The following is a 141946-nucleotide window of genomic DNA, read 5'->3' as shown; positions in this document are numbered from 1 at the left end:
ATATATATATATATATATATATATTACATGTATATATTACATGTATATATTACATGTATATATATATATATATATATATATATATATATATATATATATATATATATATATATATATATATATGTATGTATGTATATATAATCCTAGAGATCGAGATGCTTTTTATAAGCTTTTAATTAGCAAACAATGTCGTTCTGTTTGTTTGTTTGTTCGTTTGTTAGTCTGTAGATTTCGGTAAGTGTTTAAAATTGAATTAAACGATTACTAAATTCAATAGTAAAAGTGGGGATAACAAGATCAAGAGCTAACGATTCCCTTGATCAGCTAGCCGACCACGGTGAATTGTTGATGCCATCTGGTTGTTTTCTCCACTAAGAGTCGACCTCAGTCGATTGTGTCACGGAAGGAACTACTAAAATGTAGATAATAAATCAAGTATAAAAATATCTTTATCATCATAAGCTTTTAAATTCAACCAAAAAAAAACGTTACTTCCTTTTATAAAATCTTTGGGCGCTTATGAAATCTATTAATCGTTTTAACGACCAATGTTTTTATTAAAGAAAAAAATTTAAAAATTAAATTTTCATAATTTCGGTGCATTTAAAAGCTTATGACGATAAATGTTTTTCCCATTTGTTTATTTTCTTGTCTGACAACACATCAAACTGAATGCTAACATGTCGAGTCACTCGTTTATCTGAAGACCTATTCAACAATGACAAAAGGTATGGGTATACCATGACTAAATTACTGCTTTTTGCCCTCTTTTTTTCTTGCCTCATGGATTTTCGTATATCTATCTACTGTTTACATTAGTCATAGTAGCTTAATTATTATGTATTCCCTTCTCTGTTTAGAGTTAATAACAACTACTGTGTATCTTCTCTACCAAACCTCTTGCGCTAGTTACTGTCCGCCCAGTTTCCGTTTGTCACTCGTTACTGCCCTCTCATTTCCGTATAGCATTTCCGGAGTGATAAATTCCGGACAAGCTGGTCTCTTTGATGAAATTGTAGAGATATAACGAAAATCTATATAGAGGTCACAGCTAGTTCGTTAATGTGAAGTTTTCAAGCGTTTGCTTCTAAATAAGGTTGGATAATGTAGCAGTAGAGTTCACTTTCGAAACAGACAGCTCACCGAGCAGGTGAAGTAGAGTTCATCTGTTTATGTGACCTCAGCCTATAAAGGGATAGTGCAGTCAGCACTATGCACAGCCGCCATTATTTTCCCTAACGTAAATCCCATCAAAGTTTGACGGACCCAGAGACGTGATACGACTCTAGCAAGGGACCCGAACTCTATTATTTTGAGTTAGCTCTGTTATATACACCTTTTCTGTCTTCTAAGGTTGGGCTACTGAACGCACTATACGATGTATTTTCCTCGACTTACACCCTCCTTTCTTTCTATCTACAAATCTATACAACAACGTACATTCTATTTCTGCATCACAATTCTCAGTCTGAGCGCACTTCAATTTGTTTTTCTCCTTTCGCTATTCCATTTATGATAATACATCTCTGATAACTTTCTTTCTTGCTTATACATCGCGATGGTCTATCGGGACTCCTGAAATTTAATTATCTATCGTGTTTTCTCTTTATACATTGCTCTACGTGTCTCTTTTTCTTCGTTGTTCTTAAGATTTTGAATATAGGATGAATTATGCAACTCAGTAAACGAACCGCGCGGTCGTCTCCAGATGTTTAAGCTTTTTCATCTTACAATTATTTTTCTTTGAGTGGGTTGTTATGGAACCAGGGTCTAGACTAGAGGTTCTTCACCTTTTTAGAGGTACCGAGCCCATCTGTTTCATACACGCATTCACCGAACCCTTTTTAACATTCTATCATTCGTAGTGATAACATCCATTCGCGAAGCATTTGTGTCAAGTAAACTCCGCCGAACCCCTGATACTAACTCATCAAACCACAGAGATTTGATAGAACATAGTGAACCACTAGTCTAGACCGTGTCACTTTACGAAAAGTACAAGTTTTCGTGTGACCTTTGCTATAAAAGCAGGGCCTTAACCCGATAGAGGTTTGACCCACAGAAGCCAAAGAACACGTATGGGGTCACTTAACAATGAGAAGGAAACATAACAATTATACTAATGGTCCTTTACTGCTAGAAGCTTCTGGTTGTTGTTTTTACTTGGCTCCTGATATCCGCCTTCTACCCATACACAGTGGCGTAGCGAGGTCGGGTGACACCCGGTGCGGCACTTAATGGTGTCACCCCCCAGGGGCGTAGCGACTCTTCCCGGGGACAAAATTTCAATTTTCGATTCGCACCCCCCTCAAACTTTCCATTTGCACCCCCCCCCCTCGAACATTCCATTTGCTCCTCGAACTTTCCATTTGCACCCTCCCTTAAACTTTCCATTTGCACCCCCCCCCTCAAATTTTTCTCTATATATTTTTCTTCTTTTTCCCTTGGTTTCACCCCCCTAAGTGGTGTCACCCGGTGCGGTCCGCACCCCCCCCCCCCCCTCGCTACGCCTCTGCCCATACAACAGTTTTGTAAAAGCATCACATTTTAAAATTTGCCTTTGTTTCCTTGTACCGACAAAAAAAGTTTTAAAAAAAATGACATCATTATATACAGTTTAGAAAACGTTTATTTCGACTTCCACAAAATTTTAGAATACTTTTTTGTAAATACTTTTTCTAGTGAAACATAACATTTTTTTTTCTGAATGAGTTTTTAAATTTCGAGCTGTGACTTGGAATATTCACTGTAAGGATCCAAAAATTTCGCAGCTCTTGATTAATGGCTGTATCTGTTCTGCATCTAATAAGGCTCTACACCAACGTAGTTGCCTCTGTGGAAGATCGTAACAACAGTTACAACAGTTGACAAAACTTGTTTTATTATTAGTAATTATAACACTTCAAACTATTGATATCAACTTAAGAATTATTAGCGAAAATTGTTTAATTTAAAATTCGAAACTAAGTTTACAAAGACTAGTTTGGCTATTCTCACTCTAACACACATATAGTTCACAAAGACGAAGAGGCTTTTGTGTCGAGGTTTATATTCTTTGATTAACGTTAACTCTAAAGAGATTACACAGGGATTGTAAGCTCATCTTGTTACTCAACACTAGGCTTTCCTAGTCTGATAAATCTCCGGTCACTTGTAATCAGACTCGAAAGCAGTATCGGTGTAGGATTTATTCAAACTTCATGTTGATGGGATATTTACACATAATCATTCAGTGGTTGGGATATTCACATATAATCATAATGTGGTTGGGATATTCATAATTAATCGTAATGTGGTTGGGATATTTACACATAATTGTAATGAGGATGTGATATTCACACACATACAATCATGTTGTGGATAAACTTACATGTAACTTCGTTGCTCTATAAAAGTGTGAACTTCATTTGGTTTGTGATTAAATAAAGTATGCATGCAACAAAAATGTAAAAGAATTCATTCTTTTTTTTTCAAAAAAGGCTGTTATCCCTTCGGCCAAGAGCAACGAAGTTGTGTTGCATTGAAATTTGTACCAATATTGCTATACGGAACTAGACCTGAAATTTATCATCAACTTTTTTCTACAAGAAACTGGTAATCAGAGTTTCTTCCATGCATCTCTTCGGCCCCCCCCCCCCCCCCCCCCCCGAAAATTTTTTACCGCCCCCCCCCCCCCCCCCCGAACGAAATGAAATTTATATAATTTATATAGAAAATATATACTTTTAACAGTGTCCGCCCCCCCCCCGAAGAAAGTTTACCGCTCCCCCCCCCAAAGATTTCACGTGCCCCCCCCCCCCCCCGGCGAAAAAAGTCTGGAAGAAACACTACTAGTAATGAAAACAAACGTTTATCCCTGGTTTAACAAGGAATTAATATTAAAAGAAAATATGATCTCACGGTGGGTCATAGTTACAAGAGACGAAGTTGGGCAATACACCATCAGCAGTTTTCTTACAATGAGTGATGGCACAGCCAACTGATGTTGTATCTCTCCACACCATCTGTAGATGAACCAATCCCACATAGTTTATTTCAAACTGGCGTATCATAATCATAATTAAAGATGTTTAATAGCGTCTTATAGATCCTTCTGTGATGTGAACTCGAGACCTTTGGGTCAACAGAAAGGCGTTCTAAATTCCGACCACGCTTTCCACAGCAACGTCATTGTAATTTATCTTACTTATGATGATTTCAAAATCCTCACTCAAGATATATTTTAATGTTTTATTAATGCTATTTTATTATGTTTCATCAATAACCTTATTTAGACGTCTCACCCATTCTAGTTTAATCTGACCGATGATGTGTATGTATCGAAAATCATATATTAGATTATATCGCTATATGGATGTTTTAATGCCTGACTAGCGATGATTTAGGGTTTCCAAGCACTTGCTTTAACAAGCCACTAATGCTGGTTAAAACATATCATTATTAATGTTCAACAATGCCTAGCTAATGATATTTATAATATTTGAAGATGTATCACCTGTGAATAATGGCCACAGGTAGGTTCTCCAGTGATACATGCCCATGTAGAGTTGTCCACATACTTCACTTCTGATTCCCATGCTTCGGCACTCTTGTAAGCCAAATCAGTGGCGTTTTTTTTGAGAGCTGAAAAAGACATTATCGTTGTTGGTCACATTAGAAAAAAATAAGCCACTATGGGTCCGCTTCTATGATGTCAGCTATGGTATTCTTACGTGAAGATGTGTATAAGTTCTCCCCATAAGCTCCATAGCTGTGTTTATAATCACACTTGGATGTCCAGTCTTTTGCGAACTTGGCCAGTTTCTTGTCCCATACCTGGTGAGAAAATGTAATTAAAAATACAAAGCTATCTTGCAAGGACGACAATAGCTGCAAACCCTCCTCCCGCCTACACCCTGCCGATAAATGCAACAACTACCTGCCTTAGGGGTCATTCATTTATGACGTCCACACGGGGAGGGGGGGGGGTCCGAAAAAATCGACTTTTGTGTACACATGTGGACTGGGAGAAGGGGGTTCGGGTATATGTGGACATCCACATGCGGAATTAAACCGCAAAATACTTTAATTTGATAATTTAAAAAAAATTAATTTAAAAAAATGCTTTAAAAATGTAGATTATGCATTAAATCGGCAGTTTTCGTGGTAAATGTATCAGTAATGTAGCTGTTTACACCCGCCTAAGAAAAAAAAAGATTTTTTTTTTACAAGCGGGGGGGGGGGGGGGGGGGGGAAATGGGACAGTGACCGCGGCAATATTCTAAAATAATTCATGGTATTTCAAAGTTTATTTTTAATATTTCAAACAATTGTAACGAAATCATAGTAGGCCTTCATCATTTTTTTGTGTGTCAAAGCCTATGATGACGTAGATCTAGTCATTTGTTCAAGTAAAAAACTCAAAACGACCACGTTATAATTATATTTTTAAATATCAGCGCGTGATAATGTGCTCGCTTGGTATTAAGTATTAACCCTAAGATATTAAACCTGCAATTATTATTAGTTGAAATTCGTCTATAATTCATTATCACCAAATGTACTATAATACGCGTCTACATAAATTAAGATTTGGATATACATTGCTCTTAAAAACAAAATCATTATAATCAATGTGTACATAAACGTATATTCATTGAGAATAGCCTTATCCTTCTCAATGTGTCGCTAATCAATCGCTGCTCGAAATAAGTCTAGATTATACAATACACGGTGGATAATTTGGCTTGTGGATTTACTTATAATTATTATAATTTTTATTTCCAACCATTGTGAAATGCAAGCTGTGTGTAATTGTTGTAACAGATATGGATCTATAAAAAAATCATTTTAATTAACTTCACAACTGTAGTGTAACTTTATCAGAGCTAGCATAAAGCAGACCACATACACGATAAACATAAGAAAGCTAGCAACTAGCAGATCACATACACGATTCACATAAAATAATTTACAAAGCCTGAGATTAGCAGACCACATACACGATTCACGTAAAACATTTACAAAGCCTGCGATTAGCAGACCACATACACGATTAAATAAAAAATTTACAAAGCCTGCGATTAGCAGACCACATACACGATTAACGTAAAAAAATTACAAAGCTAGCGACTAGCAGACCACATACACGATTAACGTAAAAAAATTACAAAGCTAGCGATTAGCAGACCACATATACGATTAACGTAACAAATTTACAAAGCTAGCGATTTGCAGACGACAATCACGATGAACTTACCAAAGACGCGATGCCCAGATTATTCCTCACGTCGTTGTGAGCCTTCAGGAACGCTTCAATGTCAGCAGACGACAAGGTCAAGGTCACGCCTGCCTGGGCCACAGCTATCACAGCCAGCAACAACAGGATATTCTTCATGGTGGGTGGCTAGATTAAAAACTGTTTTCATAGACGGGAAACAAGATTATTCTTTTTATAAATAAAAAAAAACAAGCAAAAATATTGGTCCTAGGACCTTTGACCACAGGGGGTTTGACCATAGGGGGTTTGACCACAGCGGAGCTTTGACCATAGGGGGTTTGACCACAGCGGAGCTTTGACTATAGGAGTTTTGACCATAGGGTTCAAACTCCGTATGGTCAAGCACCGCTATGGTCAAAGGCCCGCTGTGGTCAAACACCCTATGGTCAAAGCCCCTATGGTCAAAGCTCCGCTGTGGTTAAACCCCCTATGGTCAAACCCCCTATGGTCAAAGCACCTGTGGTCAAAGGTCCGTGCACCAAAATATTCAATGTTCGAAGAGAAATAATTACACAAAACTATGTTCATTTTTTTCGATCACAGATTCAAATGTGTGATGATTAATTTGACTGGGTGGAACAATAAGTAAACAAAATCAATCATAAAAAAATACTTAAAAAAAAACTTTTTAAAAAACCACGTTTTTTCTTATGGACTAAAAAGTAGAAAATAAATTTTCATACATTTGATGATAAAACGTGGGTACGTTCACCATCAAATTTCCCGACCCATCTGCCCGACCCACGTTTATTTGTCATCAAATTATGAAAATTTATTTTCTACTTTTTAGTCCACAAGAAAAGCATGGTTTTTTAAAAAGTTTTTTTTAAGTATTTTATTTTCTCCTTTTAAGTCCGTTGCTATACATGAAAAACGTGGTTTTTAAAAAGTTTTTTATATAGTTTATTTTCTACTTTATCTAATGACTTGATTAAGTATGACTTTACTAAGTGTTTTTAAATACACGGACTAAAAATCTTGAGCGACCGATACGCTTTAAACAGAGAAGGGGCGTAATTTAATTATGCCTACATGCCGTGACCAGGATTCGAACCTGGGTTGTCGCGGCCACAACGCGTAGTACTAACCACTATACGATCACGGCCAGCGCGCTCACATCGATTGGGGCCGAAGTAACTGTGTCAATAGGCCTCCAGTCTTGTCGGTATCTTTAGAAATCATGTCCTCAATTTTATGGTCCTTGGGGCGTAATTTAATTAAGCTAATTTAGGTCTCTAATTGCTAGTTTTTATGATTGCATCTGAAATTGTTAGGCGAAAATAGACTGCATGCCAAATTTCCGATCTCTAGAGCAATCAGAAGTGGGCTAATTTTCGATGTCAATTTTAACAACAAACAAACGCGAAGCTGAGTTAACAATAATAAAATACTTAAAAAAAACTTTTTAAAAAACCACGTTTTTCTTGTGGACTAAAAAGTAGAAAATAACTATTTACATACATTTGAATTTGATGACAAAAAACGTGGGTCGGGCAGATGGGTCGGGAAATTTGATGGTGAACGTACCCACGTTTTTTGTCATCAAATTCAAATGTATGTAAATAGTTATTTTCTACTTTTTAGTCCACAAGAAAAACGTGGTTTTTTAAAAAGTTTTTTTTAAGTATTTTATTTTCTCCTTTTTAGTCCGTTGCTACACATGAAAAACGTGGTTTTTAAAAAAGTGTTTATAAATACACGGACTAAAAAAACTTGAGCGACCAGGATTCGAACCTGGGTTGTCGCGGCCACAACGCGAAGTACTAACCACTATACGATCACGGCCAGCGCGCTCACATCGATTGGGGCCGAAGTAACTGGGTCAATAGGCCTCAGGTCTTGTCGGTATCTTTAGAAATCATGTCCTCAATTTTATGGTCCTTGGGGCGTAATTAAATTAAGCTAATTACGGTCACTAATTGCTAGTTTTTATGATTGCATCTGAAATTGTTAGGCGAAAGTAGCATGCATGCCAAATTTCAGGTCTATAGAGCAATCAGAAGTGGGCTAATTTTCGATGTCAATTTTAACAACAAACATCCAAACAAACAAACGCGAAGCTGAGTTAAGAAAAACGTTTTAAAAATACTTAAAAAAAACTTTTTAAAAAACCACGTTTTTCTTGTGGACTAAAAAGTAGAAAATAAATTTTTCTTTTGTGCTTCCTCGAGCTGTGCAGGTTCTTGTGATGACTGACAAAAAACGTGGGTACGTTCACCATCAAATTTCCCGACCCATCTGCCCGACCCACGTTTTTTGTCAGTCATCACAAGAACCTGCACAGCTCGAGGAAGCAGAAAAGAAAAGTTTATTTTCTACTTTTTAGTCCACAAGAAAAACGTGGTTTTTTAAAAAGTTTTTTTAAAGTATTTTATTTTCTCCTTTTTAGTCCGTTGCTACACATGAAAAACGTGGTTTTTAAAAAAGTTGTTTATATAGTTTATTTTCTACTTTATCTAATGACTTGATTAAGTATGACTTGACTAAGTGTTTATAAATACACGGACTAAAAAAATCTTGAGCGACCAGGATTCGAACCTGGGTTGTCGCGGCCACAACGCGAAGTACTAACCACTATACGATCACGGCCAGCGCGCTCACATCGATTGGGGCCGAAGTAACTGTGTCTATAAGCCTCCAGTCTTGTCGGTATCTTTAGAAATCATGTCCTCAATTTTATGGTCCTTGGGGCGTAATTAAATTAAGCTAATTACGGTCTCTAATTGCTAGTTTTTATGATTGCATCTGAAATTGTTAGGCGAAAGTAGCCTGTATGCCAAATTTCAGATCTGTAGAGCAATCAGAAGTGGGCTAATTTTCGATGTCAATTTTAACAACAAACAAACAAATCCACAAACGCGAAGCTGAGTTAAGAAAAACGTGTTAAAAACGTGTTAAAATGTAAATGTTCAAGACTAAACTGATTAATGCATTTGATTTTCTCAAATACTTATTCAATTTTGAACTTAAAAGAAAACGCAAATTAATTATTTTTTTTTTTGGTGAGATGTTTTGATCGAACGGACAATTGTTTTTCTAGCAAACGTCTGGAACGCATATACATATTAATGCATACAGATGTATATATATATAAATAAATATATTTAAAAATATATATATACAATTAGTAGATAGATAGTTAAATAAATCTGGATATACTTACCTTATTTTGTATATGAACTCCTCTACTTAATATTATAACTGCTGTATACTGAAAATCTCGTGGTAAAACTAATGTATTCGTCAATCGTTACACGTTTTTCTAGCAAATTCTCGGATGAGCTGTTCGTTTCTCACATCTGATTTCACATCGCACTGAGATCAATCATAACTTGACAGACCATTCACGTTTAAATTATGTCCACATGATGAGACGTAAAATACTTTGTTTGTATCTAAAGTTGAGCGTCATACAACATATGCTGTTTTTATTGGGTATCGCTGGGTTTATGCTTGCGACACGTATACTATACGTGTCTAGGAGAAAATAAAACTCGAACAAAGTAGTTATACATGTTGTGTTGGTAGATTATTTTTTTTGTAACATTACATCTTTTGCAGTTTTTTTTTATAATTTTTCCTAGACATGTACAGTAGTTTACTTGTCGAAAGGGTAAAACTGGTGATAGGTTTCATTAATTGTTCAAATCAACAACGGAAGTATGGGAGTAATATAGAAGCAATTCATCACCTTTACTCTCCATACTTTATATTCTATACGAATCTTCTACGTGATGCACATCGCATCATATTTTATCGTTTCCCCCTCTCAGTTTGATTGGCTATTGACTGCTGTCTCTACCCGTAACCATCCATACTCTTACACTCTTTCTGCTCGCTTATTTCCGCTTAGCGTATGTTACTGTTCGCACATTTCTGAATAACTTCGTTACTACTCGACTATTTCCGTTTAACATTCGATATCGTCTACCCATTTCCGTTTAGTACTTTCCGCCCCTTTCCTTTTAACAATGACGGAGAGATCAAAACTCTTTTAGCTTTTGAAAAGCTCTTTGATGAAAATGATATAAGGACGATCTACAGAAGCTGGCTAGCGCTTCGTAAAATTGACCAGCTCATGCGTTTTCTGTCATCTAATGTTAGGTCATTGTACACATGTTTTGATGTGTTTGGTTTGCCTTCGCCAAAGTGGTCACCCTCCTGTGTTTCCCTCACGTTAGTTATGTATCCATAATCTCTGGGTGGACTCCGGTTCCACCGTCCCTATTCATGTTTATATACATCTGATATCTTTCTACATCGTTTTTGTTTCGTGGTTGTGTATGTGAAGTCATGAATGCTTTCTATCTATAAATAAATATTATATAGTTTTTGTGTGTCTATTTTATCGTTTATTGTCTCTTTATATATTGTTTACATCTCTATATAGGTGCCTATCACACTTTTATTCCGAAAACATTCAAGGATTTTGAACTAGTGGACAAAAGTCTTATTTCCACCCACATATTCAGCATGTGTTTATTATAGTTGAACAAATGGTGCCTACATTAGTTTACCAGAATATATTTACACAAAAACTACTACAAAGCTGACGACATCTGAGAACCGTCGTTGTAAATTGAGAACAGCTGAAGCTGAAGTAATTAACTAACATATTCTTCTGTTTTATATAAGTTGTATTGATTTTTTTAAAACAAGAGTTGAGTTTGTGTTTGATTTTGAAGTTTAGGGGGTAGGCGCTGGTTAAAAAAAAACTTTTTTAATACTCGTTAGAAAACAATTATTTCTTTAAAGCTTTTTTAAGGTACATCCGCATTTGCTTTTTCACTAAAAAAATTGGTCGATAAATCTTGGTAACAATGACAACGGCGGCCATCTTGAAAATTTAAATTCTTTGTAGGTTTCCACCATTAATAAAATATTATATTTTAAGCCCAATAAACAATGAATTCATAATCTTCTTCCATATTTTGGGGTACTCAGCTAAAAAAATTTAAGTGCATTAATTCAAAACATTTTATTATGAATTTTCAAAATGTGTGTCCATTCAAAAAATTTAATTTTGGAGAATTTTGGGGCATTAAAACTAGTGTTGTTAATGGACCCACAATTTGAAAATTCATGAAAAATTCATTTGAAGATATGCACTTAGAATTTTTATCTGAGTACCCCACGGATCCGGGTTCAAGTCGGTAGTAAAGGCTGCTGGACATAGTGCTGACCACACTATCCCTTCATATGGCGAGGTCACAGAAACAAGTGAACTCTACTTCACTTGCCCCATAGACCATCAGGTTTGAAAGGGAAACTTTACTTTTACTTTACTTTCCCCAAAATATGGAAGACGATTATGAATTCATTTTTCCACAATTTTTTTTTTACCGGAAACACCTATGCAGATGTACCTTAAAACAACTATAGAGAAACAATTGTTTTCTAACAAGTATGAAAAAGTTTTTTTAAGTTATGCCTGTTGTGGTCGTTTAGGTATTGTTAACATAATATAAAGACATAAATGGGCTAACTGACTTAACACACAATTAAACGTTACATAACAATGTTGTACACCATTCATTTAATGTAACATTTCTGTGAATGTGTAATAATATATAACATTTCTGTATATTATTTATTCAATAGATCAATTCTGCAGAATCTTATTATAAACAATTTCAATAAGCCATTAAAAAAAATATACCATTTGTGCTAATGATTCATAGCGTAAAACATTTCTGTAAATTATTAATAGAGTAAAAATTTTCTGCTAACCGTTCATATTTTATTCTATTTCAATAGACACCACATTGTATAGTAACCTAGTTGGCACATCACTTGCCACTGCGATGTAAGAAGAAAAGAATTTCATTATATTATATATATTTTTTTTTATATTTGTGCTCAACTCCTAAACAATGCATCCACACAACGAAGTCAAGTAATGAGATGCAATGTAAACATCAGCACGGGGTTTCAGCTTACGGTATCAATTTTCCTAGAGGCCAAATTTATTATTTTAGGTTGATAACATTCGTGTTATTTTATAGTACACAGTTTCGACACTACATATTTGGATCTTAGATGTTTTGGAACGGGGTGTGTTCAGATTATTCTCAGGCGCCCCATGTGATATGTGAAAAAATGTATGTACGTTGATCAGTGGCTATTTCTGAGCCAACTATTATACTATCACATGGCGTCGAGTGCAACTCTGGTTTGGTATGGTCATTAATTATAGTAGCCAGGGCATGCCCCAGTTGGTATTTGACCTGATTCAAGTAGAATGACTCACCCACCGTGCAGATCACCACATCAGTGACCCCATATACTAACAGAGCCGTGGGGTGACCGGTGTCACCAGCCTCACACATATGCCAGTGTGTTACCATCTGTATATTAAATAAAATTCTACATTGAGTGCATCAACAAGCTTCGCACTGTCATCGCTAGCGGATGAGGGATGTATAATCGACATTCTCATATACATACAGTTTAGGCTATATATTTACATTTCTGTTGGCATACAATATAAAACTTATGCATTCCATTCATGTAATAAAACATTTCCCATAGAATACTCGTTTATTACTATTGCTAAAATAGATTATACAATCTGAAAACAAGAAAACCATTAAAATCAACACAAGTGTGTTACCGAAAAGGCTATTTCATCTGGAACCAAATATTATAATCATTGCAATCAACACACTCAAGTGTATTACTGTAAGGGATAATGTAAACGAAAGCATGTGTTGGATTGCGATAGAGTATGAGTGAATGCTTTGTGTTGGCAACATGCTGTTAAAACTCTGATAACATCTTTGATGTATTTGTTTTATGTTTTTAGAACTGTAGGGACAAAGCGTGAGCAACTTGTGTTATTGATTAACCGATGACAGTAGAGATAACAAATAGTTGACACGATTTTTTTAATGACAGTAGAGATAACATGTTAACGCGATTTTTTTAATGACAGTATAGATAACAGATAGTTGACGCGATTTGTTTTTAAATTGCTCAGCTTAGAGGTTGTGAGATTTAGCTCAAGAGAAACAGTAGAGAAACTTTGTTGGTGTTTGAACTTGTATTTGTTATGAAATTGTTGTTAAATGTTGTCGAAATACTAAAACAATGAAATGAGATCTAGTTTGCGTGTGGTAGGAGAAGGAAGAGGTGTTGCCCTACTCATGGTAGGTATGCTGAATGGGGGGGGGGGAGGGGGCAAGTATTGAAGAAGCATGAAGGTGCTGACAAACACTTTTAAGTTTTAGTTTTATATAAACGGAATGTTTTATTTTAAGAAATATGCAGTTTCGATAGAGCGAATTAATCTTTCTCTCGTATACCTGTGAGAAATGACCGCAAACTGTGAGCAATAAAATGTGACTGTCATAATCTCGAGGGTGTGACGAGAATGCTAATGGTGTAATCTAAACTACTCGTTTTATAATCTTAAAAATATTACCCTACCAAAATAGACCTCTTTAAAAAAAAAACAACCCTTACTCTTTAATGCAAGTATCTGTCTACCATATACAACTCAGTTTTATTTCCGGAGCAAATACTTGCACATAGAGATGTGGAATCATAGGTAGCTCACCAGTGCATGAGATGAAGAGATCATGGATTATCGTGATTACTCCAACAGTAAACCAGAGTTGCTGTTCCTATTGGTTAGGGGACTCAATTGCTAGTTGCTGTCATATTTCCTTTTTAACACGTTTTTAAAACGTTTTTCTTAACTCAGCTTCGCGTTTGTTTGTTTGGTTGTTTGGATGTTTGTTGTTAAAATTGACATCGAAAATTAGCCCACTTCTGATTGCTCTAGAGACCTGAAATTTGGCATGCATGCTACTTTCGCCTAACAATTTCAGATGCAATCATAAAAACTAGCAATTAGTGACCGTAATTAGCTTAATTTAATTACGCCCCAAGGACCATAAAATTGAGGACATGATTTCTAAAGATACCGACAAGACTGGAGTCCTAATGACACAGTTACTTCGGCCCCAATCGATGTGAGCGCGCTGGCCGTGATCGTATGGTTGTTAGTACTTCGCGTTGTGGCCGCGACAACCCAGGTTCGAATCCTGGTCGCTCAAGATTTTTAGTCCGTGTATTTATAAACACTTTTTTAAAAACCTCGTTTTTCATGTGTAGCAACGGACTAAAAAGGAGAAAATAAAATACTTAAAAAAAACTTTTTAAAAAACCACTTTTTTCTTGTGGACTAAAAAGTAGAAAATAACTATTTACATACATTTGATGACAAAAAACGTGGGTCGGGCAGATGGGTCGGGAAAATTGATGGTGAACGTACCCACGTTTTTTGTCATCAAATGTATGTAAATAGTTATTTTCTACTTTTTAGTCCACAAGAAAAACGTGGTTTTTTAAAAAGTTTTTTTTAAGTATTTTATTAACACGTTTTTCTTAACTCAGCTTCGCGTTTGTGGATTTGTTTGTTTGTTGTTAAAATTGACATCGAAAATTAGCCCACTTCTGATTGCTCTAGAGATCTGAAATTTGGCATACACGCTACTTTCGCCTAACAATTTCAGATGCAATCATAAAAACTAGCAATTAGAGACCGTAATTAGCTTAATTTAATTACGCCCCAAGGACCATAAAATTGAGGACATGATTTCTAAAGATACCGACAAGACTGTAGGCTTATTGACACAGTTACTTCGGCCCCATTCGATGTGAGCGCGCTGGCCGTGATCGTATAGTGGTTAGTACTTCGCGTTGTGGCTGCGACAACCCAGGTTCGAATCCTGGACGCTCAAGATTTTTTTAGTCCGTGTATTTATAAACACTTAGTAAAGTCATACTTAATCAAGTCATTAGATAAAGTAGAAAATAAACTATATAAAAAACTTTTTTAAAAACCACGTTTTTCATGTGTAGCAACGGACTAAAAAGGAGAAAATAAAATACTTAAAAAAAACTTTTTTAAAAAAACCACGTTTTTCTTGTGGACTAAAAAGTAGAAAATAACTATTTACATACATTTGATGACAAAAAACGTGGGTCGGGCAGATGGGTCGGGAAATTTGATGGTGAACGTACCCACGTTTTTTGTCATCAAATGTATGTAAATAGTTATTTTCTACTTTTTAGTCCACAAGAGAAACGTGGTTTTTTTAAAAAAGTTTTTTTTAAGTATTTTATTATTAACTCAGCTTCGCGTGGATGTGTTTGTTGTTAAAATTGACATCGAAAATTTGCCCACTTCTGATTGTTCTATAGTTCTGAAATTTGGCATGCAGGTTACTTTCGCCTAACAATTTCAGATGCAATCATAAAAACTAGCAATTAGAGACCGTAATTAGCTTAATTTAATTACGCCCCAAGGACCATAAAATTGAGGACATGATTTCTAAAGATACCGACAAGACTGGAGGCCTATAGACACAGTTACTTCGGCCCCAATCGATGTGAGCGCGCTGGCCGTGATCGTATAGTGGTTAGTACTTCGCGTTGTGGCCGCGACAACCCAGGTTCGAATCCTGGTCGCTCAAGATTTTTTTAGTCCGTGTATTTATAAACACTTTTTTAAAAACCACGTTTTTCATGTGTAGCAACGGACTAAAAAGGAGAAAATAAAATACTTAAAAAAAAACTTTTTAAAAAACCACGTTTTTCTTGTGGACTAAAAAGTAGAAAATAACTATTTACATACATTTGATGACAAAAAACGTGGGTCGGGCAGATGGGTCGGGAAATTTGATGGTGAACGTACCCACGTTTTTTGTCATCAAATGTATGTAAATAGTTATTTTCTACTTTTTAGTCCACAAGAAAAACGTGGTTTTTTAAAAAGTTTTTTTTTAAGTATTTTATTTTTTCTTTACGGGCATCACTGCGGCTCAGGAGGTGTCTCCCATTAGCCAGACAGGCTTCAACGCGGCAAGCTCCGACTAACTGGCTTGGATATCGGTTTGATTACCGTGTATCGGTCACTTCTGTCATTTGGTTCTCACCAGGCTTATCTTCCACCCTACTGAATGCAGGGTAAAGTCGTACCCCTCCGTCTTCTACCCGGTTGTCCTTAGATAATATATCTCCCACCCGACAGCCACTTCCCCATATACTACCAGGGGCCTTTTTCCACCATACTGACGTGTCAATTATACTGTACTAAACGGTGCAGGTTTCCAAAATTTCTTTACTTTTTTGTTTAAATTTACAGTGCACACCGCACAATAATAAACCTTAACATAAAATATTTAGGTAAACTCAAGAAAACAAGGCAAATGAAATTGTAAAATGCCTCTAAAAGACATTTACACAGATGGGTTTAACTAACGTCCCAATTTACTAATACATTTCAATTGTATTTTTACAATATATTTTAAAATAAAAAATTATATAAAAGAAAAAAATCACGGAAACGCATGATAATAAATTAAAGAATAATTTGATTCTAATAAAGGAAACCGGAGCGACATAATTCTTTGGCATCATGTTTTGAAAGTTGCGTTCGTTTCCTGTCCTGTATCAACTACAAATGTTTATAACAAAAAAAAATAAAAAAAAAACACTTTAAAAATAAAAGTATTACTATGTACATTTTAAAACTTTTATTTTTGACTTCCAAAGAACCTTCAGAACACTTTCTTGTAAACACATTTTCTCACGAAACATAAAATTTATTTTTCTGAACAGATTTTACATGTCGATTTGTTATATGGAGCATGCACTGTCTGAATCCAAAAATTACATCCGATCTGCATTGACAGTAAATGTCTGCATCTAATACGGCTCTTCTCCAACGTAGTTGCCTCTGTGGTAAAAGGGTAACAAGAATTAAAAAGACTTGTTTTATAACTTCTATCTACAGTGTACTGATATTAGCTTGAGAATTATAAACGAAATATTGTTAAACTCAAAGTTCGAAAATAAATTCACAAAGACTAATTTTGCTATTGATACTTTAATAGACATAACGTTTAAATACGACAAAGTTTTTGAATGCAAGAAAAATTACAACAAATTAATATTTTAAAATAAAGGTTTTGATCTCTGTGGCCAATAGCAACGAAGGAATTGTGTCGAATTAAAATGTGAAAACAATTTTTCTACATGGACTTGTACTGAAATATAATGTCAACGTTTGTCTCTTCAAGAAATAGGTAGTGAAAAAACAAAGGTTTACTCATGGTCCAACAAAAAGTTGATAGTGAAGAAAAAAAAAAATATGATCTCATGGTGGGTCATAGTTACAAGAGACGATGTTGGGCATAACACCAGCAACATTCACACACTGAGTGATGGCACAGCCAACTGATGTTGAATCTCTCCACACCATCTGTAGATGAACCAACCACACACTAGTTTAGTTCAAATTGTTATAAGATAATCAAAACTAATTAGACTTATAAAATTTAATTATTGATTAAAGTAATTAAAAGCTTGATATGATGTTTTATGATGTCCGATAGTCCCATGACTTGACCAAGATCCGAACCCGAGACTTTTGGGTCATCATCGAGCGATCTGTCTTCAGACCACGCTATAGACAGCTATGTCATTGTAATACGTCTAATTAATGATGATTTTATAAGCCTCACTTACGATATTATTTTAAGTTACACTAAATTTGTTGAAAGTTGTTTCATTGACGACTTTTTGAGATGTTTCACCAATTTTCATTTAACGAATTTAACGAATTTTAATGTCACACTATTGATATTGACTAACAATATTCTGTGTCTCGACCTGGACTTTTAATGTCTCGCTAATGATATTCACTAACAATATTATGTGTCTCGACCTGGACTTTTAATGTCTCACTAATGATATCCACTAACAATATTCTGTGTCTCGACCTGGATTTTTTCATATCTCACTAATGATATTCACTAACAATATTCTGTATCTCGACCTGGATTTTTAATTTCCGCCTGGCGATGAATTAACACGCCACTAATGTTGGTTCAGGGTCGAGGTGGTCAGGTTGGTATAGCTCAATGTTGCTAAACCACAAACTCCAGAGTTCGAACCCCTAAGCATATGAGGATCGATAGCTAGGGACAGCCGTCCATCTAGAAAACTCCAAAATCACACAACTGATGCTAACAAGGCATCTCTGGCCTTCCAGTAAGGCCACCGGCCAGGGTGTAAGCAGTGTTTCTTCCAGACTTTTTTCTACGGGGGGGGGGGGGGGGGGGCACTTGAAATTTTCGGGGGGGGGGGGGGGGGGGCGGCAGACTTTCTTCGGGGGGGGGGGGTGGAGCGGACACTGTTAAAAGTATATATTTTCTATATAAATTATATAAAATTTAATTTCGTGCGGCGGGGGGGGGGGGCGGTGGAATTTTTTCGGGGGGGGGGGGCAAAGTGCAAGAGTTTCTAGATGAACTTCTACGGCCACGTACTCGTGAGCAAGGCAGGCCTCCTAGATGGAGACATCAGGCAGTGGTCAGGCATTGATAGGGGTGAGAACCGTCATGTTGCACTTAGCTCTTGACACACAACACTGTGGTGTCCCAACGACCATAACAAGAGTTAAGGGACGATACATAATGCTCGTATATACATTAAACCAATGACGTGTCACAATATCTCACTGCTGATATGTAGTATATAATACGACGTCTCACCTGTGAATAATGACCACAGGTAGGTGTCCCACTAATACAGTCCCAGTCAGGGCCAACATAAGCCAGTTCTTTTTTCCACGCTGCTGCGCTTCGGTGGGCCAAGGTTGTGGCGTTTTTGTTCAAAGCTGAAACAAGACAGGTAGATTAATCGTCACATCAGGAATCTCTTTAAAAAAGCCACCATGGTTCCACTTCTACGAGGTCAGCTATGGTATTCTTACGTGAAGATGCGTATAAATTCTCCCCGTAAGGTCCATTGCTGTGTTTATAAACACACTTGGATGTCCAGTCTTTTGCGAAATCGGCCAGTTTAGCGTCCCATACCTGGTGAGAATATGTAATTAAAAATACAAATATATGTTGCAAAGACGACGTTAGTTCCACCCACCCCCCACCCCACCCCCGGACGATAAATGCCACAATGACCAGCTTTCTATGTCAAATCTTGACGTTAAACCAGCAATAAGTATTACATAAAATTATCCTATAGTTTTATTACCGATTAAGCTACAATAAATTAGGATTTGGATATACATTGTTGTTAAAAACAAATTCCTTATATATTTAATGTGTACACAAACATAACATGTATACACTGAGAAAAGTGGCTTTTCCTTCTCTATTGGCCGCTAGTCAACCGCTGCTTTAAATTAGTCTAGGTTACACAATACACGCAGGATAATATGGTGTGTGATATTAATTATAATTTGTGTTTCCGCCATTGTTGAATGATTAATTACGGAGTGTTGGAACCTTAATAAGTTTCATTTTAACTAACATCCAAACTTTGGGTAAATATACCTGAGCTAGCATCTGTCTGGCGACACACCACATACACATACCACAGCATCATACATGCGACATACACGATCAAAATACAACAGTTAGAATCAAGCAAGTGACATACAAGATCAACTTACCAGAGGTAGCAACATATGGCACACAAAACACTATCAACTTACCAGAGGTAGCAACACATGGCATATAAAACACAAACAACTTACCAGACCTAGCAACATATGACATACAAAACACAAACAACTTACCAGACCTAGCGATTTGCAGACGACAAACAAGAAGAACTTACCAAAGACGGGATACCCAGATCATTCCTCACGTCGTTGTGAGCCTTTAGGAATGCGCTTATAACAGCAGACGTCAAGTTCAAGGTCACGCCTGCCTGGGCCACAGCTACCACAGCCAGCAAAAACAGGATGGTCTTCATTGTGGGGTTAGGGTTAGATGGGTGGCTAGATTAAAAACTGTTTTCATAGACAGGAAACAAAATTTAACTCTTTTTTAAAATAAATAGATAACCCATGTTCTTGGAGAAATAATTTAAATTAATTTTTTTTTGACACAAGGTACGCTATTTTTATTCTACTGAATCTAAATTCGACATTTTGAAGACTACATGCGTTATTTTATTCAAAGAAAATAATTGTTAACTACTTTTATATTCATACTGATGTTATAATATTTTAATATATTTTTTTACATCTCAGTATTAACAAAATAACATGTATAAAAACATGCGTAGAAGTCAAATGGACCGATTATATGAGTAAATGAGCTGTGCAATTAGTATTATATATTAATAGCATTAATTTAATTTTAAAAACATCTCAAATCTGCTGAAATTAAAGTTCATGTAACTATGCCTTGGTATCGTATATTGACTAACATGACAAGTTTTAAACAAATCGGTTGAGTACAAGTGAGCAATATTTTGATAACAAGATGCAAACCAGGCCGGACGTATGACGTCAGACTAGATGTGTAATGTTGGTGTTTGTGTTACTTTATATCTAGTGTAAAGTCACGCCAACGGCAGGGGATTGTGACCTACTTAGGTCGAGTCATTTTTATTTTGACATTGTATAATTCCTTATATGGAATGATGGTGTAACACCTGGGGTTTTTCCACTGACTAATTAAGGTGTTTGAGACATAGAAATTTTCCATTAAGATCTGATTGAATGATTCTGATCAGATGATTATCCCAACCAATGGCTACATGAGTTGAGGATAGCCTCCCCTGTCGCAGAAGTCTTTAATTGCACTGCACACTCGCAACACGAGGCAGTTTTTCTTGACCTGGCAGTCTACCGGAGAGTTTTACCTTGATCAGGCAGCCGTCCATATTGTCCGGCTATAGACTCTGACCATTTGAACGTGAGAGTACTTAAGACCTGTGTGTGCCTTGCTTTCTTCAGTTGATTTAGTCTTCTAGTTTAATATTACTTGTCGCTAAGTAATTCCTGAAGCTACAGCAGTGTTGTGTGGCCTGTGGCTGTTTTTTAGACAGTGTAGAAATCTGTGATAGTGTTTTTTCCTACATTGTGTAAGTTGGGTTTTTGATATTTTATACATTAAATATTTTATCTAGTTTCAACCTTGTGTTCTGCCACTACTGTGTTCGCTGATTAAAGGTTATATGTAGATTGGATGAGTGTTAATTACAATAGTATCACTAGCTTCCCTAGACATTGAATTCGAGCCCTAGTGTGTCGTTGTGTTAAGGTTCATCCACTTAGGCCGTAAGGTATTTGCATATGACCCCGAAAAAAGAATCCGGGGACGTTCTCCTTCTATTTGGCTGATAGATAGGTTAACGTTACAAAGTGGGAGCTCGCCGAGATTTGATCTGTCGTTCCAGTTGTTGGTTATATCAGTTGAATACTAAGGTTAGTTGGATTTAGTTGTTTTTATATCCAGTAGCGCAGTGTTCTTACAACGCGCGCTCAGGCTAGAGTATCTAGGTCAAATAAGCAGACGTGTCACGTCCTACATTTAGAGGTCAAGTACACGGCCCAACGCTGTGTATTAATTTAAAGGATCTAGGCTTGTTGTGATTTGAAAGTTAGTGTTATGGAGTCTTTTTTGGCTAATCCCACTGTTGAAGATGTAGAAAAGTTGAGTAGAAAAGTTTTGGTTAGTGTTGTTAAGGAATTGAAATTGGATTATTCTGTTACGCAGAAGTCAGAGGTGTTGAGAGATAAAATTGTTGTTCATTTCATTAATGAAGGAGTATTTGATGAAAGTTTGTTAGCTAGTGTGTTGCTCCGCGAGGAGAAATCTATAGAAGAGAGGGAGCTTTTATTAAAAGAAAAGGAGTTAGAGGCTAAAATTGCTTTAGACAAGAGGAGGTTGGAATTAGAGTTTGGTCAAGTTAGTGATGTCACTTCTCTGGTAGATCCAAAAAAGTTGTCGGTAGGGCAAGTGATTGCCAAATTTGGGAAATTAGTTCCTAAATTTGATGAAACAGATTTGGTCGTTTTCTTTAACTCATTTGAGAGTTTAGCGAAGACATGTGAATGGCCCGAAACTTCCATTACTGCTTTATTGAGCTCTGTCCTTACTGGGAAAGCTGCAAAAACATACCAGGCACTCTCTCACGACGTTCAAAATAACTATAGTTTGGTCAAGACTGCCATTTTGAAGGCCTACGCACTGACGCCCGAGGCCTATCGGACAAAATTCCGAACACTCCGCAAGTTACCCACTCAGTCATATGTGGAATTTCTCTTTGAAAAGGAGAAAATATTCTCAAGGTGGCTACACTCTGAGGAAGTTTCTGAGTTTGAGAAACTCAGGTCACTTATCCTAAGGGAAGAATTCCTATCGTCCCTGCCTGAAGAGATACGACTACACATACTGGATAACAAGATAACTGACATCCAGAAGGCTGCTGAGTCGGCTGACACATATATGTTGGTGCATAAGAAACCACCAGTGTCAGGAAACCGCCTCAACCCCGTGCTTCCCCTTTTTGGCAGCAATCCTCCTGTTGGCCAACACGTGAAGGCATTACAGTCCAGAGAGAAACCAAGATCAACTCTCAATCGTCGAGCAGTATGCCAGTTCTGCAAAAGACCTGGTCATCTTGTCAAAGACTGTTACAAACGTCGTCAATATAACAGAGAGGTGGTGCGTACTTCCGCGCACTATGCTCTATCCCCTCAAGCAGCCAGTTCAACTATGAACTCTAGAATTCTAAAGGACTCTAACCCTAAGTGTCCGCAAGAAGGTAGTCAAGTCTCCACACATTATGTGCAGTCACATTTTGACTGTTCTCGCCACCATCCAGTTTCTTCCGAGTCTACCGATCTCGAGGGATCGAGAAAAGTTGACTTTTCATCTTTTATTGCCGAAGCCATCATTAGCAAACCAGGTGATCCGTTGTCTCAGAAGAATATCACCGTTCTAAGAGACACAGGAGCGTCACAATCACTCCTTTTGAAAAGTTCAATGGACATTACACCTGAGACGAACACCGGAAGGATTTCCATTATCCAGGGAGTGGGGACAAAATCTACTGTCGTCCCTCTACACAAGTTTGCCCTGAAACATCATCTCGTCGAAGGTGAGGTCATTTTAGGTGTGATAGATAGTATTCCTGTCCCAGGAGTACACCTACTTCTAGGGAATGACCTTGCGGGAAGCAAAGTATATCCCTGTACGGTTTCAGACCCTTTGTCAACAGTTCCAGATAATGATTATGAACTGAATCCTGCATGTGCGGTGACAAGAAGCCAGACCAAACAATTGGCTGACACAACGTCTGAACCACACCTACCATCATCGTCAAGAAATTCGACTCCCAAACTGGAGTCTATGCTTCCAGAAAAAACAAGTCTGGGCTTACCCCTGAGGATATCTCAGGAAGACATCATTAAAGCTCAACAAGTCGACGCGGAACTCAAAGCAACGGTCGAAAAATCTCTATCATCTGACGATGGAGAATATTTCTCCGAGAACGGCCTCTTCTTTCGTCGCGCTATACCAGTGATTGCCTCACCAGCCGAACCATGGTTGGGTAAAAACCAGCTGTGGGTCCCTCCACCTTATCGGCATGAAATACTTAAGCTGGCACATGACCATCCAATGTCAGCGCACCCAGGAGTCACTAAAACGACGGCGAAGATCAAAGAACTGTTCTTTTGGCCCAAAATGAGAAAAGATGTGTCGCGTTACTGTAGAAGTTGCACGAACTGTCAGTTGGCCGGAAAGCCAAACCAGACAATTCCTAAGGCCCCTTTGAGTCCGATTCCTGTATTAGAAGAACCTTTTTCTAAAATCGTCATGGACTGTGTAGGTCCCTTGCCTAAAACCAAGGCGGGCAACGAGTACCTACTTACCTTTATGTGTTCAAGTACCCGTTTTCCCGAGGCGATTCCCTTACGGAACATTAAGGCAAAGACTGTAGTCAGAGCCATGACCCGGTTCTTCACTACCTTTGGATTACCTAGAATCGTGCAAACAGATCAAGGCAGCAACTTCACCAGTCACCATTTTCAGGAAGCACTAGCCAAGCTAGGCGTTACCCACATCACCAGCTCAGCCTACCACCCTCAGTCTCAAGGCGTACTTGAGAGGTTCCACCAAACCCTCAAAACCATGCTAAGAACGTTCGCTAATAGTAACACCCAATGGGATGAGTCTGTTCCTTGGATTATTTTCGCCGCGAGGGACTGTGTCCAGGACTCTTTAGGCTACTCGCCTTTTCAACTTGTGTTTGGACATTCTGTCCGTGGCCCCCTGAAGCTGATACACGAACGTTGGACAGGTACCAGTGATCATCCAGTGGAAAACTTCGACGATTTTCACGTTCGACTGAAAGCCGTGTGCGAAATGGCTCACAAGAACTTAAGAAAGGCCCAAGTAAGAATGAAAGGACTGTATGATAAGAGTTCTTGTAAACGAACATTCAATCCAGGCGACAAAGTTCTTGTGCTAGTGCCTAATCTGAACAATGCGTTATCCCTGAGATATTGTGGACCCTTTACTGTGCATTCAAAATTAAGTGATTTGAACTATGTTGTCAATACGCCCGACAGAAGAAAGAAACAGACAGTGTATCATGTTAACTCACTGAAAAAATATTATGATAATTGTAACAATTTACCTGTAGGTTCTAATGTTTCTGATGATGTGATACATGATAAATTGAAACCCCCAAAATTGGTAAATTCTTCCTTTTTAGATAATTTGAATGTCCACCTTGTGCATTTGTCCACAGAGGAAAGCCATAGATTGTCTCAGTTATTTGAGACATTTCCCTCTATCTTTGGGGATGTCCCCAAAGAAGCGAAAGTTCCTCCTCATGATGTAAACGTAGGTGACGCAAAACCCATTAAACAACACCCCTATAGAGTTAACCCGGAAAAAGCTGCTTTGATAAAAGATGAAATTGATTATATGCTCAAGAATGATATCATTGAGCCCAGTTTCAGCAACTGGAGTTCCCCATGTCTCCTAGTACCGAAAGACGGTGGATCTTTCAGGTTTGTGACCGACTTTAGGAAGGTGAATGCGCTCACCAAAGCTGATTCCTATCCATTACCTCGGATAGAAGACGTTATTGATAAAGTTGGTCAAGCTAAGATAATTTCCAAAATTGATTTACTTTCAGGATACTGGCAAATCCCCTTATCTGACCGTGCAAAAGAAATATCTGCTTTTGTAACCCCTAATGGTTTTTATAGATACAAACGTATGCCCTTTGGTATGCGAAATGCTGGTCAAACTTTCCAGAGGGTCATTAACTCTGTCATTGCTGACATAGACCAATGTGAGGCCTACATAGATGATATAGTTGTATTTTCTAATACTTTTGAAGAACATATTGTTCAATTGACTAACCTTTTTAGAAAATTGTCTGAAGTTAATTTTACTGTAAACTTACATAAAAGTGATTTCTGTAAAGCTTCAATTACCTATTTGGGTTATCAAGTGGGAACGAACCAAGTTCGGCCCATTGAAGCTAAAGTAGATGCTATTGTAAAGTTGCCACCTCCCAAAAATTGTAAAGAGACCAAAAAGTTCCTTGGGATGGCTGGTTACTATAGGCGGTTCTGTCAAAACTTTTCAGCTGTTGCTGAACCTCTTACTGCATTATTGAAAAAGGGTGTTGAATTTGAATGGTCAGATAAATGTCAAGAAGCTTTTTTAACCATTAAGTCATTTCTATCTAATGCTCCTGTTATGGCTGCACCAAATTTTAGCAAGCCCTTTAAACTTGCCATTGATGCTAGCAACTTAGCCATTGGCTCAGTCCTATTTCAAGAAGACAACATGGGAATTGACCATCCCATTGCCTTTTTTTCCAGGAAGTTAAATGAGAACCAAAAGAATTATTCTACTATTGAAAAAGAAGCTTTAGCTTTGGTTTTATCATTACAACATTTTGAAGTCTATGTCTCTTCCTCAACCAATCCAGTCAGAGTGTTTTCTGACCATGATCCCCTGAAATTTACCTCTAAGTTAGGACAGACAAATCAAAGAATATTGAGATGGTGCTTATATTTCCAAAATTTTAATCTGGAAATTTCACACATTAAGGGTAGTGATAATGTTGTGGCTGATTGTTTGTCAAGGATGTAAAATCTTGTTACACACATTGATCATGTGACATGCTTTGTGGTTCATTAGGACCATAAACAGGTTTTGTTTGAGTGTCACTCATATGAAAATGAGTGGTGTGAGTTTTGAATTTTTTTCAGAATTCCATTCCTGTTGAATATTTTGTTTATTTTCAGGTAAACCTTAATTAAAGGTGGTTTTTGATTATATGTAATCTTTTATAATAATATGTCTCATATGACTCAATTGATATTGTAGCTAGTCATTGAAATAAAGGTCTTACCCTGGCGGGTTTACCACTTTTAATATCCACATGGAAATATTGTAATACCCTTTTCTGAGGGATTTTGATGTATAATTACTTTTTGAAGGGTTACTCCCCTTTCACCAATTGTAAAAGTTGGAGTTACTTCCCTTTTATGTTCAGGGATATTTTCATCTGGTATTATGATTTTGATTGCCTACATTTGTAAAACATTTTTGTTTTTTCATTGCCAGATTGGTTCCTTATGTATGTTCTTGTGGAACCTATCTGTCACTTCCAAAAAGGGAGGGGATGTGACCTACTTAGGTCGAGTCATTTTTATTTTGACATGGTATAATTCCTTATATGGAATGATGGTGTAACACCTGGGGTTTTTCCACTGACTAATTAAGGTGTTTGAGACATAGAAATTTTCCATTAAGATCTGATTGAATGATTCTGATCAGATGATTATCCCAACCAATGGCTACATGAGTTGAGGATAGCCTCCCCTGTCGCAGAAGTCTTTAATTGCACTGCACACTCGCAACACGAGGCAGTTTTTCTTGACCTGGCAGTCTACCGGAGAGTTTTACCTTGATCAGGCAGCCGTCCATATTGTCCGGCTATAGACTCTGACCATTTGAACGTGAGAGTACTTAAGACCTGTGTGTGCCTTGCTTTCTTCAGTTGATTTAGTCTTCTAGTTTAATATTACTTGTCGCTAAGTAATTCCTGAAGCTACAGCAGTGTTGTGTGGCCTGTGGCTGTTTTTTAGACAGTGTAGAAATCTGTGATAGTGTTTTTTCCTACATTGTGTAAGTTGGGTTTTTGATATTTTATACATTAAATATTTTATCTAGTTTCAACCTTGTGTTCTGCCACTACTGTGTTCGCTGATTAAAGGTTATATGTAGATTGGATGAGTGTTAATTACAATAGTATCACTAGCTTCCCTAGACATTGAATTCGAGCCCTAGTGTGTCGTTGTGTTAAGGTTCATCCACTTAGGCCGTAAGGTATTTGCATATGACCCCGAAAAAAGAATCCGGGGACGTTCTCCTTCTATTTGGCTGATAGATAGGTTAACGTTACAGGATACGACTCTAAACCACTTGGGTTTGTTTACAATTTAGCGGTCCTATATGTCATATGTAAAAGGTCATAGGGGTCATCCGATAAATGACGTCACGCTTTTTTGACGATTTTTACCCCCGCCCCCCTTCCCCTCCGTCACACGTCTTCACAAATAGCCAGATCCCCCCCCCCTAAAATGACGTCACACCTCAGCCTACAACACCACCCCCCCTCAAGATTGAATTGAATTTTTTTAAACAGCTATATTTTCCAAAATCTTATCTGAACTCTGTCAAAATAGAGTATTTTAATCAATTGTTATTACAATTTATTAAAACAGTTATGTAAAACGCAAAATAACGTCTAAAATTCGTTTTCTAACATTGCTTTTTTATAATGCAAAAGTGTGACGTCGCACCATCTGAACCCCCCCCTCCCCCTCATCACACACCGTCACAAAATTACAGACCCCCCTCTCCCCTACGAGTGTGACGTCATTTAAGGACGACCTCATATACCACACACACACATGAGACTTTATATTTATTTATTTATTTTAAAAAATTAAATAGTAAAAAACTCACAACTCTAAATCTTTGATGACTACTATATTTACACGAACACTGCAATATCCAACAACATCAAAAAATAAGAATGTACTTACATAATAGGCAATCTGTTCATTAACTTTGATAGAAGAAAAAAAAAGAAAAGAGTTACGAAAGTAGGCCCCTATACCGGTTTAATTGGAGTACAAAGCACAATCGATAATGTAATTAGAATCGACCTAAATTAATGACTTGTTTTATTAACAGGTGTTTGATGTGTTCAACCTACTTACGAAGGTAGAAATTGGTGCGTACGTGTTTTAGTACAACAAAAAATTATTTTTATACTAACTCATGTATATTTCTACCAACTTGGACTTCTCGTTTATTTTACTTTTGCAGCAAAAAAAAATTACAATTTTAATGTGTAAATATTAAAAGTGAAGGCACAGTAATTAAGAAAAACAATTTAAAAACTTTTGCTGATTACCCTAACAAAAGATGGGACCATGCAAAATATAGCACTATACAAAATATGACAGAATACAAAAGATAGCACCGTACAAGAGACAGCACCAGACTAAGGATGACACCATGCATAAGACAACACCTAACACCAATTGAAATTCAACAATACACCTCTTTAATAACTGGGTTCATGAGTTTTAACAACACAACCATCAGAATAGTCTTAATTCGACCAGATGTTAGGTGCATTTAAATCGACCATAGTTTTTAGTCAATGTTAATCCCTCATACCTCGACAATTAGACTGCGCTGAACAATGTATTAAAATTATAAAATTAAACCCTGTGGCCATTAAGAAATGAAAATGTTCTCACCCGACTGAGTTATCTCCTCGTGTATGAAGACAAGCTGAAAAAGTTCACTCATATTCATCCCTATTTCATCCACTTAAATACATTTTCAACACGTAGGCGTATTATGCCAATGTACGAATAGTTACATTATGTTTTAATTAAAACATAATATTTTGTTTTGTTCTTTATCTGATGTGCGCTCTCAAATCTGCATTATAACATAAAATATACAAATGCAAATTGAAAGTGAAGTGTTAGAAGCAGCCGCTACGTTCTAAAATTAAAATTGCATACCGCTAAGGTATTTATTTCTTAATTTGCATACATTCCTAAAGATGGCGGGGGGGGGGGGGGGGGTGGGGGGTGGGTGAGATAGATGAAAAAAAAAAGTCTTACCATTTGGCCAATGTAGTTTAAAAATTTTAACCAGCTAGACAATTCAGGAGTATGTGTGATTTTTATGGTATTTTAAATAAAACTAGCGTGCCCGTCCTCGCGCTTTGCCGCGTGTTTAGAAGAGAGTCTGACGAAATATATTTGGATGGTTTCATCAATACGTTACCAATCCTATATTCTTAGGCGACAACCTTTTTTTCTAAAAGTGAGTTATTTAAATGTAAACAACGCTTGCGCTATATTTCTTGGATCACATTTGTCGGGGCCAGGGTTTACTTACACTACCGCCCAGAACGCCCCTGGCGTGGTCTATGAGAGCCTTGTGTGTAGTTAATCACTCTCAGTTATAGTGAGTTAGAACACACTTCGGCGACCGCCAAGAGGTAAAGGACGTAGCAGGGCGCAGGGAGGTCACGTACGGTCCCTGGCTTGGTTCAATCAACGAATGTTGTGTGCAACCGTGTCAGTATTATAGAGTGCTCCTTAAAACTAACATAGGCGCCTTAGTGCTCACGGTATAGCACAGGGCGCCAAATCCCACCATACCGGGGCGCCGGCGGGTGCGCCTGATTCAGTTTTATTGAATGACCATAATACCACATGTCTCCATATTCTATCGCACTCCTTAAAAACGAAGGTAAGAGCCATAGCATTTGACTTATTTTAGATACCGTATTTATAGAAGGATCGAATCGCTCCCTACCAGGCGCCACCCCTGCACATTTAAACTTTTTCCTCCGCAGAAACCTCCACAGGAGCATTCTCAACAAATTCCCAAAGCTACAAGGCGATCGGATGAAAGGTGTAGTAATGCATATCTCTACATAATTCTTCACACTGCCTTACATAAAAACTACATTGTGTATATTTATGTTATATTTTGAAACAATGTATTACAAAAGAACACTCAAAGAACACTCATAGCTAAAAATAAATGTATTTACTTCAGACTTGAGACTAAATTTTCATCAAGTGATCATTCTACTCAATTGACTCCCCGTTTGTTAACGAAGATCGTAATGAGAATATTATTTAATTACTCTTCTTGTGTTTAGCTCATAGAACAAAATACAAAAAAATAGTCCCCCGTCCCTTGAAGTTAAACTTAGCTGAAATGTTTGAAAAAAAAATTGCTTCATGTTAAACGGATTAAAACTGAGCTACACAATAGACGACTACAATCCCCTACTAGGCCATTGAGAAAAGCATGCAATAGACTGTTGTGTTTTAACCGAGGTGGCTGTATACGTAAAACGATTACACCAGCAGGTTGCGTGCTGTGAGTCTCTTCATCCCGCAGCTATGAACCTGTTCATCATACAGCTATGAACCTGTTCATCATACAGCTATGAACCTGTTCATCATACAGCTATGAACCTGTTCATCATACAGCTATGAACCTGTTCATCATACAGCTATGAACCTGTTCATCATACAGCTATGAACCTGTTCATCATACAGCTATGAACCTGTTCATCATACAGCTATGAACCTGTTCATCATACAGCTATGAACCTGTTCATCATACAGCTATGAACCTGTTCATCATACTGCTATGAACCTGTTCATCATACAGCTATGAACCTGTTCATCATACTGCTATGAACCTGTTCATCATACAGCTATGAACCTGTTCATCATACAGCTATGAACCTGTTCATCATACAGCTATGAACCTGTTCATCATACAGCCATGAACCTGTTCATCATACAGCTATGAACCTGTTCATCATACAGCTATGAACCTGTTCATCATACTGCTATGAACCTGTTCATCATACAGCTATGAACCTGTTCATCATACAGCTATGAACCTGTTCATCATACAGCTATGAACCTGTTCATCATACAGCTATGAACCTGTTCATCATACAGCTATGAACCTGTTCATCATACAGCTATGAACCTGTTCATCATACAGCTATGAACCTGTTCATCATACAGCTATGAACCTGTTCATCATACAGCTATGAACCTGTTCATCATACAGCTATGAACCTGTTCATCATACAGCTATGAACCTGTTCATCATACAGCTATGAACCTGTTCATCATACAGATATGAACCTGTTCATCATACAGCTATGAACCTGTTCATCATACAGCTATGAACCTGTTCATCATACAGCTATGAACCTGTTCATCATACAGCTATGAACCTGTTCATCATACAGCTATGAACCTGTTCATCATACGGCTGTGAAACTGTTCATCATACAGCTATGAACTTGTTCATCCTGCAGCTATGAACCTGTTCATCCTGCAGCTACGAACCTATTCATCCTGCAGCTATGAACCTGTTCATCCTGCAGCTGTGAAACTGTTCATCCTGCAGCTATGAACCTGTTCATCCTGCAGCTGTGAAACTGTTCATCATACAGCTATGAACCTGTTCATCCTGCAGCTGTGAAACTGTTCATTATACAGCTATGAACCTGTTTATCCTTCAGCTATGAACCTGTTCATCCTGCAGCTATGAACCTATTTATCCTGCAGCTGTGAGGTTTTGTTTGACGGCCCCACAGGTTTGGCGGTTTATTACATTGGGGATGGAAAAATACGAGCATTGATGACGTGTACGTCCCTTGATCAAGCAGATGTAATACATATGTGTGTGTGGATGTGTGTGAGTGTGTGTGCATGTGCGTTGTGTGGGGGTAAATCGTGTGTGTATGTGTTAATGTGTGTGTGATTCTGTGTGATTCTGTGTATGTGATTGTATTCATAGGAATGTATGTATAATTGTGTGTTTGTGAATATGTGCGTAAGTGTAAGTGAGTGTATGCGTAGAGTGTGTGTGAGATGTGTATGAATGTGCGTGTATGTGTGAGTGGTTGTGTGTATGTGATCGTGGGTGTTTGTGTGCTGTGCTGTGCATACTATCAGCAAAGCCGGTTGTGCGACAAATATTTAAAAAAAAACTGATGCGATTGTGTTACATGTAATTTTATTCCATACACTTAATTAAAGACATATAAACCAGCCAAATGGAGAACATCACTTCACACAATATGTTTGTTGTCTGAGGCGTGTCTACAACCTCTGTCTCATAGCAGTTAATGAGGTATCTGCCCAACAACGTTACCACTGTAAGGAATTCATTAACAGTACAAATTCATTATGTGGGGTCGAACTATACCTTTATATACATGGCTTAGATGCAGTATCTTTTGAGTTTTTTTATGTAATATACATGGCATATATAGATATGTATATATATATATATATATATATATATATATATATATATATATATATATATATATATATATATATATATATATGTGTGTGTGTGTGTGTGTGTTTGGAGCATACAAAAAAAAATATATTTCCATATTGATTTATTGATTGATTGATTTTGTATAGCATTTCAGCATTCTTTTGATACTGACATTTGTGTATGATATTTTAAAACTCTTTTAGATCATATTTGATTTAGCAGGTTTAATTGAGTTACTTTTTATATAACCAGTATAAAGCTGCGTCTAACAATTTTTTAATCAGATTAATACAATTGATGAAATTTAAAAATCGTATAAGGAACATGCTGGGGAAAACCTTGTAGTTTGTCCACAATAATGGTCTTGATGAATATGACCTCAATATGACTACTTTAAATGCATCTAAAACAAATATGAACAAGATCGAAGTGAACTCAGTTGAACTCATCAATGAGCGATGTAGACTCAATAACGTCTGCAAGTAAGGCACGTGCGACTCATATGACCAGCACTCACCCAGGACTGTACTCACACACGACCAAGTTTGGTGACACCCCGGCCACGCTCACACACTGGGCGATCGCACATCCGATCTGGGTCGTCTTGCCCCACACCATCTGTGGTCACATAAAAAACTTGGACTAGGGCTTCAATCATTTTTATTAAATACCTTTGAGCTAAGCATTTTGTTTTGCTTAATGGAGAAAAAAAATCATGTTATAATAACATGTCTTTGTTGTTTAGAAAAACAGAGATGTATCAATAAAATATTTGAAATTAATTGAATTTTATCACAGAGGCGTAGCGACCCCTCCCGGCGCCCGGGGACAAACTTTAATTTGGCGCCCCCCATATATTTATTTACATTTATAATTCAAAATAGAACCTAAAATGTGCTTATTTTGGCGCCCCCAGGGTCGGCGCCCAGGGTCAGATGTACCCCCCCGTCCCCCGTTACTACGCCTATGCTTTATCATAGCAAATATAAGCAATGTCTAAGTCAAACTAACGATAAACCTAAAGCCTAGTGATCTGTTATATACAGTAATATCCCAACAAATTCAATTGACCTAAACCTTAACACTAAACTGCTTATTCTATAATGTTAATAAATACTCAAGCAATACAAGAATTCAAATACAAGAGTTCAAAATAACATAAGCAAGTAAAGTACATGTTAGAACTTACGGTCCATGTGGCAGATGAAGTAGAGTTCCCCTATGTCATTAACCTCGCCTTTACTTTCCTTAACGTTAGTCAGGTACCCATAAGAGCTGGGTTGACTCAGACGTCTTATGGACTCCAGCCGGGCCCAGAGGCGTAGCGACCCTTCCCGGCGCCAGGGGACAAACTTTCGATTTTCACCCCCCCCCTCGAACTTTTCATTTGCACCCCCCTTCGAACTTTTCATTTGCACCCCCCTCCTCAAACTTTTGATTTGCACCCCCCTCAAACTTTTCATTTGCACCACCCTCAAACTTCCAATTTGGCGCCCCTCCTAAGGTCGGCGCCCGGGGACATATGTCCCCTCCCGCCCCCCCCCCCTCGCTACGCCTCTGGCCGAGCCCTAAATTTGAGACCTTCGTGTTAGCATTCGAACGCTCTACCATTCGACCACACCGTCCTTTAAAATAACGTCAATATTTTTGAATTTTAAATCTCTATGTGCTTGTTATATTTTTACCTGTGAATAGTGGCCGCAAGAAGGCGTCGCTGAGATACATCTCCAAGTAGGAAAGTCTACTCTCTTCGATTCACTTCTCCAAGAGGCTGTGCTTTTTACTGCCAGATCTGTGGTGTTTCTGTTTAGTGCTGCAAGGTATTGTACTTCAGGCTATTCACTCTCAGACATTAACTTAAAAGAAGACTGCATATCTATGTTTTTCATTGTCATTGAATATAAAGAAGATTAGAAATAACTTGGGATGAACTAGCATTCATATGATACAGAATCCCGTATAGTTAACCCTTTCAGTATAACATAAAGGTTAACTTTTGATTGAGTCAATATTTTATTTAAAAAAAAACAATATATTTATATATTTTTTAAAACATTTTGTTTTAGTATAACAAAATTGAAAATAGAACAAGTATTTGACCAGATTTTAGCCAAATTAATCTGGCCACTTACGATCTGACTTGTAGATGTTTTCCCCGTACGGCCCAGAACTGTGCTTGTACACACACTTGGATGTGTGGGCCCTAGCAAACTCAGCAAGCGTATTATTCCATCTCTGTGGTTTTTAAACAAAGCTTGTGAACTTTCAATATAATTTGGAATCAACTTTAAAAAAAAAAAAAACTTAATTATTTTCTTATTTATCGTGATGTTCGTAAAGGCAAACTCCAACATATGCCATCTTATTCTTAGCAAATACAATACGTTCGTGTTTATTTTTATTCACCCTTTTTTAAATGTAAATTATTCATTAATGTAGTCTTCGATGCTAAAAGCTTAATAATAAAATTAACTAATTTTTTATTTATTTTTTAAGTCCAAAAAACGTTGTTGAAATAAACAAAACAAAAGATACAAGTGATCAGAGGCGTAACGACCCTTCCCGGCGCCCGGGGAGAAACTTTTCGATTTGCACCCCACTTCAAGATTTCGATTTGCCCCCCCCCCCCCCCCCCCCTCAAGATTTCGATTTGCACCCCTCCCCCCTCAAACTTTCAATTTGCACCCCCCTCAATCTTTCAATTTATTTTTCCAACCCATTTTGTCGCCCCCCTAAGGTCGACGCCCGGGGAAATATGCCCCACCCGCCCCCCCCCCCCTCGCTACGCTGCTGCAAGTGATTCTACACCATGTTCTCACCAGTAGTGGGAGTCTGAGACCCGCCCGCACGTCGTTGTGGGACTTTAGGAATGCAGCTTTGGTAACAGTAAACATTGGGACCGTCACACCAACAGCTTGTGTCACGCCAGCAGCTTGTGTCACGGAAGGAAGTGTCACGGCCAGCGTGATCACAAGCCTGATAAGAGCCTTCATATTGTGACCTTGAAGAAAGAACTTGTAATAGATTTAAAAGTACGGATTTTGAAATTGCTTTGTTTCGATGATGATATCTGGATAAAACTATAATTTAGCTGTCGTGGTGAAGATTTAGGATTATTTTACTCACGTATAAAAAATGTTAAGTGCTAAGGGTTTACATGAATTTTGTAAGGGATGTCGCACACTTATTTTCTGAAGGCATATTCTCTAAGTTCAATGTTATACGAAAAATTATCAGTCAGTTGAATGACTTTACATAAAGGAGAGTAGGCGGTCAGGTTTGTTTTATAATTAATCTTTAATGCGTTCTTCAAAAGGAAATTGTCCATTAACATATTATCTCGCAGTGTTTAGGAATACATTATTTTTCTTTTCTCAAAAAAAAAAAATTATAAATTACAAAACTTTGCAGACTGAGTTTTAGGTATAAGCCATTTGCCTAGACTTTAGTCATCCGATTCTTAAAAGCTTTTTGCGATTACAAATGCACATAAATATTGATTTATTTACAAACATGGCTCATAATGACCCACGGCAAGGATGAGATCACACTATTTGTAATCTGATAACAGTCCACATGTGTTTGAAAGATGGCGATAACATTTTGGTTCTGTGCACCCTAAACATTAATGTTACAACAGCATTGTGTATGTGTATGTTTGTGTCTGTGTACGTGTTATGTGTGTATGTATGTGTCTGTGTACGGGTTATGTGCATATGTATGTGTTTGTGTATGACTTAGACATTGGCATAGGTGTAACCATATATGGATACTTTATCGCTAAATCTGGATGGATATTCCTATATAACGGCTCAATGCTAAATTAAATGTAGCGAGAAATACGTTATAAACTTAATGCTAATCAGAAAGTAAGATAGACATATATTAGCGCTCGATAAAAGTAATCACTGTAAACAAAAAAACCACTCATTAACGTATAGAAACAAAGCTGGGTTACTTAACCGTATCAACAATTATCTTAAGAGAAAATAGAATGTTTACATATGGAAGTTTGGCCTAATTTTGTGTCCACTTTTACTTAATCTCACTGGGAAATAACTCTGGCAAATCTTCAAAGAAGTTGGGCTTGCAAGGGAAAATGTCTCGTTTTATTTAATTCTATTCCAAAAATAAGAGGGATTGTTTTCTTAAATCGCTATGATATATATATATATATATATATATATATATATATATATATATATATATATATATATATATATATATATACTAGCCGTCCCGGCCAGGCCCTGCACTGGCATCTCTGAAAAACGTATCTGTAATGGACCATAACTTGTGTGTTTAGTAATCAGCATTTACCCGGCATTGCCCACCCTAACCAAAACCAAACAAACACACAAAAAACGCAAACATGACACTAACACAAAACAAACACAAACGAAAACACAAAAACAAACGCAAAGACAAACCCAACCACAAACACAAAGAAAACAAAAACACTAACGCAAACAAAAAAGCAAACGAAAACAAATCCAAACGCAAACACAAACCCAACCACAACCAAACGAAACCAAAACACACAAAAAAAACGCAAACATAACACAAACTCAAGTACAAACACAAACGCAAACACAAACACAACCACAAACACAAAGAAAACACAAACGCAAAGAAAAAGCAAACGAAAACAAAAACGCAAAGAAAACATAAGCGCAAAGAAAAAAAGCAAACGAAAACAAATCCAAACCCAAATCCAAACGCAAACACAACTACAAACGCAAACCCAAACTCAAACACAAAGAAAACACAAACGCAAATCTAAACTCAAAGTGTCCACAGTCTAGCCCAGGTCGCCAAATCGCACCATGACGACGTGCGGCGTAACCGCCTGATTCAACTTAGTAAACGACTATAGTACCCAACTTATTCATAGTATTTTGAACTCACTTACGCGAACGTAGGTACCATTGCGAACACGGGAAGGCCCGGGGCGCCAAATAGCACCCTGTCGGGGTGCCGGAGGATGCCCGGATTTGATTAACTTAAAGAATATAGTAACCTTTGTTATCCATAGTCCATCGCGCTGTTTTAATCGAAATTATGCAGCATAGCGCTCACGTGATAGCCAAGGGCGCCAAATTGAACCGTGCAGGGGCGCAGGCGGACACGCCTGTTTCAATTTAATGAACACAATTATAATACTCCAAGCTTATCCGTAAATGGAAAGAAATAAACATATAGGATTTGTAGGACCTGGCTTATTAAATTTTATTTATTTTAAAAAATTATTAGTAAACAGTTTGAGTAAACAGTATGTTCAGTGTATAGAATAAATAAAAGGCAGTATTAAAAATACCAACGACATTGCACTTAATCAGTCCCCAAATTATGTAATTATGTTTTTTCCTAACACCAAAACAAAGTAATAAAAAGTAAATTCTTTCTTCCCCCGATTTCATGTTTTTTAAAAGGGAAGTAACTGTGTTTTCCAAATCAATGGACGTTATGAGAACTAAAGGACAACATGCAAATACATTTCAGACACAATTTTAGAAATTTTATAAACTTTGATACACTTTTTAAAAAAATTTTATGTAATGTTCATAATTGAAAATTATTATTCTAAGCATATAAAATGAAAATTGTTTTGAAAGATTTTCAATAGTAATTTTTTAACTCATAAATTTAGACCATGAGCACTTTAATAATCTAACACTTGACTCCGTTGAAGTATCATTTTTTTTTCGTTTTTTGTTATATTTCTTTGTGATCCTCGATTATAAACATTTTACAAACAAACATTTTACAACATTTATATATTAGATATATATATATATATATATATATATATATATATATATATATATATATATATATATATATATATATATATATATCTTGTTCTTTACGAGACATTACACTACCACAAAATGTTTTATAATTAATTAATTAATGCCGGAAATGTATTGTGATTAGTGTACCTAATGAAGAAACCTATATTACAACTAACTGTCTTTAATTTACTCACCTTAATCTCAGTCCATTGTGTTTCTCTAATTTAAAGGCTTTGCTTACTCATATAAATATTGAAACAAAAAACTCTTAGGCTACAAGCTGGCGTCGTATCAGGTTCGAATCCATCTCAGATTTCATAATCTCCTGCGCTTAGTTTCAGTGATATGTAATATTGCCAAGATACAAATACATACTGGCAGGCTTTAAAAGGCTTTACCTTTCCAGCAGATAAGGTAGTCGGGAAATTTTAGACGAAATTCTGTTTATCAGACCCGTCTGTTTTAGTTAACTAACCTATGCCCGTGTTTTTTTCCTGTTAACGTAAGATTTGTGAAAGTGTGTTACTTGAAATATGGAAATATCTAAGGTTATTCTGAAGTCTAAGAATTAAGCTAGTCTTATATTTTGATTAGTGTCGTGATCACTATTGATGCTTATTTGATTGAAAAGCATCATTTTTTTAGAGTAGATTAAATTGTATTAACAACGAAAGAAAAATATGGTTTAAATCAAATAATTCTCCACGTCGATTCTTAAAAGTCCATCTAATTTTGAGATGCGCTAATATTTCATGTTATGAATTAACTCCAAAAGTTTGCAATCCATAAAGAAAAGAAAAATGAAAGTAAAGTCAACAGGTAGAATGCCGCATAAATCGTGGCTGACACGAAATTCTTGATTGTGTTGGAGGAAATTCATTTCAAAATTGCAATTGAGAAAAAAACGATTGAAAAGGGACAATTTTATATGCATAAACAATTATTTATTTTTGACTTCCAAATAACAATGATAATAATCTCATGTTAAAAATGTTTTCCATTGAGAAAGAAAACGAATATTTCTCAGTAAATTTGATAACATGAGACGTGCACTGTATGCAGGCGAAATTCACGGTGCGTCTCCATTGATCACTGCAGCGGTCTACACCTAATAGGGCTTTTGCCCACGGTAGTTGCCACTGTAAATACATTATGACATGTTTTTTGTAATTCACAATATTAGTTAAGTAACTGTTACATACATACTGTTGTAAATACTGTAAATATATTTGTCAAAATGTGGTTTTATTTAAATTAACAAGACTTGGTACGTACGGTTACACACATACTGTTGTAAATACTGTAAATATATTATGTCAAAAATGTTTTTTTTAAATTAACAAGACTTGATACGTGCCTGTTACAAACATTATGTTTAAAATACTGTAAATATATTTTGTCAAAATTGTATAATTTTTAAATTAACAAGACATTGTACGTGATTGTGACTTATATACTGTTTAAAATACTGTAAATATATTTTGTCAAAAATATAAACACAAATTAACAAAAATTAACATTTTTTTTGCTATTTATACTCTAAAATTCATTGTCAATAAAAAATGAATCAGTTTGGGTGATGAATCTAAAGAGATTATACAGTGATTTATACTTTTCATGTTACTTAGCACATATTAAAGATCAGTATCTCTTTTTTTAAAAATAAAATCTGTTAAAATTGTAGTCAAACAAAAACATCAGTAATGTGGATGAGGATATGTATTCACATACAACGTTAGTTAGGATTAAAAAAACCATGTTAGTGACATACAAATAACATACTGTATAATCGTGTTTACATTGTGTCAGTGTAAACTTTATTTGGCTTGTGTTGTAAAAAAAAGTAAAAAACAAATTAAAATTGATTAGTCTTTTTAATTAAGTTTGTAATCATTGCAGAGGCGTAGCGACCCTTCCCGGCGCCCGGGGACAAAGTTTCGATTTGCACCCCCCCCCTCAAACTTTCGATTTGCAAGCCCCACCCCCCCCCCCCTCGAACTTTTGATTTGCACCCCACCGCCTCAAACTTTCGATTTGCAACCCCCTCGAACTTTTCATTTGCACCCCCCCTCAAACTTTCGATTTGTTTTTCCAACCCATTTTGGCGCCCCCCCCCTAAGGTCGGCGCCCGGGGACATATTTAACCCCCCCCCCCCCCCGTCCCCCCTCGCTACGCCTCTAATTCATTGGGTGCAGAAGCAACAAGGTCTATTGGTAAAATAAAATATGTAACAATTGTCTTCATAGAACCAATTATGATGATTATATAATATAAGCCTTTGGTCCAGCAATAAACTTGTACTGAAATTAGTGTGTATTCATGGCTATATAAGGACCTAGTATTGAAATAAAAAATCTACTTATGGCTATAAAAGAGCAAGTATTGAACTAAAAAGTGTCTGTTTATGGTTATATAAAGAGCAAGTATTATAAACGATTATTAATGCTTCAGCGTTAAAAAGTTTACTAATGGCTATATAAGAAAATATAATTGAAATTAACGTGTGCTTATTGCCCAACGAAGAACTAATATTGAAATAAGTTGCTAACTGAAAGTTCCTCAATGGTCTAGTCAGTCTAGTGTTAAAATATCAACTCACGATGGGTCGTAAACGCAATAAACCATGTTGGCCATATCCTCACACTGAGCGATGGCACAGCCAACTGCAGTTGTATCTCTCCACACCATCTAAGCATAACGAAATAACACAGCTTTTAACTAAGTAAAAAAAACTGGAATAGGACTAAAATTCTATTAAAACAATGCAGTCTAAGAAATTTACTTCTGGAAGAAAAATTTACTGTAGCTCAAGACCTCACAGTTTCATTACAAGTAAGACATTACAAGTAATAACGCATGTATACATGAGTTGTTTTTAAAAAGAAACTAAGTTGAATCGGGAAACTGTTGAATTACATTTGTGGTGATGTTTAAAAAATGTTATGTCTCACTAATGATGTTTTCCTCTGTCTCATTTATGATATTTTATGTTAAACTAAGGATGTTTTTAATGTGTCTCACTAATGATGTTTTATGTTACACTAATGATGTTTATGTTTCACTAATGATGTTTTATGTCTCAATAAGGGTGTTTTGTTTAACTAAGGATGTTTTATGTTTCACTGAGGATGTTTTCCTGTGTATCATTCATGATGTTTTCCTGTGTCTCACTAGTGATATTTCTTGAGTTTAACTAGTGATGTGTTGTCTCACTAATGATGTTTTCCCGTTTCACACTAATGATGTTACCTGTGTTACATTCATGATGTTTTCATGAGACTCATATATGAAGTTTTACATTGTTTTGTAACTGAAATTTTTCCTGTGTCTCACTAGTGATGTTTCCTGAGTCTAACTAGTGATGTTTTATGTCCCACTAATGATGTTAACCTGTGTCTCACTAATCATATTTTGTCTTCCTAAAGATGTTTTCCTGTGTCTCACTAATGATGTTTTTCCGTGTCTTTCTAATGATATTTCCTGTGTCTCATTCAACATGTTTTCCTGTGTCTCAATAATTATATTAAAGTCTCACTAATGATGTTTTTTGAGTCTCACTAATGATTTCTTGATGTCTAACTAATGTGGTTTTAAATATTTTAATCTAGGCGTTTTGTGAAATCTTACTATTAATCATTTAATGAGTCTCACAATTATCAATGTCTTAACAAATTTTATAAAAGTCAGAACAGTGATGTTATAATACCTTAACAATACATTATTTTTCGTTCTTCACTAGTGATGATTAATGTCTCGATAATTATCATGTAATTGTTTAATACATAATATTATAGTAGATCTCAATAATAACGTTTTAATGTTTTATTAATGATGTTTAAACGTTTAATAATACTTGTGTTTATGCATACCACTAGTGATGGGTGATATATTTTTTTTAAAGTCTTTAAAAAGTCTCAACACTGACATGCAATCTATTGACGACGTCTCACCTGTGAATAATGACTACAGACATATCTGAATGACGCACCGAAACATTTCCAGTCAGGGTCAACATAAGCCACTTCACTTTTCCAAGCTGAAGCGCTACTATAGGCCAATTCAGTGGCGTTTTTGGTCGTAGCTGAAACATGACAGGCGTGTTATTTGTCACAACTTCGACCACGTGATGTAAATTATGAGATGGGTCTACCTCTGTATGGTTAAATATGGCATGGGTTTATTTCTGTAAGGTCATAATGTTCATTAATATTAGGTAAAAAATGGTACGGGCCTACTACTGATAATTTAAGTGTGGTATGGATCTTCTTGTACTAATCGGTTAAATATGGTATGGATCTACTAGTACTAATGGGTTAAATATGGTATGGATCTACTAGTACTAGAGATTAAATGTGGCACAGGTGTACTCCTGTTAATTTAACCATGGTATTCTTACATCCAGTTCCGAATAAGTTCTCCCCATAATCACAATAGCTGTGTTCAAAAACACACTTTGATATCCAGTCTTTTGCGAAATCGGCCAGTTTGGTGTCCCATGTCTGATAATACAATATAATAAGAAAAACAAAAATGTATTGCAAAGACAATGATTAGACCCCGACCCCCCGATTCCCCTACCCCGGTATAAGGTACAACGATGTACCTTCCACAACAAATGAATGATAGAGACAGGTTAAAATTATTCGCTGTGTTTATCAGAAAGGGCACTTCAACGGATTTCCGTTAATTAGCATGTGGATATTCCCTGATTGTAAAACCAAATGTGTATTTTAATTCGGACATAGACGTGTAGATTTTAAATAATATCGACTGCAATTTTATGGGTAGCCAATAAAAAGCTACTCTGATTTTTTTTGTTTTGTTTTTTTTTTACACAAAAATTCATATAAAAATAATATATTTTGAAGAAAAAGGATTCTAATATCATCACAAATCACACAATTAATAAAGCGATATCCCCTAAACTTTCTCGAATATTCTTATATAAAAAAATAGGGGATGGGAACTCGAGATATAGACATGAAGTTTAATCCATTTTAAATACTTAAAATTTTTAAAATAGAATAAAATCTCGTAGGTAAAAGAATTGCACACCTGTGAACGCCAAATAAAATGCTCATAATAGTGCGGAATATTATAAGTACTTTTTAAAATTTACATTCGTTTTTTGAGAAATCCGAAATAGTGTAAATTACTACTTCCGTTTAACGGAAATTACGCAAAATTTGACAAATGGTAGAGAATAAGATCTTTTACTTACGTGTGAAATTTCATTTATCTTTCTGAAAAATTACTCAAGTTATAGGCTTTTGAAAAATTCAAAGAAAAAAAAGTACAACCTCCGGTTATCGGAAATCGCTCAAAAGTTGATAGGGATCTACGATTTTGATAAATCACTTATATATGAAACTTCATCAACCTAGCTGTAACGGTACTCAATTTATCGTGTTTACACACACACACACACACACACACACACACACACACACACACACACACACACACACACATACATACGGGCTGAATTGCAAAGTCCAGTTTTTCCGACTCGATAACGCACAAAACGCCAAAATATTTATATATTTGTATTTATAATTTTGTCTGATTAAAATAAGTCCTCTATACTCCGGATGTGATGAAGGACTGAGGTGTAAAACAGTGGAAACTGTCAAAATTTCATGTTATTTTTGTGTAAGATCACAAGACTTTCTCTATTCTTCGTATATACAAGAAAGTAAAAATGGAAAAATTGCACTAAGAAGTAAAAAAACATATGAAGTTTAGTGTAAACTTATTAATAAAGATAAAACTGGTGTAACGAAAATCTTAGAAGGAGGAACTAATTTGATTTATGTGGTTATTACAGTAAAATTACTAGTAAGTTATGTTTTAGTTGTGTAAAATCTGGAAAAATATTATTTCAAATATGAATTCTATATATATTTCGCCGTTATTTAGTGTCAATTTACCAGAGGTAGCAACAAATGACATACAAACACGATGAACATACCAAAGACGGGATACCCAGAGCATTCCTCACGTCGTTGTGAGCCTTTAGGAACGCTTCAATGTCATCAGACGACAAGGTCAAGGTCACGCCTGCCTGGGCCACAGCTACCACAGCCAGCAACAACAGGATGGTCTTCATGATGGGTGGCTAGAAATAAACTTTTTATTTATAGAAACAACAAGCTGAATTCTCTAAGTCTGTTGGAGAAATTAAAAAAGCAACTTTCTTTTATTTTCACATACTATACGCTTTTCGGAATCTGCTGAATTTAAATTTAACAATACTAGGGCTATTATGCTAAAGTTTAGCTGCTTTATTTTCTTTTATAGAAAGCTTTTTGTTTTCTTCTTATGATATTACACACTTTTAAATTAATTTTTGGTTACTTTTTACTTTTTCGTATATACGCAGTATAGGAAAAGTCTTGTAATCGTGCAAAAAAAAAAATCGAGATTTTTGCAAATCTCGACGTTTTACACCTCAATGATAGGAAAAACAAAATTTTGCATTTTTGTCCGTTTGTCTGTGTGTCTGTGTGTCTGGTGTCTGTGTGTGTGTAAACACGTTAACTTGATTACCGTTACAGCTAGGTTGACGAAATTTCATATATAAGTATTTTATCAAAATCGTAGATCCGTAACAACTTTTGGGCGATTTCCGATAACCGGAAATGAAACTTTTTCTACTTTGAATTTTTCAAAAGCCTATAATTTTAGTACTATTTCAGATAGATACATGAAATTTTACATGTCAAACAATCAGTAATTTCCGTTGACCGGAAGTACTAATTTACACTTTTTTCGATTTTGCAAAAAACGCATGTAAATTTATATAGTACTAATATATATTGCGCACTGTTATGAACATCTTTATTTAGCGTTCGCTTGGTGCGCAATTCTTTTTTCTATGAGATTCTATTTTTAAAAATTTAGTTATTTAATATTGATTAAAAATCATAACTATATCCCTAGTTCCCTGTTGTTTTATATAAGAATATTCGAGAAAGTTTAGGGGAAATTACTCACGGTTTATTAGTATTAACGATGACTAAAAATATGCGCGGCAGTAGAATGCACCCAATATATGAGCAGTTCACTAAATTTCTATAAACTGCTATTATTGATTTAATTTTAAAAAGAATAATTGAAATCTGATTACGAAAATGTTCATGTTACATACACAACATAACTCCATACAAATGGCCACATCCACAAAATAAAACCATCTAAAATGACACCAGTTACAATATTATACCGTCTAAAATGAGACACCATCCACACCAAAACATGTCATCCACATATTTCCAACCATCCAAATTATACTGACAAAGTGAAACATTGCCAATAATTTAAAAAAAGTTAATTGTTTCTTGACCTAGGCATATGAAAGGATGGTGTAGTCAGCATTGCCTAACCGCTTTACTTTCCCCAACTCAAACCAAGTACCCATCAGAGCTGGGTAGATTTGGTGACGTTCTACAGTCACAAGTACGAAACGAGATCAGAACAAGACCTTCGGGACATCAGCCAAATGCTATATTTTCGGCCACCCCATCCCATTGAGGCCCGTGTTTACGTAAGTGTGTGAGTAAATTAACTAAATCAACTACAGTTTTAAGCAAACTATCATTGAAAGCACACTCTCAACGACGCCAGTCCCCTAAACACAAGAGCAAATAAAAAATGAAAATGTATCTCACCTGATAGAAGTATCTGTTTTAGTATGAAAGCAATCTGCAGAACGTCTGTGAATTTCACTAACATTTCATCAACATAAATACACAAAAACTACTATAAAAAAAACGCGTAGGCGCATAGAATCGCAGGGCGTGCTGTTAAAACTGTTTTTAATTACTGCTGGATAATTTTTGTCATCCCGTATCTGACGTATATTATCGAATTTACAAACAATGGCGTTCACGGGAAATGCTAGTGGTTTATTATATATATATATATATATATATATATATATATATATATATATATATATATATATATATATATATATATATATATATATATACAACGATAGAGTTGCTTTTTAAGTTAAATTATTTTAATATGAAAGTGTTAAAAAACACGAGTTTATATGAACTTGAACAACGCCAGAAATTAAGTAGAATAGAATAGACATTGTTCAGCATATTCTCCAAATATCAACACAAAGAATCAGAAAAGTAAATGGGAAATATTATTAAAATAAAAACTTCGTTGATTTACTGCTCCGTATCCAAAACGTATCCGCTTATAACGCAACACAATACAATATCATACCGTTCTACTTTCACCTTCGCGTTAGTGAATACAATATGTATTAGATCAATATCGTTATTTTTGTAATAATGAAATACACACGAAATGATCTATCATTTAAGCTTTCAATTTTTAAAACGAAAGTGTGTATACGTAAAATACGTAATGTGCCATTATAAACCAATTTATGACGGAATTAAGGTTAAGATTACTAATAAAAGTATTAGCTTTTTTTTTAGACTAAAATTTTTATGACTGCTGTTTCCATAAATAAATAAATAAATAAATAAATAAATAAATAAATAAATATATATATATATATATATATTTATATATTTATATATATATATATATAGTACACGCATAGACAAGTTTGTTCTATCCTTTATTGCTAAATTTGTTCTCAAAAACATGACACACTCTTTAAACTTGCAATGTAACAATTGACATAAATCTATGTTTTCGTGTTTTTCATTTGTTGGTAAATTCGTTTATTTTTTTCTTAGTGTTTGACTGAAATAGATAATACCTACAGATACTTAGTTTTACCGTAGTTGCTGACTAAAACAGATGCTACCTACGGATAATTTGTTGCAAGTTAATGTTTGACTGAAATAGATGCTATCAAACAGATGCTTTGTTTCACCATATTTGGGCTGACTAAAAAGATGTTACCTGCATATTAATGGTATGAAAGCTGTCGACAAAAATCCATAAAAAGCTTTGAGTTAGAAAACGAGTTGTTGAAGATACCATCGTTGACGTTTAAAATACACTAGAAAATAAACGATCTGTGGGTCATTTGTAGTATTGTTTCGCTGATCAAGGCGTAGATAACATCAGGGATATTGATTTTTGTCCGAGGTAACTTAGTACGGGCGGCTAGGTCGGATGGTGTAGATGTTAAACTTCTAACCCTACAGTCTGCAGTTCAGTTCCCTGTCTTGAGTTCTTCCTTGTGTCATCTCAGCTATAATTGGTACCTGGCTCTCGTTAAAGAAAGTGAAGGCGGCTGGGCATAGTGCTGACCACTCGATCAGTGAAAAAAGTGTTATATTAGGTCAATGAAAAAGTGGTACATCAAGTCAATCACCCCATGGACCGTACGGGCAAGGTGGTTCAGTGCAGGGGCGGAACTACAGTGCCGCAGGGGGGGGGGACGTTTAAGGGCCCGCAGCCGACCATAATCAATTTTTTTACAGTTAAAAAAATAATCTTCTTGCATTTTTGACTTGATGGATGTTTTGTAAAAAGAATACTGCAGCTGCTGTATTATTATTTTTTCTTCTATGGACATCTCGAGTATCCATAGACTCATACAATCACACATGCTGTTGTCGGCACAATTCTTTTGAAAATAAATCCATCGCGTGAAAGATACGCAAACGTTCAAACCACTTCCATGACTTATTTCCCTTTTTTTAAATAGTCAAATATGTGTGCTCTTAAGCACCTTTTAATAGATTTGCATTAAACAAATTAAAAAGTAATGACTTCTCTTAATTATTATTTTAAAAAATACATAATAAAGAATGACAAAGCATAAAACAGAAATGTATTTAAAACTAATAATATAAATACAAAAAAAAACATAAAAATAAACATAGGGCGAGAAACCATTACACATACACAGCTTTCATGCTTCATATTATTTCGACTAACTTATTAAAGGGGGACATTATAGCAAACATTAAAACGGAGATTATCAAAAAGTCAGCATTGTAAAGACTGCTGAAAGTCGCAAGTGGAAAGACATCAAATACCATGTGTTTGACTCACCACGAATGGTAAAGGAAACTTTTGAGAAGAGAATGAACATTATTAGGGATTACCTTGAAGAGCACCAACCAGAATATGCTGTTTTTGTTGAGCAAGTCAAGTGAAAAAGTACAGAACATTTAGAGCAAAAATTAACCAAAGTTCTCAACATGGGAGGCGAGGGGTTAATGATTCGCAAATCTTTGTCTAAATATGAGGCCACAAGGTCCAATACGCTCCTCAAGATAAAGAAGTTTTATGACGCAGAGGCCATTGTCATAGGACATAAAGATAGTAAATCTAACCCTGGCCTGTGTGGAGCACTCAGATGTCGAATGGCTTGTGGGAAGGAATTCTCTGTTGGGTCAGGGTTAAACAATAAGGATAGAAAAAACCCACCAAAGATTGGGACCATCATTACTTACGAATTTCAAGAAAAATACCAAAGGTGGCTCACCTAGATTCCGTACTTATGTCGGTATACGAATAGACATGACTGAACCCAAGGATGCTGAAATTATGGAGGTCATGAACGAAGATGATGCTTGAAGCAATTTTATACCTAATACCCACAATTAATATCTAGATGTGATATTTTAAGTCATACACTTATTCTACCTTGGCAATAGGATGAAATGTAATTATGAATTTGTACATTTCTAAAGACTTTGTTGACTGAGTTTTGTGATAAGTCAATAGTGAAATATGAATATAGTTAATGTTTAGATAGACATGAAAGAAAATAATGCATTTGTGTGTGTTTTAAACCAAAAGGCAGCACAATTTGTATGTATGTGAAAGATGTTTTTTTTCTCTATTTATTGTCACATGTAAAATAGTCTAAGCATAAAGGGTGATATAAGGCAGTAATTTTTTTTATTGTAAAAGAAATTATTAAATTTAAACAAAACAAATAAAAAAAAACAGACTCGTGTGAATGCAATCTGGTTCAGACTGCGGAAAATGTGCATTGGTGATCTTATTTAGATCTAATATCTATTGCTAATTACTAGATCTTAACCTGGATCTATCGTTTTTAAAAACAGATGTCTTTTTGGAAAATTTATTCTACAAGAAGATTATTAAGTCGGCTGTCTAGTTATAGTGACTCAAGTTTTGACACAATACAAATCCCATTGCAACAGCATGCTAATCGCCATTCTATGACTTTCATTGCAAATGAATTTCATAAGCCTAGGATTTCTTCGCTTGTGATTTTGTGTTGCAATTTTAATTACTATAGATCTAGATCTAATTGTAGAAATAAGCCGAACCATCATTTTGTTTTCAAACCGTTTAATGCTACAGCTGATACATTTCATTCTGCTTTATTTCAATGTCTGAACAAAAATGTTCATAACAGCAAATTTAAAAGAGTAGATCTGGAAGCAAACAATACCAGAAGTGCTAATACTGCAGTAACACATGAATAACAACCAGCAACAACGGCAAGACACGGAAAAAGCAAGTTAAAACAAAATAAATCAGAACCAGATGAAGATAAACTTCTTCTTTCTTCTTCTTCGTTCTTAATTATTAGTGTTGAAGGGGATCGAGATTTACCTGCCAGTGGGTTTGAACTCGAGACTTTGTTCGAATTTATCAGCCATGAGCTTTTTGCCGACTCGACCACGCCTCCAACACAATTAAGCGTTACGTGTCAACTGGTTATGCGCCATTGAGGCCATTGACTCCGATTTCAGCCTGCTTTTCTTTTTGGATTTGCTTCCATAGCCTTTGTCCAACCAAGAACAAACGACAAGGCAGCAGTTGTTTAATTTTGGAGTTGTCTCTCCTAGAAGAGTGGCTGTCTCCAGCTAACGAGCCTCATCTGCCCGAGGGTTCGAACTCGAGACTTTTCGGTTTAGCAACCATGAGCTTTACCGACTCGACCAACAAAACAAAACAAAGATAAAAATATCTCTGTCACATCTCAGAAGGCTAAGATGAAGGGTATTAACGAATTTCAACAGCTATTGAAAGTACCAAATAAAATCAATGTTTTTGTTATTGGCACGGGAGAACCAGGCAATTCCAAATCAATTCTCATCACAACAGAATATTCTAGATACTTGTTCAACTGTGGGGAGGGAACTCAAAGACACGGCGGAATGAAAAAGGAGTTAAGATCTACAGCATTTGCTAAACTCGCTGGTCTGCAAACCATATTTTTTACTTACAAAAGTTTGGAAAATACTGAAGGATTAATGGGTATGACTATGACCCTGGAAGGTCAAAAAAATCCTGTTGAAAAAAAATTATAAATTACGAGGGCAAAATCCAAGTATGAAACTAGATACCAATCCTCACATTACCATTTATGGTCCTCCTGATGTGGAAAAAATTACTCCAATGGCAAAAAAATTTGCACATTCGACAAACTTAAATATAGTGAAAGGCGACGGGAGTTCATGAAGATTTTTGTCTTACTATAACACCAGTCCCATTTTGCGCTGATCTATTAACATCAGAAGAAGACAAAAATTACTTAGAGTCTCCCAGACCTGATAAAAGAGTAAAAACTGATTCTACCTATACCAGTGAAAGCAGGGATGTTGCCTATGCATACATTAATAAGGCAAAACCTCTGTCACAAAAAATTAATGTTGAGAAGTGTCTGGATGCTGGTATCAATATTGGCCCAATGGTGGGTAAACTACAGAGAGGGGAATCTGTTGTGTTAGAAGATGGCAGAGTTGTGCGCCCTGAACAAGTAACAGATAATATGATGTGTGATGACCGACCATTTCTCATTCTAGAATGTCCAAGAAAGGAGTTTATTAATTCATTGTCTGCTTGTTCTGAGCTTGAGGGGTATCTAAGAGAAAATACAGACCAAGCATTTTCACTAGTGGTGCATATGTCACCTATCAATGTGTATAACAGCGAGGAATATCAGTCATGGTTGAATAGGTTACATAAGAGCACTGACCATCTGGTGATGAACAAAGATTCTCCCGAGGCTGCGGTGACCAGGGTGTTCGCTCATCAGGCCAGGCTGAACTTGGTTGATACAGAAATCTTTCCTTTGTTACCAGTGAGTGACACTCCTGCTAGTCTAGAGACTCTGAGAGTCAGCAGGGCTTAACTGGACACACAGTCAGAATCAAACACCTCTAGCGCAGCATCTAATACTAAGGAGGGGGAGGCTAAAGAGAATAGTTATTTAAAAAAGAAAGGAGAAGTGATGTTGGCTTCATCTGGTCTTGTCTATGTATGCAGAGGAAAGGAGCTGGGATTCCACATGGACATAGCAGAGTTAAGTATAGAAAAAGAACAGAAGTACTGCTTAGATAATCTTGATATATCAGCAAAGCTTACTGTGTTAAAGAAATCAAGCCTGTTAAAATCTCAAGATTTGGATAATGATCAGGACAACTTAACCAGCTATCCAAAGGTTGAATTTTTAGGCACAGGATCTTCAAAACCCTACAGAATTAGAGCACAGTCATGCATTTTAGTTCAGTTAAGCAAAAGCAAAATTATTATATTGGACTCTGGTGAAGATTCTTATGGCCAGCTGTTTCGTTTTTATGGCAAAACAAAAGTTAAAAGAATTCTCAGAAAAACCAAGGCAATGTTTGTATCACACATGCATACTGATCATCATTTGGGTCTTTTCTCATTATTAAAAGAGAGAAAGCTTGCCTTTGATGAAAAAGAAATACCTTTTGTTCCTGTTTTACTGATTTCCCCAATACAAATGAAGAGGTGGTTGAAGTTCTACCACACAGAGCAGGAGCCTATCAAATCACTTTTTAGGTTTGTAAAAATACAAGGTTTTCAAGATTGTGATACATTTTCTGTCTTAACCGCCACCATGAATGATGTTAAAAAAGAACTGGATTTTACTGAGTTCACCCCTATTGCAGTTGATCATATCATCAATGCATATGGAGTAGCTTTCAGGCATGCTAATGGATACAAGTTAGTATAATCTGGAGATACACGGCCATGCAAGGCTTTGGTTGAAGCAGGAGCAACTTGTGATCTGCTCATCAATGAAGCCGCTCATGAGGACAATTTATTGCCACAGGCTCTATCTAGCAAACACAGCACATTTTCAGAACTATTGATGTTGGTAAACAGATGATGGCAAAACACATCAATCTAACACACTTCAGTCAACGTTAGAGGGTTCGGCGTGGTCGAGTCGGTAAAGCTCATGGTTGCTAAACCGAAAAGTCTCGAGTTCGAATCCTCGGGCAGATGAGGCTCGTTAGCTGGGGACAGCCACTCTTCTAGGAGAGACAACTCCAAAATTAAACAAATGCTGCCTTGTAGTTTGTTCTTGGATGGACAAAGGCTATGGAAGCAAATCCAAAAAGAAAAGTAGGCTGAAATCGGAGTCAATGGCCTCAATGGCGCATAACCAGTTGACACGTAACGCTTAATTGTGTTGAAGGCGTGGTCGAGTCGGCAAAAGCTCATGGTTGATAATTCGAACAAAGCCCCACTGGCAGATAAATCTCGATCCCTTTCAACACTAATAATTAAGAACGAAGAAGAAGAAGAAAGAAGTCGACGTTACCCACATATGGTTCCGCTTTTTTATCTTACATTACCAGAAAATGTTGGATTAGCATTTGATAACATGCAGGTCTGTCCTAGATCATTAGGACGTCTGCCAAAAGCTATTCCAGCTCTAGAAGAGATTTTTAGTGATGAACTCCTAAAGTTAGTGATTAAAAATTTAAAACGGCTCAGAGAAAAGACAGAAGCTGAAAATGTTCAAGTTTTAGAAAGCAGAAGTTAAAGTACAACATGATCTTTAATTAGACTGGATTGAAATTATTGTGTGCCCAGTACTAGTGTGCCGATATTTTGTAATGCTACTTTACAAATACATACTTCAATTATGTATATATATATATATATATATATATATATATATATATATATATATATATATATATATATATATATATCAAAACAGACTAGATCTAATAAAATATTACATGTCTGAGGCAAAAAAAAAAAAATATGTTATTCACTTTATGAAATCTACGTTAAATTTCTACCAAACAAAAGTGAAAATTTCCCCAGTCACCCCAACAGTTTCGATTCGTTTGTATTCATTTTTCTTCGATATTTTTTACTTTTTGTATAGAATGGGATAAAATTCATGCAAACCAGCTTTGCTTATGACTATTCTCCCATACGTTATACTCTTTTACCACTTTTGTTAGCAGAAATATTTCAAACCAGCCTCTGTCCAATTTTTGAACCAACAAGCTTTAACATTCAATGTATCTTATGCATTCATTTACTTATTTCGCTATTTATTTACTACACTATGTACACCAATGAAACTACCTTGTAAATATCCACCCAAACGGCGTGGAATGTTACTGTATTTGTTTTAAATTAGAAAATAAAAATATTAAAAAAAAAAAAAACTAATAGCAGTCACACAAAAGAAGTGGTGTAACTTGTTTTTACTTTTTAATAAAAACGAAGCATTTTTAATTATTTTTTTTAAAAACTCGAAGCCCGAAATGAGTATTCTATGTATCAAATTTTCGTATACATATATATATATATATATATATATATATATATATATAAATGTATATATATATATATATATATATATATATATATATATATATATATATATATATATATATATATATATATATATATATATATATATATATATATGGGGCCCAAAAAAATTCTTTGCGGGGTGGCCCTTCTTTTTAGTTCCGCCACTGGTTCAGTGCTATCCTGTGTTCCCCATCTCCTATGTAGCTTGCTGGTTTCCTTAACGTTTGGTTTTTATTCGAACCACCGGGTTCAAACATGATGCAATGTTCAGTCAAGAGAAGATCTACGGTTATGGTAGCTGTGAAATTTGATTCCGTCTTGTGTATACTGTTCTAGCTTTTTTTTGTTCCATAGCCTTTGTCAAATCAAAGAACAATGTATAGTTCTTCTCTTATTTAATGTTGTAGCTGTTACTCCTCAATAGATTGCTGTCACCAGCTTACGAGCGTCATCTGCTTCGGGATTCATCTGCCACGGGGTTCAAACTCTGGACTTTTAAAGTAAGTAACAACGCGAGGATGATTTTTTAAATGCTCTAAAATTGGATAAATAATCAATCTTTTATTGCACGAGTTAAAACTTTGTCCGTTTGTGAAATGTCTTAAACACGTTTAAACACATATTGTTTTGTTAAAAATGTAAGTTATTGCAGGAATTTGGAAATTTTGTAACTCGCTACATTGTAACGATTATAAGTGAGTTAGATATGCAACCAGAAGCCCACCACATGTGATAGGGAGAGAATGTGAGGAATAAATATAGAGGAATGGGGGGAGAGGGAAGGTAGAGATTTTAACGGCTATATTGTTCAATTGTTTATATGACCTCAGCATATGAACGATATTGAGGTTAACACAATGCTCAAACGTTTCATAGTATTAAAAATATACGTCTGACTCTAGCCTTGAATCCAAACTCAGGGTATCGCTCTTGTCTTCTACCATTCGACCATCCTGTTCCATACCAGCATGACAGTTCAATAATAGATTTAGACCCGCATGGTTAATACGTAGGTTGGATGTCCATAGTCCCGCATTCTCAGGGGAAATTTTAGTGGTGTTACAAGCCAGCGCACAGCCATATTATCTTTTTGTCACGAAAATATACGCCTTGAAAATTCTCATATACTAATATATAAATATATATATAAATATATATATATATATATATATATATATATATATATATATATATATATATATATATATATATATATATAAAGTTCAATTCTGTATGTTTGTTTGTAAAATGTTTGTAATCGAGGATTACAAAGGAATATAACAAAAAGACGAAAAAATTTGATACTTCGACGGAGTCAAGTGTTAGATGATTTAAGTGCTCATGGTCTAAATTTATGAGTTAAAAAATTAATATATAAAGTCTTTCAAAACAGTTTTCATTTTAAATATTTAGAATAATATTTTTCAATTATGAACATTACATAAAATTTTAACAAAATGTATCAAAGTTTATAAAATTTCTAAAATTGTGTCTGAAATATATTTGCATTCTGTCCTGTAGTTCTCATAACGTCGCTTGATTTGGAAAACACAGTTACTTCCCTTTAAAAAACCCATTAAATCGGGGGAAGAAAGAATTTCCTTTTATTACTTTGTTTTGGTGTTAGGAAAAAATAGTTACATAATTGGCGGGAATTGATTAAGTGCAATGTCGTTGGTATTTTTAATACTGCCTTTTATTTATTCTATACACTGAACATACTGTTTACTAATTATTTTTTAAAATCAATAACATTTAATAAGCCAGGGCCAACATATCCTATATGTTTATTTCTTTCCATTTACGGATAAGCTTGGAGTATTATAATTTTGTTCACTAAATTGAAACAGGCACGTCCGCCGGCGCCCCTGCACGGTTCAATTTGGCAGCCTGGGCTATCATGTGAGCGCTATGCTGCATAATTTCGTTTTAAACAGTGCGATAGACTATGGATAAGAAAGGTTACTATAGTCTTTAAGTGAATAAAATCCGGGCGTCCTCCGGCACCCCGACAGGGTGCTTTAGGGGGTGCGCGGACCTTTGACCACAGGTGCTTTGACCATAGGGGGTTTGACCATAGGGGGTTTGACCACAGCGGTGCTTTGACCATAGGTGGTTTGATCATAGGGGGTTTGACCATAGGGGGTTTGACCACATGTGTTTTCTCAGCAGAGGGTCTTTGATCACAGGTGGTCTATCAACGGGTGTTTGATATTTTAAATATAAATGAAACACAAATAATGCGACATGTAACAAGTTTCACAAATAAATAATGCAGAAGCACTTGAAAATACATAGCATATATAAAGGATAAAAAATGATACAAAACTTGCCAACAATATAGTCAAAGATGTAATACATAAAATGGTTAACTAAATGACAGATGTGCTATAGCACGCAAATATGTCAGTACATCTGTTTGACCATATTATTACATCATGTCGAAATTTAAAATATAATTTAGCAACTTTTAAAATAAATCCTTACCATATATGGACAGCACTGGACAAAACACCTGAGATCAAAGACCCTATGTGGACAAAACACTTATGATCAAAACCGGACACAGCGCTTGTGATCAAACACCAGTTGATAGACCACCTGTGATCAAAGACCCTCTGCTGAGAAAACACCTGTGGTCAAACCCCCTATGGTCAAACCCCCTATGATCAAACCACCTATGGTCAAAGCACCTCTATGGTCAAAGCCCCGCTGTGGTCGAACCCCCTATGGTCAAAGCCCCTATGGTCAAAGCTCCGCTGTGGTCAAACCCCCTATGGTCAAACCCCCTATGGTCAAAGCACCTGTGGTCAAAGGTCCTAGGACCCTTTAGGGGCCCCGGGCCTTCTCGTGTTCGCAATGGTACCTACGTTCGCGTAAGTGAGTTCAAAAGACTATGAATAAGTTGTGTCGTTTACTAAGTTGAATCAGGCGGTTACTCTGCACGTCGTCATGGTGCGATTTGGCGCCCCGGGCTAGACTGTTGACACTTTGATTTTATATAATTTTTTGTATTTTAGTTTGTATTTTATTTGTGTTTTAGTTTGGGTTTGCGTTTGTGGTTGTGTTTGCGTTTGGATTTGTGTTTGGGTTTGGGTTTGGCTTTTGGGTTTGTTTTCGTTTGGTTTTTTTCTTTGCGTTGGTGTTTTCGTTTGCTTTTTTCTTTGCGTTTGTGTTTTCGTTTGCTTTTTTCTTTGCGTTTGTGTTTTCGTTTGTGTTTGTATTTGTGTTTGAGTTATGTTTTCGTTGTTTTTTTTTTGGTGTGTTTTGGTTTCGTTTGGTTGTGGTTGGGTTTGTGTTTGCGTTTGGATTTGGATTTTTTTTCGTTTGCTTTTTTGTTTGCGTTAGTGTTTGTGTTTTCTTTGTGTTTGTGGTTGATTTTTTTTTGCGTTTGTTTTTTGTGTTTTCATTTGTGTTTGTTTTGTGTTAGTGTTATGTGTGCGTTTTTGTGTGTTTTAAAGGGTTGTGGTTAGGGTGGGCAATGCCAGGTTTATGCTGATTACCTAACACACAAGTTATGGTCCTTTACAGAAACGTTTTTCAGAGATGCCAGTGCAGAGCCTGGCCGGGACGGCTAGTTTATATATATATATATATATATATATATATATATATATATATATATATATATATATATATATATATATATATTATGTATGTATGTAATCCATTTTTATTTTGGTGTTGTTCAGGGGTAGTGAGAAACACTTTTTCTTTCTTATTAGTAATACGTCATCAAATATAACAATAGTAAACACGCTGTAAGTTTATAAATAAATTAAATCTCTACTACAAAAATTGTTATATTTAGCTATACAAAAATACAATTCAGCAGAAGGCCATAGAAGATATCAGCGTTGTAGGAGAATCACATAAAAAGAGACATTGACATGGATAGTTTAGCCTATTGCAGGAAACGGTTGATGGACTAGTATTTTACCTGTTAATACCAGGCTGCTGGCCGATGTATTTGCCACTGAGGAAAAAATATTTTTTAAAACTAAATAATTTGGTTCGTAAAAATTAATGTTATCTATAATATAACGCTGCTGGTAGTGTGTCAGTCCTTCCTTCCTTCCTTCCTTCCTTCCGTCATCGCTATAGATTTTGGAACCATAAAAGTAAACATTCGCACCATGCTGTGCTTTTCAGTGCACCGCAGTGTCTTATTATAAGTATTAGAGTAGGGTTTGTTTATATAGCGGCATAGAGCTATTTTATAATTGCCACGGTTTTTACTCTTTCGCATAACGTCAAGAAAATATTAAATACACGCAAACTGCTAAAACGTATTAAAAAGATTAATGTCAAATATCATTTTCGTTTAGGTTCCCAGAAAAAGTGGATACATTTTAATAAGATAATAACAGTACGGTAGAAAAATCAAATTAATCTAACTCTTTTCTAATTTTGACAAAGGAGGTAATTTAAAAATACATTAAACTCACGCTAATAAAAAATGTAAATGCAAATATACGTTCGTCATAGAAGGAATTAGTGTTGCAATAATATAATTAGCAAAATGTGAATGCAAATTATTCGGATGTGTAAGAGGAAATTATTGTTAGAAAATTATAAATAGCATGGATTGATAAAAGGCAATCTTTTATTTATTTTATTCACTGAATGTAGGCCCTACTTTTTATTGCTTATAATTTTTAATCAACTATTCAGCACTATTATAGACGCGTCATCACGTTCATTAGGTGCGCAATGGTTTTAGTTATGAAACACTATTGTAAATTTTTAAAATTTAAAGTGCTGGAAATAAATTGCGTGAATGGATAAAGTGAAATATTGTATATATTATAGATACTGCCTATTATTTATACTGTTTTCTAATTATTATTCTATCTTTCGGGTTTTATAGGAGAGGCGTAGCGAAGGGGGGGGGGGGGGCATATGTCCCCGGGTGCCGACCTTAGGGGGCGCCAAAGTGGGTTGGAAAAAATTTGCGAGGGGGGTGGTGGTGGAAATCGAAAGTTTTACGGCGGGGGGGGGGGGGGGGAAGGGGTGCAAATCGAGGGCGCGATTTGGCGCTACGGGCTAGACTGTGAGCAATATGCCTTTATGATTGCATTTAAATTGTGTTTATGTTATGAGTGTTGTGTTTGTTTGTTCGTTTTTTTTTTTTTTTTTGTTTTTTTTTGCGTTCGTTTGTGTTGTGTTTAGTTTTGTTCTGTTGGTACATTTAAAAAAGATTTACCGTGGCGGAGCACGGGATGCAGCTAGTCTATAATATAACGCTGCTGGTAGTGTGTCAGTCCTTCCTTCCTTCCTTCCTTCCTTCCTTCCTTCCTTCCTTCCTTCCTTCCTTCCTTCCTTCCTTCCTTCCTTCCTTCCTTCCTTCCTTCCTTCCTTCCTTCCGTCATCGCTATAGCTTTTGGAACCATAAAAGTAAACATCGCGCCATGAAGTGCTTTTCAGTGCACCGCAGTGTCTTATTATAAGTAATAGAGTAGGGTTTGTTTATATAGCGGCATAGAGCTATTTTATAATTTCCACTGTTTGTACAATTTTGCATAACGTAAAGAGAATATTAAATACACGCACATTGCTAAAACATATTAAAAGGATCAATGTCAAATATAGTTTTCGTTAATATTCCTAGAAAAAGTGGATACATTTTAATAACATAATAACTGTAGGCTAGAAAAATCAAATGAATTTAACTCTTTTCTACTTTTGACAAAGGAGGTAATTTAAAAATAAATTTAACTCACGCTAATAAAAAAAATGTGAATGCAAATCTACGGACGTCCTAGAAGGAATTAGTGTTGCAATAATATAATTAGCAAAATGTGAATGCAAATTATGTGGATGTGTAAGAGGAAATTATTGTTAGAAAATTATAATTAGCATGGATTGATAAAAGGCAATCTTTTATTTATTTTATTCACTGAATATAGGCCCTATTGTTTATTACTTATAATTTTTAATCAACTATTCAGCACTATTATAGACGCGGCATCACGTTCATTAGGTGCGCAATGGTTTTAGTTATGAAACTATTGTAAATTTTTAAAATTTAAAGTACTGGAAAAAAATGCGTGAATGGATAAAGTAAAATATTGTAGGTAAAACACGGATATTTTAAATACTCCCTTTTATTTATACTGTTTTCTAATTATTATTCTATCTTTCGGGTTTTATAGGAGAGGCGTAGCGAGGGGGGGGGGGGCATATGTCCCCGGGTGCCGACCTTAGGGGGCGCCAAAGTGCATTGGAAAAAATTTGCGAGGGGGGGGGGGGGGTGGAAATCGAAAGTTTTAGGGCGGGGGGGGGGGGGGGGAAGGGGTGCAAATCACCGGAAAGGGCGCGATTTTGGCGCTACGGGCTAGACTGTGAGCAAAATGCCTTTATGATTGCATTTAAATTGTGTTTATGTTATGAGTGTTGTGTTTGTTTTTTCGTTGTTTTTTTTTGCGTTCGTTTGTGTTGTGTTTAGTTTTGTTCTGTTCCCAAGTTGGTACATTTAAAAAAGATTTACCGTGGCGGAGCACGGGATGCAGCTAGTAAAAATATAACATAGATGTCACAAAAAATTTCATTTATCTGATGTCATTTTCGCCTAAACTTACACATACATTTTATTTTGCTGAAAACTATTCATTATTAGTAATGAACATTTCTAAAAAAAACCTGTTCTATTTAGAAAGTTTATGTTTATGTTTTTAACACTTATAATGCAACAAGCAAGGTGTTTATACAATATGATATTTTTTTGTATAAGGAAACATACTTGTCTAGAATTTTTACAATGTGGAAAATAGTTAAACTTAAGATATTTTGTATTACCTTTAGTTACTCTAAAAGATAAAATAGCAAGATTACGGCTTTGCTTACTCTTATAAATAATAACACAAAAAAATCTTAGGCTAATAAAGCTGGCGTCATGTCCATCTAAGATTTCATAATCTCCTAATATCAATATGTTACATCTTTAAGCTAGAGATAGAAGCAGACAGGCTTAAACGGCTTTACAGTAGATAAGATAGTCGGGAAATGTTAGACGAAATTTTAGTAAACTAATCTATGCCCGTGTTTTTCTTTTGTTACGGTAAGATTTGAGAAACTGTGTTACTTTTTTTATGGAAATGTCTAAGGTTACTCTAAAGCCTAAGTATTAAGCTAGGCTCATATTTTGATTAGTGTCCGGGTCACTATTACTGCTCGTTTGTTTGAAAAAGCCTCTTCATCTTCAGAATGGTTTAACTTGGTTTCACAACGAAAAGGCAAGATGGTTTAAATCAAATAATTCTCCATATCGGTTCTAAAATTCCCATCTAATTTGGAGATGTGCCAACAACTTCAAAAGTTTGCAATCAATAAAGAAAATAAAGCTGAGACTAAAGTTAACATGCCATATGGCGCCTCACATAGATGACACGAAATTGCAGATAAGACTTGTAATTATACGGTCTCAAAATCTACTAGCTGGCAAGGACGAGAACAAGAAGTTGTGACCTACTTACAAGCCCTCTTGTCAGTGAAAATGTCTCTCAAAATTACAAAATGAAATAAAAACGAAGATTTAATAAAAATGATTGAAAAATGACATTTTTATATGCTTTAGCAATTATTTATTTAAGACCTCCAAAGGACTATGACATCAATTTCTTTTAAAAACGTTTACCTATGTGAAACAAAACGAATTTTTCTAAGTAGCCTATATTTAAAATACAAATCTATAACATGGGATGTGTACTGGAAGGAGGCGGAAATCACGGCGGCCTGTCCACTGATCGCTGTAGCAGTCTGCATCTAATAGGGCTTTTCACCTTTGTAGTTGCCACTGTAATTACATTATGTCACAATGTGTTGTTGTTTTTAAAATAAATTACTTATTACGTAACGGTTACATACATACTGTTTAAAACAGTGGCGTAGGCAGGGGGGTTAGGGTGGTCATCACCCCCCCCCCTCCCCATAAACCCCTCGGTATATATATAAAAAGTATGAGGGGGGGGGTGCAAATCGAAAGTTTGAAGGGGGGTGGGTGCAAATCGAAGGTCCCCGGGTAAAAATTGGAACCCCCCCCCCCCCCCTTGAAACGATCCTGGCTACGCCACTGGTTTAAAATACTGTAAAACATTTTGTCAAAAATATAAACACATTTTTAAAAAAAAAAGTGTTAGCTGACTGCTAGATTGGGTTTACTTATAGTAACTTAAGAAGCTTATACGGTCATGATATTTTTTAACACAAAAATTAAGAAACAACTTTTTTGTTATTTATACTCTAAAATTCATAGTCAACAAAAAAAGAATCAGTTTGATGGTAAGTCTAAAGAGATTATACAGTAATTTATGCTTGTCATTTTACATAGCACATATTAAAGATCAGTATCTCTTAATTAAAAAATAAAATCTTGTAAAATTGTAATCAAACACTAACATCAGTATTAGTGTAGGATTTACTTTAAAAGTATTGTGGATGAGATTTATTAACAAGGTCTATTGGTACAAAAAAATGTAACAATTGTCTTCATACAACTGATTATGATAATTTTATAATAACAGCCTTTGGTCCAGCGATAAACTTGTACTGAAATTAGTGTGTATTCATTGCTATATAATGACCTATTATTGAAATAAAAAGTCTACTTATGGCTATAGAGCAAGTATTAAAATGAAAAGTCTGTTTATGGTTATATAAAGAGCAAGTATTATAAACGATTATTAATGCTTCAGCGTTAAAAAGTTTACTCATGGCTATATAAGGAAATATAATTGAAATTAACTTGTGATTAATGCCCAACGAAGAACGAATATTAAAATAAGTTGTGAACTAAAATTTTCACAATGGTCTAGTGTTAAAATAAAATATCAACTCACGGTGGGTTGTAAGTGCAAAAAACCAGGTTGGCAATATTCTCACACTGAGTGATGGCACAGCCAAGGGCAGTTGTATCTCTCCACACCATCTAAACATAATAAAATAAAACAGCTATTAAGTAAAAAAAACTGGAATAGGACTAAAATTCTATTAAAACAATGCAGTCTAGGAAATTTACTTTAGCAAAACATAAAATGTTTAACGACATTAGAGATCCGAAATCGGGAGAGGTAAGATAGCAATCGTACGTGTCTTACTAATGATGTTTTATGTCTCCCTAAAACAGATTTCCTGTGTCTCACTAATGATGTTTTACAGTGTCTCACTAATTATGTTTTTCTATGTCTCACTAGTGATTTCTTTATGTCTAACTAATGAGGTTTTTACTATTTCATCTAAGGCGTTTTGTGAAATCTCACGAATAATCATTTAAAACATCTTAACACTGATACGTAATCTATTGACGACGTCTCACCTGTGAGTAATGACCACAGGTAGGTTTCCCACCGACACACTTCCAGTCAGGGTCAACATAAGCCACTTCACTTTTCCAAGCTGAAGCGCTACTATAGGCCAATTCAGTGGCGTTTTTGGTCGTAGCTGAAACATGACAGGCGTGTTATTTGTCACAACTTCGACCACGTTTGGTACATTATGAGATGGGTCTACCTCAGTATTGTAAAATATGGCATGGGTCTATTTCTGTAAGGTAATAATGTTCATTAATATTAGGTAAAAAATGGTACGGGCCTACTACTGATAATTTAAGTATGGTATGGATCTACTAGTACTAATGGGTTAAATATGGTATGGATCTATTAGTACTAATGGGTTAAATATGGTATGGATCTACTTGTACTAATGGGTTAAATATGGTATGGATCTACTTGTACTAATGGGTTAAATATGGTATGGATCTACTAGTACTATTAGGTTAAATATGGTATGGATCTAATAATACTAATGGGTTAAATATGGTATGGATCTACTAGTACTAATGGGTTAAATATGGTATGGATCTACTAGTACTATTGTGTTTAATATGGTTTAATATATGTTTAATTAGGTTAACCATGGTATTCTTACATCCAGTTGCGAATAAGTTCTCCCCATAATCTCCATAGCTGTGTTTAAAAACACACCTTGATGTCCAGTCTTTTGCGTAATCGGCCAGTTTGGTGTCCCATGTCTGATGGTACAATATAATTAGAAAAAAAATGTTTTGCAAAGACAATGAGTAGGCTCAGTGGCGTAGCGAGGTCGGGTGTCACCCGGTGCGGTACTTAATGGTGTCACCCCTTCCGGGGACGAACTTTCAATTTTTTTTTATTTGCACACCCCACCCCCCTCAAACTTTCGATTTGCAACCCCTCAAATTTTTTTCTATATATTTTGCAATTTTTTTGACTTGGTGTCACCCCTTAAATGGAAAAAGATTCTAATATAATCACAAATCACACAATTAAAAATTTAAAAAGTTCTAAACATAAAAAAATAAATCGAGTTTAGTGTAAAATTATTAATAAAGATAGAAGTGGTGTAACTGAACCTTAAAAGGTGAGACTAATGTGATTTATGATGCTACTATAGTGAAATGACTCGTAAGTTATGTTTTAGTTGTGTAAAACCTGGAGAAATAATATTTCAAATATTAATTCTATTTATGATTCGCCGTTATTTAGAGTTAACTTACCAGAGGTAGCAACAAATGACATACAAACACGATGAACATACCAAAGACGGGATACCTAGAGCATTCCTCACGTCGTTGTGAGACTTTAGGAACGCTTCAATATCAGCAGACGACAAGGTCAAGGTCACGACTGCCTGGGCCACAGCTATCACAGCCAGCAACAACAGGATGGTCTTCATGGTGGGTGGCTAGATTAAAAACTGTTTTCATAGACGGAAATCAAAATTAACTTTTTATTTATAGAAACAACAAGCTGAATTGCCTAATGCTGTTGTAGAAATTAAAAAAGCAACTTTCTTTTATTTTCACATAGTATACGCTTTACGGAATCTGCTGAATCTAAATTTAACAATACTAGGACTATATGCTAAAGTTTAGCTGCTTTTTTTTCTTTTATAGAAAGCTTTTTGTTTTCTTCTTATGATATTACACACTTTTAAATAAATTTTTGGTTACTTTTTACTTTCTCGTATATACGCAGTATAGAGAAAGTCTTGATACGAAAAAACATAATTTTGCAATCTTGTCCGTATGTCTGTGTGTCTGTGTGTCTGGTGTCTGTATGTGTGTAAACACGATAACTTGAATACCGTCACAGCTAGGTTGATGAAATTTCATATATAAGTATTTTATCAAAATCGTAAATGCACATCAAATTTTGAGCGATTTCCAAAAACCGGAAGTGGTACTTTTTCTACTTTGAATTTTTCCAAAGCCTATAATTTAAGTACTATTTCAGATAGATAAATGAAATTTCACATGTAAGTAAAAGATCTAATTCTCTAGCTTCTGTCAAATGTTGAGTAATTTCTGTTGAAAAGAAGTACTAATTTCCGATTTCTCAAAAACGCATGTAAATTTATATAGTACTAAAAATATTGCGAACTATTATGAAAATCTTGATTTGGCGTTCGCTTGGTGCGCAATTCTTTTTTCTATGAGATTCTATTCTATTTTAAAAAGTTTAAGTATTTAAAAATGGATTAAAATCATGTCTATATCCCAAGTTCCCATCCCCTGTTGTTTTATATAAGAATATTCGAGAGAGTTTAGGGGTGATCACTCCCGGTTTATTAGAATTAACGATGACTAAAAATATTCGCGGGAGTAAAATGCACCCAATAGATGAGCAGTCCACTAAATTTTCATAAACTGCTATTATTGATTCAATTTTTAATAGAGTAATTGAAATCTGATTACGAAAATGTTCATGTTACATACACAACATAACTCCATACAAATGGTCACATCCACAAAATAAAAACATCTAAAATGACAACATTTACAATATTACACCGTCTAAAATGAGACACCATCCACACCAAAATTGTCATTTACATATTTCCACCCATCCAAAAGATATGGACAAAGTGAAACATTGCCAATAATTTTTAAAAAAATCGGATTATTAAATAATTAAAGTTTCTCCAGTGATCCATTAGGTAGAGGAATAAAGTTAATTGTTTCTTGACCTAGGCATATGAAAGGATGGTGTAGTCAGCATTGCCTAACCGCTTTACTTTCCCCAACTTAAGTCAGGTACCCATCAGAGCTGGGTAGATTTAGTGACGTTCAATAGTCACAATTTCGAAACGAGATCAGAACAAGACTTTCGGGACATCAGCCAAATGCTATATTTTCGGCCACCCAATCCCAATGAGGCCCGTGTTTACGTAAGTGTGTGAGTAAATTCACTAAATCGCCTACAGTTTTAAGCAAACTATCATTGAAAACATACTCTCAACGATGTCACTCCCCTAAACACCAGAGCAAATAAAAAATGAAAATGTATCTCACCTGATTAAAGTATCTGTTCTAGTATGAAAGCAAGCGGCAGAACGTCTGTGAATTTTACTAACATTTCATCAACATAAATACACAAAAACAACTATAAAAAAACAACGCGTAGGCGCATAGAATCACAGGGCGTACAGTTAAAACTGTTTTTAATTACGCTGAATATTTTTTGTCATCCCTTATCTGACGTATATTATCGATTTTACATTAACAATAACGTTTACGGGTACTGCTAGTGGTTTATTATATATATATATATATATATATATATATATATATATATATATATATATATATATATATACAACGATAGAGTTGCTTTTTAAGTTAAATTATTTTAATATAAAAGTGTTAAAACAACGCCAGAAATTGAGTAGATATATTATAGACATTGGTCAGCATATTCTCCCAATATCAACACAAAGAATCAGAAAATTAAATGGGAAATATTATTTAAAGTAAAAACTTCGTTGATTTACTGCTCCTTATCCAAAACGTATCCGCATTCAACGCAACTAAACACAATATCATACCGTTGTAATAATGAAATACACACGAAATGATCTATCATATAAGCTAACTTCTTCTTCTTCTTCTTCGTTCTTAATTATTAGTGTTGAAGGGGATCGAGATTTATCTGCCAGTGGGTTTGAACTCGAGACTTTGTTCGAATTTATCAACCATGAGCTTTTTTGCCGACTCCACCACGCTTCCAACACAATTAAACGGTACGTGTCAACAGGTTATGCGCCATTGATGCCAATGACTCCGATTTCAGCCTGCTTTTCTTTTTGAGATTTGCTTCCATAGCATTTGTCCAACCAAGAACAAACTACAAGGCAGCAGTTGTTTAATTTTGTCTCTCCTAGAAGAGTGGATGTCTCCAGCTAACGAGCCTCATCTGCCCGAGGGTTCGAACTCGAGACTTTTCGGTTTAGCAACCATGAGCTCTACCGACTCGACCACGCCGACACATATAAACTAACAATTTTTCATATTTAAGTGTGTACACCTAAAATATGTGCCGTTATTAAACCGTTAATGACGAACTAAGGTTAAGATTACTAATAAAAGTATTAGCTTCAATTTTGAGACTAAAATTTTAAAGACCGTTGCTTCCATTAATAGGTGTATATTAATATTACACACAGTTACAAATCTGTTCTATCCTTTATTATTAAATTTGTTCTAAAAAACATGGCAAACTCGATTAACTTGAAATGTAGCAAATGACATAGAACTATGTTTTCGTGTTTTTTAAATGTTGGTAAATTCGTATAGTTCTACCGTAGTGTTTGACTGAAATAGATAATGCCTACAGATAATACCTACAGATACTTTGTTTTACCATAGTTGCTGACTAAAATAGATGCTACCTAAAGATAATTTATTTCACCTTAATGTTTGGCTGAAATCAAACAGATGCTTTGTTTTGCCATAGTTGGGCTGACTAAAAAGATGTTTCCTACAGATTAATGGTATGAAAGCTGTCGACAAAAATCCATAAAAAGCTTTGAGTTAGAAAACGAGTTGTTGAAGATACCATGTTTGAAGTTTGAAATACACTAGAAAATAAACGACGTGTGGGTAATTTGTAGTATTGTTTGGCTGATCACAGCATAGATTAAATACCAGGAAATTGATTTTTTCCGAGGTGACATAGTACGGACGGCTAGGTCGGATGGTATAACGTTCGACTTCTAACCATACAGTTTGCAGTTCTGATCCCTGTCTTGAGTTCGTCCATGTGTCATCTCAGCTCTAATTGTTACCTGGCTCACGTTAAAGAAAGTAAAGGCGGCTGGGCATAGTGCTGACCACTCGAACCATGTAGAAGGCGGTTCAGTGTTAGTCAGTGTTCCCCATTTACTATGTAGCTTGTTGTTTTCCTTAATGTTTCCCTTTTATTTGAACCACTAGGTTCAAACATGATGGAAAACTCAGTCAAAATAAGATCTGTTGTTATGGATCCTGTGAAAGTTGATTCTGTCTTCTGTATAGTTTTCTAGCTAGATTTGGCTCATTAGCCTTTGTCAAATCAAAGAACAATGTACAGCTCAGCACTTATTTATTGTTGTAGTTTTTACTCCTAAATGGATTGCTGTCACCAGCTTGCAATCCTCATCTGGGATTCAAACTCGGGACTTTTAAAGTTAGTAACAATTAAAGCTTGCTTTTTACTTTCTCGTATACAGAGTAAAGAGAAAGTATTGTAATGGTGCACAAAAATCACTTGAAATTTTGACAGTTTTCTCCTCAGTCCTTCATCACATCCGGAGTAGGCCTATAGACGACTTATTTTAATCGGGCAAAAATTATAAATCCATGTAGATCAAAATTTTTGCGAATTATGCGTAAGCGAGTCGGAAAAGCTGGACTTTGCAATTCTGTCCGTATGTCTTTCTGTGTGTATGTGTGTCTGTAAACAAGATAACTTGAATACTGATACGACTAAGGTGATGAAGTTTCATATATAAGTATTATACTAAATTTGTAGCTCAGTATCAAATTTCAGAGATTATCTATAACCAGAAGTGGACCTTATTCTACCTTCAATTTTTCGAAAGTCTATAAAAATTGAGTACTGTTTCAGATACATAAACTAATTTGCACACATCTAATTCTCGGCCTTCTTTAAACGTTTGAGTAATTTTTGTTGACAGGAAATAGTAATTTACGCAATATATGATTTCCCAAAAAATACATAGGAATTTATAAAGTACTAATAATATTCCGCTCTATTATGCACACATTATTTGGCGTTCACGTGGTGCGCAATTCTTTTTTCTACGAGATTTTATTCTGTTTGAAAAAGTTCAATAATTAAAAATGGATTTAATTTTTTTTCATAAAAACATTTTAATAACAAGCTTTTACGAACTAAAGCACTAAAAAGAAGAAAATAAATTGTACACTACTATTAAAATAACTATAAAGAAAAGCTTTAGTATCTATTGGACACCTTTACTAATATTTAGGACCAACGCTTTTCTTTATAGTTATTTAAATAGTAGTGTACAATTTGTGTTGAATCCCTATTGAACGCGATGATTATGCTTTTATAATAGTATGGAGTAGTTGGATAAGACTGCCTACTAATTTAATCAAAATTTAATTAATTCCTTCAAATTAATCAGGCGACCAATTAAGTCAAATTGAATGTCATGATGCATTGTCTTCATGTCTTGACCCACGTACTAATTACGAACCGTATCTGTCAGTTAGAAGTGCCTGTAATTTCTCTCAGGCGCTTCGATCTAGACTGACGACAGACTGACGAGGAAGTGAGTTAAATAAAAGCTTGTAAAAATTTCATAAAAAACGTTTTAATAACACGCTTTTATGTACTAATGCACTAAAAAGTAGAAAATAATTGATAGACATTTTTACTTTCTCGTATATACGAAGTATAGAGAAAGTCTTGTAGTCGTGTAAAAAAAAATCGAGATTTTTGCAAATCTCGACGTTTTACACCTCACTGATACGGAAAAACATAATTTTGCAATCTTGTCTCACTGATACGGAAAAACATAATTTTGCAATCTTGTCCATATGTCTGTGTGTATGTCTGTGTGTGTGCCTGTAATATTTAGTGCTTAAGGGTTTAAGTGATTTTTTGTGTATGGGATATCGCTTATTTTCTCTAAGTTTATCGTGATACGCTATCAAATACTTCAAAAACTCCGATACTATTTATACATAATAACGAATAATTTAAAGAAAGTAGGCGGTCTCGTTTGTTTTATAATTAATTTTAAATGCGGTTTTTAAAAGGAAATCGTCCATTAATATAATATCTCTCAGTGTTTGGGAATCCATTTTTTTTCTCAAAAAAAATCACAAAACTTTGCAGACTGGACTTTAAGTATTAGGCATTTGCCTAGACCTAACTAATCCGATTCTTAAAAGCTTTTCGTAAATACTATTGCACATAAATATTGGGCAAAAGAGCGCACGACAAAAGAGCGCCGACATAAGAGCGCAGACAAAAGAGCGCCGACAAAAGAGCGCAGACAAAAGAGCGCAGACAAAAGAGCGCAGACAAAAGAGCGCAGACAAAAGAGCGCCGACATAAGAGCGCAGACAAAAGAGCGCAGTCAATTATAAAAACACATGTTGTAAGCTAAACAAATATGGCATTAAACAATCGGCGGTACGATAAAACGACATGTGTTTATTTATATATTGTGGTTGATATGGTATAAATGCAGTTTGAAAATATTTCTAGCCCAATTAACATGGAGAAGATCGAATCACAGAAAGGGAAGGTAATTATTTTGGTCGAAGGCTACAGATATCGAAAGGACAAAGCAAATGCTGATGGAAGTACGACAAGAAGATGCTGCAAGAAAGATGGCTGCCGAGGACGGATGAAAATGATGAACGATGTTGTCTCTGAAAATCTACTACGTACGAACAACTCAGTCGAGGCATGGCATCATGCATTCCAACAAACGGTAGATATTTGCAATCATCGTTCCGTTTTTAAATTGATCAACCAGTTTCGTCTGGAACAAGATCACATCAAAATCGAACTGGAACGTCATCTGGCTGGAGTTAATCAACCAGAAGCTTCAAAGAACAAATATGTTCAGCTGAACCGAAGATTGCAGACAATTGCTTCAAGCTATGCTAATGATTCAATGATGGACTACCTTCGGGGTATAGCCCACAACTTAGCATTATAAATGCAACTATAAAGAAACATTTTATTAATCTGAACTTATTTTCATTTTGTAACATTTCATTTCAGTTTATATTCTCACTTTAGGCCTAACTTTTAAAATCTGTGTATGTGTTACTACGTTGTGTTTTGAATAATTCGACTTCATGTTGATTATATAAGTTTTTTAGTTAAAGAAACTGAACAATTAGTTTTTTAATGAAACAATAAAGATTTAGCTTCAAACGATGACGTCTGATCTGATTTAATTTTCTTGTTCCTATTTATTAAATATGGTTTTTCGATTTTTATTTTGCGCTCTTATGTCGGCGCTCTTTTGTCGGCAAATTGATGCACTCTTATGTCGGCGCTCTTATGTCGGCGCTCTTTTGTCTGCGCTCTTATGTCGGCGCTCTTTTGTCGTGCGCTCTTTTGACGGGTCACCTAAATATTGATTTATTTGCTAACATGACTCAAAATAACCATAGGTAACAATGAGATCACAATATATGTAATCCGATCCCAGTCTACACTTGTCTAAAAGATGACGATTACATTTTGGATCAGCGCAGAGGCGTAGCGAGGGGGGGGGGGGCGGTGAGGACCTTACCGGGTGACACCATTTAGGGGGGGGGGGTTTGAGGGGGGTGCAATCGAAAGTTTGAGGGAGGGGGTGCAAATCGAACATTTGAGGGGGGGGGGGGTGCAAATCGAAAATTTGTCCCCGGGAAGGGTCGCTACGCCTCTGAGGGGTGACACCATTAAGTGCCGCACCGAGTGACACCCGACCTCGCTACACCACTGGATCAGCGCAACTAAAAAAATTAATGGTTAAGGTAGCATAGTGTTCGTGTGTCTGTTTACGTGTTTTGTGTATATGCATGTGTCTGTGTATGACTACGACATTGGCATAGGTGTAACCATATGTGGATACTTTATCACTAACAATTGATGGATATTCCTATATAAAGGCTCAGTGCTAAATTCAATGTAGCGAGAAATACGTTATAAACGTAATCTCATTGAGAAAATAAGATATGCAGACTTATTAGCAATCGATTAAAGTACTCACTGTAAAACCAACCCGCTTATAGTCGTGTGGAAAAAAAGCATGGTTATCTGCCCGGAGGAACAATTCTCTGGGGGAAAATAGATTGTTTACAAGTATAGCCTAATTTTGTATCTACTTTTACTTAATGTCACTAGTAAATAGTTCTAGCAAATCTTCAAAGAAGTTTGGCTTACAAGATAAAATTTCACATTTTATTTAATTCTATTCCAAACATAATAACTGATTGCTTTCTTAAGCCACACTGAATGCGACGGCTTTAGCTATATAAAAGGATATTATCTTGTTCTTTTACGATAAATTACTCTGCCAGAAATGTATTGTGATTAGTGTACCTAATGAAGGAACCTAGTAATATTACAACTAAATGTTTTTAATTTACACACCTTAATCTCAGTCCATTGTGTTTCTCGGATTTCAAGGCTTTGCTTACTCATATAAATATTAACACAAAAAAATCTCAGGCGTCGTATCAGGTTCGAATCCATCTCAGATTTCATAATCTCCTGCGGTCAGTTTCATTAATAGCTAATCTCGCCAATGTACAGATACACATAGACGTACTTAAAAAGGCTTTACATTTCCAGCAGATAAGGTAGTCGAGAAATTTTAGACGAAATTTTAGTAAACTAACCTATGCCCGTGTTTTTCTTTTGTTACGGTAAGATTTGAGAAACTGTGCTACTTGAATTATGGAAATGTCTAAGGTTACTCTAAAGCCTAAGTATTAAGCTAGGCTCATATTTTGATTAGTGTCGTGATCACTATTACTGCTCGTTTGTTTGAAAAAGCCTCTTCATCTTCAGAATGGTTTAACTTGTTTTAACAACGAAACGGAAAGATGGTTTAAATCAAATAATTCTCCATATCGGTTCTAAAATGTCCATCTAATTTTGAGATGTGCCAAAAACTTCAAAAGTTTGCAATCCATACAGAAAATAACGCTGAAACTAAAGCTATCATACCGTATGACGTATCACATAGATGACACGAAATTGTTAATTGTGTTTGTGGAAATTTCTGTCAAAATTACAATAAGAAAAAAAAAACGAGGAATAAAAAACGATTGAAAAATGAAAATTTAATATGCTTCAACAGTTATTTATTTTGGACTTCCAAAGAACAATGAGATTAATTTCTTGTAAAAACGTTTACCTATGTGAAACAAAACGAATGTTTTAAAAAGTAGCCTATATTTAAAATATTAATCTATAACATGGGATATGCACTGTGAGGAGACGAAGCTCACGGCGGCGTGTCCACGGATCGCTGTAGCAGTCTGCATCTAATATGGCTCTTCACCTTCGTAGTTGCCACTGTAAGTACATTATGTCAAAATATGTTGTTGTTTTTTTAAAATTAACATTACTTGTTACGTAACGATTACATACATACTGTTTAAAATATTGTAAAAATATTTTGTCAAAAATATAAACAAAAATTTAAAAAAAGTGTTAGCTGACTGCTAGATAATTACTTTGGTTTACTTATACTAACTTAGGAAGCGTATGCGGTCATATTATTATTTAACACAAAAATTAAGAAACAATTTTGTTTGCTATTTATACTCTAAAATTCATAGTCAACAAAAAATGAACCAGTTTGGTGATGAATCTAAAGAGATTATACAGTGATTTATGATAAGAACCTAGTATTGAAATAAAAAATCAACTTATGTTTATATAAAGAACAAGTATTGAAATAAACGATTATTAATGCTCCAGCGTAAAAAAAAGTTTACTAATGGCTATACAAGGAAATATAATTGAAATTAATGTGTGCTTAGGGGTCATTTATAAATGACGTCACGCTTTTTTGACGACTTTTACCTACCCCACTCCACTCCGTCAAACGTCTTCACAAAAAGCAAGACCCCCCCCCCCCGCCTAAAATGAATTCACACCTCAGCCTACAACAACCACCCTCAAAATTGAAGTTAAATTTTTGTTTTTAAAAATCAATATTTTTGCAAACTTGTCAGAAATCTGTAAAAATAGAGTATTTTAATTTCTTTTTAACATGAAGAAAAATGGGCCGTCGCACCATCTGAACCCCCCCCCCCTCCCCCCTCATTAAAAAATCGTAACAAAAATACGGACCCCCATCCCCTACGAATGTGACGTCATTTATGGACGACCCCTTATTGCCCAAAGAAGAACTAATATTGAAATAAGTTGTGAACTAAAAGTTCCACAATGGTCAAGTATTAAAATAAAATATCAACTCACGGTGGGTCATAGTTGCATGAAACAAGGTTGGGCATATTATCACAGTGAGTGATGGCACAGCCAACGGCAGTTGTATCTCTCCACACCATCTAAACATTACGAAATAACACAGATATTGAGTAAAAAAATTATGATGTTTTCCTGCGACTTACTAATGATGTTTTATGTTTCCCTAATGAAGTTTTCCTGTGTCTCAATAATGATGTTTAACAGTGTCTCACTAATTATGTTTTCCTGTGTCTCACTAATGATTTCTTTATGTCTAACTAACGAGTTTTTAAATATTTTATCTTAGGCGTTTTGTGAAATTACACGAATTTATCATTTGATGAGGTTCACATTTATCAATGTCTTAACAAACTTTATTAAAGTCTGAACAGTGATGTTTTAATACTTTAACAATACATTCTTTTTTCATTCTTCACTAGCGATGATGAATGTCTCAATAATTGTCATGTAATTTCTTAATACATAATATTATAGTAGGTCTCAATAATAACGTTTAATGTTTCATTAGTGATGTTTTAAAGTTTAATAATTCTTGTGTTTAAGCATACCACTAGTGATGGGTGATTTATTTTTATTAAAGCCTTTAAAAATCTCAACACTGCTATGTAATCTTTTGACGACGTCTCACCTGAGAATAATGACCACAGGTAGGTTCCCTACCGATGCATTCCCAATCAGGGTCAACATCAGCCAGTTCACTTTTCCACGATATCGCGCTTTCATAGGCCAAGGCAGTGGCGTTGTCGTTCAAAGCCGAAACATGACAGGCGTGTTGTCACAACTTCGACCACGTTATGTAAATTATGAGATGGGTCTACCTCTGTATGGTTAAATATGGCATGGGTCTCTTTCTGTAAGGTAATAATGTTCATTAATGTTAGGTTAAAAATGGTACGGGCCTACTTCTGATAATTTAATGATGGTATGGTCCTTTACTGATAGGTTAAATATGGTATGGATCTACTAGTACTAATGGGTTAAATATGGTATGGATCTACTAGTACTATAGGTTGAACGTGGTACTGGTGTAATTATGTTAACCATGGTATTCTTACGGTCAGATCCGAATAAGTTCTCCCCATAATTTCCCGTACTGTGTTCAAAAACACAGCCGGATGTCCAGTCTTTTGCGTAATCGGCCAGTTTGGTGTCCCATGTCTGATAATACAATATAATTAGAAAAACAAAAATGTGTTGCAAAGACAATGTTAGACCCCGACCCCCCGATTCCCCTACCCCGGTATAAGGTACAACGATGTACCTTCCACAACAAATGAATGATAGAGACTGGTTAAAATTATTCGCTGTGTTTATCAGAATGGGCACTTCAACAGATTTCTGTTAATTAGCATGTGGATATTCCCTGATTGTAAAACCAAATGTGTATTTTAATTCGGACATAGACGTGTAGATTTTAAACAATATCGAAGCCAATTTTATGGGTAGCTAATAAAAGTTACTATATTTTGTTTTTGTTTTTTGCTAAAAATCTCTTTTAAAAATAATATATTTTTAAGAAAAAGGATTCTAATATAATATCACAAATCACACAATTAAAAATAAAAAAGCACTAAAAGTAAAGAAAAAAAATCGAGTTTAAACTTATTAATTATTAATTTTGTTTTGCGGGGTGGCCCTTTTTTCTAGTTCCGCCACTGACTGGTGTAACTAAAATCTTAGAAGAGGGAACTTATTGTATTTATGATGCTACTATAGTGAAATGATTCGTAAGTTATGTTTTATTTGTGTAAAATATGGAGATATATTATTTCAAATATGAATTCTATTTATATAATCGCCCTTATTTAGTGTCAACTTACCAGAGGTAACAACGTATGACATAGAAAAAACGATAAACATACCAGAGACGGGATACCCAGATTATTCCTCACGTCGTTGTGAGCCTTCAGGAACGCTTCAATGTCATCAGACGACAAGGTCACGGACACGCTTGCCTGGGCCACAGCTACCACAGCCAGCAACAACAGGATGGTCTTCATGGTGGGTGGCTAGATTAAAAACTGTTTTCATAGACGGGAAACAAAATTAACTTTTTATTTAAAGAAACAAATAGCTGAATTGCTAATGCTGTTGTAGAAATTAAAAAAGCAACTTTCTTTTTCTATATGAGCAGTCCACTAAATTTCTATAAACTGCTGTTATTGATTTAATTTATAACAAAATAATTGAAATCTGATTACGAAAATATTCATGTTACATACACAACATAACTCTATACAAATGGTCACATTCACAAAATAAAACTATCTAAAATGACTCCATTTACAATATTATACCGTCTAAAATGAGACAACATCCACACAAAACATGTCATCCACATATTTCCACCCATCCAAAAGATACTGACAAAGTGAAACATTGCAATAATTTTTTTTTTTACTTTTGAATTAAATAATTAAAGTTTCTCTAGTGATCCATTGGGTAGATGGAATAAAGTTAATTGTTTCTTGTCCGAGGCATATAAAAGCATGGTGTAATCAGCAATGCCTTATCGCTTTACTTTCCCCAACTCAAGTCAGGTACCCACCAGAACTGGGTAGACTCAGTGACGTTCTACAGTCACAAGTCCAAACCGAGATCAGAACAAGACCTTCGGGACATTAGCCAAATGTTGTATTTTCGGCCACCCCATCCCAATGAGGCTCGTGTTTACGTGAGTGTGATAGTAAATTAACTAAATCGGCTGCAGTTTTAAGCAAACTATCATTGAAAGCACACTCTCAATGACATTCGCCCCCAAAGCACAAGAGAAAAAAAATGAAAATGTATCTCACCTGATTGAAGTATCTGTTCTAGTATGAAAGCAAGTGGTAGAACGTCTGTGAAATTTACTGAAGTTTCATCAACCTAAATACACAAAAAAAACAATTGAAAAAACACGTAGGCGCATAGAATCACAGGGCGTAAAGTTAAAAATATTTTTAATTACCACTGGGTAATTTGTGTCATCTCTCAACTGACGCAAATTTCACTGAAGTTTCATCAACATAAATACACACAAAAAACTATTTAAAAAAAACGTGTAGGCGCATAGAATCACAGGGCGTACAGTTGTAACTGTTTTTAATTAATGCTGTATAATTTTTGTCATCCCGTATCTGACGTATTAACAATGGCGTTCACGGAACTGCAAGTGGTTTATCATATATATATATATATATATATATATATATATATATATATATATATATATATATATATATATATATATATATATATATATATATATATATATATATGTATATAAATATATATATATATATAAATAAATAAATAAATAAATATATATATATATATATATATATATATATATATATATATATATATATATATATATATATATATATATATGAATATATATATATATATATATATATATATATATATATATATATATATATACAGTGATAGAGTTGCTTGTTAAGTTAAACTTGCAATGCAACAATTGACATACAACTCTGTTTTCGTGTTTTTCAAATGTTGGTAAATTCGTTTATGTTTACCGTAGTGTTTGACTGAAATAGATGATACCTACAGATGCTTTGTTTTACCGTAGTTGCTGTTTGAAATAGATAATATCTACTGATGCTTTGTTTTGCCGTAGTGTTTGACTGAAATAGATAACACTTACAGATTCTTTGTTTTACCGTAGTTGCTGACTAAAATAGATGCTACCTACGGATAATTTGTTTTACGTTAATGTTTGACTGAAATAGATGCTATTAAATAGATGCTTTGTTTCACCATAGTTGGGCTGACTAAAAAGATGTTACCTAGAGATTAATGGTATGAAAGCTGTCGACAAAAATCCATAAAAAGCTTTGAGTTAGAAAACGAGTTGTTGAAGGTACCATCTTTGAAGTTTGAAATACACTAGAAAATAAACGACGTGTGGGTAATTTGTAGTATTGTTTGGCTGATCACAGCATAGATTAAATACCAGGAAATTGATTTTTTTCCGAGGTGACTTAGTACGCGCGGCTAGATGAAATGGTGTAGATGTTAAACTTCTCACCCTACAGTCTGCAGTTCAATCCTTGTCTTGAGTTCGTCCCTGTGTCATCTCAGCTATAATTGGTACCTGGCTCACGTTAAAGAAAGTAAAGGCGGCTGGGCATAGTGCTGACCACTCGAACCATGTAGACGCCGAGGTCAGTGAAAAAGTGAAACATTAGGTCAATTACCCTATGGACCGTAAGGGCAAGGCGGTTCAGTGCTGGTTCAGTTTGCTGGTTTCCGCAATGTTTAGTTTTTATTCGAACCACCGGGTGCAGACATGATGGATTGTTTAGTCAAGGGACGATCTACGGTTATGGATCGTGTGAAAGTTGATTTCGTCTTCTGTATATTTTCTTAGCTGGATTTGATTCCATTGCCTTTTGTCAAATCAAAGAACAATGTACAGCTCGCACTTATTTAATGTTGTAGTTATTACTTCTCAATGAATCGCTGTCATCTCCATTGCTGACATATCCATTACAATAAAAATTAGGATACTTAACTCAAATGTCAAGGCAGTTCTGCTGTATGGAGCAGAGACATGGAGAGTCTCCAAAGCAAGCATGCAAAGATACAGACCTTCATAAAAGGATGCCTTAGAAAGATTCTGAAATTAAGATGGCAGCACAAAGTACCGAACATTGAACTATGTAGAAAAGTAAGGCAGGAGCCTTTAGCTGCGCAAATAAGGAGGAAGTAGCGCTGGGTGGGACACACGCTACGAAATTCTCACCCAAATGTTACACGCCAAGCGCTTGAGTGGAACCCCCAGGGAAAGCAGAAGAGAGGGCGCCCAAGAGTCTTCTAGAAGAACTGGAGCCAACAGGGATGACATGAGAGACGGCAAAATTTATAGCCGGGGATCGCATAAAATAGAAGGAGCAAAGAGGTCTAAGTCAAGTCAACAAATGTAATAATAACAAACACGATGTAATGTTAAAAATAGATTTAGTCTTTACTACATGTATCTGAGTAAGAGTTTACTTTAATTATACAAAAATACATTTTAGCAGAAGATATCTTCACAGCTGTGTAGGTAAATTATATAAGAAGAGACATTGACATGAGGGTTGAGCGTATTTCAGGAAACCATGACATCTGTGGTGCCAGCTCCATTCACTGGCGCTACACCTGTTGGTACCAGGTCCAGTCACTTGTGTTACACCTGTTGATACCACTCACTAGAGTTACACCTGTTGATACCAGGTCCAGTCACTAGTGTTACACCTGTTGATACCAGGTCCAGCCACTAGTGTTACACCTGTTGATAACAGTCACTATAGTTATACCTGTTGATAACAGTCACTATAGTTACACCTGTTGATAACAGTCACTAGTGTTACACCTGTTGATACCAGGTCCAGTCACTAGTGTTACACCTGTTGATACCAGATCCAGTCACGAGTGTTACACCTGTTGATAACAGTCACTAGTGTTACACCTGTTGATACCAGGTCCAGTCACTAGTGTTACACCTGTTGATATCAGGTCCAGTCACTAGTGTTACACCTGTTGATATTAGGTCTGGTCACTATAGTTACACCTGTTGATACCAGGTCCAGTCACTAGTGTTACACCTGTTGATACCAGGTCCAGCCACTAGTGTTACACCTGTTGATAACAGTCACTATAGTTATACCTGTTGATAACAGTCACTATAGTTACACCTGTTGATAACAGTCACTAGTGGTACACCTGTTGATGCCAGGTCCAGTCACTAGTATTACACCTGTTGAACCCATGCACTAGTACGGCTGTTGAAAGATATATTTGCCACAGGTAAAATATTTTAAAAACTAAATAATTTGTTTTGTAAAATGTCATCAAAATGTAACAGATATCATAAAAACAATTGCATTTATCTGTAGTCATTTTTCGCCTTAACTTGCCTAAACAAGTTATTATTAATAATGAACATTTCTATTATACGTGTTCTATATAGAATGTTTATGTTTATGTTTGTAACCCAACTAACGCAACAAGCAAGGTGGTTATACAATATGATTTTTTGTTGTATAAAGAAACAATACTTGTCTAGAATTTCAACAATGTGGAAAATAGTTAAACTTAGGATATTTTTTAATACCGTTAGATACACATGCGGATATAATGTCGAGATTAAGGCTTTGCTTACTTTCATAAATATTGACCCAAAAAAAATCTCAGGCTACAAGCTGGCGTCGTATAATGTTCGAATCCATCTCAGATTTCATAATCCCTTGCGCTCAGTTTCATTTATAGGCAATGTCGCCAAGATACAGATACATGCAGGCAGGCTTAATAAGGCTTTACATTTCCCGTGGATTAATTAGTTTGGAGGTTTTAGACGAAATTCTGTTTATCATTCATGTTTATTTCAGTAAACTAACCTATGTCCGTGTAGGTTACGTTAAGATTTGATAAGCTATTTTTTGAATTGCGTTTAATTTTAAGGTTATTTCTGGAGTCTAATGATTAAGCTAGGCTCATATTTTGATTAGTGTCATGATCACAATTTCTGCTTGTTTGATTGAAAAGCCTCGATATGTTTAAGGTAGATTATATTGTATTAACAGCAAAAGATGGTTTTATTAAATAATTCTACACATCGATTCTAAAATGTCCATCTAATTTTGAGACGTGCCAATATTTCGTGTTTTAAATTAACTCCAAAAGTTTGCAATCCATAAAGAAAAGAAAGCTGAAAGCAAAGTCAACAGGCCGTATTGCGCATAAATTATGGCTGACACGAAATTTTGAATTGTGTTGGAAGAAATTCCAAATTCTTTTCACAGTTACATTTAAGGAAATAAACCGGGAGTGATCTCCCCTAAACTTTCTCGAATATTCTTATATAAAATAACAGGGGATGTGAACTCGGGCTATAGACATGATTTTTAATCCATTTTAAATACTTAAGCTTTTAAAAATAGAATAAAATCTCGTAGACAAATCAATTGCACACCAAGTGAACGCCAAATAAAAAAGCGCATAATAGTGCGCAATATTATTAGTACTTTTAAAATTTACATTAGTTTTTTGAGAAATCGGAAGTAGCGTAAATTACTACTTCCGGTCAACGGAAATTACTCAAAACTTAACAGAAGGTAGAGTATTAGATCTTTTACTTACATGTGAAATTTCATTTATCTATCTGAAATAGTACTCAAGTTATAGGCTTTTGAAAAATTAAAAGTAGGAAAAGTACCACTTCCGGTTATTGGAAATCGCTCAAAAGTTGATACGGATCTACGATTTTGATAAAATACTTATATATGTAATTTCATCAACCTAGCTGTAACGGTACTCAAGTTATCGTGTTTACACACGGACAGACAGACAGACAGACACACAGACAGACACACAGTCATACGGACAAGATTGCAAAATTATGTTTTTCCATATCAGTGAGGTGTAAAACGTCGAGATTTGTAAAAATCTCGATTTTTTTTTTGCACGATTACAAGACTTTCTCTATACTTCGTATATACGAGAAAGTAAAAACAAAAATTAATTAAAAACAATTGAAAAAATGACAATGGTAAATGTTTTAAAATGATTTATTTACACTTCAAAAGAGACTATAGAATAATGTTTTTTTTTGTAAAAAGTTTTCCAATGAGAAACAATACTAATATTTCTCACTATATTTGAAATGTAAATCTATAACATGTAACGTGACTGTAAGGCGCAAAAAATAACCATACGTCTCCATTGATCACTGTAGCTGTCTACATCTAATAGGGCTGTTGCCCCTCGTAATTGCCTCTGTAAATACATTATGCCAATAATGTTAACAATAATTAACAAGTCTTGTTACGTACTGTTACATACACACGGTTGCAAATAATATAAATATATTTAGCCAAAATTATTAATACAAAGACTTGTTACCTGTCAGTTACATACATAAATGGGAATACTAATATCAACTTTAGAAGTTTTTGTGGACATATTATTGTTTAATACAAAACTTCAGGGGAAAAAAGTTAGCAACGACATTTTTTTTTGCCTTTGATACTCTAATATACAAGAAGTAACAAAAAATTAAAACGTCGGTGATGAATTTTACATAGGTTGATTTACAGATTAAACAGTAATTTACGCTGATCATGTTACATAACACATGTTATGAGTGTCTTATAAAACAAAGCTCTCGTCAATCATTGTCAGACACAAAAAGCAGAAACAGTGAAGGATTTACTCCGAATGTAACGTGAATGGGATATCCATATGCAATGTTAGTGAGAAGAAAAATAAACCGGTAGTGATCTCCCCTAAATTTTCTCGAATATTCTTATATAAAACAACAGGGGATGGTAACTGGGGATATAGTTATGATTTTTCGTCCATTTTAAATACTTAAACTTTTTAAAATAGAATAGAATCTCATAGAAAAAAGTATTGCGCACCAACCGAACGCCGAATAAAGATGTTCATAATGGTGCGCAATATTATTAGTACTTTTAAAATTTACATTAGTTTTTTGAGAAATCGGAAGTAGCGTAAATTACTACTTCCAGTCAACGGAAATTGCTCAAAATTTAACAGAAGGTAGAGAATTAGATCTTTTACTTACATGTGAAATTTCATTTATCTATCTAAAATAGTACTCAAGTTATAGGCTTTTACAAAATTCAAAGTAGGAAAAGTACCACTTCCGGTTATCGGAAATCGCTCAAAAGTTGATACGGATCTACGATTTTGATAAAATACTTATATATGAAATTTCATCAACCTAGCTGTAACGGTACTCAAGTTATCGTGTTTACACACGGACATACACACACACAGACATACGGACAAGATTGAAAAATTATGTTTTTCCGTATCAGTGAGGTGTAAAACGTCGAGATTTGTAAAAATCTCGATTTTTTTTTTTTGCACGATTACAATACTTTCTCTATACTACGTATATACGAGAAAGTAAAAAGAACAACTTTTATAAAATTGTTTTTACAATGTATTTAAATAGAGCCTGTAATCAGTGTTGCTAGTGGTAATACGACCTGGTGTTCAAATACATTCTGGATTAATTTCTTTTAGTAGAAATAATAATGATAGTTATATGTTATTAACTTTCAGGTCTGAAAGAAACGTGTATTGAAATAACTGTGTACGCTTGGCTATACAAGGAGTTATTTTGAAAATAAATGCGTATTTGAACCCAACGTTGGACTAGTATTGTGTACCTATTGCTATGTAAGGAACTAGTATTGAATAAATATGTCTAATAAAGAGTATATATAGTATATATATATATATATATATATATATATATATATATATATATATATATATATAAGAATATAGATAGAACTAGTATTGAAATTAATGTGAACTTATGGTTAAACGTGAAGTTATTAATGAAATACAATGTAAACTAATAGTTCCAAAATGGTCAAGTATTAAAACAAAATATTAACTCACGGTGGGTCATAGTTGCATGAAACCAGGTTGGGCAATACACCAGCAACATTCACACACTGAGTGATGGCACAGCCAACTGATGTTGAATCTCTCCACACCATCTACAAACCACACAGCGATTTAATAAGAACTGGCATGGGACTATAATTCTATTAATACAATGCAATCCATGTTTTATTATTTAACAAATGTTTGATGTATAACGACATCAGAGATCCGAAATCGGGAGAGGTGAGAAAGAACTTGTAGGCTGTACCTTAGGACTTCGCAGTTTCATTATAAGTAAGATGGTAATAATGCAAGTTTACCTTCGTTGTTGCTAAAACAAGGTAATTAAAAAGTCTAGTGACAATTTTAGCGCAATTTCCTTATGTTATCTAAAAATAGCTCTGTCGTAGCGTAAATCAAGAGCAGGGTTAGTAAAACCATTGGTTAAAATACATGTTTTATTTACAATAGAGTTACATGACTAAAAACCATTGCGCGCCTAGCTACTGAACGTGATGACGCAGCCATTGAACGTGATGGCGCAGCTATTGAACGTGATGACGCGTGTGGTGTGGTTGGATAAAAATGCCTACTAATTCGGTCCAAATTTTAATTAATTCAAAAAAAAAATTGTGTGACCGAACGAAAGGATATTTTTGAAAACTTGCTTCGGCAACATTGTTCTAAATTATGGCAGGAATCGATTGGTACATGTTTCAAGTCGCTAAGTGGTCTGGTTGCCGAGATATGGGCATTTTTTCGAGTTTTTTTGGCTTTCCCGGGAAATCCATGAAAGAAACCAACCCGGAATTTTTTTGGCCTATGTTCATCCTCGTAACTTGCTTAACGTAATTGCTTTTGGAACTAGTCCTCGATATTGCTTCGTTTAGGAGGAGATACGACTTAAACCTGCGGACACACATCCATTCATACATTCATACATCCAGAAATGACGGGTTAATAAACGCAATTCTCCAGAAAGGAAATTGCGCTAAAAAATAAGTTGAATCTGGAAACTGTTACATTATATTTCTGTGTGTTCAATAATGATGTTTTAATTTTTCTATGTCTCACTAATGATGTGTTTTATGTTTCACTAATCATGTTTTATTTTTTACGAAGAATGTTTTCCTGTGTCTCAATAATAATGTTTTCATGTGTCTCACTTATGTTTTCCTGTGTCTAACTAATGATGTTTTCGTGTTTCAATAATGATGGTTTCCTGTGTCTCACTAATGATGTTTCCCTGTGTCTCACTGAGATGTTTTCCTGTGTCTCACTGATGATGGTTTTCTGTGTCTCACTAATGATATTTCCCGTGTCTCACTACTGATGTTATCCATTCTCACTAATGATGTGTTCCTGTGTCTCACTAAGGATGTTTCCCTGTGTCTCACTAATGATGTTTTCATGTGTCTCACTAGTGATTTATTTCCTGTGTCTCACTAATGATGTTTTCCTGTGTGTCACTTATAATGTTTTACTGTGTCTCATTACTGATGTTATCCTTTCTCACTAATGATGTTTCCCTGCGTCTCACTAACGATGTTTCCCTGCGTCTCACTAATGATGTTTCCCTGCGTCTCACTAATGATGTTTCCTGTGTCTCACTAATGATGTTTTCCCGTATCTCATTAATGATGTTTTCCTGTGTCTCACTAATGATGTTTTCCTTTTTCACTTATGATGTTTACTGTGTCTCACTAATGATGTTTATGTCTCACTAAAGATGTTTTCCTGTGTCTCACTAATGTAGTTTATATCTCACTAAAGATGTTTTCCTGTGTATCGCTAATGATGTTTTATATTTCACTAATGATTTTTTATATTTCACTAATGACGTTTTTCTGTGTCTCACTATTGATGTTTTCCCGTGTCTCACTTATGATGTTTTCCTGTGTCACTAATATTTTCTTTATGTCTCACTAATGAGGTTTAATAATTCATTTATGGCGTTTTGTGAAGTCTGACAAATAATCACATTCGGTGTCTCATAATGATCAATGTCTTAATAATTTTTGATATTTTAATACCTTAACAATGATTTTTTCCCTTCTTCACTAGCAATGATCAATGTCGTAATAATTGTCTTTTAATTGTATAACACATAATATTATACTAATTCTCACAAATAACGATTTTATGTTTCACTAGTGATTTTTTGAGGTTTAACTACTTGTGCTTATGCGTACCCCTAATGATGGGTAATATATTCCATTAAAGACTTTTAAAAAGTCTCACTACTGATATGTAATCTATTGACGACGTCTCACCTGTGAGTAATGACCACAGGTAGGTGATCCACCGACACAATTCCAGTCAGGGTCAACATTAGCCAGTTCTTTTTTCCAGGATGCTGCGCTTCTATAGGCTAGGTCAGTAGCGTTTTTATTCAAGGCTGAAACATGACAGGTGTGTCATTTGTCACATCAGGAATCTATTTATAACTTCGACCCAGTTTGGTACACTATGAGAGGGGTCTACTTCTGTATGGTAAAATATTGCATGGGTCTATTTCTGTAAGGTTAATGACGGTACTACTGATAATTTGTTTACGGTATCGTTTGATAATGATAAGTTTAATTCATAACATGGGCCTACTACTGATGGTATGGATCTACTACTGATAGGTTGAATATGGAAAGGATCTACTATTGATAGGTACTGGTGTTCTTCTGTTAAGATAAAAATGGTATTCTTACGTCCAGATGCGTATAAGTTTTCCCCATAATCTCCATAGCTGTGTTTAAAAACACACCTGGATGTCCAGTCTTTTGCAAAATCTGCCAGTTTGGTGTCCCATGTCTGATGGTACAATATAATTAGAAAAATAAAAATGTGTTGCAAAGACAATGACTAGATCCCCCCCCCCCCCCCCCCCGCACTTCTTCTCGGTGTAAGGTACAGCGACATATCCTTTATAACAAATGAATGATAGAGGCTAGTTAAAAATATTCGATGCGTTTAACACAAAGGGTACTTCAACAGAATTCCGTTAATTAGCATGTGGATATTCCCTGATTGTAAAAACAAATCTGTATTTTAACTGGGACATAGGCGTGTAGATTTAGAAAATTATCGACTCTAATTTTATGGGTAACCAATAAGTAGCTGTTTTTTTTTGGTGTATTTTCTAATAATTTTACATACAAAATGATATTTTAAAGGAAAAAGCTTCTATTATAATCACAAATCACACAATTAATAAACCGGTAGTGATCTCCCCTAAACTTTCTCGAATATTCTTATATAAAACAACAGGGGATGGTAACTGGGGATATAGTTATGATTTTTAATCCATTTTAAATACTTAAACTTTTAAAAATAGAATAGAATCTCATAAAAAAAAGATTGCGCACCAAGCAAACGCCGAATAAAAACGCGTATAATAGTGCGCAATATTATTAGTACTTTAAAAATTTACATTAGTTTTTTGAGAAATCGGAAGTAGCGTAAATTACTACTTCCAGTCAACGGAAATTACTCAAAATTTAACAGAAGGTAGAGAATTAGATCATTTACTTACATGTGAAATTTCATTTATCTATCTGAAATAGTACTCAAGTTATAGGCTTTTGAAAAATTCAAAGTAGGAAAAGTACCACTTCCGGTTATCGGAAATCGCTCAAAAGTTGATACGGATCTACGATTTTGATAAAATACTTATATATGAAATTTCATCAACCTAGCTGTAACGGTACTCAAGTTATCGTGTTTACACACGGACAGACACACACACAGACAGACACACACACACACAGACATACGGACAAGATTGCAAAATTATGTTTTTCCGTATCAGTGAGGTGCACGATTACAATACTTTCTCTATACTACGTATATACGAGAAAGTAAAAATGGAAAAAATGCACGAAAAAGTAAAAATATAAATCGAGTAGTGTAAACTTATGAAAAATAGAGCTGGTATGACTAAAAGCTTCAAAGGGGGGAGAGGAACTAATGTAATTTATATTTCTACAATTGTGAAATGACTATTAAGTATTGTTTTAGCTGTGTGGAATCATTTATAATATTAAATTCTATTTATATTCTGCCGTAATTTAGTGTCAGCTTGCGGAGGTAGCAAACAAATGACATACAAACAAGATGAACGTACCAAAGACGGGATACCCAGAGCATTCCTCACGTCGTTGTGAGTCTTCAGGAACGCTTCAATGTCATCAGACAACAAGGTCAAGGTCACGCCTGCATGGGCCACAGCTATCACAGCCAGCAACAACAGGATGGTCTTCATGGTGGGTGGCTAGATTAAAAACTGTTTTCATAGACAGGAAACAAAATTAACGTTCTATTTATAGAAACAACCAGCCGAACAGAGTTTCTTCCAGGCATCTCGTCGGGGGGTTCCGCCCCCCCCCCCCCCCCCCCCCGAAAAAGTCTACCCCCCTTCCCGAACGAAATGGAGTTTATGTAGAAAATATATACATTCAACAGTATCCTCCGCCCCCCCCCCCATGTAAGTCTACCGCACCCCCCCCCCCCCCCCCCCAAAAAATTTCAAGTGCACCCCACGGAGAAAAAAGTCTGGAAGAAACACTGCAGCCGAAGTAAATAATGCTGTTGGAGAAATAAAAAAATCAACCTACTTTTATTATTCTGAATCTGTTGAATCTAATTTCAACAATACTAGGACTACATGCTAAAGTTTAGCTGCTTTATTTCCTTTTGTTTTTCTTCTTTTGATGTTACACACCTTTAAATTATTTTTCTTTTTTACTTTTTAGACTAAAAACATGCGCGGCAGTAGAGTGCACCCATTATATGAGCAGTCCACTAAATTACTATAAACTGTAATTAGTAATTCAATTTAATAAAATTAAATGAAATCTGATTACGAAAATGCTCATGTCACATCCACAAAATGACACCATACAAATGGTCACATCCACAAGATAAAACCATCTAAAAATGACACCATTTACAAGATTATAAAATATAAAATGTGACACCATCCACACAAAAAATGTCATCCACATACTTCCACCCATCCAAACATTACCAATGTTAATGAGAAAATAATTCCACAAATTGTTTGATTAATAAATAATTAAATCTCCTCTTTAGACCTAGCGATTTTTGGAGCACAAGTAAAGTTTATACGTTTTTTCACCTCGGCATAAAAAGTGATGGTGTGGTGAGCACTTTGCGCAGCCGCCTTTAGTTTCTCCAACATAAGTCAGGTACCTATTAGAGCTGGGTGTACTCAGCGACGTTCTACAGTCAAAAGTCCAACACGAAATCAGAACTAGACCGTGGGAACATCAGCCAAATGCAATATCATTCGGCCACGTCATACCACTTGATTAAAAGCGGAATACTATGTCACTAAATCGTCTATAGTTTTAAGCAGACCACAATTCTTCTTCTTTTTCGTTCTTGATTTTAGTGTTGGAAGGGATTCACTCAAACACAATTAAGTGTACGTGTCAACTGGTTATAGGCCGTTAACACCGATTTCAGACTGCTTTTATTTTTGGATTTGCTTAAGTAGCCTTTGTCAAACCAAGAACAAACTACAATGCAACAGATGTTAGATTTTGGAGTTGTCTCTCCTAGATGGGTTGCTGTTGCCAGCTGTCGAGCCTCATGTGCACGCGCCCCGGGGGTTCGAACGCGGGATTTATCAGTTCAGCAACCATGAGCTTAACCGACCCAACCACTCCAACGACCATTGAAACCATACTCTCGACTAGGCTACCCACCAGAGAAACAACAAAAAATGAAAAATGTGTCTCACCTGATAGACGTATCTGTTCTAGTATGACAGCAAGTTGCTACAAGTCTGTGAATTTCACTGAAGTTTCATCAACATAAATACACCAACGAAAACTGAAAAAACACGTAGGCGCATAGAATCACAGGGCGCACAGATGAAACGGTTTTTAATTACTGCTGGATATGTTGTGTCATCCCTTATCTGACGCATATTTTTGAATTTTCTTTAACAATGGCGTAGAAAGGAATTGCTAGTTGGGGGTCTATTATTTATATATATATATATATATATATATATATATATATATATATATATATATATATATATATATATATATATAAAGAGATGCTTTTTAGTTCAAATATATTGATATGAAAGTGTTCGAATTCAATTTGAACTTGAGCAACGCCAGAAATTGAGTAGATATCATATAGGCCGTGGTCACCATATTCTCCCAATATCACCACAAAGAAGCAGAAAACTAAAAGCGAAATGTTATTTAAAATAAAAAGTTCGTTAATTTACTGCTCCATATCCAACACGTTTTCGCATATAACCCAATATAGCACAATATCTTAACGTTCAACTTTCACTTTCGCGTTGGTTAATACATAATTTATTGTATCAACAACGTTTTCTTTTTGTAATAATCTAGTACACACGAAATAATCTATCATTTTAAGCTATCAATTTTTCAAATGAAAAACGAAAGTGCAGTGTGTATACTTAAAATTTGTGCCATTATAAAATAGTTTATGACCGAATTAAGTTTAAGATTACTAATAAAACATATTGGCCTCTATTTTGATACTAACATTTTAATGACTGTTGCTTCCGAAAATAGATGTGTATTTCTAGTACATGCAGAGACAAGTATGTTCTATCATTTATTATTAAATTAGTTTAAAAAATTGGCGAACTCACTAACCTTGCAATATACCAACTGACGGTTAACTATGTTTTTTGTGTATTTTCATATCTAGGTAAATTCGTTTTGTTTTACCGTAGTGTTTGACTGAAATAGATGCTACATACAGATTCTTTGTTTTACCGTAGTTGCTGACTAAAATAGATTTTACCTACGGATTATGTGTTTCACCTTAATGTTTGACTGCAAAAGAAGTTGTCAAACAGATGCTTTGTTTTACCATAGTTGCTGACTCAAAAAAATTGTACCTAGAGATTAATGGTATGGAAGCTGTCGACAAAAATAAATCCATAAAAAGCTTTGGGCTAGAAAACGAGTTGTTGAAGATATAATTTTCGACGTTTGAAATATACTAGACAATAAACGATGTGTGGGTCATTTGTGATATTGTTTCACTGATCACAGCATAGATAACATACCAGGGAAATTGATTTTTTCCGAGGTGGTTTAGTACAGGCGGCTACATCAAATGGTATAGATGTTAAACTTTTAACCCTACAGTCTCCCTAACTTGAGTTCCTCCCAGTGTCATCTCAGCTCTAATTGGTACCTGGCTCACGTTAAAGAAAGTGTAGGCGGCTGGGCATAGTGCCGACCACACGATAGTCACACTATAGGAGGTCTATGACAAAAGTGGTACAATACGTCAATTACCCCATGGTAAGAACAATGTACAGCTCAGCTTTTATTTAATGTTGTATTTGTTACTCATCAATGGATTGCTGTCACCGGCTTGCGGGTCTCATTAAACACATATTGTTTAGTTGAAAACTCAATTCATCGTAAAAATGTTGAAGTTTAGTTTTGAAACTCGATCCATTACAAAGATTATCAGTGAGTTAGATGTGCAACCAGAACTCATCAAAAGAGAGGGTGTGAGGGAGAAAGTTAGGGGTGTGTGTGTTGGGGGGGGGAATAGAGATTTTAACGGCTGTATTGTTCACATGTTTATGTGACCTTAGCACATGAACGCTATTGAGGTCAGAACAATTCTCAAACTCTTTTACTTTAACTAGTGTTAGTAATATACATCTGATTCGAGCCTTGGATCAGATCTCAGGGTATTACTCATTCCTTCTACCATTCGACCACGCCGTTCCATACCAGCATGACAGTTAAACAATAGATTTAAAACCCGCAGTTCTAAAACGTTGGTTGGCTGTCTTAGTCCCGCATTCTCACGGAAAATTTTAGTGATGTTGCAATCCAGCGCACAGCTATGTTATGTTTTAGTCACGAAAATATACGCCTTGAAAATTCTCACACACCAAAATGTTTGATATATATATATATATATATATATATATATATATATATATATATATATATATATATATATATATATATAATACCTTTTGTTTTTGCTATGTTAAGGGATTAGCGATTAACACTTTTTTTTCTTTCTAAATGATAATACGTCAACAAATGTAATTTGAAGGTTAAAAATAGATTAAATCTCTACTACAAAAATTGTTAAATTTAGTTATACAAAAATACAATTCAGCAGAAGGCCATAGAAGATATCAGCCATGTAGGAGAATCACATAAAAAGAGACATTGACATGGATAGTTTAGCCTATTGCAGTAAACTGTTGATTAACTAGTATTTTACCTGTTGATACCAGGCACTAGTACGGCTGCTGGCCGATGTAGTTGCCACTGAGGAAAAAATATTTTTAAAAACTAAATAATTTGGTTCGTAAAATGTTACAAAAATGTAACATAGATGTTACAAAAAAAATTTCATTTATCTAATGCTATTTTCGCCTAAACGTACACAAACATTTTATTTGGATGAAAACAATTCATCATTAGTAATGAAAATTTATATGAAACTTGTTCTATATAGAAAGTTTATGTTTAGGTTTGTAACACTAATATCGAAACTAGCAAGGTGGTTATAAAGGCTTATGTTTTGTTATATGAGAAAACAATTCTGGTCTAATATTTCTTCAACGTGGAAAATGATTAAACTTAAATTATTTTTTAATACCTGTAGTTACACATGCAGATAAAATGTGGAGATGGTTTTAAGGCATTGCTTAGCTTACTTGCATAAATATTGACGCAAAAAAACAACAATAACAACAACAACTCAGGCTACAAGCTGACGTCGTATCAGGTTCGAATCCATCTCGGATTTCATAATCCCTTGCGCTCAGTTTTATTGATATGTTATGTCGCCAAGATACAGATACATGCAGGCAGGCTTAAAACGGCTTTACATTTCCAGTGGATTAATTAGTCTGGAGGTTTTAGACGAAATTCTGTTTATCATGCATGTCTATTTCAGGAAACTAGCCTGTAACGGTGTAGATCCTTTGTTACGTTAATATTTGAGAAACTTTGTTACTTCAAATGTGGTTATGTTTAAGGTTTATTTCTGTAGTTTAAGCATTAAGTTATGTGGAGATGGTTTAATTTGTTTTAACAACTGAAGAGAAACATGGTTTAATCAAATAATTCTCCACATCGATTCTAAAATTTCCATCACATTTTGAGACATGCCAATTAACTCAAAATGTTTGCAATCCATAAAGAAAAGAATGATGAAAGTAAATCATGGCTGACACGAAATTTTGAATTGTGTTGGAGGAAATTCCTTTCACAATTACATTTAACGAAAAAAAAAAAGAACAATTAAAAACAATTGAAAAAATTACATAGTTAAGTGTTTTAAAAAGATGTATTTTTGACTTCAAAAAGGCATTGAGAATAATTTCTCGTAAATAGTTTTCCAATAAGAAACGGAACTAATATTATATTTGAAATATGAATCTAAAACATGGGACTTGAACTGTATGGAGCCAAAAGTAACCGTTCGTTTCCATTGATCACTGTAGCTGTCTACATCTAATAAGGCTGTTGCCCACCGTGGTTGCCCCTGTAAATACATTATGTCAAAAATGTTAACAATAATCAACAAGTCTTGTTACGTACTGTTACATACATACATAGATATTCTAATATCAACTTTAGAAGTTTTTGTGGACATATTATGGTTTAAGACAAAAGTTCAAGAAAACATAGTTAGCGAAGACATTTATTTTTTGCTGTTGATACTCTAATATACATTAAGTCAACAAAAAAGTAAAAACCGTCGGTGATGAATATTACATAGGTTGATTTACAGATTAAAGAGTGATTTATGCTAATTATGTTACATAACACATGCAATTAGTGTCTTATAAAACAAAGCTCTCGTCAATCATTGTCTACTATTAATGAAATACGATGTGAACTAATAGTTCCACAATGGTCTAGTATTAAAATAAAATATTAACTCACGGTGGGTCATAGTTGCATGAAACAAGGTTGGGCATTTCTTCATTCTCCTCACACTGAGTGATGGCACAGCCAACTGATACTGAATCTCTCCACACCATCTACAAATCACAAAGTGATTTAATACAAAATGGCATAGGATTATAATTTTACTAATACAATTCAATCTAGTATTTATAATTGAACAAAATATTTGATGAATAAAAAAAATGTCTCACTACTGATATGTAAGCTATTGAAAACATCTCACCTGTGAATAATGACCACAGGTAGGTGAATCCTGAGCAATACATTCCCAGTCATCATCAACATATTCCAGTTCCTTTAACCAGGATGCAGCGCTTCTGTAGGCCAAGTACGTGGCGTTGTCGTCCAAAGCTGCAACATGACAGGTTCGTTATTCGTCACAAAAGTCTTTAAAATTTCGACATTGACGGGTAAACTATGAGACGGGTCTACTAGTGTTTGGTTATATATAGCATGGATCTATTTCTGGTAGAAAAATGATGGTAGGAATCTACCTCTGTTAGGTTAATAATGGTATGGGTTTATTAATGTTATGTTAATTAATTATAATATGTGTTTATTAATGTTTATCTTAATTAGTGTATGGGTTTATTAATGTTATGTTAATTATGGTGTGGGGTTATTAATGCGATGTTAATGATGGTATAGGTTTATTTATGTTAGTGTAAGTATTGTATGAGTTTATTAATGATATGTTAATAATGTTATGAGTTTATTAATATTAGGTTACGTATGTCATGGGTTTATTAATGTTAGTTTGATTATGATGGTATGGGCCTACTAGTGATAGGTTAATGATGATATGGGTTTACTACTAATAAGTAAATAATGGTATGAGTCTTCTACTGATATGTTTATGATATTGTGGGACCACTAGTGATAATTTAATGATAGTAAGGGTCTACTACAGGTGTTTATGATCCTATGGGTCTACCTCTGATATGTTTTTAATCGTATGAGTCTACTTATAATATGTTTATGATGGTATGGGTCCACTACTGATATGTTTATGATGGTATGGGTCTATTATTAATGATTTATTATGATGATCTCACGTCCATTTTGGTATAAGTTCTCCCCGTATTGTTGATTGCTGTGTTCAAATTCACACCTGGATGTCCAGTCTTCTGCGAACTCGGCCAGTGTCGTGTCCCATACCTGGTGACAAAATATAATTAGGAAAGCGAAAAACAGTCCGTAGTCAATGACTAGACCCCGGACCCTGCACCCCCCCCCCCTTTCTCTCTTCCCACAATATACGGTAATTGCCTTCCATGACAAAAGGCTAATAGAAGCTAGTTTTAAAAAATCACAAAAGGTCCAAAAAAATATTATGCAAGAGAATAAAAAAAAAACTTTATTCTAATGGAACCTAATCGTGTAGATTTTGAAAAATATCGACTTCAATTATTTGGGCCATCAACCAGTAGCTGTACTAATTTGTTACTTCGTTTTGAAAAACGTTAAATTGATGCAATTAATTTTTCTACATTTGTCAAATGACTAAAAAAGTTTGCTATAATTTTGTGTAATCTTGAGAAATATTATTTAAAAGATTTAATACTAGTTTAATACATTTCCATGATATAGTGTCAACTTACCAGAGCTAGAAAAACATGACATACAAAACAACTAGCTGTTAGCTACTAGCTAAGTAGAGGTAGCTACACATGATATACATACACGAGAACTTACCAGGGATGGGATACCCAGTTCATTCCTCACGTCGTTGTGAGCCTCCAAGAACGCTTCAATGTCATCAGACGACAAGGTCAAGGTCACGCCTGCATGGGCCACAGCTACCACAGCCAGCAACAACAGGATGGTCTTCATGGTGGGTGGCTAGATGAAAAACTGTTTTCACAGACAGGAAACAAAATTAACTTTCTATTTATAGAAACAAACAGCTGAGCAATTGTTCTTTGGGAGTTGATTAAAGCAAGCTAGATTTTTTCAGCAACAGCCGGCTATTCTTTAATTGATGAATCTAAATTAGACATTTTTTTTTCAAATTTAATTAATAATAGCACAACATAGCAGTATAGTGTGCTGTTCATAGAGTGGATGATTTAACTTTCGCGAATGTTTTAGTCACCCTTAATACTAAAACGTACACAAATAAGTAAAAGATTTTACATTCAAGTTTTATATATGCACTTGAAAAGAAGAAAATAAACGACTTTATTGAAATGAAAAATAATCCAGTAAAAATTTTAGCGAGTAGTCTTAATAAATTCAAATTGATTTACAAAATCTTCATGTGACTTTAAATCAGGGGTCTCCAAACTTTTCAGCCCGAGGGCCACATTAACTATCGAATATCAGTTCGGGGGGCAGAGTTTCTTTCAGGCATCTCATAGGGGTGGCAGAGCCCCCCCCTCCCCCCAAAGAACGTCAAACGCCCCCCAATTTATATTTTATATAGAAATATATACAAATTTCATATCCCCCCCCCCCCCTCCTGAGAAAAAAAGTTTGAAAGAAACACTGTCCAGGGCAGACAACACTCTCGAATGCTAGGTTTGTTCTCAAATTGTTCTTCACGTATTTCATTCTTGTAAATGTTTGTTCATACAGGTGTGTTGTTCCAAAACTTGAAAGGTACTTTGATGCAAATTTTTAATATTAGGAAAGTTTTACTTGGGCAAAAACTTATTAAAGCCCAACCGTCCATCTTTGAACTTGTCTCTAAGGAGGTCATTTGCTTGCAATTCAATGACCTCCAGATGCAGTTCATCGTGTCACTTCTTCTGCCTTTGAAATCAAGTCAGAAAACCGCTACTGAGTGAAACTGATGGTATTTGCAACCAAAGCTACATTTTCAAATTGTTTTGAATTTTCTGGGCAAAGTTCCTCAGCCACCTCCTAAAACATTTTGTTTTCCGTGGTGAAAAATATCTCCGCGTGCCGGATGAGAGGACATCGCAAGCCGCATACGGCCCACGGGCCGTTGTTTGGAAATCCCTGCTTTAAATGGTTATTGTTTTCACAACCAAAATGTCAAGCTTAAAACGAATGGATTTATTTGAAGTGAGTGAAACATCGATAAACCTTTAAGTTTTAAAATGACAGAACGAATTCAGAATATAAAAGGATGGTCAGTACTTTGCGCAGACGTCTTTACTTTCCCCAACTTAAGTCAGGTACTCATCAGAGCTGGGTGGACTCAGTGACATCCTACAGTCACTAGTCCGAAACGAGATCAGAACGAGACCTGCGGGACATCAGCAAACTCTCAACGACGTTCGTCCCTAAAGGCCAGGATCAACCAAAAAATGAAAATGTATCTCACCTGATTGAAGTATCTGTTCTAGTATGAAAGCAAGCGGCAGAACGTCTGTGAATTTTACTGAATTTTCAACAACATAAATACACACAAAAACACGTAGGCGCTTAGAATAATATGGCCTTGAGTTTAAATTGTTTTTTAATTACTGCTGATTAATTTCTGTCTGACGTATAATTTCTAATTTACATTAACAAGGCGTAGCCGGGAAATACTAGTAAAGAGTGTTAAACACACACACACACACACACACACACACACACACACATACACACACACGCGCGCAAATACACACACATACTCATATAAAAATAAATAAATAAATTAAAAAAAAAAAATATATATATATACATATATATATATATATATATATATATATATATATATATATATATATATATATATATATATATATATATATACGGAAAACACGACTGGTCAGTTTCAACCGATTAACCGATATATATATATATATATATATATATATATATATATATATATATATATATATATATATATATATATATATATATATATATATATATATATATATATATATATATATATATATATATATATATATAATCTTCGTAATTGATGTGAAAAACAGAAGGTAATTTCCCCAAAGATTTAAGGTACTTAACCTCTGTACATCTAGCTAATAAATGTCTAGGCCGTATGGAGAAAGTGTCGATCTGTAAGCCTACGGCAAGGGCTAAAAATTATCCTTATATGATTTATATATAAAAAAAATAATCGCCGAACGACTTCCTGCCCCCCCCCCCCCCCCCCCCCCCACCCCCTGATATTTTGTGAGGTCGTAGACCGACCATAGAGTGTAACCAAAAAAATATTTTTTTCCGTCAGAGGAAAAACAATTATTTGTCTAGATGCCATATTTTCTTATATAAGCATAGAAGTTTTTTGTGAAAAAAAAAGTAACCAAAACCTACATCACTCGGGCTATGTATAAGGGAGGTAACTTTTGAAAGCAATAATTTTAAAATTATTTTTATACTTGTTTCAACAAGAAAGAAAATGACGAAGTAAAACACAACATAGCTTGTAACACCACTAAAATTTCCCGTAATAATTCGTGACTACGGACAGCCAACTTACGTTTAAAACTGCGGGTTCGAATTGTGTTATTGAACTATCCTGCTGGGATATAACGGTGTGGTCAAATATTAGAGCGAAAGTCTCCAGCTCGTAGCCTGGGATCGAGTCTATACGATATACATGACTCACACTAGGGAATATAAAGGCGGCTAAGCATTGTGTGTGCCAAATATTCTTAAGTCACAAAACATGTGAACTAACATCAGTTGAAATCTCTACCCCTTTCCCTCTAATTTCTCCCTCTCTCCCTCTCTCTCTCTTTCTCTCTCTCTCTCTCTCTCTCTCTCTCTCTCTCTCTCTCTCGCTTTCTCGCTCTCTCCTGTTATTGTGTTTAAAGAGATCAATTGTTTTTATTTTTATTTTAGAGTAATCAAAATAAAAGCATACTTTCCTAAATACTAACTATAGAAGCTGGTGACACCGATCTATTTAGACGCAAAAACTACAAAATTAAATAAATCTTGAGTTGTAGATTGTTCTTAGATTTGACAAAGGCTATGGAACCAAATCCAGCTAGAAAACTATACAGAAGACAGAATTAAACTACACAGGATCCATAACAACAGATCTTATTTTGACTGAGTTTTCCATCATGTTTGAACCTGGTGGTTCGAATAAAAGGGAAACATTACGTAAACCAGCAAGTTACATAGAGGAGAACAGATTAGCACTGAACCGCCTTGCCCTTACGGTCAATGGGGTGATTGACGTAATGTGACACTTTTCATTGACCTCGGTGTCTACTGTAGTCATGTGGTCAGCACTATGCCCAGCCGCCTTTCTTTATCGAGAGCCAGGTACCCATTAGAACTGAGATGACACAGGAATGAGCTCAAGCTAGGGATTCGAACTGGAGACTGTAGGGTTAGAAGTCAAACCATTCGACCTATTTTTCTTTACTAAACAACCTCTAAAAAATCAATTTCCCTGTTGTATTACCTCTGCTGTGATCAGTGAACCATCACAAATTACCCATAGGTCGTTAATTGCCTAGTATATTTCGAAAGTCGAATATATTATCTTCAAGACCTCCCTTTCTAGCCCAACGCTTTTTATGGGGGGCTGTCGACAGCTTTCCTAACTTTAATCTGTAGTTAACATCTGTTTAAGTCAAGCATTACGGTGGAACAAAGCAACTGTTTGATAGCATCTTTTTCAACAAACATTAAGGTCAAACAAATTATCAGTAGTTAACATCTATTTTAGTCAGCAACTACGGTAAAACAAAGCATATATAGGTATCATCTATTTTAGTCAAACACTACGGTAAAAATAAGTAAATTTATTTACTGGTTAAAAAAAAACACGAAAATATAGTTTTCTGTCAATTTTTTTTATTGCAAAGTTAGCAAGTTCGTCAAGTTTTGAACTAATTTAATAATAAAAGAAAGAAGAAACGTGTGTATGCATATATTAGAAATATATACATCTATTGATGGACGCAGCAAACATGAAAATGTTGGACTTAAAATAGAAGGAAATATTTTTATTTGTAATCTTAAACGTAATTTAACCATAAATTAAATTTAAATGGCATATACATAATATATAGACATTGCACTTTTTGTACATCAACATCAACATCAACATCAACATCAACATCAACATCAACATCAACATCAACATCAACATCTACATCTACATCTACATCAACATCAACATCTACATCTACATCTACATCTACATCTACATCTACATCTACATCTACATCTACATCTACATCTACATCTACATCTACATCTACATCTACATCTACATCTACATCTACATCTACATCTACATCTACATCTACATCTACATCTACATCTACATCTACATCTACATCTACATCTACATCTACATCTACATCTACATCTACATCTACATCTACATCTACATCTACATCTACATCTACATCTACATCTACATCTACATCTACATCTACATCTACATCTACATCTACATCTACATCTACATCTACATCTACATCTACATCTACATCTACATCTACATCTACATCTACATCTACATCTACATCTACATCTACATCTACATCTACATCTACATCTACATCTACATCTACATCTACATCTACATCTACATCTACATCTACATCTACATCTACATCTACATCTACATCTACATCTACATCTACATCTACATCTACATCTACAACTACAACTACAACTACATCTACATCTACATCTACATCTTCATCTTCATCTTTATCTACATTTACATCTACATCTACATCTTCCTAGTAATTCCTAATTAAGGCGATTGTTAATTGTAAAAAAAAAATATGCGTCAGAAACAAATTAATCAGCAGTAATTAAAAAAACAATTTAAACTCAAGGCCATATTATTCTAAGCGCCTACGCATTTTTTTGGGTGTATTTATGTTGATGAAACTTCAATGAAATTCACAGACGTTCTACAACTTGCTTTAATACTAGAACAGATAGCCTACTACGATCAGGTGAGACACCTTTTAATTTTTTGGTTGCTCTGGTGCTATTAATAATTACATTTAAAAACGATATTGTCTAATTTAGATTCAGCAGATTAAGATTAGCGGGATGTTTCTGAAAAAAAAGGAGCATGCTTAAATCATTTTTCAAAGAACTATTGTTCAGCTGTTTGTTTCTATAAGCAGAAAGTTTATTTTGTTTCCTGTCTATGAAAACTGTTTTTAATCTAGCCACCCACCATGAAGACCATCCTGTTGTTGCTGGCTGTGGTAGCTGTGGCCCAGGCAGGCGTGACCTTGACCTTGTCGTCTGATGACATTGAAGCGTTCTTGAAGGCTCACAATGACGTGAGGAATGATCTGGGTATTCCATCCCTGGTAAGTTCGTCGTGTATGTATATCATATGTAGCTACCTCTGGTAGGTAGATCTTGTGTCGCTGCTAGTTGCTTACTGCGGTATGGTAATATTTATGTCGCCATCTAGTAGCTAACAGCTAGTTGTTTTGTATGTCATGTTTTTCTAGCTCTGGTAAGTTGACACTATATCATGGAAATGTATTAAACTAGTATTAAATCTTTTAAATAATATTTCTCCAGATTACACAAAATTATAGCAAACATTTTAATCATTTGACAAATGTAGAAAAATTAATTGCATCAATTTAACGTTTTTCAAAACGAAGTAATAAATTAGTACAGCTACTTCCTTCCTTCCTTATACGGAAACCGGCTCAGAAGGTTCACTTCCATTAGCCAGGCAGGCCTCAGTGTGGCAAACCCCGATCATCAGTGTTTCCCACACATCGGTCGCTACTTCCGTCGGTTCTCACCGGGCTTTCCTTCCCCACCCACCAGACGCGGGACGTCGTCCTACCGCCTGGTACCCAGCTTGATCGTGGGGGGCATTCCGTCAGATCAAAACCCTCTAGCGGCTGTTATCTGCCACCGGCCATTCCGCATCCACTTAACATGGGTTTGGTCAGACCAGTGGTATTATCCGAAGCCCCGTTAAGGCCGCCGCTTAAAGTCAAAAGAGAGATCTGGCGGCGGGCTCTTTTGGTTCCCGGTAGTCTTGCACCTCTCCTCCCCCACGCTATTATGTAGGGGACTTGGGAGACCGACGTACCAGGCTCTTCGGAAAGAGCCAAACGCATACAACAGTTCCACTCGACCAGATCGAAAACCCTCTAGCTGCTGTTCACTACCACCAGCCATCCCGCACTCACTAGGGAGGTCATGGGTTTGGTCCGACTAGTGGAGTTCGTCCGAAGCCGTGTGAAGGCCGCAGCTTAAAGTCAAACCGTCTGGTTGGGATCGCGAACAGACCCTTTTTTGGTTCCCGGCAGTCTTGCATCTCTCCACCCCCACGCTATTCTGAGCCAGCAATGGAGATTCACCCGTCCAATGCGGGCAAATCTCCCGGCTCCACCATGTGGGGGTCTTGGGAATCCGACGTACCAGGCTCTCCGGACTGGCATCCATGTGTCGGCCAGGGGACGCCGGCCGGCACGGATGCACAGACTAAAAATCCCTAGCTGCCGTTAGCTACCCGGGTAGGGCACCCTTCCGTGGCCACGTGGAGGCCGCAGCTTCAGGTCAAAATGTCTGCCGGAGGGCCTTGGATACCCCTTTTAGTTCCTGGCCTCTTTTCACCCGTATTAGCCAGGGTGGTTTTACGGGTTCAGAGAGGATCAGGCTGCACGGAAAGTACAGCTACTAGTTGATGGCCCATAAAATTGAAGTCGATATTTTTCAAATTCTACACGATTAGGTTCCATTAGAATAAAGCTTGTTTTTTTTGGTTTTTTATTCTCTTGGAAATTAAAAAAGAATTTATCACCTTTTGTGATAATTTTAACTAGCATCTATCAGCCTTTTGTCATGAAAGGCAAGTACCTTATATTGTGGGAAGAGAGAAGGGGGGGGGGGGGGTGCAGGGTCCGGGGTCAATTCATTTGCTACGGACTGTTTTTGCTTTCCTAATTATATTTTATCACCAGGTATGGGACACTACACTGGCCGAGTTCGCAGAAGACTGGACATCCAGGTGTGAATTTGAACACAGCAATCAACAATACGGGGAGAACTTATACCAAAATGGACGTAAGATCATCATCATAAACTTATTAATAATAGACCCATACCATCATAAACATATCAGTAGTGGACCCATACCATCATAAACATAACAGTAATAGACCCATAACATCATAAACATATCAGTAGTGGACTTACACCATCATAAACATACAAGTAGTGGACCCATAACATCATAAACATATCATAAATTGACATATATAATCAAAAACATATCAGTGGTAGACCCATACCCTCATAAACATATCAGAAGTGGACCCATACAATCAAAAACATATCAGAGGTAGACCCATATGATCATAAACACCTGTAGTAGACCCATATTATCATTAAATTATCACTAGTAGTCCCATAATGTCATAAACATATCAGTAGAAGACTCATACCATTATTTACTTATTAGTAGTAAACCCATATCATTAACCTATTACTAGTAGGCCCATACCATCATAACGCTATCAGTAGTAGATTTATGCCATACTTGACCTAACATTGATAAACCCATGACATACGTAACCTAATATTAATAAACTCATACCATTATAGATAACATTAATAAACCCATACCATAATTAATTAACATAACATTAATAAATTCAACATAGGTAGATCCCTACATAACATTAATCAACCCATACCATAATTAACCTAACAGAGGTAGATTCCTACCATCATTTTTCTACCAGAAATAGATCCATGCTTTATTAACCAAACACTAGTAGACCCGTCTCATAGTTTCCCCGTCAATGTCGAAATTTTAAAGACTTTTGTGACAAATAACGAACCTGTCATGTTGCAGCTTTGGACGACAACGCCACGTATTTGGCCTACAGAAGCGCTGCATCCTGGTTAAAGGAACTGGAATATGTTGATGATGACTGGGAATGTATTGCTCAGGATTCACCTACCTGTGGTCATTATTCACAGGTGAGATGTTGTCAATAGCTTACATATCAGTAGTGAGATATTTTTTTTTATTCATCAAATATTCTGTTCAATTATAAATACTAGAATACATTGTAGTAATAAAAAAATTAATCCTAGTCCATTTTTAATTAAATCATTGTGTGATTTGTAGATGGTGTGGAGAGATTCAGTATCAGTTGGCTGTGCCATCACTCAGTGTGAGGAAAATGAAGAAATGCCCAACCTGGTTTCATGCAACTATGACCCACCGTGAGTTCATATTTTGTTTTAATACTTGACCATTTTTGAACTATTAGTTCACAACTTATTTCATGAATAGCTTCACGTTTGACCATAAGTTAACATGAATTTCATTACTAGTTCTATATATACTCTTAATTATACATTTTATTTTATTACTAGTTCCTTACTTGGCAATTGGTACACTTTTTTTCAATACTAGCACAACGCTGGGCTTAATTACACATTTATTTCAAAATAGCTTCTTATATAGCCATGCGTACACATTATTATTTCAATACTAGCTTCTTATATTATAGCAATACGTACATATTTTTTTTCGATACTCATTTCTAATAGAACCTTAAGTTTATACAATATAATTATCATTATTATTTCTACGAACAAAATTGATCCAGATTTTATTTTAATACCAATGTGATTACACGCTTATTTAAAATACTAATTAATTGTAATTTTGGTTTTATAATTAATTTACACACAACCCAAATAAAAAGTTCACGCTGACAAAGTAAAATTAATTTTAAAAGTTGTCAGTCGTCCTTTACTTACATGTGCTTTTTTATTCTCACTAACATTCGGGCAAGTGTCCATTCGGGAAATCGGCCTTCGGGCAAACGGCATTCGGGAAAGTGTCTTTCGGGAATTTGTCGTAGACCCATGTGGATATCCCATTCACATTACATTAGCAGTACATCCTTCACTGTTTCTGATTTTTGTGTCTGACAATGATGAACGAGAGCTTTGTTTTATAACACACTCATAACATGTGTTATGTAACATGATCAGCATATATCACTGTATAATCTGTAAATCAACCTATGTAAAATTCATCACCGACTGGTTATAATTTTTTGTTGGCTTAATTTATGTTAGAGAATCAATAGCAAAAAAAAAGATTACTTTGCTAATTTTTTTCCCCCTGAATTTTTGTATTAAACAATAATATGTCAACAAAAACTTCTAAAGTTGATATTAGTATACCCTGTATCTATATAACTTTCAGATAACAAGTCTTCTTAATTTGTATTAATAATTTTGGCATATTTACAGTATTTACAACAGTATGTATGTAACAGTACCTAACAAGACTTTTAATTATTGTTAACATTTTTGACATAATGTATTTACAGAGGCAACCACGGTGGACAACAGCCTTATTAGATGTGATCAATGGAAACGAGCGGTTATTTTTTGCGCCTTACAGTGCACGTTCCATGTTATAGATTTACACTTTAAATCTACTAAAAATATTAGTTTCGTTTCTCATTGGAATTTCTTATTACAAAATATTTTTCTCAAGACTCTTTTTGAAGTCCAAAATAAATCATTTTAAAACTTTTAACATTTAACATTGTCATTTTTTCAATTGGTTTTTTTTGTCGTTTTTTCCTTAAATGTAACTGTAAAAGAAATTTGGAATTTCTTCCAATGCAATTCAGCGCTATGGCAACTACTTTCGTTTCAAACAGAGTGATAGACTATAAATAAGATTGGGTGTTATAGTCATTTACTAAGTTCATTCAGGTGGTTCCGCCGACGCCCCGGCATGGTGCGATTCGGCGCCCCGGGCTACTCTATGAGCACTATGCTTTTATAATTAATTTAATTAAGTTTGTGTTTATGTTCTGTGTTATTGTTTTGCGTTATGTTTGCTTTTGTGTTTGCGTTTTTGTTAATGTTTGTGTTTTTAAAGGCTTTGGGTTGTGTTTGTGTTTTAGTTTGTGTTTGCGTTTGTGTGTTGATTTTGGTTGGTATTGGTTAGTTTTGATTAGGGTTAATTGGAAACGTAATATATTTCCCAACCCGGGCTATTCCTGGTATATGCTGCTAAATAAACACACGTCATGTTCCTTTACAGATAGTTTTTTCACAGAGGCAGGTGGGCCTGGCCGAGGAGGCTTGTATATGTACGTATACGCAATCTATTTTGTTTTGGTGATGTTAAAGGGTAGAGAGAAGCATTTTTTTCCAAATAATAATAAGTTAACAAATGTAATGATAATCAACACCTTCAAATGTTAAAAATAGCTTTAATCTCTACTATAAATATAGTTTAATTTATTTATACAAAAATAAAATTTCAGCAGAAAGAGATAGAAGATATCTTCATAGCCATGTAGGTCAATCACAGAACAAGAGACATTGACATGGAGGGTTTAGCCTATTGCAGGAAACTGTTACACTTGTTGATGCCAGGACAAGGCACTAGTATGGTTGTTGGCCGATGTAATTACCACTGAGGAATGTTACAAAAAATGTTTGTTTCGTAAAAGAAAAGTTATAAAAGGTTACATAAATATCAGAAAAATTATTTTTATTTATCATTATCATTGTTTGCCTAAACTTATACATAAATTTTATTTGGATATAAACCATTTGTTATTAGTCACGAGAATTTCTATTGAAACATGCTCTATATAGAAAGTTTATACTTATGTATGTAGCACAAATAACTAGCAAGGTGGTTATACAGTCTGATATTTTGTTATATGAGAAAACAAAACCTTTCTAGTATTTGGGCTATGTGGAAAACAGTTATACATAAAATATTTTTTAAAACCTTTAGTTACGCATGCAGATAAAATGTCGAGATGTAAATTTGACTTAATCTCTATATCTTTATACACAAAAATTACATCATTTATACAAGTCTGATATCGGCCGCCAACAAGCGCTGGGCGAGTAACTACTATGTAATCACCCAAGAATGTATACATAGCAAACACAAGGGACATTACCCCTGATCAATTACTTCCATCTCATTAACCCCCGGACGCTTTTTCATCCCAGGTAATTATCACGCCAATTATCGTTGCCAATCTTTGACCCAATTTTTTTTTCCTATTACGCCTCCCCTCCCAACCTCGAGAATCAGTCATTCAATTTCCCACGTGATATCGTAGAAGAAATAAGAAGCCTCAACTTTTTATTTTTTGTTTTTCTTCTTCGCTCTTAATTTTAGTGCTGGAATGGATCCCCCTCCAACTCAATTATGGATACGTGAAAAAAAAAAAAAACTGGTTATGCGCCATTGAGGCCATTGACTCCAATTTCAGCCTGCTTTTCTTTTTGGATTTGTTTCCATAGAATTGTCCAACCAAGAACAAACTACAAGGCAGCCGTTGATTGAGTTGTCACTCCTAGAAGAGTGGCTTTCCCCAGCTAACGAGCCTCATCTGCCCGAGTGTTCGAACTCGAGAAACTTCTTATGAAATAAGCTTTCAGAAAACAAAATATATCGTCTTTCTCACTTTTTATAGGTAATGTATCGAATACGAGACGGTGAATCCGGGAAAGTTAAGAATAAACGAATTCAATCCCGATCTATAGCATCACAGTTAGAGATTGCCATGAGGATGGATTAATTTTGGTGATAATATCAGGAAGGGGGTGGGGGCGGTGGATGATTGGTAGTGGGTACCATCCTACTCCCTTATTTACATGTACCTAAATATAGCAACAGGAACTTCCCGAGGAATATAATCACAGATACCTAAATATTTCAACGCGAACTTACCGTGGAATATATTCACAGATGCCTAAATATTTCAACGCGAACTTACCGTGGAATATATTCACAGATGCCTAAATATTTCAACGCGAACTTACCGTGGAATATATTCACAGATACCTAAATATTTCAACGCGAACTTACCGTGGAATATATTCACAGATACCTAAATATTTCAACGCGAACTTACCGTGGAATATATTCACAGATACCTAAATATTTCAACGCGAACTTACCGTGGAATATATTCACAGATGCCTAAATATTTCAACGCGAACTTACCGTGGAATATATTCACAGATACCTAAATATTTCAACGCGAACTTACCGTGGAATATATTCACAGATAACTAAATTTGGTAGCACTCCGGCCTTGCCTCCACATTGAGCGATAGCACAGCCGATTTGATTGGTTGCTTTCCAAACCATCTAAAAATATATTATGAAACATAACGTATTAGAATTTTGCAATACATTATGTACAGGAGTCCCGGGAAATTTTACGACCCCCCCCCCTCCCCACCTTCTCTTTCTTTTTCACAAAACCAGATTGACATTTTCATTGTGCAACTTTTCCCCCATCTAGGCCTACATTTTGCAATTTGGTGTGTGTAGTAATGGGAACATTGTAAATAGAAACAATTGAAAAAAAACTATTAAAACACTAAATTGGACTAATACATCTCCGTTCCTGGGAGGTGTGGGGGGGGGGGGGGGGGCACTGAGACGTTTTCCTTGAAGCTCGCCGGGATTTTCCCCGGGAGACTGACGGGCCAGTGTACCCCTGTACATAACCAAAACCTTGATCTACTAATTAAAAACTTCAGTAATTCAACCCTAAAAGATAAGTTTTTTTTGCTGGAAAACATATTTACGTGATCTTAGCATAACTAAGTTGATTTGTCGGCTATTTAAACACGACTACTTTGATCGTGTGTAGATAGATCTATGTGTATAACTATTTACATGCATGTGCAACTGTTCTTTGATCACAGTGATCTTGCTCAGGCGTAGGTGTGTAATGTGTGTTTACACGTGTGTGTGTAACGGTTATTTAAACACAGCTACCTTGATCAGGTGTAGGTTTGTGTATTTGTTTACAGGTGGGTGTGTAACAGTTCTCAGCTATCTTGCCCATGTGTAGGTGTGTATGCTTACCTGTGAGTAGTGGCCACAGGTTGGTGAGCTACTGACACATTTCCAGGCTGGGAAGTCTACATTGGCCAGCTCACTCTTCCATGAAGCGGCGCTTTTGTAGGCTAGTTCAGTGGCGTTGGTGTTGAGGGCTGGCGAGTAGAAAGTGTTACTGATCAATGTAAGAAAGTGAAAGTGTAATATATTAACAAAAATATTTTCTATTGCGTAAAAACACATAATATTGTAGCTTTATTTTGTTTAGTATTTAGACATGGCAGAATAATTCATTAATGTTTTGCAAGTTGGTATATTTTGAAAATTTACTTTTGGCAACATTTTAACAAACTGATCTGGCTACTTACGTCCGGATGTAAACATGTTTTCCCCGTATGGGCCGTGGCTGTGCTTGAACACACATTTGCCTGTGTAGTCGGTGGCGAAGTCGGCAAGTGTGTCGTTCCATGCCTGGTGAGGGTAATTATAATAACACATGTAAACAAGAGTGTGTGACTGATAAACGACAGTCCGTTTGACATCAACTTTGGGGGGGGGGGGGGGGGGGGGGATTTTTATACCTGTGTTTGATAATAGAATTTTCTTTAAAGCAAGCTAATAAAAAGTCTAGTGACAATTTAAGCGCAATTTTCTTTATGTTATCCATAACAATTTTTAATTTTTTGTGACCGAACGAAAGGATATTTTTTTGCGCTAAAAAAAAAAAGACAACTATAATTAACCTATATCAACGGAAATAGTTTTATTTTAACGAGTAGGCCTACACGATGCTCAGTTTAAAAAAGTAGTAAATATCATCCTAGGCCTACACGATGCTCAGTTTAAATATTCTTCCTTGGCCTAAAAAAAGTAGTAAATATTATTTTGTGACCGAACGAAAGGATATTTTTGAACACTTTCTTCGGCAATATTGTTCTAAATTATGGCAGGAATCGATTGGTAAATGTTTTAAGTCGCTAAGTGGTCTGGTTGCCGAGATATGGACCAAAAACTGCATTTGTTTGAGGTGTTTTGGCTTTTCCGGGAAATCCAGGAAGGAATTCCGGGAATTTTTTTGGCCCACAATCATCCTTGGAACCTGCTTAACATATTTGCTTTGGAACTAGTCCTCGATATTGCTTCGTTGAGGAGGAGATACGACTTAAAGCTGCGGACACACATCCATCCATTCATTCATTCATACATCCAGAAATGACGAATTAATAATAGCAATTGTCCGTATGGAAATTGCGCTAAAAAGGGGACTTTGGTTAATTGTAGTTTACTAAAATACATAGAATGATAGATCTACATCATAGGCGTAGCGAGGGCGGAGCGGGGGTGCGGATGGCACCGGGTGACACCATTTAGGGGGTGACACCAAGGCAAAAATAGCAAAATATAATTATATAGAGAAAAAAAAAGATCATTCCATTTAAATAAATTATTCATTTGAGTTAAATTGTTTTTAAGAGCCGAAATTGATAAATCCCGACAAGGGGGGGAGGGGTGATGGCATCATAACGTAAACTTGCTAACTATGTTACATCAAGCTGTATTAATAACCGACTATAGATAAACATTGTTGCTATTAATAATCGTGCAAAGTTTTGACATATTAAATGTGGGGGAAGGGGGGTGACACCAACGTTCATTTCTAGGTGCCGCACCAGGTGACACCCGACCTAGCAACGCCACCACATTTTAATAGAATCAGTAGATGGAGACAGTAGAATTGATCACCAGATGGATGACATGCTTTGAGGCAACAAGGTAGAAAAGTTGATGAACTCACCACGGGTGGGAGTTGAAGCCCGGCCCGCACTTCGTTGTGGGCCTTAAGGAAGGCAGCCACGTCGCCAGCTGATAACGTGACAGTTGTGGCTTGTGTCACGGCAAACGTGGCAAGAAATATAAGAATGGTCTTCATTTTGTCACCTGTTGGGTAATAAATCAGATCACACGTGGTTACAGATATATATATATATATTTATATATATATATATATATATATATATATATATATATATATATATATACATATATATATATATATATATATATATATATATATATATATATATATATATATATATATATATATATATATATATATATAAATATAAATATAAATATAAATATAAATATAAATATAAATATAAATATAAATATAAATATAAATATAAATATAAATATAAATATAAATATAAATATAAATATAAATATATATATATATATGTGACCTTCCCCGAGTCTATCCTGCCGACAACGCCAAATGTGACCTTCCCTGGCTAAAGCGGCAAGTCTAATTGAATTCACCCTGCTCGCAGCGCCAAATGTAACGAGTCTAACCACTCATTCCACACAACATTGACCACAGCATAGATACTCGAAGATGCAGGTTCATTATTGATCCTTTTATTACATGAATCAAAGAATGCTTCACAATAATATAATGAATCAAGAGAGATGTTTCAAAATAACAGTCTGAATCAACTGACCCCCAACAGTCCTCACTAGGCTTCATATAACTGAATACACATGTCTATTGTCCTTCTTAACACAATATACGGCTAACCCGTTCAGTAACCAACTTGATACTCTACTCCTACTCCACACGTCTCTACAGTTCGGCTTTCCCTTCTCAACTGTCTCTCTCTACCCGTCGCCTTCCCATCATCCCCTCGTATATCGTAATAATTACCATTAGTTACATCAGCCTGTCATACTGCGCCGCGGCTTTGCGATCGCCATCAATCCACATCGTTGCATCAGACCGTGATGCGTTTCTATCAATAGTATGAATCCAGTCTTTGGTAACTTACCCTAGTTACATCCACCCCCGCCTTTTTTTTGTGTGTTTTCAACCACAAACAACGCTTGACAGGTGCACTCCTTCAATGTCAAAAGCACCGCCGTAAAAAAAAATTATTGTTCCACTCACTGTCAATGTCGTCACATTCGTAACATCTTCCTCAGACACAAAACAGTTCTAGAATTCACATCCACCTTTTTTCGTCTGGTGCCTTCACCAGTTCACTTTTATGACTTTTTGAACAGTCTGTTCTCATACCAGCGCGACCATGAAAGAATTGATGGTTGCTGACAAAAAATTTCGTATTCTTTCTGTTTCTCAAACTTCTCCGCGGACCACTTATCTGATGGTCTACTGTCTCTCTGCTTTTGGAGGGACCGGGATCCTCCTTGTTGCCGGTATCCTCCCCTTGTGTATCGCTGTTGCGCTGTTGATGGTGACATGGTTCCGGGATGGGTATGAGAATTTCCGTTGTAGTTTCCGGTTCCCTAATTGTCTTAGGTTTCTTTGTGTGTAACTGCTCTTCTTGACTATGACAATATTTCTTTAATTGAGCAATATTCGCCCACCGATCCGGTTTGGTGTGATCGATGGGTCTTATCTTAAAGGGGCCACCTGCTACTTTAGGCATCTCCACGACTTGCCATATCTCCTGTCCCCAGAGGTCGTGGATTTTGTTTCTGCCTAACGGGTGGCTACGCAGTAATACCCTGTCGTTCAGTTTGAGTGGCGGGTCCTTTGTCTGTACCGGCGGTTCCCTTCGCCGTGCTTCATGTTCTAGTCTTTCCTGTACTACCCTGTACATTTCTCTAATTCGTCTCATATGTTCATTCACATATTCCAGTGCAGTGTATGAGCCAGTCATACTCTCCTTTTTTCCTAGGAACAAGTCAAGGGGGAGTCGAGCCTCCCGTCCGAACAGCAACATGTATGGCGAAAAGCCGGTTGTGGCATGGGGTGTGCAGTTGTATAGATATACCAACTCTGGGAGAAAATCAGGCCAACGTTTTTTCTGTTCAGGTTCTAGCGTACGCAGCAAATCATGCATGCTGCGGTTGAACCGCTCGCACTGTCCGTTTCCTTTCGGATTAAATGTGGTTGTTCTAGATTTGTTGATCCCGTAGTGGCTGCACAGTTGGTTAATTACTTCTGACTCGAAGGCCCTTCCTTGGTCAGAGTGTAATTGTCTTGGTATGCCATATTTGATGAACCAATGTTCTATTAAGACCTTTGCCACTGTTTTGGCAGTCTGATCTCGTGTGGGCACCGCCACAGTCCATTTGGTGAAAACATCAGTCATTACCAACACATGTTCCGTCCCATCCGATGATTGCTCCAACGACGTAAAGTCCATAGCCACAATCTCTAGTGGTTTTGTCGCTAATAGGTGTCCCGATGGCTGTCTCATTTTGACAACTGGCATTTTCGCATGCTGACACCTCACACAAACCTCACAATGGCGTTTGACCTCCATTTCCATATTGGGCCAGTAACACCTCCGTCGTAATATTTTGTGCGTCCTGTCCTGACCCTGGTGTCCTGCCCTGTCATGTGCCAACCTTAGCACTTCTTCTCGTAATTGTCCAGGCACCACCACCTGTTGTATTGTCCCATCTATTTGGTCATGAATTCTCCGCATGAGAACACCATCCTTTATACTGAGACGGTCCCACTGACTCAGTATTTTCTTTGTTTCTCGACCAAATTGTTCTCTTTCCCTTCTTCCTGGGAATTTTTGTTCCTGGACGTGTTTCAACAGCGGCTGTAAGCCACTATCCGTTCTCTGGGCATCTCTTATCTCTTTGTGATTAAGGCAACTAAAATCACCAATGTCCATATGTCCGGGCTCTGTGGAAATGTGCTCCACCCCGGTCTGTCCGTTCTGCCTCACTTGCACCCCGTGAGGGATATCTGTTGACGCTCTGACCTCACATATTCCTGTCAGCGTTTCTTCCTCATCGCCCGGTCTCTCGTAAGGATTCCTTGATAAGGCGTCCGCATTGCCATTAGACCGCCCCGGGCGAAATTTTATCTCCAGGTCAAAGAGTGCCAATTCTGCTGCCCATCGCTGTTCGATGGATCCCAACTTTGCTGTCTTTAGGTGACTGAGGGGGTTATTGTCAGTGTATACCACACATTTAGCACCTAATAGATAGTCCCTGAATTTTTCCGTCACAGCCCATTTTAATGTCAAAAGTTCTAGTTTCATGGCGCTGTAATTTGTCATGTTCTTCTCTGATTCCTTCAGAGCTCGACTGGCATACGCAATAACCCTGAAACCTTGCTTTTGATGTTGTGATAGCACAGCTCCCAGACCTTTAGAGCTGGCGTCAATTTCTAGCCGAAATGGTTTGTCAAAGTCTGCGTATCCTAATATCGGCGCCTCTGTCAAAGCCTTTTTCAATAGCTTAAACGAGTTCAGGCATTCCTCAGTCCATAATTCACCTATCCGTTGTGTTTTACCTTTCTTTTTCTCCTTACTGTGTTTCTTTGTCATTTTGTTTACCAAGTCATGCAATGGTGCGGCAATTTTTGCAAAACCAGGCACAAATTTTCTATAATAGGAAGCAAAGCCCAAGAATGATCTGACCTCTACTGTAGTTGTTGGCTGTTTCCATTCTTTAACAGCTGCAATTTTATCTGGGTCAGTGGCGATGCCATCCGACGAAATCACGTAACCCAAAAAATGTACCGAGTTCAGACCGAAGCAGCATTTGTCTGGGTTCAGCTTTACTCCTATCTCCCTAAGACGGAGAAACACTTGTTCTAATCTTTCTAGATGGTCCTCCCAAGTTTTTGAGTAAACCAGTATATCATCCAAGTACACCAACATTATTTGAAATAGAAAGTCACTCATAGCACTCTGCATTACTCGCTGGAATGTAGCAGGTGCATTAGTTAGACCAAACGGCATACGGGTCCACTCGTACAGTCCCAATGGAGAAATAAATGCAGTTTTATGTTGATCGTTGGGGTGCATGGCCACTTGGTGGTAGCCACTAGCCAAATCCAAGGTAGAAAAAAATCTTGCTCCCCCCAACGCATCAAGACATTCATCAATACGAGGCAAGGGGAATGCATCCCTTCTTGTGATATTGTTCAATTTCCGGTAATCACAACACAGTCTTATCTCCCCTGACTTCTTTTTTACCACTACTATCGGTGCCGCATACGGGCTAGTGCTGGTTGTAATAATTCCCTTTTTTAGTAGATCGTTCAGGTGTGCTTTCACCGCAGAGTAGTGACTCGGTGGTAATCTTCGATAAGGTTGCGCCACCGGTTTGTCTTGTAGTAAGGTTATCTGGTGTTTTATTACTTCCGTGTAACCCAAATCACCCTCATACGAGGCAAATATATCACTGTATTTATTCAGCAATTCATTTAGTTTTGGGTCCTCAGTTTCCGGGAATGTATATGATCGGCCATCTTCTTTCTTCACCTCGGCCGTCACATTGACCGACCTAATTGTTACTTCATTACTGCTGGTATTGCTCAGTTCGATGCACTGTGCCGACCTTTGTACCTCGACGTTCTGTGGTACTCCTACCAGAGTGTTAGGCGGTATAAAAATTTCCTCATCCAAAACATTTGCCACTAGTCCTTGAACTAGTCCATTTTCCGCTGATGTGTATGTCCGCAGTAACACGACGCCTGCCCTCAGTGCGGCGCCACATGGTTCTATCATCACATCACCATTCACGCTTCTATCACCAATTTGTAATGTGATTGCCTTGACCGTGTTTGCCGGGACTGCTGTCCTTCCTCTGGTCTTGGCAAACCTGGCCAACTTGGATCCCCGACCTGGTGTGGTCGATCCGACAATATTTGTAAGAAATTCTGGCAACTGGCCAAGAATATTCATGCCCAACAGGCAAGGTATATTTGACACATTTGTCTCTAGGTTGTGTTTCGTCACGAACACCCCAACCTGCTTCAACCTATGTCCTGCCACCACGACATCCGCCAGAAAATAACCACAGTATGGAATGGTTAGTCCATTAGCTGCCGTCAGGCGCATGCATGTGTCAGGCCTCAACCTATGGTCTTTTCCTTTCATCCATTTGGTGTAAAAATTTTCCGTGATTGTCGTCACCTGGGAGCCTGTATCCACAATTGCCTTCACCGCGATGTCCCCAATCGTAATCACCATTTCGGGACAGACTCCCATCATTTTGCTTCTTGGGCCATACCCTCGCCCCTCTGTAGCCTGGCCCTGCCTTACAGAGGACGACCCTTTTCCCTGGCAGTACCGTGCCATATGTCCGGGTTGTGAACAAGACAAACAAATTGGCCGACCGTCGGCCGTCCATTGGAGTGATGGCTTGGCCGGACGCGGCCGTCCAACCCGTCCCTGTTTTGTCCCGTTCTTTTCCCGATTCTCAGCTGTTGACCTGCTTTCTAACCTCTCCAAACGTTGGTCAACCTTATCTAGGTGGGCCAACAGTTGAGCCATCATGGTCTCCATCGTGTCGGCCCCTGTGGGTGGGGATTGTCTCTGTTCAGGCACAGAGACTTTGTCCACCGAACAGTTCGATTGGTCCTCATCCTCGGACCTGCGGATCGCTGAGTTCCTGACCTGAAGGAAGGTCAACTGCGGTTCTTTGTGGACCTCCTCTTTCAACTCTCTTCTTAGGATCGGGGTTGCCAGCCCCTCAATGAAATGGTCCCTCAGTAGGCGTACATCAATGTCCGGTGTTTTGACCTTTACCGAATTAAAGGCCCTATTCATCCGGTGTGAGTACTCCATCACACTCTCCGCCAATCTCTGCCTCAAGCCTACGAACCCTGCTAGCAGTTGCGATCCCGACCGTCTCTCCCCAAAGGTCTCCATAATCAGATCCAGCACCTTATCTGGATCTGATTGGATGGTTTTATCGTGGCATTTGACCTCTGCCCTAACCGTCTCTCCTATGCTGCCCATCAGCAGTCTTAATCTTTCCTCTGGTGACATGCCTCTCGAGGCCCAGGCCGCTTTGACCTCTTCACTGAACCTGTTGGTTAACGTGGGATCACCGTCCCCGTAAAATTTGTTAATGTGGGACTCTCTGGGTAGGACCACTATATGGGTCTGCTTCTCGTCCAGAGTAGACATTTTATTCCGTAAGTAAAAAAAAAGAGTTCTTTCTTACCGTGTGTGTATGAAAAAATTTTCCTCGTTCCTCAATTTTCACTGTTCCTGAATGTCCGAATTCACACACACACTAAACACAGTTATGAACTAGGTTGACTATGGGTGCCTCAAGCGGCTGGTCTCGTTCAATTCATCCCGCTCGCAGCGCCAAATGTGACCTTCCCCGAGTCTATCCTGCCGACAACGCCAAATGTGACCTTCCCTGGCTAAAGCGGCAAGTCTAATTGAATTCACCCTGCTCGCAGCGCCAAATGTAACGAGTCTAACCACTCATTCCACACAACATTGACCACAGCATAGATACTCGAAGATGCAGGTTCATTATTGATCCTTTTATTACATGAATCAAAGAATGCTTCACAATAATATAATGAATCAAGAGAGATGTTTCAAAATAACAGTCTGAATCAACTGACCCCCAACAGTCCTCACTAGGCTTCATATAACTGAATACACATGTCTATTGTCCTTCTTAACACAATATACGGCTAACCCGTTCAGTAACCAACTTGATACTCTACTCCTACTCCACACGTCTCTACAGTTCGGCTTTCCCTTCTCAACTGTCTCTCTCTACCCGTCGCCTTCCCATCATCCCCTCGTATATCGTAATAATTACCATTAGTTACATCAGCCTGTCATACTGCGCCGCGGCTTTGCGATCGCCATCAATCCACATCGTTGCATCAGACCGTGATGCGTTTCTATCAATAGTATGAATCCAGTCTTTGGTAACTTACCCTAGTTACATATATATATATATATCTTTGTATATATATATATATATATATATATATATACACAAAGATATATATATACAAAGATATATATATTTATATATATATATATATATATATATATATGTATATACCACATATAAATATCATACATATATATATATATATGTATACCTGTATATATATGTATATTGTATATATATATGCATTTATGTATATATATATATATATATATATATATATATATATATATATATATATATATATATATATATATATATATAAAATAGGCAAAATGTAAGTAAGGTATCGTAAATCAGATCTAACCTGAACAAATGTCTCCCAATGGCCGTTCTGAGATCGAATGAAGTGGCACTAACCAATCTCTGGGATATTTATACCAACATCTGGGTTAGGTGCTGACTCCTAATTATTTATTCCGGCCGTCCCCGCCCCTCACCCCAAAAAAATCAAAGCTGGTTACGCCCAAGGTTAGAATTATATAGTTTATATTAACTGTTGATCTAGAAATCTATTCAGAGGATTTCTTTGATACGGTATATATTCTTCCACACGAGTCCAAGCTAATTAGTAATTCTAATTTAGAAAGATTACATTCGTTTATAGGCATTGACATTTTCGCTGATGTCGAATAGAGAGGAAACAATTCTTGATGATTCGATAATTCTCAATGTCAATGCAAATCAAGGTCACAGCCCAGTCTCCGTGCAATCGTTTGGCATTATGTAACAAGTATTTACTCAGTTTCTCTGTGTGTGTGTTAGATTGGGGTAACAAAATATCGCTACACAGTCGACCTATTTTCCTCACCCCCCTACAACCCCACAGATGTGTTTGATAAATAGCAGGTAATTTTATGCAATAATAATTAGTTCATCCAGTGCGCAAGTGCGTCTAGGAAACGCCCAGGAAACGGGTGTTCTTTTACGTCTGAGCTTATGACTTTGGATATTAAGCTCTACAATGGGGATCTATTACATTAATGTATATGTAATTAGAGGGGGGTCCGTAATTTTGTGACGGTGTGTGATGAGGGGGAGGGGGCTGTTCAGATGGTGCGACGTCACACTTTTGTAGTATAAATAAGCAATGTTAGAAAACGAATTTTAGCCGTTATTTCGTGTTTGAGAAAACTGTTTTAATAAATTGTAATAGGAATTGATCAAAATACTCTATTTTGACAGAGTTCAGACAAGATTTTGGAAAAATATCAATGTTTTAAGAAAAATTCAACAGCAATTTTGAGGGGGGGGGGGTTGTAGGCTGAGGTGTGACGTCATTTTAGGGGGGGTCTGGCTTTTTTTGACGATGTGTGACGGAGGGGAGAGGGCGGGGGGAGGTAAAAGTCGTCAAAAAAAGTGTGACGTCATTTATGGATGACCCCTAAGTATAGCCAAGTTTCAAGGAACAAATCCTTCAATTTCAAGCTAAGTTCTTAAGGAACAAATCTATTGTGTTTCAAGCCAATCTACAAAGTAACAAATTTATTGTGTTTCAAGCCAAGCTACAATTACAACGGAACAAATACATTGTGATTCGAGCCAAGCTTCAAAGTAATACATTCATTGTGTTTCAAACCAAGTTCTAAAGGAACAAATCCATTGTGTATCAAGAAAGTCAATTTATTCAGAATTACGTGCTGTAGAAAGTTGGGAATCCGACGTACCAGGCTCTCCGGACTGGCATCCATGTGTCGGCCAGGGGACGCCGGCCGGCACGGATGCACAGACTAAAAATCCCTAGCTGCCGTTAGCTACCCGGGTAGGGCACCCTTCCGTGGCCACGTGGAGGCCGCAGCTTCAGGTCAAAATGTCTGCCGGAGGGCCTTGGATACCCCTTTTAGTTCATGGCCTCTTTTCACCCGTATTAGCCAGGGTGGTTTTACGGGTTCAGAGAGGATCAGGCTGCACGGAAAGTACAGCTACTAGTTGATGGCCCATAAAATTGAAGTCGATATTTTTCAAATTCTACACGATTAGGTTCCATTAGAATAAAGCTTGTTTTTTTTGGTTTTTTATTCTCTTGGAAATTAAAAAAGAATTTATCACCTTTTGTGATAATTTTAACTAGCATCTATCAGCCTTTTGTCATGAAAGGCAAGTACCTTATATTGTGGGAAGAGAGAAGGGGGGGGGGGGGGTGCAGGGTCCGGGGTCAATTCATTTGCTACGGACTGTTTTTGCTTTCCTAATTATATTTTATCACCAGGTATGGGACACTACACTGGCCGAGTTCGCAGAAGACTGGACATCCAGGTGTGAATTTGAACACAGCAATCAACAATACGGGGAGAACTTATACCAAAATGGACGTAAGATCATCATCATAAACTTATTAATAATAGACCCATACCATCATAAACATATCAGTAGTGGACCCATACCATCATAAACATAACAGTAATAGACCCATAACATCATAAACATATCAGTAGTGGACTTACACCATCATAAACATACAAGTAGTGGACCCATAACATCATAAACATATCATAAATTGACATATATAATCAAAAACATATCAGTGGTAGACCCATACCCTCATAAACATATCAGAAGTGGACCCATACAATCAAAAACATATCAGAGGTAGACCCATATGATCATAAACACCTGTAGTAGACCCATATTATCATTAAATTATCACTAGTAGTCCCATAATGTCATAAACATATCAGTAGAAGACTCATACCATTATTTACTTATTAGTAGTAAACCCATATCATTAACCTATTACTAGTAGGCCCATACCATCATAACGCTATCAGTAGTAGATTTATGCCATACTTGACCTAACATTGATAAACCCATGACATACGTAACCTAATATTAATAAACTCATACCATTATAGATAACATTAATAAACCCATACCATAATTAATTAACATAACATTAATAAATTCAACATAGGTAGATCCCTACATAACATTAATCAACCCATACCATAATTAACCTAACAGAGGTAGATTCCTACCATCATTTTTCTACCAGAAATAGATCCATGCTTTATTAACCAAACACTAGTAGACCCGTCTCATAGTTTCCCCGTCAATGTCGAAATTTTAAAGACTTTTGTGACAAATAACGAACCTGTCATGTTGCAGCTTTGGACGACAACGCCACGTATTTGGCCTACAGAAGCGCTGCATCCTGGTTAAAGGAACTGGAATATGTTGATGATGACTGGGAATGTATTGCTCAGGATTCACCTACCTGTGGTCATTATTCACAGGTGAGATGTTGTCAATAGCTTACATATCAGTAGTGAGATATTTTTTTTTATTCATCAAATATTCTGTTCAATTATAAATACTAGAATACATTGTAGTAATAAAAAAATTAATCCTAGTCCATTTTTAATTAAATCATTGTGTGATTTGTAGATGGTGTGGAGAGATTCAGTATCAGTTGGCTGTGCCATCACTCAGTGTGAGGAAAATGAAGAAATGCCCAACCTGGTTTCATGCAACTATGACCCACCGTGAGTTCATATTTTGTTTTAATACTTGACCATTTTTGAACTATTAGTTCACAACTTATTTCATGAATAGCTTCACGTTTGACCATAAGTTAACATGAATTTCATTACTAGTTCTATATATACTCTTAATTATACATTTTATTTTATTACTAGTTCCTTACTTGGCAATTGGTACACTTTTTTTCAATACTAGCACAACGCTGGGCTTAATTACACATTTATTTCAAAATAGCTTCTTATATAGCCATGCGTACACATTATTATTTCAATACTAGCTTCTTATATTATAGCAATACGTACATATTTTTTTTCGATACTCATTTCTAATAGAACCTTAAGTTTATACAATATAATTATCATTATTATTTCTACGAACAAAATTGATCCAGATTTTATTTTAATACCAATGTGATTACACGCTTATTTAAAATACTAATTAATTGTAATTTTGGTTTTATAATTAATTTACACACAACCCAAATAAAAAGTTCACGCTGACAAAGTAAAATTAATTTTAAAAGTTGTCAGTCGTCCTTTACTTACATGTGCTTTTTTATTCTCACTAACATTCGGGCAAGTGTCCATTCGGGAAATCGGCCTTCGGGCAAACGGCATTCGGGAAAGTGTCTTTCGGGAATTTGTCGTAGACCCATGTGGATATCCCATTCACATTACATTAGCAGTACATCCTTCACTGTTTCTGATTTTTGTGTCTGACAATGATGAACGAGAGCTTTGTTTTATAACACACTCATAACATGTGTTATGTAACATGATCAGCATATATCACTGTATAATCTGTAAATCAACCTATGTAAAATTCATCACCGACTGGTTATAATTTTTTGTTGGCTTAATTTATGTTAGAGAATCAATAGCAAAAAAAAAGATTACTTTGCTAATTTTTTTCCCCCTGAATTTTTGTATTAAACAATAATATGTCAACAAAAACTTCTAAAGTTGATATTAGTATACCCTGTATCTATATAACTTTCAGATAACAAGTCTTCTTAATTTGTATTAATAATTTTGGCATATTTACAGTATTTACAACAGTATGTATGTAACAGTACCTAACAAGACTTTTAATTATTGTTAACATTTTTGACATAATGTATTTACAGAGGCAACCACGGTGGACAACAGCCTTATTAGATGTGATCAATGGAAACGAGCGGTTATTTTTTGCGCCTTACAGTGCACGTTCCATGTTATAGATTTACACTTTAAATCTACTAAAAATATTAGTTTCGTTTCTCATTGGAATTTCTTATTACAAAATATTTTTCTCAAGACTCTTTTTGAAGTCCAAAATAAATCATTTTAAAACTTTTAACATTTAACATTGTCATTTTTTCAATTGGTTTTTTTTGTCGTTTTTTCCTTAAATGTAACTGTAAAAGAAATTTGGAATTTCTTCCAATGCAATTCAGCGCTATGGCAACTACTTTCGTTTCAAACAGAGTGATAGACTATAAATAAGATTGGGTGTTATAGTCATTTACTAAGTTCATTCAGGTGGTTCCGCCGACGCCCCGGCATGGTGCGATTCGGCGCCCCGGGCTACTCTATGAGCACTATGCTTTTATAATTAATTTAATTAAGTTTGTGTTTATGTTCTGTGTTATTGTTTTGCGTTATGTTTGCTTTTGTGTTTGCGTTTTTGTTAATGTTTGTGTTTTTAAAGGCTTTGGGTTGTGTTTGTGTTTTAGTTTGTGTTTGCGTTTGTGTGTTGATTTTGGTTGGTATTGGTTAGTTTTGATTAGGGTTAATTGGAAACGTAATATATTTCCCAACCCGGGCTATTCCTGGTATATGCTGCTAAATAAACACACGTCATGTTCCTTTACAGATAGTTTTTTCACAGAGGCAGGTGGGCCTGGCCGAGGAGGCTTGTATATGTACGTATACGCAATCTATTTTGTTTTGGTGATGTTAAAGGGTAGAGAGAAGCATTTTTTTCCAAATAATAATAAGTTAACAAATGTAATGATAATCAACACCTTCAAATGTTAAAAATAGCTTTAATCTCTACTATAAATATAGTTTAATTTATTTATACAAAAATAAAATTTCAGCAGAAAGAGATAGAAGATATCTTCATAGCCATGTAGGTCAATCACAGAACAAGAGACATTGACATGGAGGGTTTAGCCTATTGCAGGAAACTGTTACACTTGTTGATGCCAGGACAAGGCACTAGTATGGTTGTTGGCCGATGTAATTACCACTGAGGAATGTTACAAAAAATGTTTGTTTCGTAAAAGAAAAGTTATAAAAGGTTACATAAATATCAGAAAAATTATTTTTATTTATCATTATCATTGTTTGCCTAAACTTATACATAAATTTTATTTGGATATAAACCATTTGTTATTAGTCACGAGAATTTCTATTGAAACATGCTCTATATAGAAAGTTTATACTTATGTATGTAGCACAAATAACTAGCAAGGTGGTTATACAGTCTGATATTTTGTTATATGAGAAAACAAAACCTTTCTAGTATTTGGGCTATGTGGAAAACAGTTATACATAAAATATTTTTTAAAACCTTTAGTTACGCATGCAGATAAAATGTCGAGATGTAAATTTGACTTAATCTCTATATCTTTATACACAAAAATTACATCATTTATACAAGTCTGATATCGGCCGCCAACAAGCGCTGGGCGAGTAACTACTATGTAATCACCCAAGAATGTATACATAGCAAACACAAGGGACATTACCCCTGATCAATTACTTCCATCTCATTAACCCCCGGACGCTTTTTCATCCCAGGTAATTATCACGCCAATTATCGTTGCCAATCTTTGACCCAATTTTTTTTTCCTATTACGCCTCCCCTCCCAACCTCGAGAATCAGTCATTCAATTTCCCACGTGATATCGTAGAAGAAATAAGAAGCCTCAACTTTTTATTTTTTGTTTTTCTTCTTCGCTCTTAATTTTAGTGCTGGAATGGATCCCCCTCCAACTCAATTATGGATACGTGAAAAAAAAAAAAAACTGGTTATGCGCCATTGAGGCCATTGACTCCAATTTCAGCCTGCTTTTCTTTTTGGATTTGTTTCCATAGAATTGTCCAACCAAGAACAAACTACAAGGCAGCCGTTGATTGAGTTGTCACTCCTAGAAGAGTGGCTTTCCCCAGCTAACGAGCCTCATCTGCCCGAGTGTTCGAACTCGAGAAACTTCTTATGAAATAAGCTTTCAGAAAACAAAATATATCGTCTTTCTCACTTTTTATAGGTAATGTATCGAATACGAGACGGTGAATCCGGGAAAGTTAAGAATAAACGAATTCAATCCCGATCTATAGCATCACAGTTAGAGATTGCCATGAGGATGGATTAATTTTGGTGATAATATCAGGAAGGGGGTGGGGGCGGTGGATGATTGGTAGTGGGTACCATCCTACTCCCTTATTTACATGTACCTAAATATAGCAACAGGAACTTCCCGAGGAATATAATCACAGATACCTAAATATTTCAACGCGAACTTACCGTGGAATATATTCACAGATGCCTAAATATTTCAACGCGAACTTACCGTGGAATATATTCACAGATGCCTAAATATTTCAACGCGAACTTACCGTGGAATATATTCACAGATACCTAAATATTTCAACGCGAACTTACCGTGGAATATATTCACAGATACCTAAATATTTCAACGCGAACTTACCGTGGAATATATTCACAGATACCTAAATATTTCAACGCGAACTTACCGTGGAATATATTCACAGATGCCTAAATATTTCAACGCGAACTTACCGTGGAATATATTCACAGATACCTAAATATTTCAACGCGAACTTACCGTGGAATATATTCACAGATAACTAAATTTGGTAGCACTCCGGCCTTGCCTCCACATTGAGCGATAGCACAGCCGATTTGATTGGTTGCTTTCCAAACCATCTAAAAATATATTATGAAACATAACGTATTAGAATTTTGCAATACATTATGTACAGGAGTCCCGGGAAATTTTACGACCCCCCCCCCCTCCCCACCTTCTCTTTCTTTTTCACAAAACCAGATTGACATTTTCATTGTGCAACTTTTCCCCCATCTAGGCCTACATTTTGCAATTTGGTGTGTGTAGTAATGGGAACATTGTAAATAGAAACAATTGAAAAAAAACTATTAAAACACTAAATTGGACTAATACATCTCCGTTCCTGGGAGGTGTGGGGGGGGGGGGCACTGAGACGTTTTCCTTGAAGCTCGCCGGGATTTTCCCCGGGAGACTGACGGGCCAGTGTACCCCTGTACATAACCAAAACCTTGATCTACTAATTAAAAACTTCAGTAATTCAACCCTAAAAGATAAGTTTTTTTTGCTGGAAAACATATTTACGTGATCTTAGCATAACTAAGTTGATTTGTCGGCTATTTAAACACGACTACTTTGATCGTGTGTAGATAGATCTATGTGTATAACTATTTACATGCATGTGCAACTGTTCTTTGATCACAGTGATCTTGCTCAGGCGTAGGTGTGTAATGTGTGTTTACACGTGTGTGTGTAACGGTTATTTAAACACAGCTACCTTGATCAGGTGTAGGTTTGTGTATTTGTTTACAGGTGGGTGTGTAATAGTTCTCAGCTATCTTGCCCATGTGTAGGTGTGTATGCTTACCTGTGAGTAGTGGCCACAGGTTGGTGAGCTACTGACACATTTCCAGGCTGGGAAGTCTACATTGGCCAGCTCACTCTTCCATGAAGCGGCGCTTTTGTAGGCTAGTTCAGTGGCGTTGGTGTTGAGGGCTGGCGAGTAGAAAGTGTTACTGATCAATGTAAGAAAGTGAAAGTGTAATATATTAACAAAAATATTTTCTATTGCGTAAAAACACATAATATTGTAGCTTTATTTTGTTTAGTATTTAGACATGGCAGAATAATTCATTAATGTTTTGCAAGTTGGTATATTTTGAAAATTTACTTTTGGCAACATTTTAACAAACTGATCTGGCTACTTACGTCCGGATGTAAACATGTTTTCCCCGTATGGGCCGTGGCTGTGCTTGAACACACATTTGCCTGTGTAGTCGGTGGCGAAGTCGGCAAGTGTGTCGTTCCATGCCTGGTGAGGGTAATTATAATAACACATGTAAACAAGAGTGTGTGACTGATAAACGACAGTCCGTTTGACATCAACTTTGGGGGGGGGGGGGGGGGATTTTTATACCTGTGTTTGATAATAGAATTTTCTTTAAAGCAAGCTAATAAAAAGTCTAGTGACAATTTAAGCGCAATTTTCTTTATGTTATCCATAACAATTTTTAATTTTTTGTGACCGAACGAAAGGATATTTTTTTGCGCTAAAAAAAAAAAGACAACTATAATTAACCTATATCAACGGAAATAGTTTTATTTTAACGAGTAGGCCTACACGATGCTCAGTTTAAAAAAGTAGTAAATATCATCCTAGGCCTACACGATGCTCAGTTTAAATATTCTTCCTTGGCCTAAAAAAAGTAGTAAATATTATTTTGTGACCGAACGAAAGGATATTTTTGAACACTTTCTTCGGCAATATTGTTCTAAATTATGGCAGGAATCGATTGGTAAATGTTTTAAGTCGCTAAGTGGTCTGGTTGCCGAGATATGGACCAAAAACTGCATTTGTTTGAGGTGTTTTGGCTTTTCCGGGAAATCCAGGAAGGAATTCCGGGAATTTTTTTGGCCCACAATCATCCTTGGAACCTGCTTAACATATTTGCTTTGGAACTAGTCCTCGATATTGCTTCGTTGAGGAGGAGATACGACTTAAAGCTGCGGACACACATCCATCCATTCATTCATTCATACATCCAGAAATGACGAATTAATAATAGCAATTGTCCGTATGGAAATTGCGCTAAAAAGGGGACTTTGGTTAATTGTAGTTTACTAAAATACATAGAATGATAGATCTACATCATAGGCGTAGCGAGGGCGGAGCGGGGGTGCGGATGGCACCGGGTGACACCATTTAGGGGGTGACACCAAGGCAAAAATAGCAAAATATAATTATATAGAGAAAAAAAAAGATCATTCCATTTAAATAAATTATTCATTTGAGTTAAATTGTTTTTAAGAGCCGAAATTGATAAATCCCGACAAGGGGGGGAGGGGTGATGGCATCATAACGTAAACTTGCTAACTATGTTACATCAAGCTGTATTAATAACCGACTATAGATAAACATTGTTGCTATTAATAATCGTGCAAAGTTTTGACATATTAAATGTGGGGGAAGGGGGGTGACACCAACGTTCATTTCTAGGTGCCGCACCAGGTGACACCCGACCTAGCAACGCCACCACATTTTAATAGAATCAGTAGATGGAGACAGTAGAATTGATCACCAGATGGATGACATGCTTTGAGGCAACAAGGTAGAAAAGTTGATGAACTCACCACGGGTGGGAGTTGAAGCCCGGCCCGCACTTCGTTGTGGGCCTTAAGGAAGGCAGCCACGTCGCCAGCTGATAACGTGACAGTTGTGGCTTGTGTCACGGCAAACGTGGCAAGAAATATAAGAATGGTCTTCATTTTGTCACCTGTTGGGTAATAAATCAGATCACACGTGGTTACAGATATATATATATATATTTATATATATATATATATATATATATATATATATATATATATATATACATATATATATATATATATATATATATATATATATATATATATATATATATATATATATATAAATATAAATATAAATATAAATATAAATATAAATATAAATATAAATATAAATATAAATATAAATATATATATATATGTGACCTTCCCCGAGTCTATCCTGCCGACAACGCCAAATGTGACCTTCCCTGGCTAAAGCGGCAAGTCTAATTGAATTCACCCTGCTCGCAGCGCCAAATGTAACGAGTCTAACCACTCATTCCACACAACATTGACCACAGCATAGATACTCGAAGATGCAGGTTCATTATTGATCCTTTTATTACATGAATCAAAGAATGCTTCACAATAATATAATGAATCAAGAGAGATGTTTCAAAATAACAGTCTGAATCAACTGACCCCCAACAGTCCTCACTAGGCTTCATATAACTGAATACACATGTCTATTGTCCTTCTTAACACAATATACGGCTAACCCGTTCAGTAACCAACTTGATACTCTACTCCTACTCCACACGTCTCTACAGTTCGGCTTTCCCTTCTCAACTGTCTCTCTCTACCCGTCGCCTTCCCATCATCCCCTCGTATATCGTAATAATTACCATTAGTTACATCAGCCTGTCATACTGCGCCGCGGCTTTGCGATCGCCATCAATCCACATCGTTGCATCAGACCGTGATGCGTTTCTATCAATAGTATGAATCCAGTCTTTGGTAACTTACCCTAGTTACATCCACCCCCGCCTTTTTTTTGTGTGTTTTCAACCACAAACAACGCTTGACAGGTGCACTCCTTCAATGTCAAAAGCACCGCCGTAAAAAAAAATTATTGTTCCACTCACTGTCAATGTCGTCACATTCGTAACATCTTCCTCAGACACAAAACAGTTCTAGAATTCACATCCACCTTTTTTCGTCTGGTGCCTTCACCAGTTCACTTTTATGACTTTTTGAACAGTCTGTTCTCATACCAGCGCGACCATGAAAGAATTGATGGTTGCTGACAAAAAATTTCGTATTCTTTCTGTTTCTCAAACTTCTCCGCGGACCACTTATCTGATGGTCTACTGTCTCTCTGCTTTTGGAGGGACCGGGATCCTCCTTGTTGCCGGTATCCTCCCCTTGTGTATCGCTGTTGCGCTGTTGATGGTGACATGGTTCCGGGATGGGTATGAGAATTTCCGTTGTAGTTTCCGGTTCCCTAATTGTCTTAGGTTTCTTTGTGTGTAACTGCTCTTCTTGACTATGACAATATTTCTTTAATTGAGCAATATTCGCCCACCGATCCGGTTTGGTGTGATCGATGGGTCTTATCTTAAAGGGGCCACCTGCTACTTTAGGCATCTCCACGACTTGCCATATCTCCTGTCCCCAGAGGTCGTGGATTTTGTTTCTGCCTAACGGGTGGCTACGCAGTAATACCCTGTCGTTCAGTTTGAGTGGCGGGTCCTTTGTCTGTACCGGCGGTTCCCTTCGCCGTGCTTCATGTTCTAGTCTTTCCTGTACTACCCTGTACATTTCTCTAATTCGTCTCATATGTTCATTCACATATTCCAGTGCAGTGTATGAGCCAGTCATACTCTCCTTTTTTCCTAGGAACAAGTCAAGGGGGAGTCGAGCCTCCCGTCCGAACAGCAACATGTATGGCGAAAAGCCGGTTGTGGCATGGGGTGTGCAGTTGTATAGATATACCAACTCTGGGAGAAAATCAGGCCAACGTTTTTTCTGTTCAAGTTCTAGCGTACGCAGCAAATCATGCATGCTGCGGTTGAACCGCTCGCACTGTCCGTTTCCTTTCGGATTAAATGTGGTTGTTCTAGATTTGTTGATCCCGTAGTGGCTGCACAGTTGGTTAATTACTTCTGACTCGAAGGCCCTTCCTTGGTCAGAGTGTAATTGTCTTGGTATGCCATATTTGATGAACCAATGTTCTATTAAGACCTTTGCCACTGTTTTGGCAGTCTGATCTCGTGTGGGCACCGCCACAGTCCATTTGGTGAAAACATCAGTCATTACCAACACATGTTCCGTCCCATCCGATGATTGCTCCAACGACGTAAAGTCCATAGCCACAATCTCTAGTGGTTTTGTCGCTAATAGGTGTCCCGATGGCTGTCTCATTTTGACAACTGGCATTTTCGCATGCTGACACCTCACACAAACCTCACAATGGCGTTTGACCTCCATTTCCATATTGGGCCAGTAACACCTCCGTCGTAATATTTTGTGCGTCCTGTCCTGACCCTGGTGTCCTGCCCTGTCATGTGCCAACCTTAGCACTTCTTCTCGTAATTGTCCAGGCACCACCACCTGTTGTATTGTCCCATCTATTTGGTCATGAATTCTCCGCATGAGAACACCATCCTTTATACTGAGACGGTCCCACTGACTCAGTATTTTCTTTGTTTCTCGACCAAATTGTTCTCTTTCCCTTCTTCCTGGGAATTTTTGTTCCTGGACGTGTTTCAAAGGCGGCTGTAAGCCACTATCCGTTCTCTGGGCATCTCTTATCTCTTTGTGATTAAGGCAACTAAAATCACCAATGTCCATATGTCCGGGCTCTGTGGAAATGTGCTCCACCCCGGTCTGTCCGTTCTGCCTCACTTGCACCCCGTGAGGGATATCTGTTGACGCTCTGACCTCACATATTCCTGTCAGCGTTTCTTCCTCATCGCCCGGTCTCTCGTAAGGATTCCTTGATAAGGCGTCCGCATTGCCATTAGACCGCCCCGGGCGAAATTTTATCTCCAGGTCAAAGAGTGCCAATTCTGCTGCCCATCGCTGTTCGATGGATCCCAACTTTGCTGTCTTTAGGTGACTGAGGGGGTTATTGTCAGTGTATACCACACATTTAGCACCTAATAGATAGTCCCTGAATTTTTCCGTCACAGCCCATTTTAATGTCAAAAGTTCTAGTTTCATGGCGCTGTAATTTGTCATGTTCTTCTCTGATTCCTTCAGAGCTCGACTGGCATACGCAATAACCCTGAAACCTTGCTTTTGATGTTGTGATAGCACAGCTCCCAGACCTTTAGAGCTGGCGTCAATTTCTAGCCGAAATGGTTTGTCAAAGTCTGCGTATCCTAATATCGGCGCCTCTGTCAAAGCCTTTTTCAATAGCTTAAACGAGTTCAGGCATTCCTCAGTCCATAATTCACCTATCCGTTGTGTTTTACCTTTCTTTTTCTCCTTACTGTGTTTCTTTGTCATTTTGTTTACCAAGTCATGCAATGGTGCGGCAATTTTTGCAAAACCAGGCACAAATTTTCTATAATAGGAAGCAAAGCCCAAGAATGATCTGACCTCTACTGTAGTTGTTGGCTGTTTCCATTCTTTAACAGCTGCAATTTTATCTGGGTCAGTGGCGATGCCATCCGACGAAATCACGTAACCCAAAAAATGTACCGAGTTCAGACCGAAGCAGCATTTGTCTGGGTTCAGCTTTACTCCTATCTCCCTAAGACGGAGAAACACTTGTTCTAATCTTTCTAGATGGTCCTCCCAAGTTTTTGAGTAAACCAGTATATCATCCAAGTACACCAACATTATTTGAAATAGAAAGTCACTCATAGCACTCTGCATTACTCGCTGGAATGTAGCAGGTGCATTAGTTAGACCAAACGGCATACGGGTCCACTCGTACAGTCCCAATGGAGAAATAAATGCAGTTTTATGTTGATCGTTGGGGTGCATGGCCACTTGGTGGTAGCCACTAGCCAAATCCAAGGTAGAAAAAAATCTTGCTCCCCCCAACGCATCAAGACATTCATCAATACGAGGCAAGGGGAATGCATCCCTTCTTGTGATATTGTTCAATTTCCGGTAATCACAACACAGTCTTATCTCCCCTGACTTCTTTTTTACCACTACTATCGGTGCCGCATACGGGCTAGTGCTGGTTGTAATAATTCCCTTTTTTAGTAGATCGTTCAGGTGTGCTTTCACCGCAGAGTAGTGACTCGGTGGTAATCTTCGATAAGGTTGCGCCACCGGTTTGTCTTGTAGTAAGGTTATCTGGTGTTTTATTACTTCCGTGTAACCCAAATCACCCTCATACGAGGCAAATATATCACTGTATTTATTCAGCAATTCATTTAGTTTTGGGTCCTCAGTTTCCGGGAATGTATATGATCGGCCATCTTCTTTCTTCACCTCGGCCGTCACATTGACCGACCTAATTGTTACTTCATTACTGCTGGTATTGCTCAGTTCGATGCACTGTGCCGACCTTTGTACCTCGACGTTCTGTGGTACTCCTACCAGAGTGTTAGGCGGTATAAAAATTTCCTCATCCAAAACATTTGCCACTAGTCCTTGAACTAGTCCATTTTCCGCTGATGTGTATGTCCGCAGTAACACGACGCCTGCCCTCAGTGCGGCGCCACATGGTTCTATCATCACATCACCATTCACGCTTCTATCACCAATTTGTAATGTGATTGCCTTGACCGTGTTTGCCGGGACTGCTGTCCTTCCTCTGGTCTTGGCAAACCTGGCCAACTTGGATCCCCGACCTGGTGTGGTCGATCCGACAATATTTGTAAGAAATTCTGGCAACTGGCCAAGAATATTCATGCCCAACAGGCAAGGTATATTTGACACATTTGTCTCTAGGTTGTGTTTCGTCACGAACACCCCAACCTGCTTCAACCTATGTCCTGCCACCACGACATCCGCCAGAAAATAACCACAGTATGGAATGGTTAGTCCATTAGCTGCCGTCAGGCGCATGCATGTGTCAGGCCTCAACCTATGGTCTTTTCCTTTCATCCATTTGGTGTAAAAATTTTCCGTGATTGTCGTCACCTGGGAGCCTGTATCCACAATTGCCTTCACCGCGATGTCCCCAATCGTAATCACCATTTCGGGACAGACTCCCATCATTTTGCTTCTTGGGCCATACCCTCGCCCCTCTGTAGCCTGGCCCTGCCTTACAGAGGACGACCCTTTTCCCTGGCAGTACCGTGCCATATGTCCGGGTTGTGAACAAGACAAACAAATTGGCCGACCGTCGGCCGTCCATTGGAGTGATGGCTTGGCCGGACGCGGCCGTCCAACCCGTCCCTGTTTTGTCCCGTTCTTTTCCCGATTCTCAGCTGTTGACCTGCTTTCTAACCTCTCCAAACGTTGGTCAACCTTATCTAGGTGGGCCAACAGTTGAGCCATCATGGTCTCCATCGTGTCGGCCCCTGTGGGTGGGGATTGTCTCTGTTCAGGCACAGAGACTTTGTCCACCGAACAGTTCGATTGGTCCTCATCCTCGGACCTGCGGATCGCTGAGTTCCTGACCTGAAGGAAGGTCAACTGCGGTTCTTTGTGGACCTCCTCTTTCAACTCTCTTCTTAGGATCGGGGTTGCCAGCCCCTCAATGAAATGGTCCCTCAGTAGGCGTACATCAATGTCCGGTGTTTTGACCTTTACCGAATCAAAGGCCCTATTCATCCGGTGTGAGTACTCCATCACACTCTCCGCCAATCTCTGCCTCAAGCCTACGAACCCTGCTAGCAGTTGCGATCCCGACCGTCTCTCCCCAAAGGTCTCCATAATCAGATCCAGCACCTTATCTGGATCTGATTGGATGGTTTTATCGTGGCATTTGACCTCTGCCCTAACCGTCTCTCCTATGCTGCCCATCAGCAGTCTTAATCTTTCCTCTGGTGACATGCCTCTCGAGGCCCAGGCCGCTTTGACCTCTTCACTGAACCTGTTGGTTAACGTGGGATCACCGTCCCCGTAAAATTTGTTAATGTGGGACTCTCTGGGTAGGACCACTATATGGGTCTGCTTCTCGTCCAGAGTAGACATTTTATTCCGTAAGTAAAAAAAAAGAGTTCTTTCTTACCGTGTGTGTATGAAAAAATTTTCCTCGTTCCTCAATTTTCACTGTTCCTGAATGTCCGAATTCACACACACACTAAACACAGTTATGAACTAGGTTGACTATGGGTGCCTCAAGCGGCTGGTCTCGTTCAATTCATCCCGCTCGCAGCGCCAAATGTGACCTTCCCCGAGTCTATCCTGCCGACAACGCCAAATGTGACCTTCCCTGGCTAAAGCGGCAAGTCTAATTGAATTCACCCTGCTCGCAGCGCCAAATGTAACGAGTCTAACCACTCATTCCACACAACATTGACCACAGCATAGATACTCGAAGATGCAGGTTCATTATTGATCCTTTTATTACATGAATCAAAGAATGCTTCACAATAATATAATGAATCAAGAGAGATGTTTCAAAATAACAGTCTGAATCAACTGACCCCCAACAGTCCTCACTAGGCTTCATATAACTGAATACACATGTCTATTGTCCTTCTTAACACAATATACGGCTAACCCGTTCAGTAACCAACTTGATACTCTACTCCTACTCCACACGTCTCTACAGTTCGGCTTTCCCTTCTCAACTGTCTCTCTCTACCCGTCGCCTTCCCATCATCCCCTCGTATATCGTAATAATTACCATTAGTTACATCAGCCTGTCATACTGCGCCGCGGCTTTGCGATCGCCATCAATCCACATCGTTGCATCAGACCGTGATGCGTTTCTATCAATAGTATGAATCCAGTCTTTGGTAACTTACCCTAGTTACATATATATATATATATCTTTGTATATATATATATATATATATATATATATACACAAAGATATATATATACAAAGATATATATATTTATATATATATATATATATATATATATATATATATGTATATACCACATATAAATATCATACATATATATATATATATGTATACCTGTATATATATGTATATTGTATATATATATGCATTTATGTATATATATATATATATATATATATATATATATATATATATATATATATATATATATATAAAATAGGCAAAATGTAAGTAAGGTATCGTAAATCAGATCTAACCTGAACAAATGTCTCCCAATGGCCGTTCTGAGATCGAATGAAGTGGCACTAACCAATCTCTGGGATATTTATACCAACATCTGGGTTAGGTGCTGACTCCTAATTATTTATTCCGGCCGTCCCCGCCCCTCACCCCAAAAAAATCAAAGCTGGTTACGCCCAAGGTTAGAATTATATAGTTTATATTAACTGTTGATCTAGAAATCTATTCAGAGGATTTCTTTGATACGGTATATATTCTTCCACACGAGTCCAAGCTAATTAGTAATTCTAATTTAGAAAGATTACATTCGTTTATAGGCATTGACATTTTCGCTGATGTCGAATAGAGAGGAAACAATTCTTGATGATTCGATAATTCTCAATGTCAATGCAAATCAAGGTCACAGCCCAGTCTCCGTGCAATCGTTTGGCATTATGTAACAAGTATTTACTCAGTTTCTCTGTGTGTGTGTTAGATTGGGGTAACAAAATATCGCTACACAGTCGACCTATTTTCCTCACCCCCCTACAACCCCACAGATGTGTTTGATAAATAGCAGGTAATTTTATGCAATAATAATTAGTTCATCCAGTGCGCAAGTGCGTCTAGGAAACGCCCAGGAAACGGGTGTTCTTTTACGTCTGAGCTTATGACTTTGGATATTAAGCTCTACAATGGGGATCTATTACATTAATGTATATGTAATTAGACTTAAGTAAGGGGCCGTCCATAAATGACGACACACTCGTAGGGGGAGGGGGGTCCGTAATTTTGTGACGGTGTGTGATGAGGGGGAGGGGGCTGTTCAGATGGTGCGACGTCACACTTTTGTAGTATAAATAAGCAATGTTAGAAAACGAATTTTAGCCGTTATTTCGTGTTTGAGAAAACTGTTTTAATAAATTGTAATAGGAATTGATCAAAATACTCTATTTTGACAGAGTTCAGACAAGATTTTGGAAAAATATCAATGTTTTAAGAAAAATTCAACAGCAATTTTGAGGGGGGGGGGGTTGTAGGCTGAGGTGTGACGTCATTTTAGGGGGGGTCTGGCTTTTTTTGACGATGTGTGACGGAGGGGAGAGGGCGGGGGGAGGTAAAAGTCGTCAAAAAAAGTGTGACGTCATTTATGGATGACCCCTAAGTATAGCCAAGTTTCAAGGAACAAATCCTTCAATTTCAAGCTAAGTTCTTAAGGAACAAATCTATTGTGTTTCAAGCCAATCTACAAAGTAACAAATTTATTGTGTTTCAAGCCAAGCTACAATTACAACGGAACAAATACATTGTGATTCGAGCCAAGCTTCAAAGTAATACATTCATTGTGTTTCAAACCAAGTTCTAAAGGAACAAATCCATTGTGTATCAAGAAAGTCAATTTATTCAGAATTACGTGCTGTAGAAAGTTTGAAAGCAGAATATAAAACAATGGGCACCAGCTGCGTGAAACAGCTCTATCTGTGTCAGTAGGCTACACTGGTGTGAATGGGTTAAATTTGTGTCAACGGGCTATACTGGTGTGAATGGACTACATCGGTGTAAATTTGTGTCAACGGGCTATATGAGTGTGAATGGGTTACATTGGTGTGAATGGGCTACACTTGTGCCACGGTCTTTATTTGTGTCGATGGGCTACATTTGTGTTAATGGGCTACACTGGTGTGAAAGGGCTACATTTGTGTCAACGGGCTTTACACGAGTGTCAATGGGCTACATTTGTGTCAATGGGCTACATAAGGTGTGAATGGGTTACATCGGTGTGAATGGTTACAATTGTGCCAATGGGCTAAATAAGGTGTGAATTTGTTACGCCTATATGAAAGAGCTACCCTCTGTAAATAGAATAACTGTTTGAGTGACATACAATTGTGTGAAATGAGCTACATGTGTGTGAGTGGCTACACTTAATCTATGAGAAGTGCTACACTTTAATTCTGATAATGGCTACACTTAGGGTCTAAAATACTCAAACTTTAGCTGTGAGAATTGATTCACTTTAGTCCCAAGAAAGGCTTCACCTGCGCCATGTAAATGACTATATTTTAGTTCAGAAAATGGCTGAATCTGAGCTCCAAGTATGACTACTCTTAAGCTATAAGTAAAACTTTATGACTACTCTTAAGCTCTAAGTAAAACTGTATGACTATTCTTAAGCTCTAAGTAAATTTGTATGAATACTCCTAAGCTCCAAGTAAAACTCTATGTCTACTCTTAAGCTCTAAGTAAACCTGTATGACTATTCTTAAGCTCTAAGTAAAACTTTATGACTACTCTTAAGCTCTAAGTAAATCTGTTCATGAGCACCGAGCATGATAATCTTAGCTCTGGTAAAGGCAGCTCTTAAGCTCTAATTGTGGCCACACCTCAGCAGGGCGAACCTTCTGATAGCCGAAATTGGCGTAAAAGACAAAGGAATTCTCACCACGACGAATCTACCATTACTATTTTGCAGGTACAGCAACAAAATAGTACTTCATCAATAACACAGATTATAGATCTTTTCTGTATATCAGTATAACCTCTAAAGCACCTTTAAGTCATTTTTATGTTAGATGACGGATATTTCCTGCAGCCTTATCCACATTTCTTCTTCTTCTTCTTTCTTAATTTTAGTGTTGGAAGGGATTCCTCCCAACACAATTAAGTATACGTGTTAACTGGTTATGCGCCATTGAGGCTATGGACTCCGATTTCAGCCTGCTTTTCGTTTTGGATTTGCATCTATAGCCTTTGTATTCTCTCAATATATGCAGGATATGTATTTTAGTTGAGCGATCTAGAAACAGTCGAATGAACCAGTATCATATTGATTATTTTAAAAATTCGAACGTTTCTGGATTGCAGATTTGAGCTATTTTATTCGGCTACATAGCTGTAACAGTGTGTTTACAAGCAGTCTTTCCTCAAGACTTTTTTCTCCGGGAGGGGGGGGGGGGGGGAACACCAACATTTTCCGGTGGTGAGGGACACTGGTAAAAGAATATGTTTTCTATGTAAATTCCATTTTGTTCGTTGGGGGGGAGGGGGAGGGCTCTAAGCACCCCCCCCCCTCTCCCCGAAGAGATGTGTGGAAAAAACTATGTTTACAATTCATCTCACGCTATCTCCTACTTAGCCAATACATGATCAATAAGTACACTTTAATCATACTATCAAATACTATAAGGGATTCAAGGGTCTACGAATTAGTTTTTATTTATAGTTCAGGCTTATGGGCAATAATTCTCAATAAATTAACGTAATCAATCTACAAGGGTTCTTGAGAAACCTGTTACCTGAATCTCGATACCAATATAAGAATTGCATTTCCCCATGTTGCTACTCAGTGATCATTGTGGCTTATTACAATAATTGTATTGGATAAAGGTAATTGAACAAAACTAACAAATACTTCTGAACAGAGTAAACGTATTTGCTTATATTAGTTCTGTAGACAGGATTGAGGGGGCGGCTCATACGCTACCCCACGGATACAAATTTGACTGCTGTTTTATTTAAGTTGTTTTCGGAGACTGCGCAAGTTTCTGTTCCATGTTCCAAGTTATTAATATTTATCTATATCTTTATCTATATCTATATATCTCTCTCTCTGTATATATATATATATATATATATATATATATATATATATATATATATATATATATATGGTTTGAACATACCCCATATATAAAAATCACACAGTTGATCATCATTGTGTATTTGTATGATAAAGCTTGTACTACCTTATTGTGGACTAGTACGCGCGCTTTAAAAGGTTGTATAGGTAAGCGGCTGTGGTGATGTGTTTGTGAAGCTAGATGAATTGAGAAGGTGGCAATTCAATTTTTACAAATATTTTATACATATACACATAGATATTAAAACACAGTTCCGTACTCACGGGCTAATGAAGAGCCAGCTTGCGGTTTTGCCGGTCTATAGATATTTGCCAGTGAGTGTATAGAAAAAAACAAGTTAATAAAAGTCTAGTGACAATTTAAGCGCAATTATCTTATGTTATCCATAACAATTTTTAATTTTTTGTGACCGAACGAAAGGATAGTTATGAAAACTGTCTTCGGCAATATTGTTCTAAACTATGGCAGGAATCGATTGGTAAATGTTTCAAGTCGCTAAGTGGTCTGGTTGCCGAGATATGGGCCAAAAACTGCATTTTTTCGAGGTTTTTTGGCTTTTCTGGGAAATCCATGAAAGAAACCCGGAATTATTTTGGCCTATGTTCATCCTCATAACTTGCTTAACATAATTGCTTTGGAACTAGTCCTCAATATTGCTTCGTTAAGGAGGAGATACGACTTAAAGCTGCGGACACGCATCCATCGAATAATCGCAATTGTCAGTATGGAAATTGCGCTAATTACGTCAGGAATGGGGGGGGGGGGGGGGGGGGGCAAAGGGACAACACAATCGCAGAAAACAAAACTTATAAAAATTAAACATCGATTTGATAAAAATCACCGTAAAACCCCAAAATGATCTGCTAAGAAAAACAACAAACAGAAAAACGTTTCTATCGCATAAAAACACTATGTAAGAGTTTGTAGTTTAGTGTCAGATTAGGATGCAACGCGGAAGAGGGGTTGAGGCTTGGTTTAAGCAACGTTGACATTTGTTCTATAATTATGGTAATGAATGAATATATTAACGGTTGGGGGATGACGCTGAAGCCAGAATTAGGCAAACGATACAAATAGCAGAAAGTTATGAACGTGCACAATATATAGGCCACGCACTCACACAACCGACTTACTATGATATCATCGACCCCTTTGTGTTTTTTTTTTCATTAGCTCATGTAAAATTAAAGACTCTCGTCTTCTAAATAAAATACAAGGAAAAGTGCGATCTTTCTATGCAAACACTTGGTTGGACAAATCACAATTTTATATTTCAACAAACTAAATTAAGATTTGAATTTGGGAGTTTCTTATTCAAGTGTACTTTCTATAACTTTGTGTATGTCAAATTGTACTTTAGTGAAAAGACAATCAGTAACACTTTAATTTTACCGATTTTAATACACCAAGCATGTATCTATTTAGTCGATATAGTGGCGTAGCCAGGATCGTCTCCTAAAGGGGGATTCCAATTTTTACCCGGGGACAAACTTTTGATTTGCACCCCCCCCCCTCAAGCTTTCGATTTGCATCCCCCCCCTCAAACTTCTGATTGCACCCCAACCCCTCCTCATACTATATATATACCGAGGGGTCTATGGGGGGGTTAATGACCCCCCCCCCAACCCCCCCCCCCCCCTCCCTGCCTACCCTACTGAGTCGATACACTGATTAATTGCTTTCTCTGAGTGTCACAGCTGGGGAAGACAAAGCTAAGCTGACTTGCATCGGTTCATAAGTAAACAAATCAATACCGTCTATTCTATTAATGCGCTCAGTGGAGCGTAAAATAAAGGATATTTGAGTTACAGGTCATTCATGGGTCAAGTGCAATCACATTGGAGAGAAATAAAAAAAAACGAATACACACACATATATATATATATATATATATATATATATATATATATATATATATATATATATATATATATATAGGTAGAAATTGATGTATATTGATATAAGCAAGCCTACTTACTAAAACTATTTAGTGAAGTTACTAATTGCATTATTGATTGTTGAGTGACGCACTGGAATTGATTAGTCGTTAAGTGACTATAGGTTACAGGTACGTAATCCAATCAGTAGGTAAACACAGATGCAGAGTTCCCTGTGGGACGAGGAAACAAAATCGCCTGCCCCCTCATCCGGCTACTAGTATGTCAACATTGACTTACCTACTCTGTCACGTGTCACAGGTAGATCAACAACCGATTGGTGACAAACCACGACAGCTACTACAACACAAACACGAGTAGTCGTGTGTTTAGTCGATCGCGGAGACAATAATGGCGTACGGGACAATAGATACATTGATCAAAGTAATCATACAAGGGCGATAACGTTTTTATTTTTCGGTCAAGGGAAAGAATTATAATAAATCTTTATGTTTTTATACGGAGTATAAAAGAAGTATTATAATCGTGTAGAAATCGTGTGTGGTGTGTGTTTGTGTGTCTGTGATCAAGATAACTTCAGTACTGTTAAAGCTAGGTTGATGAAATTTCATATATGATATTATAATTTGTTGTTCTGTAGCAAATTTTCGGCGATTTCCGCGAAGCGGAAGTTGGACTTATTTTACTTTTGTTTTTTTAAAAGCCTTTTACTTGAGTACTTTTTGAGATAGATAGACAAAATTTGAACATAAGTAAAAGAGCCAATTTTCTTCTTTCTGTCAAATTTTAAGTAATTTCCGGTAACTGGAAGCAGTGCTTTACGTTATTCCGATTTCTCAAAAAAAAAAGCATTTATAAAGTACTATAATAAATTTTTTTTTATTAAAAAGCATGTCTAAATCCCGAGTTGGATCTCCTGTAGTATTTAATAAGAATATTCGAGAAAGTTTAGGGGAGATTACTCCCGTTTTATTCTTAAAGATTTTATTCGAAAAAGGTGAAATAAAATGTATAATATATGATTTAATTATGATTTATTTTTATTGGGGTCGAAGTGAAGCAAAGATATGCAGAAACAACTCTCAATCAGACTCCGTTTTGAAAGCAAGCTAAAACCGGAGTCAACGGCTATATGGCGCAATAATTAAGTTGACACGTAATACTTAACAAAGATGAAGAAGACTAGTGTAACGTTTTGTAACAAAAAAACAAACAGAAAAGAACAATGGAGTGTATTGTTCTTGTACACCATTGATGCTGTGGTCACGCTGTGTTAGATAAGGTACCACATGTGGCAGGTGTGTAGGCCCACATCACGTACAATCGCTAGCCTTGGTGGGGAGGGGGGGGTAGCTGATGGCGCGGGTGTGATTGTAAACGGTGTGGGTGTATGATTGTAAAGTGTGTGTGATTGTGAACTGTGTGTGTGATTGTAAACCCTGTGTGTGTGTGATTGTAAACCCTGTGTGTGTGTGATTGTGAACTGTGTGGGTGTGTGATTGTGAACTGTGTGGGTGTGTGATTGTGAACTGTGTGGGTGTGTGATTGTGAACTGTATGAGTGTGATAGTGAACTGTGTGGTATGTGATTGTGAACTGTGTGGGTGTGATTGTAAATTGTGTGGGTGTGTGATTGTGAACTGTGTGGGTGTGTGATTGTAAACTGTGTGGGTATGTGATTGTGAACTGTGTGTGGGATTGTAAACATTGTGTGTGTGATTGTAAACAGTGTGTGTGATTGTAAACTGTGTGTGTATGATTGTAAACTGTGTGTGTAATTGTAAACAGTGTGTGTGATTCTAAACTGTGTGTGTGATTGTAAACTGTGTGTGTGATTGTAAACTGTGTGTGTGTATGTGATTGTAAACTGTGGGTGTGTGATTGTGAACTGTGTGGGTGTGTGATTGTGAACTGTGTGGTATGTGATTGTGAACTGTGTGGGTGTGATTGTAAATTGTGTGGGTGTGTGATTGTAAACTGAGTGGGTGTGATTGTAAATTGTGTGGGTGTGTGATTGTAAACAGTGTGTATGATTGTAAACTGTGTGTGTGATTATAAACTGTGTGTGTGTTTCTAAACTGCGTGTGTGATTGTAAACAGCGTGTGTGATTCTAAACTGGGTGTGTGATTGTAAACTGCGTGTGTGTGTAATGGCTGAAAGTGTGATGTGAGGGCAGGGTTTGTAGCGACTGCTTGTAGCGGTAGATAAATTGGTGTAAAGCGGTAGATGTCGGTTTATGTGGGGTGTATTTATTAGGGGCTAATTGTGAAAGGGTGGATTTGTTACACGTAATGTTAATGTATGGGGCATGTATTTGCTAGATTTGTGGTTTCATTGATACTTTTTGATATTGTACCAAAAAAACATATATGAGAGGGTAACACTACTTTGCGGTTTTTCTGTAATCGCGACT

General features: G+C 36.5%; 11 protein-coding genes and 1 long non-coding RNA gene across 13 annotated transcripts; 3 read left to right on the top strand and 9 right to left on the bottom strand.

Annotated features, from left to right (window-relative positions):
• Positions 1-3896: 3896 nt before the first annotated feature.
• LOC131951137 (uncharacterized) lies at positions 3897-6376 on the bottom strand. The gene is made up of 4 exons (XM_059313427.1): positions 6239-6376; positions 4713-4815; positions 4496-4623; positions 3897-4004 (listed from the first exon to the last, which is right to left on the bottom strand). Exons 1-4 carry the CDS (start codon positions 6374-6376, stop codon positions 3897-3899), a joined length of 477 nt encoding a protein of 158 aa, XP_059169410.1.
• A 25914-nt stretch (positions 6377-32290) lies between these two features.
• Positions 32291-72295, bottom strand: LOC131951151 (uncharacterized). The gene is made up of 6 exons (XM_059313445.1): positions 72270-72295; positions 35316-35497; positions 34629-34731; positions 34182-34309; positions 33014-33114; positions 32291-32363 (listed from the first exon to the last, which is right to left on the bottom strand). The coding sequence occupies exons 2-6, from the start codon at positions 35487-35489 to the stop codon at positions 32333-32335; spliced, it is 537 nt and encodes a 178-aa protein (XP_059169428.1). The 5' UTR covers positions 35490-35497; positions 72270-72295; the 3' UTR covers positions 32291-32332.
• Positions 41659-46000, bottom strand: LOC131951135 (uncharacterized). Its single transcript, XM_059313426.1, has 5 exons — positions 45963-46000; positions 44264-44410; positions 42689-42791; positions 42243-42373; positions 41659-41796 (listed from the first exon to the last, which is right to left on the bottom strand). The coding sequence occupies exons 2-5, from the start codon at positions 44399-44401 to the stop codon at positions 41659-41661; spliced, it is 510 nt and encodes a 169-aa protein (XP_059169409.1). The 5' UTR covers positions 44402-44410; positions 45963-46000.
• LOC131951134 (zinc phosphodiesterase ELAC protein 2-like) lies at positions 50533-53029 on the top strand. Its single transcript, XM_059313425.1, is given in 3 exon segments — positions 50533-51350; positions 51399-52354; positions 52874-53029. Coding segments are annotated over 3 exon segments (1545 nt in total). The 5' UTR covers positions 50533-50917.
• LOC131951133 (uncharacterized) lies at positions 61530-64533 on the bottom strand. Its single transcript, XM_059313424.1, has 5 exons — positions 64396-64533; positions 63748-63850; positions 63137-63261; positions 62661-62749; positions 61530-61618 (listed from the first exon to the last, which is right to left on the bottom strand). Exons 1-5 carry the CDS (start codon positions 64531-64533, stop codon positions 61588-61590), a joined length of 486 nt encoding a protein of 161 aa, XP_059169407.1. The 3' UTR covers positions 61530-61587.
• Positions 72296-73107: 812 nt separating the features above from the next.
• On the bottom strand, positions 73108-91827 carry LOC131951149 (uncharacterized). 2 transcript variants are annotated; one of them, XM_059313444.1, is made up of 7 exons: positions 91815-91827; positions 89296-89387; positions 87655-87813; positions 75176-75278; positions 74749-74873; positions 74112-74200; positions 73108-73199 (listed from the first exon to the last, which is right to left on the bottom strand). In XM_059313444.1, the coding sequence occupies exons 3-7, from the start codon at positions 87790-87792 to the stop codon at positions 73169-73171; spliced, it is 486 nt and encodes a 161-aa protein (XP_059169427.1). In that variant the 5' UTR covers positions 87793-87813; positions 89296-89387; positions 91815-91827; the 3' UTR covers positions 73108-73168. The 2 variants fall into 2 exon arrangements, with proteins under 2 accessions (XP_059169427.1, XP_059169426.1); XM_059313443.1 differs by lacking the exons at positions 87655-87813; positions 89296-89387; positions 91815-91827 and adding an exon at positions 75983-76138.
• On the bottom strand, positions 81740-85880 carry LOC131951150 (uncharacterized). The gene is made up of 3 exons (XR_009388389.1): positions 85811-85880; positions 83550-83650; positions 81740-81887 (listed from the first exon to the last, which is right to left on the bottom strand). It is a non-coding gene; the product is annotated as an uncharacterized LOC131951150 (long non-coding RNA).
• A 1143-nt stretch (positions 91828-92970) lies between the features above and the next one.
• On the bottom strand, positions 92971-95347 carry LOC131951132 (uncharacterized). Its single transcript, XM_059313423.1, has 5 exons — positions 95210-95347; positions 94570-94672; positions 93738-93865; positions 93491-93588; positions 92971-93086 (listed from the first exon to the last, which is right to left on the bottom strand). The coding sequence occupies exons 1-5, from the start codon at positions 95345-95347 to the stop codon at positions 93056-93058; spliced, it is 498 nt and encodes a 165-aa protein (XP_059169406.1). The 3' UTR covers positions 92971-93055.
• A 6623-nt stretch (positions 95348-101970) lies between these two features.
• On the top strand, positions 101971-104851 carry LOC131951131 (uncharacterized). Its single transcript, XM_059313422.1, has 5 exons — positions 101971-102024; positions 102370-102472; positions 103266-103393; positions 103545-103642; positions 104767-104851. The coding sequence occupies exons 1-5, from the start codon at positions 101971-101973 to the stop codon at positions 104795-104797; spliced, it is 414 nt and encodes a 137-aa protein (XP_059169405.1). The 3' UTR covers positions 104798-104851.
• An 827-nt stretch (positions 104852-105678) lies between these two features.
• Positions 105679-117348, bottom strand: LOC131951154 (uncharacterized). Its single transcript, XM_059313448.1, has 6 exons — positions 117289-117348; positions 110074-110216; positions 108647-108749; positions 108306-108433; positions 107476-107576; positions 105679-105872 (listed from the first exon to the last, which is right to left on the bottom strand). The coding sequence occupies exons 2-6, from the start codon at positions 110206-110208 to the stop codon at positions 105842-105844; spliced, it is 498 nt and encodes a 165-aa protein (XP_059169431.1). The 5' UTR covers positions 110209-110216; positions 117289-117348; the 3' UTR covers positions 105679-105841.
• A 1443-nt stretch (positions 117349-118791) lies between these two features.
• LOC131951130 (uncharacterized) lies at positions 118792-121672 on the top strand. Its single transcript, XM_059313421.1, has 5 exons — positions 118792-118845; positions 119191-119293; positions 120087-120214; positions 120366-120463; positions 121588-121672. The coding sequence occupies exons 1-5, from the start codon at positions 118792-118794 to the stop codon at positions 121616-121618; spliced, it is 414 nt and encodes a 137-aa protein (XP_059169404.1). The 3' UTR covers positions 121619-121672.
• Positions 121673-122499: 827 nt separating this feature from the next.
• LOC131951153 (uncharacterized) lies at positions 122500-134092 on the bottom strand. The gene is made up of 6 exons (XM_059313447.1): positions 134033-134092; positions 126886-127028; positions 125464-125566; positions 125123-125250; positions 124297-124397; positions 122500-122693 (listed from the first exon to the last, which is right to left on the bottom strand). The coding sequence occupies exons 2-6, from the start codon at positions 127018-127020 to the stop codon at positions 122663-122665; spliced, it is 498 nt and encodes a 165-aa protein (XP_059169430.1). The 5' UTR covers positions 127021-127028; positions 134033-134092; the 3' UTR covers positions 122500-122662.
• Between the last annotated feature and the right edge of the window lie 7854 nt (positions 134093-141946).

The sequence above is a fragment of the Physella acuta genome, unplaced genomic scaffold (assembly GCF_028476545.2).
Source record: "Physella acuta isolate Inbredline_101_S28 unplaced genomic scaffold, ASM2847654v3 ptg000801l, whole genome shotgun sequence".
NCBI classification, from domain to species: domain Eukaryota; kingdom Metazoa; phylum Mollusca; class Gastropoda; family Physidae; genus Physella; species Physella acuta.
Note: the sequence above shows the minus strand (reverse complement) of the source record. Positions and strands in the feature narration are given on the sequence as shown.

Bases quoted from the DNA above. Each gene is read 5' to 3' on its own strand.
- LOC131951151 (XM_059313445.1), bottom strand. From the start codon at position 35,489: ATGAAGGCTCTTATCAGGCTTGTGATCACGCTGGCCGTGACACTTCCT. The intron at 34,310-34,628 runs GTAAGTGGCCAG...AATACCTTGCAG, and splicing joins AAACATCTACAAGTCAGATC to CACTAAACAGAAACACCACA. The intron at 32,364-33,013 runs GTGAGTGCTGGT...AATTCCTTACAG, and splicing joins GTGTGTGAGTACAGTCCTGG to TGGTAACGTTGTTGGGCAGA.
- LOC131951132 (XM_059313423.1), bottom strand. From the start codon at position 95,347: ATGAAGACCATCCTGTTGTTGCTGGCTGTGGTAGCTGTGGCCCATGCA. The intron at 94,673-95,209 runs GTAAGTTCTCGT...TTTTGTCACCAG, and splicing joins AACTGGGTATCCCATCCCTG to GTATGGGACACGACACTGGC. The intron at 93,589-93,737 runs GTGAGATGTTTT...TGTGATTTGTAG, and splicing joins CCTGTGGTCATTATTCACAG to ATGGTGTGGAGAGATTCAGT.
- LOC131951133 (XM_059313424.1), bottom strand. From the start codon at position 64,533: ATGAAGACCATCCTGTTGTTGCTGGCTGTGATAGCTGTGGCCCAGGCA. The intron at 63,262-63,747 runs GTAAGAATACCA...GTCATGTTTCAG, and splicing joins GAACTTATTCGCAACTGGAT to CTACGACCAAAAACGCCACT. The intron at 61,619-62,660 runs GTGAGTTGATAT...ATGTAATTACAG, and splicing joins TTTTGCACTTACAACCCACC to TGGCAACTACAAAGGTGAAA.
- LOC131951137 (XM_059313427.1), bottom strand. From the start codon at position 6,376: ATGAAGAATATCCTGTTGTTGCTGGCTGTGATAGCTGTGGCCCAGGCA. The intron at 4,816-6,238 runs GTAAGTTCATCG...TTTTCTCACCAG, and splicing joins ATCTGGGCATCGCGTCTTTG to GTATGGGACAAGAAACTGGC. The intron at 4,005-4,495 runs GTGATACATCTT...GTTCATCTACAG, and splicing joins CCTGTGGCCATTATTCACAG to ATGGTGTGGAGAGATACAAC.
- LOC131951154 (XM_059313448.1), bottom strand. From the start codon at position 110,208: ATGAAGACCATTCTTATATTTCTTGCCACGTTTGCCGTGACACAAGCC. The intron at 108,434-108,646 runs GTAAGTAGCCAG...TCTACTCGCCAG, and splicing joins AAACATGTTTACATCCGGAC to CCCTCAACACCAACGCCACT. The intron at 107,577-108,305 runs GTAAGCATACAC...ATATATTTTTAG, and splicing joins CCTGTGGCCACTACTCACAG to ATGGTTTGGAAAGCAACCAA.
- LOC131951149 (XM_059313444.1), bottom strand. From the start codon at position 87,792: ATGAAGACCATCCTGTTGTTGCTGGCTGTGATAGCTGTGGCCCATGCA. The intron at 75,279-87,654 runs GTACGTTCATCT...TTGTATTATCAG, and splicing joins CTCTGGGTATCCCGTCTTTG to ACATGGGACACCAAACTGGC. The intron at 74,201-74,748 runs GTGAGACGTCGT...CGTAATGTTTAG, and splicing joins CCTGTGGTCATTATTCTCAG to ATGGTGTGGAGAGATACAAC.
- LOC131951135 (XM_059313426.1), bottom strand. From the start codon at position 44,401: ATGAAGACCATCCTGTTGTTGCTGGCTGTGGTAGCTGTGGCCCAGGCA. The intron at 42,792-44,263 runs GTATGTTCATCG...TTGTATTATCAG, and splicing joins CTCTGGGTATCCCGTCTTTG to ACATGGGACACCAAACTGGC. The intron at 42,374-42,688 runs GTAAGAATACCA...GTCATGTTTCAG, and splicing joins GAACTTATTCGGAACTGGAT to CTACGACCAAAAACGCCACT.
- LOC131951153 (XM_059313447.1), bottom strand. From the start codon at position 127,020: ATGAAGACCATTCTTATATTTCTTGCCACGTTTGCCGTGACACAAGCC. The intron at 125,567-126,885 runs GTGAGTTCATCA...TACCCTCACCAG, and splicing joins GGCTTCAACTCCCACCCGTG to GCATGGAACGACACACTTGC. The intron at 122,694-124,296 runs GTAAGTTCGCGT...AACATTCCTCAG, and splicing joins ATCTGTGAATATATTCCACG to TGGTAATTACATCGGCCAAC.
- LOC131951130 (XM_059313421.1), top strand. From the start codon at position 118,792: ATGTCTGCCGGAGGGCCTTGGATACCCCTTTTAGTTCATGGCCTCTTT. The intron at 120,215-120,365 runs GTGAGATGTTGT...TGTGATTTGTAG, and splicing joins CCTGTGGTCATTATTCACAG to ATGGTGTGGAGAGATTCAGT. The intron at 120,464-121,587 runs GTGAGTTCATAT...ATGTATTTACAG, and splicing joins TCATGCAACTATGACCCACC to AGGCAACCACGGTGGACAAC.
- LOC131951131 (XM_059313422.1), top strand. From the start codon at position 101,971: ATGTCTGCCGGAGGGCCTTGGATACCCCTTTTAGTTCCTGGCCTCTTT. The intron at 103,394-103,544 runs GTGAGATGTTGT...TGTGATTTGTAG, and splicing joins CCTGTGGTCATTATTCACAG to ATGGTGTGGAGAGATTCAGT. The intron at 103,643-104,766 runs GTGAGTTCATAT...ATGTATTTACAG, and splicing joins TCATGCAACTATGACCCACC to AGGCAACCACGGTGGACAAC.